The sequence below is a fragment of the Catharus ustulatus genome, chromosome 3 (assembly GCF_009819885.2).
Source record: "Catharus ustulatus isolate bCatUst1 chromosome 3, bCatUst1.pri.v2, whole genome shotgun sequence".
Lineage (NCBI taxonomy): Eukaryota > Metazoa > Chordata > Aves > Passeriformes > Turdidae > Catharus > Catharus ustulatus.
Genome location: NC_046223.1, coordinates 104,669,349 through 104,813,527, shown reverse-complemented (window position 1 = coordinate 104,813,527; position 144,179 = coordinate 104,669,349). Strand labels below are relative to the sequence as shown.

General features: G+C 39.8%; 1 protein-coding gene across 7 annotated transcripts; it reads right to left on the bottom strand.

The window, feature by feature from the left end:
* Nucleotides 1-82,574: 82,574 nt before the first annotated feature.
* Nucleotides 82,575-132,207, bottom strand: LPIN1 (lipin 1). Of its 7 annotated transcripts, none has more exons than XM_033054401.1 (22): nucleotides 132,130-132,207; nucleotides 122,154-122,354; nucleotides 120,771-120,866; nucleotides 119,202-119,539; nucleotides 118,725-118,844; nucleotides 117,521-117,628; nucleotides 112,646-112,784; nucleotides 110,428-110,737; nucleotides 108,896-108,989; nucleotides 107,381-107,568; nucleotides 106,385-106,478; nucleotides 104,843-104,912; nucleotides 102,102-102,179; nucleotides 101,887-101,979; nucleotides 100,477-100,550; nucleotides 98,330-98,474; nucleotides 95,535-95,683; nucleotides 93,863-93,949; nucleotides 90,999-91,151; nucleotides 89,062-89,176; nucleotides 86,968-87,071; nucleotides 82,575-86,123 (listed from the first exon to the last, which is right to left on the bottom strand). In XM_033054401.1, exons 2-22 carry the CDS (start codon nucleotides 122,343-122,345, stop codon nucleotides 85,964-85,966), a joined length of 2,907 nt encoding a protein of 968 aa, XP_032910292.1. In that variant the 5' UTR covers nucleotides 122,346-122,354; nucleotides 132,130-132,207; the 3' UTR covers nucleotides 82,575-85,963. The 7 variants fall into 7 exon arrangements, with proteins under 7 accessions (XP_032910292.1, XP_032910293.1, XP_032910294.1 ...); XM_033054402.1 differs by having other exon boundaries at nucleotides 112,655-112,784; XM_033054403.1 differs by lacking the exon at nucleotides 102,102-102,179.
* Nucleotides 132,208-144,179: the final 11,972 nt, after the last annotated feature.

The window sequence follows — 144,179 nt, the reverse complement described above, 5'->3', positions numbered from 1 at the left end:
GAGGAACAATTCCCTCCACCCTGCTTCAGAAGGTCTTTATTGAACAAATGAACAGCTACCAGCAAAATTCAGCTCAGCCCTCCCTTTCATACCTATGACTTGGTGTTACCTGTAAATTTGCCACTGGATCTCTTCTATCTCAGCTGCCCAATAACTAAATATATACAGGAACAGGTGAAAGCAACAGGTTCTAGCAGCTTTACAAGTGTTTCTGTTCTTTCTTCCGCATTTCCTACAAGCAGGCAAAACCCTTATTTTCCACTTGAATGAAGTACTTTGTTGAGGAGCCTTAGGTGAAAAGCTAAAGCAGATTTACTTTTGGAACCTCCAGCCCAAATTGCCCATCTTCATCTCCACTTTGACCAGAGAAACAAACAAAAATAACAAAAAAACAGTCATGCCTAAAGCCATAATTGTCATATTTTAATCTGGCAGAGCAATAGTTTAAGAGGCTGTTTGGTTGAGTCCTGCATATACTATTACACAGCACTCTCATTCTAACTTTTGCTGGAGCAATTATTGTGACTTTCAATATTAATTCTAATTATAGGACTAAAATGCTTTCATAAATAATTTTAAACACTCTTCAAATGACTAATAAATATAATGAAGAGCAAGTATAAAGTAGGATGTATCCAGTTAAATTACTCTTCAGTGTCCAATATCCATGGTATGTTTAATGATTATACTTCTGTCCATCTATAAATAATTATAATTATTTGCATTTATTACTATCAGACCCAGTAATTTGGCTAATTACTACAAACTGTAGTTAACATATTTTCAGTTTTCAGCAATAAGTCATTTCTTAATTTCTAATTATCACCATGTCCTTTATTTCTCTTATTCCTGATGTCATTTAGCACTGATAAAGTATCAGAAATAAGTCTTCCAATGTTTCATAGCTATATATTCTCCTTCATTTAAATAGATTTTCATCAGTACATGAGTATGTCACTATATATTACCTGGAAGGATGTTACAGCCTGTAACTTTCAGTGGGGATTGGACCATTCAGTGGCACTCATAACCTGATAGCCTTCTTTGTCTTCTTCATAGTGACAGCTGTGAGTCACTCTGAGGGTTGCAGCAGTTTTGAAATCACAGAGTGTGAGCCTTACTGTAACACATTCCTATCAGTGCAATTCTATTGACTTCATTGAAATTACCCGTCATTTACAGAAGCATTATAAGGTTTTTACCTTTAGAGATTCTTGAAAAATGAAAGATGTATGAATTGCATCAGTTGAAATGCATTTGAACTGGTCAGAAATCCTACAGCAGAATAATTTTATGCTGAGAAATATTCTTTCACAGACATAAAAATGTTCTGTGGAGACCTTTCAAAACAGCATGGAGCAAAGGTTCCCTCAGGATCAAGCCTGCTAGATGGGCTTGCAGACTATGCAGCTGCTGGCCACCTCACCTACTCCCTCAACAATGCATGAGGGATTGGTAGACAAGTGAGATTGTGGGAATCCTGGATTTCATCTCATCAGGTCTCAAGTGCAGCACAGATAGCTTTCCAGGAAATTTTGTACTCTCCTACAGCTTAGAGGTTCCCAGTCAACAAAGGGACAAGAATCTAACTTTCAAACTCATTGCTCCTCAGGACCTGAACCCCCATAGGCTGCCAGCATTTATGGCTCCAGCTAATTGCACAAGTCACCATGGCTAGTGACTCTGGGTCAGCCTATTAGAAGGACCATGATTGTAAAAACCTAGGTTTACTTTGGTAGAAAAAATCATCATTTCTGTCATTAATTCCTTCACAAAACATAATTGCTTTTTCTCACATAGTTCTTATTGGGACAGCCATTGTGCATCAGGCTCTTATGAGCAGTGAATTGCAAGATTTCTATTTTGCTTTTGTGCTGATCATTTTCACACATCCCAATTCACAGCTGGAACAGCCCAGAAGTCTTTCACATTTTCTGTGAATGCATAGTTCAGGTCACCATGTATCCACAGGGAAGTTCCGACTAGAAGGACGCACTCTTCAGAGCCTTGAGCCTTTTGATGTTGTTTGTCACCTCTCAGAGAGCCTGCAAAGAAATTTCCCATTCCAACTTGATTGTGATTTATACCTGGAATGAGCTACAGCAGCAGAAAAGGGAGCAATTCAAGGTATTTTCATGGACTGCAAATACCAGTCCCATAAAAATATGGGACATTGCTGAAATTCCAATTCTATTCATTATACAGATAAAGTCTGAGGATTAATACCATTTATTTATTCTTTTCCCTTAAAAATGTTATGAGTTGGAAAAACTCTTGGTTTTGCTGCTTGCCATTTATCTTTTCAGGGATATAAAAGAGCTCTTGAAAAGGGATGTAAATTTCCTTTTATTGGTCAGAATAAAGAGGTTTATTTTTAAAAAGAGAGGAGTTGTTGTGGCTGATGTTGAAAGAGGCCCATGAAGTCAGATACATGCTCATGCTAGAGTAGAGGCACCACTCATGAATCATTCCTACCCAAGCATTATCCCAGCTACCAAAGTCGGTATCAATTGCACAAGTGCTGACCTTGAAACACAGACCTGCCCAAGAGTTATTTTAATTGGTACAGCCAGCTTTTCTAAAAATGTGTGTTTGCAGATTTGCATGCTTGAGACGTTCCAACAGTGGGTCTCCCTGCAGTCTTTCTCCATGGCTTGTCTTCTTGCAAGATGTTCACTGCTCAGCCAGTTTACCCTGCTACCCTCTGAGTAACCTGGGCTGGGTGCCACAGACTCTTTCTGTGTTCTTGGCAAGACATTTAGGGTCAGAATCTTATTCATGCTTAATTTGAAAGTATTCCCTTGGGTTTAGTGGGATGACCCAAGGGGTGAATTACTGCACAGGGACAGGGGAGTCATGAAATTTTAGACATTTGGATATTTTTCTAAGAGTCAGCTCAAGAACCCTATCCTTGAATCTGGGTACGTGAATGGACATTTATTTTGATCTGAAACAAATTTGAGAAAGATAACTTCTGAAGAAAAGCTATTGTAAGAGACATCGACAAAATGAATCTTCTTGAATTAGGCAATCCAATTATCCCCTTGCACACTTTGGATTTGTATTAATATGCCTTTTGTTTTACCAAATATTTTAAGTAACACCAAGTTCTTCTTTACAAGGCACTTTTATTTTTAAAAGTATATATTTTTCTGAAAAACCTCTTCCCCTTATCATCATAGAGATGATGCTAGTCCTTGATACCCAAAACGGGGCAGTGGGCAGCCTCCCAAGGCACAGTTATACACAGGGGCAGTGTTCCTCCCTGTTGACTCCCTGTTGAACAAACTGCATCGTACTCTTAAAAGCTGATGCTTAAAAAATGGACACTGAACTCTGCTGTTTAAAATACAAAAAGGCCACTCACTCCAAGTGCTTTGTTTCTTGGTGCAGCTCAAAGAGGAGCTAGAGATGTGGGAAAAAGATTTCTAGTTCCTTCTTCCAATTTCCCCATTTTCTTTTCACCTTCCTACTGATTAACATAACAAGTTTATGAATAGCTTCCTTTTCTGAAGTCTGGGACCTCTAGATAAATGAACACCTGAGTAAACGTATTTCTTTCTCTTGGTGGTAGCTTAGAAACATGATATTTGATAAAAAGGTCAGAGATGTTCACACAAAGGTTGCAGATAATGAAGATTATAATAGAAACCTGGGGGCAAATGTGCTTTTCATTATCTTTCAGAGACCAGTACTCTTTCTATACAGCCAGTTTTGGTGTTTAGACTTTTGCAAACTTTTATATGAATCCCAATTTGGACAACTAACTTTGGGGTCTCTAAATGAATAATTTGAGCCTAGACCTGTAACAGAAATCTCAAAGGCTCTGCATTTGTTCTTGTGCATTTGTTTACTTCCCACTCTCCAGTCCTGAATTTCTTTGATCGTTCCTGTATTGGAAAATTGCTCAACGTAAGTAATTTATAAAATTTGTTCTCGTAAGTTCAAAACTAGGAAGGGTTTCTCACTTTGGTCATCAAATGTTCCCAAGAGGTGGTGCTGAGTCTGCCTGCCAGGTTGGGAATATCTAATACAAAACAAGATACAGCAACAAGATTAAAAGTATTGCACAGAAGAAAATTTTTATACTGTCTTTGTGCCCTGTGCAAATGCAGAGGACAAGTATTTTATTAAATTTGTTCATTATTTGGTTGGGTTTGGAGGGTTTTTTTAATTCAGAAATGGAAAACCAATATAAAGGTTAGTTATGCCATTCACAGTCATTGATAGTAGTTTTATACTTGCACAGACTTTCAACCTGTACCACTGAAAAGTGGATTTTGGCAACTAAGTGGTTGGTTCAGACACATTCTTTGGAGACAGATCTTTGGTTACTAACATCCCCTATTCCCAAACAATAAACATCTGTGTAAAGTGCCTTTAGGGCATAAAGACTGCATAAATTACAGAAGACCAAGCTTTGGTTTCTCAATTTGTGCCATCTACAGAAAAAAAAAAATTACCATTAAGTTTTGTTTCCTTATATTTTCTTCTCTTTAAACCAGCAGCCTGAACTATGTACAGCAGCTGATGATCTGTTACCTCTGGAACAATGTGCTGCTATACCTCAGTTTGGAGCCCAATTAATTCAGTTCTTATTAAGGTGTCCGACTGTACTTCAGCTAGATCTAAGTGTCGAACAGGTTGGCAGCAGATGAGTGACTCTGTAGAGCCCACTCACACAGCTCTGCCTCCCTCCACCCCGCCTGCATTCCGTGGTATCACTGACACCCTCCAGAGATGTGTGAGTGTCCCATGCCTGGAGTGCAGGGATTTGAGAGATACACATCTGGAGCACAGCACCTGGAATACAAGGAAATATATTCCTTTGTGAGTTCAGAAACTGATTAGTCACAAACAGCCCTAGGCACTCTCCCCTACAAAACTAAAAGAGAGAATTACTGTAACGGGTAGGGATTCAGTCATGTAGAGATAGTGGGGGGCTTCAGTCTTGGACTTGGATTTTTTAATTATTCAAAAAGTAGTTAAAAAATATATTGAATTTATTAGAAAGGAGCCATTTTTCAAGACCATTATGGAAAATGCAGGACTGGCTCTTGGAAGGGTTTTAGGAAAAATATTTCCAAATGTTTAGCACAAACAGGGCTCACTAATCTCCTATGAGCACTAAGCTAGTTTCACTATCCTTGATATTTTGTCTCAGTTTTATTTTCTGAATTCTCAGCCTCACACATCAGAAAATATGCTGGTTTCTCTTAGAAAAACTGTGCTACCTATTCAGACTCTTGTAAATAAGCTCAAAACAAACAGATTGCAGATTATTTTAAAGTTGTCAATTTAAAGTAGTTGCAATTTTATTCTATTTTCTTAATATTACTTTGCCAAAAGAACTGTGGGATTTTTTACTTCTCTGTATACTCCTCAAAGAAGAGTTCAGGCTAAATAAAAGGCATTGAACAGAGGAGAATAACAGATTTTGATGAACAGTACTGGAAAATCTACATTCCAACAGGCAGGTCAAACACTCCAAACAAAACTAAAGCTAATTTTAAGTAGATAAAAGAGTTTTTGTCTTTTAAAATGCATTTATTTTGGCTATAAATACATATGGGATCACTCCCAAATTCAAAGCTAAATCTTATGCGATTCACTCAAAACTGTGTTTCCATAACTCAACAGTCTGTGAGCACAGACATTCAAAAAGCAGAGGAAAAGGGGAAATAAAGCATATTCATGATGTAGTGATATAACACTAAAAATTTGCTGGTGTCATTAAAAACACAGAAAGGAAAGGCGCAATAGATACTGACATTATAAGGAAATTCTTGAGCTGTTTCATGAAGTTTAACATAACTATATTTCCTGACATTTAAGACTTCAGATTTTTCTCATTATCATTAGGAAGTTTTGTGAGAACTTTAATTCTAAATGCAAGAGAAATATTTTCTTTTGAGCTTTTGAAAAGAAGAATGCAAGTTCCATGGAAATATTTTCCAAACCACCTTGTTTAATAGGTCTGCTTAGAAATATGAACAAATATTAGAATATTTCAGCCAAAAAGATTTTCAAAGGCACCTAAGGATTTTAGACATATCATCTCCTTTGCCACAAAGAGGAAAAGAATAGTGCACTAAAGAAACCAGTAACTCAGCTTCTTAAAAGAGTTTTGAAAATCTCCTTATGTGTACAGTAATATGTCCCCTGAAATTATATCAATGCTGAACTAAGTGCACCCTTAAATTATTCAAGAAGATACAATTTAGTTAGTAAAAGAAAAAAAAATCCTTTTCTTTCTTAAAAAAAAATAATAAAAAAAAGGTACTAAGAAGTTTATATTTATGAATTCCAGCCTGTTTCATTCCATCATTCATTGTCATGAGTTTTATTTGCCATGTACTTGCATATTTTTTCCCAGAATATGGAACAGAACTCATACCATAAGTGCTGCCTGTAAATGGTAACTGTAGGAAACAAATAGAGCTATAAGCAGATGGGGATTATGCAGAAGCAGCCCTGTGATGGTGGAATAAGTTACCATTCTCAGCCTGTCACCAACTGTTTATCATGCCCTTATCTCAAAGGTTATCCAATCTCACAGCAGAGTTGCTGAAGGGGAAACTACTGTACCTGCTGCAGTTGAGATAAAACAAATTATCAAATTCCTGGTCAGGGTAACCTCATTTTGAGACAGACAAGGGAGCTTGCATGGGGCAGGTGTCTCTGCAGCCATGCAAAAGCAGTAGCCTTCAAAGAAAGTCAAGACTAAGGACCCAAAATCTTTGTCTGCTGGCACAGAAGGATCTGGGACATGACATTTATCTGCAGTTTAAAACACATTCTTCAGATTTTGCCTTCCTAATGCATATAGTTGATATTCAGGGGAATAGGAACAGAGTTGAACTGTCTCAGAAATAATCCTAATAGGCAATGTTTATATCCCACACTGTCTTTTTAAAGCCATGCTTGTTCTTTTTTCACTGAACAGGAGTAGATGAGAATCTCTGCCATATTTGGAAGTCTTTCGGCATATTGACTATAAAGAGATATTATTCTCCATTTCCTCAATTATTCATTCCTGGCCATTTCTTTGACAATCACCCATTTTACAATCCAGCTCTATATCCTTGGCACAAATTACTTTGATAAAATTCCAGGTCCAGGTGCTCCTCTGTTTTGTTTTCTTATCAACCAATGGCTCCCAAAATTAAAATTATTTTGAAGTCTGCTTTTAGTCACACAAGGATCAATAGCTTTGTCTTCTTGCTTTTCTTTTCACAAAAAATACTGCCTTTTTATATCATCCCTACTTCTTAAGGGACTCACCCAGGATCCTTTTCATTTCCTTGTCTGACAGTCTATAAAGCACAAAGCAATCAAAAGGTCTGTTTTTTTGACATGGAACTTGTAAACTTTTTTTGTGCCCATAATCCTGGGAAAAGAGAGCAGATAAAAATTTTAAAACAACAGAAAAGAAAGTCAGAATGAACATTAGAGATTGAATACAACACAGTTTAATCTAAGGGTCTGTCTACCCAGAGAAGGCATACACTTTTAATGATAATGCTGCAAGTAAAGTAGCTCAGCTCCTTCATTCCCAAATGTGTGGATTTCCCTGACCTTCATACCAACTACACTGTTATTACTGTTTAGGGAAAGGGATCATTACACCTCTGAAATTATGCTTCCACCTTTAGACTAAGACAGACTTTGAACAGCTGGACAGATTAAAGCACACCTGTATTAGACTAGCAGTTGTTGAACCTTTTAGGACCACAAATGACCTGAGTTAAGGATAGGCAAAAGCAGCAGCATGTAGAAAGAAAAAATACGTTCTCTTCCCAGGCTCAGGGAAGTGTTGCTAAGCTTAGAGGAGAGGATTGCTTCAGAAGATCCACATTAAGTATTCTTAGCATTGTAAAAAGAAATTAGTTATGTCACCCCAAGGAAGAAGGAAAGAGCCTGGTTGGAGCAGGATTGATCCTACCATGGGATGAAATAAATACTGAGTAGGGAGAAGAGAGGTATAAAAAGCAAGTCAAGTGACCTTGACAGTGAGGCAATCTGCTCCCAGCTGCAATGAAGGAGGCATTTAGATAAAGGAAAAGGAACACAGAGACTGCTGCTTTGTGCAAAGTCAGTTAGGAAATTGCTTCCTTTCCTGGAATTCTCTCTATTCTATTTTCCCCTTACACTGCTATGAGGTTGGACAAGACCTGTTGGGAATCTAAATGAGGTCAGAGGCAAAGTTTCTCAGCCTGGGATAGCATGTCCACTTTGATGTTCTTCAGGAGATATTTTAGCTTGAAGCTTTGTCTCTTCACCTTCACATTCAGAGTGATTTGATATGCAGCCATTTCAAAATATCTCACATAATTCAAGGGCACTTTTATTCAGCATTTAGTTATGGACCAAACTGTAGTAAGAGAAGAATTTTAGCTGGCCCTCAGAGTACAGACATCATCATTTTTATGTCCCAGAAACCTTTCAGGTATGTATTTTTAGCCTGTCTGAGCTTCTGTACCATCCCCTGAAAGGCATCCTGGTATGAAGTAGATAGCAAGGAAAAAAGCACATGCTGCTGACATGCAAGGGCCCAGAGCTGTTATTAAAAGAAGTAAATCCTTCTCAATCTTCCTCAGCCGTTCCTTCTTCTCTCCTTTACATAAGGAAGTGAAGTCAAGACAGATTATTTCAAAAATGTACTGTAGAATTGTCAAGGCTAAGGCATAGAAGACTGAGGTTATATCCACACCAAAAAAATCAAATGGTATTAGAGTGAATTATCTGCCCCAGAAAACAACCAGTACAGTTTGGCCATGCTTTTATCTCCAAAATCCAAAACAAGATTTCCTATCCAAACTCCCTGTTGGGAATTGGGTCTTGGCTAAACTACCTCCCAGTCTGTGACTGGGAATTGTTTGGGAGACAATTAGCTGTCCTCTGCTGAAGATATACCAAGTGTCCTGCTAATAAATTGATTATTAAATTTCAGTACTTGTGTTTGTATCCTGACATAGTTTAGTATATTAAAATAGCTGTAATCTGAGTGGCATTACAGTGATAATTCAAAATTCATCTGGGATAGAAATTGCAGTCAGCCTGAGCACAAATGGCTCACAGGCAACTGCATTAGTATTGTCTCTAAATTAGGCTTCCCAGCTGGACTTCATCTCCCACACTGTACTGTAGCAAAGGACTGAGACAGGAGACCATGGTGACACACAGGAAAATTTATCTGCCATGGTGAGCACAAAGTCTTGACACACACAGATCCATGAGGCAGCCAAAAAGCACCACTTGGCTAAAAGGAATCTCATTATTATTACTATACATTACCTTAATCAATAAACCCAATGTTATTCAATGGAAATATTCTGTCTGAAAAAATGTATTTTGCCATTAAAAATATTTTGACAGAAGATTTCTTGTTTGTTTCAATGTGTCATAGTAACTGACTGCCACAGGGCAGAATAACATTGCCTAAAGCCTTTCTCCCTGTGGCATCCATTCTGCATTCAAGGCAGATGAACATTTGCTTTTCATTCTCTCACATTTTCTGTCACATATCCTTCAAAGCTTTATTTTCCTGAAGGTTTGAACTGATTATATTTTAATCCTTATCTGCCACTATGCAAGAGATTTCCTAGTTCACCTTGCAGAAGGAAGACTGATTACACAAGACATAGATTGGGCTAGTTTCAAATGACCTACCTCTCAAAATATTCTTGCCTCACACTGTTCACAGCAGCCTGGCATGCTCTTTCACCAGAGACCCACTCTTTCACAGTTAGCCCCACATCTCCAGCCAACATTAAGTACTTGCTTAGAATGGAGCGAGGCCCAGTTTTGTTGAATGGAGATAAGCTTCAGTGACACTGAAAGGTCTGTGCTTATTGAGTCACAGAGGAATCTCTTTTTAATAAAGTTATTTTAAAAAAGGTAATAGAACAATCTGACTTCAGCATGTGCTCTACTGTTTTGGTTAAGAGAGGCTCTAGGGTACTGTTCAGCTGTTCCTGTTCCCAGTGAAAAGCCCCAGTCAACATACAATGAATCAGTGGAGGGTTGAATATAAGAAACACCATTATTTTCTTGAACCAAATAAACTGAGATTAACAAGAAAAAGGAAAAAATAGGTATGTCCTCCACTGAAGTCAGAAAGAGCATTAGTGCTGATTTTTGTGAGTCTAGAGCTAAAATCACAGAAAATTAGGCAGAAAACCATAATTTTTATGGTCATGAATGGCAAAATACCAAAAAATAGGTAAAAATAAAAGAGTTAAAAAAGAAATAGAGAGGAAATCCTACCAGGATTAAAGATTGAATCTACTCTGGCAACAATTTAGACAGACATCATAAAAGGAGAGATGTTTGAAGGAATATTGTCAAATATAAGTCAAAATGGAGTCCAGTAGATCATAAGGCTTTTACAAGACCACAGCAAACAACATTGAAGGATAAATATCAATTTATTTCTGACATCTTTATATTTTTCCCAGAGCAAGAATGCTCAGTGCTTGCCTTATACCAAATACTTTCTAAAATATACTTGGAGAGAAAACAGATAAGCAGTAGAAACCAGTTTCTATACAACTTAATATCAAAAACCAATTTAACTTTCGTAAGCTGAATTCTAATCCTGCTTGGAACAAAAGATGTAACAGTGAAGTGAGTCTGGGTTTTGACAATTCAGCTGCTTCCTTTGACAGCTGACAGGTAGAAATGGCCAGAGCACCTTTGTCTGGCTGCATCCTGCCAGCCCCTAATAAAACCAACCTGATGATTTGGAAGAGGAGGAGAGGAGCTTCAGTCCCATGCAGGTGGGATGGAGAGAGAAGAGGCTGAGATGAGAGGTGGGTGAGTGAGTGCTGCTGTCCCAGGGGCAGTGCAGGAGACCATGGCCTCAGCAAGGGTCACAAAGGGGCAGGAATGCGACCACAGTCGTGTGTGAAAACACCAGAGATCCCACACTCCTGTCTCACCTGATAAGGCACGGGGTTTTTTAATCTCAAGTTACTGGTCTTTCCCAGGTTTTGGGTCACTGCAGGTTGGTTTACAATAGGAAAGTCTCTGAGGAAGAGGTAATCTGAATCACAGATGTCTTATCTATTTCTTCAAATCACATTAACTTTCCTGAATCATTCTTAATTTTTTTTCCTTCATACACCACTACCCTTACATTGCTATAAAACTAAATTTTGCCACTGCCAACACTAAAGTTGCTAAATTATATGCACATGGCAAGGCTTGGAGGGGGCAGCAGGATGGAAGGTGACCCATGCAGCACAGATTATGTCTGCCCAAAACCAAGACCATTAGGAAAGCTTGTGGTGCCTCTGTGAAAACATGTGTAAGAAAGGTCAGAAAACACTGGATAGCAGGGAAGAGTGAGAGTGAGAGACAGAAAGAGAGGAGGGAACAAAACAAACATAAAAGAGCAAGAAACAGTAGAGGCAACACCAAGGCCATAGGAGGATGAGATGCTCCACAGCAGAGCACATAATACTAAAAGGACTGTATTTCATGGAAAACCCATGCCAGAGCAGACGGAAACAGTGAGAAAGAAGGAGCAGCACAGAGAAACTGCTATATTGTGAACATAACACCTCTATGACACTCATTGTTAGAATTAAAGAATTAAGTGTCAACTGTGGTGATAACAAGCAAGGAAAGAGGAGTCAGAAGTGAAGCTGAGCCTGGGAGTAGAGCGGGAAGGATGTTTCCGTAAGTTTTTAAACATTTGTTTCCAATATCTTAACCAATACTCAAATATTTATATCAATTGACAATAAAGTTATATTTCCCAAAGCTGAATCTGTTTAACCTGTATTAGTAACTGATAAATGATTTGTCTTTATTTGTCCCACAGTTCTTGCTCTCTCATCTTCCCCCCTATATCACTTGGTGGGGGGACTGAGCAAGTGGCTGTGTGGATATTTGACTGTGAGCCAAGGTAATGCATTATCCATCAAGATGACAAAATTCAATTTTGCCTATGTTCTGTAGAAACCTAAGATTGGTTCAATATAATGTTCAATTACTGTATCTCCCATGTGGTACCAAGGCATTTAGTGATTCAAGTCTTTCTTATAGAGGGAATGCTTTTAAATTAATATCTTTTGGATGGAGAAATTGAAAACTGTTCTTATTTCGATGTTTTTGTGGTGAGGAAGAGATGAAGATCATAACTCAGTGTGATGATTACTCTGGGAGTGATGGGGTTATTCAGGAACAGACCACATTATTACTCAGTTTGGAATATGAGACAAACTGCTCTGTGCTCACAAAGGCACATCACAAAAAATAGTACTTTAACATGAAACATAGGAGAAACACATTTTGTCCCTCAAGGAAGCTGCAGAAAGCAAACCTAAGGAGTGAATATCTCCCTACTATATCTAAAAGTCTTCAGCATACCTCCAGGGCACTGGAATATATTCAGAATCATGAAAGTCCCATTTCAAATTCAACTGCAGTATGTGATAAATGCCAAGATTTTAATGGTGTATGCCAGTGAAAATCTAATATTGGCTTATTTATAATTAAAGTTTATCAGTGAGGAAGATGTGAAAATTGCAATACTGTGAGCAAGGACCTCTATACGGTTATTTTCCTTGCCAAGTAAAATACCAGTACTAGATTATCTCCCATCATTAGTGTTATATAGATGTTTTACATTTAAATATTACATGGTATCTGAATCCAAGAGATAGCAAATTGTCTTTCTTGAAAAACTTGTTCCCTAGATCAGTCAAATATTTAGGTTTAAATTGAAAATAGCACTGAAATGACTTCTTCATCATCATATAGAAAATCAGTGAAGGAAACTATTAAAAATTGGATCTCATAAGTCTGTATCATCCAGTCTCAAGAAGTTGTGCCTCCATCTTACATAGTGTTAATCTGATGAGTTTTTATCTGAGAAACACACAATTGCTTCCAGCCCCATTCAGCTCTTTCTTCCTTCTAAAAGTAGAAGCCAAACTGCTGACTTTTACTATTGGATTTTTTGATGTGGGCACCTTTTCCCAATAAACTTCACTGTGTCTACCAGCGCATTTTACACAAGCTACTAAACATCCATCAGATGGAAATGATTCACAGTCTTTACTGATTAGGTCATATTTGAGCCAGTGACCTAGAGCTGAAAAGTAATGACAGCTTAAATTGCTTTCTACCAACTGCAAACAGCCATATGCTGAAATACAGTTGAAAGATGCAATTTAGCATACTTCAGTTTTATAACAAAGAGTTATCTGTTGCGGCTTTAATTTCAGTCAGAGTAAAACCTTTGACAGTTCACTAACCACCAAATATAGTTATGGGAAACTGGGAATGCAGGCATTTACATGCAAAGATCAACAGTGATTTTGTGGGCTTTTTCAACAGCTGCAGAGTTTTGTCGGCATACCAAATGCTACATTTCATTTTTACTAAGTTTGTTGATGTTAAGATCCAGAGACAGAAAAATCTGTGAAAGAATTACAAGAAATGTTGCTGCAGTTGCAGCACCCTTAGTATAATCAAGGGTGCTTTGTGTGTTTTGAAGGATTTTATGGATTTTGGTTTTGTTTGGCTGATTCTTTCACATACTGAAATATTTTAAAAGTGGCAGCAAATATTATTAACCAAATGATCATAATTCTTGGTAACAGTGGCTTTCTAGATAGTATCCATTGTAAATTCAAGTGAAAGGTGATGTGATTACATTAATAAATGATAGGAAATCATTATAGCACTTTCCATAATCCAGAAAGAAAATTCCTGGGCCTCATGTATGATATTCTCTAGAAAACAAGGCAATAGATCTGCAAAGAAAGAACTTGTTTTCTGCCCTTCATTTATAGCATGCATTCAAACCTGATTTGCATTCGAGACAGCATATGCATATTCCTTTATATTTACTTCCTAGTGGATTGAGGGAGAGTAAATTTTATGCAGACCTTAAGACAAACCACAGCTGTGCTTGACACCTCATTGTTCTCCTACTTAAAATATTCTTATGGTGTTTGTTCAAGGGATTTTTATGCCAGCTGCAGTCTTCCCATTACTTCTAGTAAGACAAAAAAAAAAACAAACAAAAAAACAAAACACAGAACAACAGAAACCAAGTTTTAGGTCTCCAGCCCTGAATTCTGTGAATACAAAATGAAAATCTCGTTGCTATTTCTCTTCACATTTTAGCATTGGCAGCTCCATTTGCTCTAAGAAACCAGGCCACAAACAGTACTTTTGTCTAAAGAGTCCCACAGTAAAGACTAAACAAACTCCAGAATTATAAGCTCTGTAGATATTATGAACAGCATCCACATTCAGACAGAAGAAAGAACTGAAGGATGCTGTGGCATTGTGTTGCTGTTTGCTCTTGCTTTTCCCATGTTAAAATGGCACACATTTTGGTTTACAGCCTGTCAAGGTCACCCTGAAAAGTTGTCTCACCCTAGAGCATATTGACTGCTCTCCTCTGTTGAGTATAACGTGTGAAGTCACTGACATGAAATTGACCTGCCTAAATTTCCCAAGATTATCCTTGTTTAGGTGAGACAGTCAAGAGTAGACTCCTCTAACCAGTCTTCCTGTGGTGACAGAGAGCAACCTTGCAATGACATCATGCCAGGTCCCTCTTGGATATATTTCTTCTTACTGCATGACAGACATATTTCCAAATTGTTTGCATGCTCCTTATTCACCCCTCCTCACCTGTGGACAATACTTCACAAATCCCCACTGCACTGCTGAGCTCAGCAACATGGAAGGCATGAGGGCATAAAGCAATAAGCCTTGACTGCAATGGTCTATTCTGTGCCCTCCTTCCCACTGAGCAGTGTGACTCTATTTTCTTAGGCTTCCTTTTGATGATGTATTCACAGCAGCCCTCAGCCCTCTCTAAGTCATGATCTCTCTGTATTAGTTGTTGATCCTGGGAATGAGGCCACCAGATCATAGCAGAGCTGGCTGCACCAAGATGCCCTGCTAGGACCCAGTCCTGCTCATTCAGTAGCAGTCAGGCTCTGCCAAGCCCCTGCACAAGCTGTAGAAATTTGAACAGTATTCAAAGATGTGGTCACCACCGTGACCTTGTTCAGGGGTCCATGCTGCATCATATTGACCAAAAACACTCTGCTGATGTATGGGAACTCAAAGTGCAGAGAGACGCCCTAACAACAGGATCTTGAGGAGCAGGAGTATCAATCTGAACTGTAATAGATGATGGTGCACATGGAGACCAAAGTTTCATATATTTAGCTTGTGAATGCTATAATTTTGTTCATAAAATATCTCCTGTGATCCCCAAATGCCTGGAAGGTCAGGAATTTATGTCCTGTCTAAATGCAATAGTTGTAAACATTGATGTTGAGTACAATACAGCATGAGTTCTCTTCCTTCAGATTTCCTTAAAAAAAAAAAAGTAAAATGCAGAAAACACTTCACTTTCTCTTCTGCTGCCTAACTATGACTGTATGAATCCCACTACCCTAGGTTTAACACTGAAGCGTCCCAGGTACCTAACATTCCTCTTCAGCACAGGCCTGGAAGTGTCTTTGTCTTGGCTGATCTCTACTGTCATGTGCTCTCAACACATAAATGAGTAATAGAAATGAGACATCATCTCTCTAATTTTTGTGTTTCACAGGCATGCTCTGAATCACAGAATGGTTTTCGTTAAAAGGCACCTTAATTTCATCTGGTTCCAGACCCCCTGCCATGGGTAGGGATGCCACCCACTCGATTGAGTGCCTTGGACCACACCCAACTTGACCTTAATTGATTTATTGCAAGCAGTCAGAGCTGGTTACACACAAAGCAGATCTCTATCTCCGAAGTTCTGCTTTCTCAAGACAGATCCTCCTTCCCATGCAGCAATATTGTTACACCGGTACAACACAGTGTTAGATAAAGGCAAAACTGAGAATTGTAAGCAATGATAGGCATGCTAGTGACACCCCATGCAGCCATATTATCACACCAAAAAGTTTAAAAGAGACTTAATAGTCTGTATCGGTAGAACAGAGAACCAGTATCATTAGTTTTAGACAAATATTGCACAAACATTATCAATAAAAGCAGTATTGTCAACAAAAACACGTGTTTACGAAAAGCCTCTTCTTGTTCTCACTGTCCTACTTCCACTGCCATCAGTGGAAAATCTTAGTCTTTCCTCTGTGTTTCTCTGAATGGTAGCTAATCAGAGAATATCCCTGAAACTGAGCATTCAGTTTGACAGTCCTACTTATGAATATGTTTCTCAGATGCGGAAACCCCACAGAGACTTGTATTTCAGTATGAGTCATATTTCATCACAGTATGTTAATTTAGTTACTTGTTTCCATTGAGGGATTGTCTTATAGAACACGTCAATGGAAGCCTTATTGTTTCCAAAAGAGTATTATGTCATCTTAATGCAGTTTAGATCCAGTGCCTGCAGCTGCCTTCTGTTTAAGACTTGTTTCATTTAAGTTTATAACATTCTGAGAGACTTAATTCCCATTCATAGCTGCTTGGATCTAGGTCTTTAGTTTTATTATTGATGTGATGCAGCATGAGTTATCCCTCTAAAAGCTGTTCTCAGCTGAATGGTTAAGCAAAACATCAATCTGGCCCCAGGGCTCAAAGCTAATCTTTCAGCTCATTACATTTTAAAGATTGCAAACAGTCAGAAGGCCTGGAATTTATGTAACTTGGGTTATATACAGTAAAAGCATGTAAAAGTTATATAACTTAATGTTCATATCATATGTGGAAAAATAATAGGTATATCAGGCACAGGAACATAGCAAAAATATCTCAGAGGAGTACTTAAGGTTATCCTTTGACTAAACACATACAAAGAGCAATGTATTTTCACATATAATTAATTCTCTCACCATTTCAAAATGAAATGCATATTTTTCCACTATTTAACTTTTATAATAGCATTCTCATGAGTACGTTAATAATACTCTTAAATCTTTGCAAGTTTAAATTGAGTTTATGAACAGGCTAATTAATTTTACTGTCCTTATTGTGGGAACATCAAAGTTCCTATTTACCTGCACTGTTAATAGCTTGTCTATAGAAGAGTATTACAATTCCTACCAAGATTTTATCATAGAAATATCTAAGGCAGTACATAGTCAGATTTGTAAGTAGAAAGGCAAAAATTATGCCAAGTCAAAATCACATTCCCATACCTTTGTTTTACCTCTTAGGATACATTGTAAGGTATGAATTCAGTGAATAGAATTGCCTTCTCAAAATAATCTACACTTTTAGTATTGCATTAAGAATAGATATCTCTTCTTTAAGATACAAAATGGATTAAACAATGCCTGTGCAGTCCTCAAGGCTATTATTATGGAGGCCAAGTGAGAAGTTCCTAAGCATTCTTTCTGACCTTAAAATCTGTAAATTACAGTCTGACAACCTCAATGCTTAAAAAAAATATGGAATTTTTAAAAGCACCTTTATTTTCTTCTTTGTCTTCCTCTTCATCTGTGTCATTTTATAAATCATCTCCTGTCAGATGTGGGGTGACACCATGGTCTGTTTCCACCAAACTGTCTACCTGATGCACCAGATGCTGCCAGTACCAGGGAGGACTACACAAGGCACTACTTCCAAGAGCCACAAGAGCTGGCACACACCTCAGAGGCAGCACAGCATTGTTGTCTCTGCTGTGCTGGGCATGCAGGTGGTCTGGAATAACTCATATCCCAACAAACAGGGTGTCACACTCACACTTGGACTGCTTTGTGCCACCTGAGTGACAAGCACAGAGGAATAATCAGCAGGAGACTGGGAAACAGAGTATGAGGTGAACAAAGGAATAATTTTATATTTACTCAAGTAAATATACATCCTCACTTTTTTTTTTTCCATTTTTCAGATGACACTAATACAGTCATTCCCCTGAACTCTGAGTTCTTAACAAGAGCTAAATTAAGACTATCAACCCTCCAGGTTCCCTAGTTCCTTAATGGAAAATAAAAGGCTTCTATAGAGAGCAATTCAATGCAGTTAAAATCTGAATCAGTTCCCAAGATTCTGCCACTATATTAAGATCTATTACAACAGAGCCCCTTCTTCTGGAATAGGAAGTTTTCTGCTTCAGTGAGACCACTCCCAATAATAATCAGTGAAGGATTTAGTAGCGGATGTTATGGCTCTCAAGACTTGCAGACTTTTTCTGGCTGTCATTATGTTCACCTATTCACAAGCAAAAAGCACAGAATTTAAAATGGTTTCATTTAGTATCTGGTTCTCATTTAATCCTTTATTCCCTGGATAGCCACAGACAAAATGCATCTTAGTTTTTATAAGTTTATCAACACATCTGCCCGCTGAAGTCAGTCTCATGGAAAACACATCTCCAACTCTTACTTACATTAGAGTCAGTTTCAGAGGGATTAGAAGCAGTTCTTTAAGCATTTAGCTCTTTTTAGATACCTGGGGAGGAGAACAGTTTTGGACATATGACCTGACTCTATTCCCATTGTAGTTAATGGGAGATTTGCCATTTATTTCCAGAGGAAGAGGATGAGGCCCCAGTCTTTTGAGAAAATGATGCAGTAGTGCTTAATGGATCATGCAGACCTCCTCAGTTGAAAACACCTTTGTGGTTCCAAGTTTCCATCTACCTTTCCTGGATAAACATGGACATTTAGTTCTCTCTTTCAAATTGTTTCCAACTAACATTTGCAGCACAGTCATATTCCCTTTTTGTCCTCTGTTAAAAAAAGAAATACTTAGCATGTTCCATGATATTAGGAAATGCCAAGGAATCATTCCAGCAAGTAAAATTTCATACATCTATCTGGCTAGGAAGAATAAATAATGACCTTTTCCACATGCCAGCAAATATAAAACATTCATATTTCCACAGGCACAAGCTTAATGGCCATCTGAGATGTCTGATTCATTTATGATGCAAGCACTGTTTATAGGAGTTGACCAAAGAATTTACTTGATATCACTGAGGAATGCAAAACACATGAGTAAATTATACAGTGCAGATATCCACATGCAACTCACCAAGAGCGAAATAAAGCACATTTACACTAGAAAAGTAAACCTTTGCATGCACACCCACTTCTATGCAGTCGTACAGTTCATCACTTCACACCAATTCTGCAGTTTTTCAGTTAGCATATTACATATATATAAGATCACATTTGAAGTCTGAATCTGAATTTTGTCTCCTTTTGATATTACTCCCTTTGCACTGCTCTCTGTGTGTTGTGCCTGTTTCTTTATCTTACAACTGCTGCTAAGCACAGACCTCATCTCATGCCAGAACTGCTCTTTTTGTGAGGGGCACTAGTCTCTTTCCCAAAATACCCATGTAGAACCATTGGAGATTAGTTGCTTGTCTGGCAGGTGCGGCTGCAGAAGGGTGTGGAGCTGCTATGTGCTACATTTATCAAAGTTCAGCAGACTGCACTAAATACTCCATCTATGCATGGGTAACAGTGGACAGAATTTATGTTTCTATGCCAAACTGGACATTTAAGCTCCTCCATAGACCCTCACTCCAGTCAGCACAGATACCTCCAATGACAGCTTAATTCCTTCTGCTGTGAACAGTTATCAATAGATGCAATGAATTAACCTCTGGAAATGCCCATCTTACTCCAACACCTTCAGTTATTTTTAAATTAATAAGGTCATTAAAGCCAGCATATGTGTTCATTCTCTGGCATGCAATTGTCCACACTGTCTAACTTTTAGCACAATCCCTCATGTAGTTTTGACCTGGGTCAGCCAGCACTCTCCAAAACAAAGTCTGGGTGTATTTCAGGAGCTAGTCAGGGATGCTTCCCAACACTGGCAAATTAAAAAACGCCTGCCTCAATTTATGTACTGGAATAGATGTATCTTACATAACCAGCTTGTATGATGTACTTACAATTGCAGCATGGCTCTAGACTGGGTGAGATGAATCTTATCCAGTGTGACTGAAATGTTCATAGCTGGCAGCAGACATTCTGCTAAGGACAAGAACTTTCCTCCTAAATTTCCAAATAGAGTCAAGGGTAACCACTTCAAAATCTTGTCTGACACTAAAATGAGTACAAATAATATTTTTCAGTCTTAGAATTGGCCCCATTGCACCAACTGCTATACAAACAAGACCTGATAGAAAACGTCTCAAATACTCTGAATGAACCAAACAAGAAAAGGTAAGAGGAGTAATGATTGTAGACTGATATGGTTTGATCAGCAGCAGTATGGTCATTTCAGTTAAGCAGTGTATACATTTTGTAGAATGGTGTGGGTTTGAAGGGACCTTTAAGATTATCTAGACAATTTCCTGGTAGAGTGGTGGGCAGGGACATCTTCCACTAGACCAAGTCACTCAAACCCCCACTCAGCTTGGCCTCAAACACTTCCAGGGATGGGGTGTACCCACAGTTTCTCTGGGCAACCTGTTCCAGTGCCTTGCCACCTTCACATTAAAAAATTTCTTCCTTATCGCCCATATAAATTTGCTCTCTTTCAATTTAAACAATTCCCTTTCATCCTGGTCTCCATATAAAGTCTCTCTTCCTTTGTTTTTCAAGGTGTCTTTAATATTAAAAGGTCACAATAACGTCTCCACAGAACCCTCTCTCCTCCAGACTGAACAATCCCAGCTCTCTGAGCCTTTCCTCACAGGAGAGGTACTACAGCCCTCTGACCATTTTCCTTGCCCTCCTCTAAGAGGTTACCCACTGTAAAAGGTTCATGTCTTTCTTGTACTGGGGGTCACATTTTGAAATCTTTGTCTGTTCATTCTTTCATTATGTCCAGTACTGATATGCAATTTCACCCCAAAACAGATGTGCCATGACACATACCAGACATAATACCATGATGCATAAACAGGCATGCTGTGATTAAGGCATTTTCTTGAGGACTTCAGATAGTTACTGGAATTGAGGCATAAAAAATGAAGTCTGCTGTGACTAAAGGAAAACGTTCATATTCATTCTTACATTAAAGATTGCCATACAGCATGACAGACAGCAATATAAAAGCAAAGTAAGCAATATGTTTTCCTTTACAATCTCTCACACTAGGCTAAAATATATGATTTCCTCCATGGTGACTTCTCAAAGGCATTAGGCAATCTGGATGTAATTCATTTGACTTGTATTTTGCAGGGTCTTATTTCCCCCTGTTACTGCTTTGCCATAAAGGGACTGCATAAAGAGCATCCCAGAACACAGGCAGACTTCAGAAGGAAATTTTTTCAAAGCAGTAAGCTGGCTGCTTAATATGGCTTATTATGTGGAACATAGTCAAAAGGTACAAACATTCTGAGCGTCTAGCCTCAGTTAAGTGGAGAGTGGGACTTGTTTCATGGTCAAATACTTAGACTCCCTGGAACAATTTGTTTGATTCCTGGAAGAGCTGACTTGGATGCTGAGATTTCCAAGGTTCCACTGGATGCCGTGGAACTCACTGTGGGAGCGGCTGCAGTCTGCTAGCCAAAGAAATTAAAACCTGAAGTCCTCTTACTTGTGGTAAACTTTACACACTGTGGCAGGTTTCACATGACTCCAATGAGTCATGATCTATGGCCAAAGTAGTACTTGTAGTCAGTGGCACAAAATATGTCATTGTGGTTATTTGGCTGCTTCTGTCACTCCAGCTGTAGCTGTAGGTAAAGGCTTGTGCTGATTAGTTAAAAAATAGACCTTAAGATGGCCTAGGATTTAAAAAAGTGATGCAACATGCAAAAGCATCAGTACAAAGTGTCCCATAAACTTCACGTGGGTTTCAACTCAGGCCCTGCAGGAACATACTTTACTAAGTCGACAGGAAAAGTCAGCAGCCAGGAGGTGATTATCATCTTTACATAAGCCTCACGTCTGACTGCTGGGAGTAGGAATTCCAGCTGGGAATGTTCAAGCCACTGTCTGTGTTGAAGTTATGTCATCAATAATGTAACTCTTGGCTGGAGTAATTTCAAATAATAAAAGTTTCTGTAGTTTGTAAAACTGGGTTTTGGATGTATAGAAGGCAGTCCAATGTGTCGGCATTGCTCTCTAAACATAATTTTTCACTCTAAAACAGTGTTAAGGGCCAAATTTTCTGTGTGGCTTCAACCCAGACTCTAACATTGCAGTTTTAAGTTCAGCACAGGGTGAGTAGCTGTCTAAATATACTGGTCTTGAGTAGTGTACAGTTTAATTCACACACAACCCTGCAAGGAATGGCAGTGTACCAGCACAGAGTGAATGATCATAAATAAGCTAGAACATTTCATTTGTTTCTTTTTTTATAAATGTCAGGAGGGTTATTGGGTGATTTTATTAGAAAGGCAGCTGGAAGAAGAAATGCATCAGGTGAAATTAAAAAGAGCAGAGTGAGGCTTCACAGTGCCTCGTAATTCATAGTCAAGTTTAAACCAAGCAGAGAAGCAACATGTGATAAGTCTCAGAGTCATTTGTGGGAAAAATCAAGAATCAAAGAAAGCGTAAAAGTGTGGTCCTCATGCCCTGTAGGAGCAGCACATCCTAAAACTGCCACTTCCTTTGGGTTACTGTGCTCAGCTACCAGTGTAGCTCCAGTATATACAATTTTCTGAAGCTTTAGCTTTCTGAAGTTACAAGCAAATGTAGCACACTGTGGCTCATAATCTATTGCACGGGGACGTTGGAGAGGTGACTCATTGTATTAATCAGGTGGGATTAATCCCCCTAATTCATGTTATGGCTGTAAAGGAAACAGTGCTAGGGCATGGGCATGAATGGGGGAATCCAGAACTCCCTCCTTGTTGTTTGCTGGCATAACTTTGGCATATTTTCAGAAAGTTAGTGGTCTTTCAGCCCTGTTTAAGGCACTGGCATGCACCTGAAACCTTTCCAGTAGCTAAATTGTTATTTCAGTCAGGAAAAGAAAAGGATTAAGAGTCTTTACTGGCATGGGTATGGCTACCTTGTGCTATGTGGTCTTGGAGACCAAGGTCTTGCTCAGCTCAGTTTATTATCTTGGTCTTGTCTTAGATGCTTAGAGAAGCACAGAGGTTCGAGCTCTCTCTAGAAGCACTCAAAGTATCCACATCTGTAAATGTGGGGAATGTGCAGTATTATGCTTGGAATTCAGCATTTGACTGAGTACCCATTTGGATAAATCCACACCTTGGTTTGCTTGACCTGAGGAGCACCACAGGGTGCCTACAATTCCTTCCACCTCTCTAGAGACATGCAGTGTTTCCAGCAGAAACCCACACAGGGTGATCAGATAACATCAACATGCTCTTAATAGCAGTGATATTATTTAATGACCTATTAAGTATTCCCAGCATACAAGAAAATGTTCAACAAAATAATGTCTCTTCTTTGAATTAATTATTGCAATAAAGCTGAAGATTTTCTTAACTCAGCGCAAATTACTTGAACAAACTGCATCATGCAGACTAACATTTTAATTGATTAAGTAATTCAAGGCAGAGAAAAACAGCAGTGCTTACATTTAGAGAGCCATGGTGCCATTGTTTCTGAAGCGTTCTGTACTCTACTTTTGACTTTGCAAAAAAATTATCATAAGATTAAAGAATTTCTGGTTTTAATATAGGAGGCACATATGCAAACAACAGTCCTTTAAAAAAATATCTCTCTATTCTACCACCCACCATAAACTTGTTTTGGCACACTTCTGAGTTTGCTCAGCTTTAATCTCACTTGTAGCCATTACCATCACTTTCAGTGGGTTTGCAGCCCCCATTTATTAGCAACAGCAACTGAAATCATCTGGCTTAGACACCTTTCCTAGCAACAGCAGTCCTCTTGATCAAATCATTAGATAGTGAAGTGTTCCTCCCCATACAGAAACCATATAGCACACACCTATACAGGAGGCTTTCCATGATTTTACTGGAATCTGATGAATTATGCTGATCCTTATGTGTAAGGCAGTAAATAAGATATTTCAAATATTACAGGAAAATATTTCCACAGAGCCATTCTGTGATCCAGTTCTTCCAGTGATATGTTTGAATCATGAGAATCACTCACACCTTGTGAAACACAGCACTAAAGCCAAGGAAAGGTCTTATGCCACTTCTTTGGTATAGAGCAGCCATGGGAGCTTGAAAGAGGCAGAGACAGTGTTGAAGATGTCTATTAACATCTTCATGCTTCGTAAGTCATTGTCCCACTCCTTAACTGCTGTCCCTACACCTGCAGGTAAACAGCAGTGTTTATCATTCCAAGACATGACAGTGGCAGCAGTGGCAGGTAGGTATGCATATCCAGCATGCCTACAGCTCTCTGAAAAAAGAAAGCAGAATAGGAAATCTTCTGAGGCTGTTTATTTAATACAGTTTAGGCACTGATGAGTGCAAAACAAATCAGAGAGAGGAAATGAAGTCTCTGAGACAGATATTTGTCACACTACTTAATATAGTGCTAGATGCTTCAGTGATAAAAAGAAATTGATTTTAACTCACATATCCAAAGAAATGTTGAGCATTTGTGCCCTTTGGGGACTACTGAACTTCCAGCCTCACCCAGACTTCCAGGCTGACCTCAAGACTGCTTTGGGAGAGCAAAGGATAGGCACAAAGTAATTCAAGCTACATTTTTTTGAGCCCACGGGAAAAGCGCTTGAGTGACTTCTGTATCATCATTAGATACTAAGACCACAATCAGGAGAGGAAATTTCATGTATTCAGACAAAAATGGAAGGTAATTATAAGCAGGACAGTAACCAGAAATCTCTAACCTATTCTACATTTGGGTGATATTAAAAGATAATGTGGTGAGGTGTCTTCCCATTGCCTCCTCAGGAAAAAACACTCTCTCACATACTAGAAGCTGTTCATTGTCTGCAGATTGGCTAAAAGTTATGTTAGTTACAGTAATGATACCTTTGATGATCAAGCAGTTGTAACCAGGTTCCTAAGTTAACAGGCTGTTGTGAAAAGAGAGAAGTTCTCACCTTTCTGGGTCTTCTCATTTAAATCTAACTACAGAGAGGTTAAAGCTATGAAATAAGAGTCTGAGCTGTTGAGCTGATATGAAAAATGTAATTTTAGGAGAAAACCTCAAAAATTCAGCTCTGCCTTGTAGTCCTCTGCTGTGAGGCACAAAACCTCCAATGGTCAAACTGCACAAGCTGTGTCACAGGGGAGAGCACGAAGAAACCTTGTCAGCTCTTATTGATTATAAATTTATTATCATATTTTATTGTAGCCTTCCTGTTCTGGGACAGATAAGCTGTGTCAAGCAATTTATAGGTCTTTTGAACTTCCAGGCTAAAGTGACAGTGGCTATTAAATAGTGAGCTGTTATAAAAGAAGCTGAGGCCCCATAAAAGAAGTAAAATGGGATGAATGGTGTCTCCAGAGATCTTCATCTCATCTACCACAGACTTATACCAGTGCACTGATTTCTGATTAATAGTTCATTAGTGGGTGGGGTAGATTTCTGGGAGGAAAGAAAAATGTGTATTAAAGTGGCATGACTTGTCAAGAACAGCTGACATAAGCTTCTTCTATGGATGGTAAACAAATATTTTATCATTAATCAGTATGGTCATTAAACTTTGACCCTAACTACCTTTACATTAACAATCCACAGTTATGAGAGGTAAAATCTGAGTGATCTTGAGCTTTCTGTCAAAAATTATCTGTCTTCTAAGAAATATTGTGTTCCAGGTTAAATAAATCACCTTTTTTTCCCTTTGCACATGCAAATCTCGGGGAAAAATATTAAAGTTGCCTTTCATGTTGCAGGTGCATTTCATGTCACTGTAGATATTTAAGTTAACACTATTTAAGGGTATTCAGCACATTGCATTCCATCAGCTGTGTGGGTGCAAAGGAGATATTGGCAGAATGAGTTTTTAGAGGAAAAAAAAGGGAAAGGGGCACTTTGTTTCATTTTTTAAACACAGGACATAAGGGGTCTGGTAGAGTTGGGGTTTTTTTTGTTTGGGCTTTTTTTCACGTTAAAATAAAAAGCTGGATATTTGTAGCTTTTCTCTATTTTGTATGTATTAAAAAAATATTGAAAACACTGGTAAGATGTAACTGCTTTATCTCAATTAAAATTCACTAACAGTTTCAGCTCAGATGAACCTGTATCTTTGAAAAATCAATCACTTGTCCCTCAGTCTTTCTTCTTGTAATCAAATCTATCAGATCAAAAATACTGTGTTCAGCTCTCCTGTGCATTCACTTCTTAAAGACAGGGGATGTGTAATTAAGTTTATAGAATTATAGCCTAGGAAAGGGAGGGAAAATCAGAGTCCTACTCTAAATCAAGCATCAGAAGACTTACCTTTTGTATTTCTACAGCAGGTATGTCATCTAATTCTACTGTGTATTACCTCCTGGTAAATTTAGCAGAATTCCCAAAGAGGTGTTAGTCAAAACCATACAAACTCAAGGAGAAGCGTGTGGGAGATGTGGAGAATGATTGCATGCACGTGGCCATGTTTTAGACCTCTTTGCAATCAACCATTTCCACAAACAATGGAAGTATCCATGATGACCGTGGTGCTCACCTGAACAGAGGTCCTTGGATTCCCAGGCCCTCCCAGGGACACAAGAGTCATCTTTGCCCCATTTCATCCCCTCTCTCACTCATCAGATACACCTGACAGCATCCTTTATAAGTATTATGAAGTAATTTCTCTTCTGTTAACTTGCTCAGTTTTCCCTTACACCTATGCATATTTTAAACAACCTGTACTTTCCCAAACACCTTAATGAACCACCTCTTTTTGCTTCTTCTGAACCTTTCTTTGTGTGGCTTCATTTGATGGCCCTGTTCTGCACAGACAAGAGAGCAGAGGTAGATGGAATGCCACTCTGGATGACTTCCCTAAGCTTCTTCAACAGATCAGCAGCAGTTCTGGAGAATAGGTGCTCTCCTTCTCCAAAAAGCTTTTCAATTTCTGCAGAAAATTCTGTCTTTTTCCGACTCATTTTTTTTCAAACTTAGAGGAATTTTTCTTTCCTGTTCCCCATTCAGAAACATTCATTCACCCAAAGATGGTCTCCCAGCAATTAATGGCCATCAGGCTCTCTTGCTTGAACATGTTACTGCAGGAGAACCAATTTTCCATGTCATCTTTGCTGGAATCACAGACCTGAATTTGGCAACCTGTTAAAGCAGTAATTGCAGCAATTCCCAGAGTGGGTCATGCTTTGCATTCTCCTTTATGTTTTTTCTCCAGTCACTCAGGAATAGGATCTGCCCTGGTGAGCACCAACACAAGGCCCATCAGAGCTCTTGCCCTTCATCTTGTATTTAATATGCTGAGGCTCAGAAAAGACATTGCCTTCCCATAGCAGTTTTTATCCCAACATCTGATATTTTAGCCCTGCTGTTCACATCTCTGAGTGTTCATGTTTAAATGAAACCACTCTACATCTTCCTTGATGGTGTCCTAGCTCAGTGTTGCTCACATCATTGTGCCATATGTGCAGTATGGATGTGTTGTTCCTAGTGTAGCAGTTAAACCCCATATGTTTCAGCCTGTGGGAAAGAAAATATTATATACAGTCAACAGGCTAATCTTTCGTGGAAGTTTTTCTTCAATGCATTAAAATGGATTTCCCAGTAATATTCAATATTCACCATTCTTGACTTATTCAAGTAAATTCTGCAACCATGTTTGGAATTTATTTATTTATTTATTTATTCCCTAAAGGTCATGGACAGTATGTGCCACCATGATATGATATCCACATAAATAGCAACCAGTACATAAGAGGAAATAAGGAGAATATAGTGTCTACAGTCAGCATATGTCATCTGGTTTTTTAAAGTGTTACCTGTGCATGCCCTCTTTCTGAAGGATAATCTGATAGTGTACATAGTGGCATTTAGTGCACTTAAGTAGTAGATTGCATAAATTAATTCTGCAGTTCTTTAATACTGGAATAAAGTGTAAGGGTAATTCTTTATTATTACAGAATCAAGCACTACATAATGCAGGCATAGACTAGCACTCTTCTTATGAAAAGAATAGAAGTAATGAGAGAAACTACATTAGGAAAGTGGTTGACATACACAATAAGTTGACTGTGATCTGCTCAGGTCACTTCATGATGAATTAACTTTTTGAGAGGTGATCTGCTTAAATAACAGTTTAGGAATTGCGGAAATCCAGTTTTATTCTAGGGTGAGACCTTGACTGAAGAGAGATTTTACAATAAAATTGTCATTCCACAGTGTCTAGAATAACTAGGACCCAGGCTAATATAAATTATTTAAATAATATAGAAAAGAATACAGTAATTTCACGACCATAAGGCGCACTGGACTATAAGGCGCGCTTTTATTTTGCAGTGAGGCTCCGCCCCCAGCTCCCCCCACACGGTTGCTCACCGAGGCCCCGCCTCAACCCAGCAGCCATGGGGCCCCGGGCCTTCCTGTACCCGGCAGGGGCGGTGCCGTGGGCCCCCAGGCTCGCCCCCACCCGGCTGCCGTGGCACTGCCGGCTCCCTCCACGGCTCACGGCTCACACTTCTGGGGTGGCAAATGTCGCAACTTTGTCCATCAGATAAGGCGCACCGGACTATAAGGTGCACTTCCGGGTTCGGGGGAAAATTTTAGTCAAAAGGGTGCGCCTTATAGTCATGAAATTACTGTATTTGAGAATTTAAACTGTGACACCAGTGTTCTCAGTAGAACCATGTCATGTTTGTTTTGCAAAAGTGTTCTTGGTTTACAGATTTTAGAGGATACAATAGAATATTATTATTAAAATTTCTACAGTAAGGTGCTTTTTTAAGGTGTCTGCTAGCTGCTCAAAGATACCAATGTCTAGTTTAATCTTTAGGACCACCAAATTTCTCTCTTCTCCTTTGATGTGGTCCTCTTTGCTATTTTCTTAGCATACATCAAATATCTAAACTCAGTCCAAGTCATCAAAAACATTCAAACAAAACCAAAAAGAGAGACAATTATCTCAAGCTTGTGTCTTGTAAACACTAATATAACACAATCTTAATGGAAACCACCACCTCTTTTAGCACATCACTTTTGATCATTAATAACTCATGGATGATAGAATAATAAAATCCATACCAAATTCAATTTAACAGCCAGAGATGATGAATGTATATTCAGACTTCAAACTGGTCAAATTCACAAGACAAGTCTGTTGGCTTTTCAGCTAGAAAACAGGTTCTGGCACAGTTTAGTTTGGATCTCTGAAATGCTGTTTACCTCTGAGCCACTTGGAAATTCTGATACACAGTGATAAGAAGAGAATACAGTGCACAGACACGATGTGCAAGTGTCTGTGTAAATTTATCCATCATTCCCAGGTAGAGGAGGAAAGGGAAAGGAGCAAGATAACAGCACAGTGCTGGGGAGAGCACTGCTGAAGGGACAGCATAAGGAGCACTTGCATAGAATGACATGAGAGGGACCTCCATCACCTATTCAGCTTCTTAGAGCTCAGGAGGTCTGTGGCTCTCAACATCTCTTTAGGCACATGAGGGAATATTTGTTCCAAGCACTTTGTGAAAGGAGAGGAAGAATGGCTGTTGAAAATAGCTAAATATAAAGTAAGGCAACCGCTCCATAACTCCTAGGTTTTCCACCAGGAATTATGGCAAGAGAAAGGCTGAACTTCAAAACGTAGTTTTGTTTGGATCAATCTGATGAATTGATGCATGGCTGGGGACATGGTTGGTTTTTACTTTTCCAATCACTGAAAACACAGTGCAGACATATCTGTGATGTTTTGTTTTTACTATTAGTGATCAAAAACATTAGCTAATGATGCATCACATTCTGGAGTTCTTTGGTACTTAGCAAGTGCAGAACTAGTGAATCATCACAGCAAAGCACTATACTGCCAAAGCAGGTCTGGTTGGGCTGGTCACTTCTGAGATCACTGTTCTGCAGTTAATGAAGGGCCTGGATCTCTTTGGAGGATAGGGCCAAATGGAGACCATGTGATCCTGTCTTGGCAGGGCCTCTGGCCCTGATTCTCTGCTTGTATATTAGATAATTCTCCAATCCAAAAGAGATTTAAACCTTCAGCTTGAAATAGGCATATTTATCTTTCCTTCTACGAAACTCCTTGATTCCCAAATTCTTTTCAATCTGGCCTCTCAGGTAGAAGACCTCCTTATGCTGACAGGAACACTGAGGGGGGAGCAGTGAGAACATACTCACATGCATGCACGCAGCCTTGGAAAGGCACATTAACAGAAGACAGCATTTCAAGCTGTATGATAATACAGTGAATTAAAATGCACTCCTAATACATTATTTGTTGTGTGACTGAGTAGAAACAGCATATGCAAATTGATTCTAAGCATGCAATGTAATTCCCATGCATATGAGCTGTGCAAATGGGAATTCAAGTTTGTTATGAGCACTGACTGAGACATGATCTTTGGTTGTTTCATTTTCTCTAACTCTGAGTCATCAGTCTCACTGTCTGATAATGAATTTGAATGTGAGTCTGTATAATACCTTCTCATTCTCCATCACATACCCTCTTGTCATCATGTCATTTCCAGGGAAATACAGTTGGAATCACACACAGTGATGAGGTGAGAGATTGCTTTTTTTGGAGGAGGAGGAAATATTTGTCACCTTAATAACTTAAAAAGTGATGCTTTTGAGAACTGTCTACATTACAGTCTTGTTGAGTTTGGGAGCATTGTGTCATTTGCCTAGTTTTGTCTTCACAGCAATTGAGAACATGTCCACAAGGCTCTGAGAGGGCAGCACAACATGAGCAAGTGGGGACATTTGGTCGTATGCAGCCATGAAAAGCAAATGCAAGATGAATCATCCATTTGCAGGACAATGATGTACAGTGATGCAATTTCCAGCATGATCTTAAAAATTTATGGTGTCTTAGAGGGGTGTGTTTCCCCACCCCTCACATTACTCTATTTTTTCCCTCACACATTCTTTCAAGTGGCTTTACAAAGTTATGAGGATAGAGACAATGTCTAGCCTGGAGTCACCTGTGGGCGATGTGTGGCATGTCTGTTTCTAGAGAAAGAATATTGCAGGCTGGATGACAGATCTACAGACAGACTGCCTTTTTCCTGGAATAATCCTGAATCTTCTGTAAAGAGGAAAGAGTTCTTGAGTAACAAATCCAGGAGGTTTAGCCAAGTCATTAAAGTTCTAGGTTTGAGAAGCCATGGCAGGATAATAAAAACTGAGATGACTGAGTGACAGCTCTTTCTGCCTATATGCAATCACAAGAAATTTTCCTTGAAAGCAGCCTAACCCACAACTAATCCCACACGCCCTAATCGGCACACTTTACAACATTTCTCATGGGATGTGGTGCTTGCACAACAAGGAAAGCTGGCAACCTCAAAAGGAGAAAGCTGCTAGCACCAGAGCAAGCTGTGAGAGCCAGGGCACAGCTTCCCATTCCAGCCACAGGCACAAACAGCTCCTGCCTCCCAACCACCAGGGCACGCCTGGCAGCTGCCTGCACACAGCAGAGAAAACAATTTCCCCCATCCCATCTGCCCTGGACACACAACAGTGAGCACTGTGTGAGCACAGAGCAGCCCTGGGCTGATAGCTGGGGAAAGTCCATGCAGGGTATTCTGGTATCTCCTTGGAGTTCAGGATCCTCAGTTCTCTGCTGGTTCAGGAGCTGACAGGCTTATCCATGGTCTCCTATGGCCCCATCCAATTTCATGCAGCAACCTTAGCAGCTGGGCAGTGAGCAGTCCAGGCTTCAGCCTCCCTCAGGCAGAGGGTTTCACCTGCCCCTCAGATCATCCCTGGACCAATTAAAGACACTCCACTCCTGAAGGAGCTTTGCTACATGACACTGGAGTTTAGTCATTGCAACACTTACCCACGTTAGAGGAAAGCCTAACTATAGTACCTACACAGGAATTATTTGTATGCTGCACCATGGATTAATACTTCGGGCACAAAGACCAGGATCCCACCTTTTCTTTCCTCTGTCTTAATCACTGACACGTGTGATGACGTACATCCTACTCTCATTTGCTCATCCTAATGGTTTTTTGCATTTTTTTTCAGTGCAGGCTTGGGCAGGATGTGCAATGGGACCAAATCCTTGAGAAAGGGCAGGATGGACACGACAGAAAGATGGATGAAGAATGAATGAGATCAGGGAAAGGCCAAAGCAAAAAGCAAGGACTGGAAAAGAGAAGGAAGACTCCTGAGAAGAATACTGTTGATCAGGAGTTGGAAACAAGTTTCAGATCACTTGAAGGCTGAAGGGCAAAAAGTGACAATCATAGGAAGGGAGGAATGTGGAGAACTACCACAGGACCTAGGGCACAAAAATTTAATAAGCAGAATCCAGAGAGAAGGGCAGAAGGTCAGAAGGGCAGAAGGCAAGGGATGACAGAGCATTGCACACCCTTCTTTCAAGAACGTTCTAGTTAATCTGTTGCTCCAGGGTTGCTTTCCAGCCCGTGGAGACACGCTGACAGCAGTGTGTGTCTGCCCTCTAGTGCCAAGCCTCTGGAGACGGGCGGCAGCTGGGAGCCCCTGGGCCGCACCAGGAACCAGGTCTGAAGAGCTCCAGCTTACGGAAACCTGCACAGAGATCAAGAGCAGGGAACTGGGAGAGTTTCTCATCTGTTATTAAAAATAAACACAGTAAATTGCTTCCAAAAGTCTAAAGTAAGAGATAATTGAGCTCAAAGAGCATGTGACCACTTAACTAAGAAACATCAACAAGTAATTGTCCTTCAGTATTATTGGCCTTGCTTGACTTTGATTTTGCTAATATTCATATCCCTTTAGCATTAGTTGCTAAGAGATTGAAAAAGATGTATAGGAGAGCTGAACTCAAATAACAGGAAAAAAAAAACTTTCCCACTTTATTTATTCATTTGTTTATATTGGATGGGCAAGTTTATTCTTCTGGGCTTAAAGGCCAAATGAAGAAATAGGAGCATGGATACTGGTCAGTGAATAAAAGAGATCTATAGACTGTTTAAAATCCTTTTGATCTTCATTTGTCTTTGCTTTATTGATTTTTTTAAATTATTATTTATTTTTCTCATATTAACTTGGTCCTGACTGGCAGAACACTGTGCATTCATATAAATTGATGTTTATGCATTTCAGGTAGTGATGTAGAAACTTTAAGGAAGGTCCTCTTTATATGGAATTTATTTCAGAAGGTGGAAATTCCTGCTATGAAACCTTGCTGAGGTTTGGGTTTAGTCTAATTTTTTTTCAAACCTCTGCTAAATCACATTAATTCTCAAAATGCCTTTAAAATTTGGAGCACAACCTATTCCATAAAGCTGCCTCCTCTCACCAAGCTGTCTTACTCTGTTTAATCCATTGCAGAATTTCTCCACTTTTGCCCTGAACGAGCTTAAAGTCAGACCTGAAAGTCCTTGGCTTCTGAAGAAATCAAGAAGTGATTCAAAAATGTGTATCAATTTGCAGTTTTGACCTACTACATTGGAGGGATGCATCTGAAAACAAGAAATTTATGTGACCACTCTGCAGGACCAGAGCTGAGACCCGCTGGAGGCAGAGACACAATTCTAGAGCACAGACAGTGATACAAACGGGCCTTAGTTCAGCCCCTTGACTCCTGCACTCAAAATAGAAGTGAAAAACATTAGTTGCTCACAGCCCAAAGACCCTTCAAACCTCCCTGGCTGGCCACACACTTCAGTGTTTGTTGATCATCATCAGTGCAAAGCAAAGCATGGGATGGGCAGCTGAATGCATGACGTCTGTGGGTCATTTCCAGTGCCCAGGACTCACAGTTGCTGCTGGTAAATTGCAGATTAACTGGATACTATTAATTTCTGACCCCTCCCAGCTCCCCTGAGATACTGACATTCATAGTTCTAAACCATAATCCAAGCCGAAATAAAACCATTCCTAAAGCCACAATCCTTTCCTCCTTTTTACGTCACAAAACAGATTAGTTGAGGTGGAAAAACACCTATAATAATAATAATAACTTAGTGCTCCTTTTGAATAAGAATAGCCATGTTTTTAATAAATATTAGGGGGTCTGTTACACTATGGAAAAAAGAAAAACCAAATCAAAATATTTACAGAGATCTACTTCTTAAATCAAAAGATAGACAGGACTTAACAGTCAGAATGGCTGATGCAGTCTTTGAAAAATGTGCATGGTCCCAGTATGTGTTTCATAAAACTGTGTTTTACACTTTATAGAGCTTGAACTGGCCGTGCACACTTTATTAAGTGTGTGGAAACAGCTGTTCACAATTAAGTTCTTTATTCTTCAAATACCTACTACTGGGCACTGAATTGACTGCCATATGTTAATCCAAGTCACTGATCTATATCTCCATATAGACATACTCCACAGTATTCTTAAACTGCTTCTCTTTACAATAATGTTAGTTTTCCTGCATAGTAAAATGGAAACTCAGAACCTAATTCTCTTCTCATTCACGCCAACATGAATCAAGGTCATGGAGCTGCACTGATGAAAGCAGATGTAAAATAGAATGATGGTCAAATCCCTACAGCCCATTTTAGTTTTTACAAGTCACATATCTGAAAATTAAAACAAACACCTGCCAAGCTGCAGGTCAGTCTTTCAGAGAGCAGCAGAACCTCTCTTTGTGATAGATATCCTTTCCCCAGAAAGTAGGAATTTTGTGTCACCATTGTTACACATAAACCATGGGAACAGGAAGAAACAGGCTGGTCAGAAAGCTGCTTTCCTTAACTCTACATACACCTTTTCCCTTGGCATTATTAAAATATGCAGGAATGGAATATTCTGTTACTTCTGCAGAACAAGATACGCAAAGGAAATGGTCTGGCAAGCTTCTTTCCAAGTGTAAAGGGCTTTCTTAGTTCCCAGTAGCCTTGCCAACAAAATTAAAGCACTTGAAATAACATTCAAGTTGGTCTTTCCTTAGGATACATTTAAATGTTCCTAAGTCTACTAAGGTACTTCCTTTCCTTAGAATTCTTTTTGTCCAAATGTCAAGGATTTACCAAGGATGAACGTGTTCCAACAGATGCTTAAACAAAACTCCAGAAAGTAACTCTCTGTGTGTTGGGAGCCTCAGACATTTGAGGCTGTCTGATAGAGCAAGATATTTGAACAGGTGTTTAGTTTGAACAAAGACCCAGTTCTACTGGAGGCAAAACCAGAAAGAAAACCTGAACCCACTATTTAGAAAGGACAGGTGAGCTAACGCCCACACTGGTAAGTGAAAGTTCAGGCCCTTGTCTGCATGTTAACTGTGTCCAGCCCCAAGACAGCAGTCACATGGAACACCAGAAAAGCAGGTTTTGTGGCATACCTCTCTTTCTGGTACATGAAATCAGCCCTGCACAAAGCTCCTTTGGGACTTAATCTCACCGGAACAGGATAAACAGAGCAAACGCTGTTCAAAGGAGAGCAGTTCCCAAACAGAATTCACTGCAAGATGTGTGAGTTGTAATGGCATGTGGCACATCACAAAAAGTCATCAGCCAAGATCATTTGGGATTCCCCATTGCAGCCTGAGTGTTACATTGTAAGAATGAAGGTACTTGAAATAATACTGAGCCTGGTTATGTAGAAATCTAGCTTAGGCAAGATGTGCAATGGCCATATGGTTACTATAATATATCACAGTAACATAGACTTGAATATGTGATAATAGTTTCATAGGCAATGGTTTAATACTAGCCATGTGTTAGCTGTATAGATACAGCTGCTAGGAGAAAGGTCTGGGCACAATCAAAGGGATTGAGTCAGTCAGTGTTTGCCAAACTCAGAGGATTTAGCCACAGTAATAACTAGATTTTACCTTGTGTTTTTGATATTAATTTCCCTGATGAAACTATGGTTTATAGTGGTCAGAGTAATATTTCATTGTTTGCTCCAATAGGCTGAAGTCATGTGAAAACTGGTGTTTCTTTGAAAGCTGAGAGGAAATTGAAGATTAGCTTCAAGGTTCTTGGGAAAGCAACACAAATCTTCATTAGGGCAGTAATAAGCATTAATGCACTGTAACTAAAATGGTCTGTTACCTCTTCTTGTTAGAAACTGGATGATAGATGAAGACCATTTCCTCTTTCTGATTACCATTGCAGTTCCAATGACTTTGGTGAATAAATACATGATTGAACTGATCACAGAAAAAACCAAGAGCATAAGGCAGTGATTTGGTCATGTAGATACCTTTCCCCTTCTAGAGACAAAGCTATTTAATGTTAATCTAACATTTAATACATTTTTTAATGTATTTAACATTACAGGACTTGTTCTATGGACCTTAAGGAAATAACTTTTTCCATGGTTTTCCTCTTACTATTTCTCATTTTCTACCACCCTCATGATTCTACCTTAAAATAGATTCTAGTTGCCAGTGATTAGGATATCAGTTTATGTCCCAGACTTAATACTGTGCTCCACCAGTGTGCACTGCTTTTTAGTGCTTGAGAAAATGAAGGTGTTTTGACACAAGACAGTGGTCTTCAAAAATTGTTCCTTTATCATAATTTTTTAATAATAACCAGAAGAGTTATAAATTAATATATAATAACATACACATATTATCAAGCCAAAAATCTACCTAAGGACTTCATAAAGGCACTTGAGATTGAAAAGTGTTCCTCATATGTTGCAATTATCTCCTTGCTGAGTCATCAAAAAATAAGAAAGTCAGAAATTCTCCTGGAAAACAATCCAGACCTTAAGACATTAAATTGTATTGTAAAGACACAAAACAATACCTCCACTACCAACACCCTCTACTAATAATATAAAGTAATAACCAAATATCATTATTATACAGAATTTTTAATACCTATTATACTTTTGTAAACCATTTCAAAGATTCAGATTTTTTTAAACATTTTTATTCTTCAGTACAAAAGTAATATTTTTATACTGTGTACAGTAGATTTTAAATTTTTTTCTGCCTTTAAATTTTAAAAAACGAAAACATACCTTGATTCATTTGTAGGCTTCTTCCTAAATGCTTTCTACATTACTTTCCAAAATATGTGATGAAAATAATGTACCTAAGATTTCATCAAAACATTATACTGAGATTCTTATGTGAACAGCAGGAAAGCCTGTGCATCCTAGCACATAAGCAGAATAACATAACCCAGATATGCAACGCCTCGTTCTGCTATAACCTCTTCAGTCACTTTCAGCCAAAGAACATCACAAGTGGCCATGAGCTCCAGAGGCAAAGTGGATGAAAAGGAAAGCACAAATTAGGTTCTAATGTCCAAATTAGGAAACTCCCAACTCCTGTCTTCTTTCATGTCCTAGCATCCTTACTAAACTTGAGCCAGAGTGTGCCCAGGTGGTCAGGAAGGCCTGTGGTATCCCATCTTGTATCAAAAATAGTGGGGCCAGCAGGAGCAGGGCAGGGCTTGTGCCCCTGTCCTTGGCACTGGTGAGGAGACACCTCAAATCCTGTGTTCAGTTCTAGGCCCCACACAACCAGATATTGAGGGGCTGGAGAGTGTCCAGGGAAGGGCAACAAGGCTGGTGAAGGGTCTGGAGCACCAATGAGGAGAACCTGGAGAAACCGAGGTTCTGGGGAGACCTTATCACTGTCTACAGCTGCCTGGAAGGAGGCTGCAGCCAGGTGGGGATCAGGTTTGTCTCACAAGTAGTGAGAGACAGGAGAAGAGGAAATCATCTCAAATTGCACCAGGGGAGGTTTTTATTAGATATTATCAAAAAATTCTTCATTGAAGGGGCTGTCGAGCATTGGAGCAGGTTGCCCAGGGTAGCAGTGGAATCTCCATCCCTGAAGGCATGTAGATTGACACTTGGGGACATGGTTTAGTGGTGGGCTTGGCAGTGTTATGTTGACTGCTGGAGTTGGCCTTAGAAGCCTTTTCCCAGCCCAAATGATTATATTATGCTGGGGTTTTTTTCTTTTTTTGCTGATATATGGTAACATTTCCACGCAGTTGTAGACTTAGCTAATGGCCCAGTATATTCCCTTACTTTCTAATTCTCAGTCCCATAGCAGAGTTGCCAGGTGTAGAAACAATAAGAGTGGAAAAGCTCCTTTACCCAGGGAGACATCAGGATTTGCTACATCACCAGTAATCTCTGCACACCTGATTGCATTTAGTTATTATGTCCTGGCAGTGTCCTTTTAGGCCAGGCAGCAGACTTGTGGTCTTCTCCTTGAGGAACCCTGCTGAAGCCACAATGAAGAAAGCTAGTAACTTCCCATATCTATAGGCAAATACAGTTTAGGGTACTTTTTCACAAAAAAAAAAAAAAAAAACCTGGCCAAAGAGGGAAAATAGCAGCAGTCTTTACACCTTGATTTTTTTGTCTCAGAAAGGGTATTAAATCCTGATAGATTTTTACTAGTAAATATATCTTGGTGTGTTTTATGTCCCAACATCTCACACAGAATGTTTAATGGAAAAATCCCTCTGTAGGTAAATACCAGTTCAGTCATGGAAAATTACATCTCTACAAACACCCACTGTTGTGGAGTTAGTTCTTGAATGCTCAAGCAAAGTGTGACCCAAGTGGGACTAATTTGGCCCTTCACATATGGTATATAAAGCTATGCATAGGAGACCACTAATGTGGGGAAGAGGCCAGCCTAGCATTAATTGTGTCTCTAGGCTACACATTCTTCAGCTGATGCAAGTGAAAAAGTGCAGATGTCATTTTGGCCCGTGGACAGATACCACAGTTTTTACTGATGCCACAGAAAAACTGATCAGGAACAAAGTGGCTAATAAAAGAGCATATGTTATAAAAGGTCTCAAGTTTAAATAAGTCATTGTTTCACATCAAAATATCCATGCAAATAAAAAAAAAAATAATCAAATTGAACTTTCTTATAGCAAAGAAGTTGCCATATTTTGGCTATAAATTTCTTCATAAAAATGGCACCTATTAATATGAATTTTATATCATATTAAAGTACAAAAAGCTCATAAAAATTATTCCATGCAATACAATTTTTCTTTGTGTTCTGTCTTTCTTTTAAACTATGTCTCCAAATCATTTGCAGAATGAAATCATAGTATTTAATTTTATTATTTATATTATTAATTCCTATAACTCTTAGACCTTGTACCTGAGGTTCTCTGTGGACGTTGTTGGAATGGGCCCTGCAGTCACTTTGTCTAGTTTCAGCAGGATAACCAGACAGAAGCCAGGCAAGCGTGAGTGCTCAAGAAAACCCTTTTTGCTCTTTATGCCTTCCCTCTCTCTTCCTTCCAGCTGCAGCCAAGAATTAGTCACAGCTGCATTTCTTCAGGTTTTATAAGCTTGTCTTAAGCCCTGCTTCCAAAAAGGAGAAGCCAAGCTTGGGCACTGCAGCCCATTTGCATTCCACCAGCACTTAATAGTAAGTGCAGAGTTGAATCATTTATTAAGGGCAGAGTTGTGGAAAGAGGCAGAACCTTGAAATCCTTCTGCTGCTATTACTGCTAGGTAGGGCACTAACAGGGACACATGCTCGGTCTTCAGGACATTTTGCAAAGTGCTCTGTTGCTCTGTGGTGGCTGATTAAAGTTCTGCTGTGACTCTCCTGCACTGGCAGAGCCTCCTGGGGCATCTGTACACAGAGCTCTGGGACAGTCCATGTCTGGAAATAGATTCCCTTGCCATGACCCTGCCAGCATCACTGGACACAGGAAAAGAGATGCCACTACGATTTCATTTACCTTTTTTTGTCTGAGAAAACCATTGACTCATCTGCAGCCCACAGTAAATGTGTCTCTGTATGGGTAGTCCAGGACATGCAATACATAAAGCATCCTTCAGCACGAGACAGAATAAAGCAAATTGCAAACTGAGACAATAATTTGGAGAATCCTATGTCTTTTCAGTCTCCCAGCTTGCTGGCACAGAAGACAAAAGCAAAATTGCCACTGTATTCAATGCCATAAGGCATCATGAACAGCCCTGAAGGGTTCCTCTGGCCAGCTGACCTAATGATATTTGGGAAAAGAAGACTTTTATTTCCTCTCTCTGTGCTGCAGAGACAGCCGATGAATTATTTACTTCCTCTCCCGAGCCACCCTCCAGCCCTGCTGTGCACAGATGCAGCTTTGGCCCCAAAGGCCAGGGGCAGATGTGAGCTGGCCCCTTGGCCAGTGGCCAGGCAGCAGCAGGGCTCCAGGCCAGGTCAGGGGCAGCACAGGAGGCAGTGGCACATGCAGGCACACAGCTCCTGATCTGCCTCACACCACGGGAGATCAGGGGCTGTGCAGTGCAAGAATGGGAAACTGGAGCTGGGGGAGATATGCTACAGCAAGGGCTGAAATTTTGGGTTATCTTCAAAATCGTGACCAGAATAAAATCCACGGGTTTGTGCTGATTCCTTCCTTTTTAAAGCATCTCTGCTTTAGTGGAGTGGTGTCTGAAAATTGTCTCTGCCAAGCAGATAGTACAGACATGGTAATGCCACTACTGAAAACTAGCTGCCTTACATAAACGAGAATTATTTTTTAAATCCTCTGCAATCCTGAGCTGTTACAATCACATGTTATATAAATGTGAACACTGTGATTTAGCCAACTGTGCCTCTTCCTCCTTTGCTCCCCATTTGCCTGTCACATGGAAGATTTCAGTAGAAAATTTTGCAGACATGTTTATGATTCACACGCTATAACTTAAACATTTTTTCTTTTTTTTTTTTAAACTCTCACTTCTGGGTCACACAATAATCTGAGTAAGGCTTAGCCTCCCTGGTGATGTGCAGATCTGCCTGAAGCTTTTGCCACTGTTAACAAATATTCCAGTGGAGGTACAAAGATCATCTCTCTGAAACTGCAGCTTGATTTAAATTCACTCACTGCAGCTCCTCATCTCAGCTGGTGCCCTGCTGTGTTTAATTGATCTCTAAAAGTACATCTTCCTTGTATCTTGACTAGGTTGAGTAGGAGGTGAGAGAGGAGGAGGGAAGTCCTGCAAGGAGTGGAAGAGGACAGAGGAGGGGCAATAGGCAAGTTGCAGCAGTGGAGTGAGTTATCATGACATGGTCCTCAGAAATGCCTTAGGGCATGTCTTCACACAGGGTGAAAAAATATAGCTAAGAATCTGGATAATCACAATTCTTCCTATGAAAAATGGGTTTTAAAAATTTGGGAGTCATTTATTTAGTAAAGTTCATCATCACTAATAAATGAAAGGATGCCAAGGTGTGTCCTTGAGAATATGAACTTCATTATAAATGCTGACAAATTTTTAAAATGCCTTGGCATAATTTTATCCTGGGTTGGGCAGAATTCATCTAAACAATTCCCAGCTGGGCACTGGCACAGTTCTGGAGTTAGCAAAGGCCAAGACCCATGGCCACTGGCCACTGGGAGACTTGGACGCAGCCATCTGTTTTAGCCTGGATCTGAGTTCAATGGGTGAACTCAGCTGAACCAGACCAGCACCTGGCACTCAGAAAAGAGGCATTCTCTTTATGGATGAAAGTGTGCAAACAGTAAATCCTATCTTGAATGGTTAAAAAAGGGGGGGAAATATATACTGTGCTATTTAGAACTAAAGATATCTTTAAAGCTCATCAACTTCACAGACAATTCTCAAAACCACCAAATTTACAGTCATATTCTGTTTAAATCTTCTCCAGATTGACAAATAGCACAAATGTCACAGCACCATTTCCTGGGTAAGTGCTGCTGCCAGGAGATTATTACGAAGACGATGGGCAGAAATTCCTGCCCCAGAGACAGAGAGGAGGTGACCCCCCTGCATGCCAGGGCCTGGGTTCACAGCCCTCAGAGTGCTGTGCTGCTTGGCCACTGTCTGCACAGGGTCACCTCCGCTCAGCCTCGACCTTCATCAAAACTCTCCCTGAAATCAAGGATTTGATCCACATCATGTACAAATAATATGTCTTCCATGGGCTTCAGTGGGTTGACTCACAGGGTTCTTCATAGGTGTTTAGGTGATCTGCAGAGACTTGGTGGACTCTTCATCAAAATCCAGCAAGAAAAAAACCATATTTCTATCTACAAAGCTGTGTACTGGCACTGTATGTTCATGCTGCAGGGAAAATCACTACTGTAATTAATTTAAGAATGTGTCCTTTTTAAGCCACACTTCAATCGGGTTGTATTTTTGAATAATTAAGCTTTAAAAAGGAAGTCTAATGAGACTAATGGCTATCAAATTACTAGATTTTGGAAATCATTGATTTTCTCATTTACACTCATACATGGCTGCTAAAATTAATTGATTTCATTTGCATATAGAGATTGCATTTGCTTTGACTTCCAGAATGTTTCTCTCCCAAGTTTCTCATCAAACTTTCAATATTCATTTTCATAAAAAGGCAAGTGATCCTTTAACTATGCTCATTTGCATTGGAACTGAGACATTATCCCTCTTCTAAATAAGCACTATTTTAATTCCCCTTTTTGTTTGAATATATTCTATCCCAGAGTGCTTAGATATTTCAGCTGTACTCATCTCTCTCATAGCATCTGCATACCTTACTGAAATGACAATAGAAAACTCTAACATTAAATTATTTCAAACCTTTTGTTTTCTGTCTTTTCTTAGAGAAGCCCCTTTCTTTCTCTTTTCTATCACATCCGTTAAGCTAAGTCATTTTTTCCACCCCTTACCAACTTTCCACTTTCTGCCACAAAACTTTCCCTTCTCTTGCCCCTTCTCACTCCCTGGCTGAATGGGAAGGCTGAGCTGTTCATGCATTTGGAAAAGGTTAAGGTGCCAAATGACTCGTCTTTCCCCTACTGTAATAAGTAACACTAAGAAAAAAAGAAATTCTTTCCAAGAGGACCCAACCCTAACAGCAAAGGAATATAAAAAGAAGCCTGGATAATGATATGTCAATTAAGTACTAGTGAAATATGTTGATGCTAACCATTTATCCAGACATATGTCTACTTGGTATCACTAGCCAGCTTCTATCAACAAGAAAGATGCATCATGGTCAGTACATTTCTCTCTATCATCTCTCCCTCATACCATGCTCCTGTTCTGCTAAACTGCCTACATGGTTTATTCTCTATTTTTAAATTATGAAACTATGCCCATTGCTTCACAAGTATTTTGGCACTCTAGAAAATAATTAAAAAGCAAATATCTGTTCTTAGGGCTTGGGTGCTGCTGGGCTCTTGTTCTTTAAAAATTTGTCGAATTTTGGACAAGAAGCTAGATTACATAAGTAGAATTAAAATTATGTTCTGATTTTGATGTTTTTATGATCATTCTGGTCTCTACTCAATGAAGAAGCCTCCAAAGAAAAGCCCTGGGGAGAAGAATTGTGTGAACCAAACCGGCTGTGCCCCAAGGCTGCAGGCTTGGGTGCCACGGGAGACAGTGAGACCCTGCCTGTAAGGGTTCTCTCTCCCAGAGGGGATTTTGAAGAGGATTCCTGCAGTCAGACATCAGATCAAGCTATTCTGCACAAAAGGAGCACTTCTTTAATGTTGGTCCAGTGACATCTTGAATTAGTAGCTGTTTCTCTTCACCACACAGTTTTATTCAAAAATGTAATTTATCGGAGGAAGAAACAGGCATGTTCTGAGAATCTTATTCTCTCTTGACTTCTGGTACTCTATTGAAAGAAGGCCTTATTGACTGGCAAACCAGTATGAACAAGGAGAAATTCAAGCCAATGTCCATCCAGCCTGTCTGCTAGGAAGGGTGGCGCTTTTACTGGAATAATAATTGTGATGTGAATATGTTTCCTGAGATCTCAGTGAGACATGACATTTTATGAGGATTGATAACAAGTAATCTGGACTTCAGTCAGGTCATAAACCCATTTTGGTTTTCCTGGTAGTGATGATCTGTGTACTGGATGGCACTACTGAGGTTGGTGCACGTCATGATAGCTTCAAAGGAGCTACAGCACTGCAAGGAGCACAGGTCCCAACTTCTGGAATCCTAACACACCTTTGGTGTTTAGGGTCTATGTTGTTACTGGTACCAGTTACTCCTCTCAAGCAACAGGTTAACAGCATGTATGCACTAGCCAGGAGTACACCTGCAATGGAAATCAGGATGATCTTTCAAATAATTACAAGATTTCAGTTCTTTAAAATTTCCTCCACCTGGAGAAACAGAGGTGGGAAATTTAAGCTGAAGTTGGTGCAGTTTTAATCTTCCAGAGAATAAAAAATCTAAACGATTGTGAACCACTAAGAAAACCAAGAGCTATTTAATCCAGCAGATTATGTGCTGCTGGCTCTGGTAAGAAAAGTAAAGTGAAACATAAATCAGAATTATGAAAGCTTGAGCTTGATTTAAAATGTGCTGAATCATGGAATCCTGACAATTTTGACTGTCCAAGAGTTCATGTGACTTTTTGTTTTCCAAACCTTTGTTAATATTCTCTTGACCTTCATATTGTTATACCTTCAGCTATGCCAGATTGTATTCATCCAGTCTGCTCACACCACAACAACTAAGTAATTTTGTGCTTCACTGAGAGACCAGCTGGGAATCCCTTGCTGTAGGAGTTAGCCAGGAAGTCATGGCCAAATATTAGACCACAGAAATCAAATGAGTAGGAATACTTGTTTTGCTGCATCATCTCTGCTGAGATGGCAGATGTGAATGGAATTTAAAAAATAAAAATGTTTCTGCCTTTCTAAAGGAGAACATTTTGAAAATGTCTCTGTCACTATCTGCACTGGTTTTTTTATCATCTGTGCTTACAGTGATGGAATAGGAGTATGTGAGATCACCTTAGCTAAACTGAATAAAAACTAATTTTAGATGGTCATCTCATTTGGATTCACAGAGGCTAGTTCTTACAAAATCATCCATGTAAGTGACATACCACAAAGGCACACTGCATGGACCATAACAACACAGTCAATTAGGTGTCTGACCCCAGGTAGTTTCACTGGTATTTGGTTTGTGTATCTTTTAGGAACTGTGTAACTTCTTAAAATTCATTAGTTTTCTGTAGTCTCAAGAAAAATGTTTTGACATTTGTATGGAGACTGAAGACAATACCAGTTTAAGTGGCTATCTATTACTGTACAAAGAGATGGGGAAAATAACTGAAATTCAGTCCTATAAATAAAAACCCAAGTCCTGATTCAACCAGACACACAAATATAAGTGTTACCTTAGGCTCAGAATTCTAACTACTGACATTTAGATTAAGAATTTTCCTTAAATCAGTCTTTTAATTATTGGAATTTTTTCCCCATGACTCTCATATATCCTTACAGTGATCTGATATGCCCTAACCCAGATTTCCACTTAATTAATTTGAATAAAGTCACTGAAGACCTATTTGCATTTTTTATCAGAGCTATACTCTTACTCAAAATTCATATGCAGACCTAGCCATAAAAATTTTTAGATGTACATTTGAAGAAGAAAAAGGGAGGGAGGGGTGTTTAGCCATTTTTTTGCCATTTCATTTCAAATATTCTTCCTTGAAAGCACACTGAATTAGGCTTCTCCATCAAACTTCCATGATTATAGTTACAGTAAAGAAGTATTTCTTGTCGATGATGAACCTAAACATTTCCTTTATGTGACTACTATTAGAAGGAGAGGATTTGTTTTTTAGCTACATGTGTGTAAATTTGTTTGAACTCACTCTCAAGATAGGCAGGACTTTATTTGGTTTGTGAGAACATTCTGAGTGAATAAAAACTTCCAACACTCATTGCTCATTTGGTGAACATCACTATTATAGGTAGTGGAAAATATTCCAGGTTTTATGTGTGCACAGCATGCTAGAGTACAATGTATGCAACTTTATAATTTCTAAACAATAATGCCTCATATGGGTTTAAGGGAATAAATCACTGCTCAGTACAGCCTCTACAGGCAAAGAAAGGGATATAGAACAATATAACCCCCCCTTGCTTTTTCAGACCAGCATCCTAATCAAAATTTCATAATTATAACTTTCAGCTGTGATAATGTGCTGCTATCTTAGAACAGATTTGGGAAACAAAGACATGTTTATCCAACTTACAGTCTGAGTTTAAATACTTTAAATTTATCCCTTAACTCAAGATCAGCAGTATTATGAAAGCAACCTGAGGCTTGCTGCTTAAAGAGTCCAGCCTGGACATTGTTTTTTGTGAATATTAACATTTTCTTATGTTGACATCACTCCTTCCTGGAAAGGAAGCTGTTAAATCCTGAGTATTTTCATTAGAATCTCTTGGAGAGCAAAATGCAGAGCTAAATGAAGCATGAACACCATCCCAAAATTGCTCTGAGGATGTACTGTGAGCCATAGATTTTTAACAGGCTTTGCTGGTTTGGGTGTAACCCTTGTTTAGGGGGTTGTCTGAGGTTTTTTCGAGTGGAATTACATGAAGGTATGTAGTGGAGTAACGAAGCAAGGCATTTTAATGAATAGCTCACTGTATAGCTATTGGTCATCATGGCCATCATCAGTTTTTTACAGACAATGATTGTGGGATGCAGAAATCACCCAAAATGCATGATCTGTCACTGTAGAATGAGGAGGGTTTTTTCTGAGTTTATTCATATGGTCATGCTCTACAGTAATAATAATAATATTTAATGTGTCTGGGTCATTCCATTAGCAAAGTGCAGACATTAAGGGCTGTAAATTGTGGCTCCAGGGCAGCGGGTGAGCTCAGAGAAGAAGTAATGATCCAGTGTTCCTGCAGGAGCTCGAAAGGACGATGTGCCTAAAGGCATCACCAGGACAGAAGCACAAACCCCTAACTGAAGGGTTTTGTCAACTGCAGCATGTGCTCCCCCTGGCTACTCTGTGCTCTGACATCCAGTGCACAAAGAAAGGAGATTTCTAGCAAGGACAGCATCATTAGCCACCCTGGCCTGGGCTCAATGCTGCTCAGAGGTTCAAAGCCTTTCATTGCAACTGAAGGGAAGAGGAAATGCTGACATCTTGAAAACACAAAGAGAGAGCCAGGAAAAAGCTAGATTTTTCTTTTCCTTAGGACCTGGAGGAAGAATGAAAATTATTTCAAGATTTTTATATCTCTACCAGATATTTTTTCTTTTATTTTATTTTAATTTTTAATGCGAAAACTGAAATCTGTTTTGGATCATTTATAATCTTTGAATTTTCCTAAATAAATATGTTTTGCTGCAATTGCAAACAAAATCCTATTCCATTCTTTCAAATATTTTTAGGTGAGGAAAAATTGGTTTTAGCTGCAAGACAAAACTCATATTCTGAAGGTTGAAAAAAAATAAGGAGCAATGACACAGGTACAAAGGCTCTGAATCTGCCATCTTAGTTGAGAAAAATATTAAAAATCCTTCCTGTACCCTGTAGTCACTGTTACTCTGGTCTTGACTAATGAACTAATTGCTAATTAATACTTTGCAGCTATTAAAAGATACCAGGATTCCAGGAACAGGTCTTGATTTACCAAAATATGAGTATTGGTCTAATACCCATACTCAGCTGTGACAGACAAAAGACTCTCTAACAATTTAAAGTTAGAAAGTGAATGTTTATTCAGTGCTGGGCAGCAGCGTGGGGTAGCCCCCTAATATGCACTGCAAAATTACAGGTGGTCACAGAGTCTATTTATTGACAGAAGGTTCAAACAAATACATATTCATAACAGCAGCCCCTCCCATCCCCTGCTTCCTATGGTAATTAGCTGGAATGGCTATTAAGCATGCGTGGTTGGCTTCTTGAATTAAGTCTGGGGTCGTTTTTGTGGGGAGGGGTCTTAGGAGGAGGAAGTAAGGTGAGTCTTCCTCACCCTGACCTTTTCTATTAATGACAATACAAATGACTTTTGGGGCAACTCCAGTTTTGCAAAGAATGAGCTTCTGGTTGCAATTGTTTGTGTTCTTTGGACCTAACTACTAGTTTCATCCTTTCCCATTGCAAGCACAGCTAAGCAAACATAAATTGACAGGCAATCAATTATTTAAGTTTCAGGTAACTATCTCAAGCGCTGTTTCTTCTAACTTTTAACTAAAATCCTAATTTCTTTATGATTAGTGTTTCAATCTTCCTAATATCAAAATATTAACCAAAGCCAGATGTTTAATCTACTGTAAATTAAATTAGCACCACTTCTGATATGGACTCAAAAATTGGGTTTGATCTCTTGATCCTAGAAGTATGCTTTGTTCCATGTACAAGCTCATTGTGGCTCAGGTACCATGGATTCCCCTATTAATAATAATTAACTGTGGCTGTGTTAATGCAGTAATTCTGTGTCTGTGCTTGGGACGCCAGAAAGATCAAGCTACATCATAAGCAGTCAACAAATAAGAAAATAAACAAAAAAACCTCACTTTTCTTGAATCTCAGAATACAAAGAGCACCAAATTTGGATGCCTCTGTGTGATCCAAAGAGCAGATGATGACAAATCATGCTTAAAAAAAGGCTCCACACAAAGCTGACCCTCGATGGGAGCCTCTGCAAATGGCTCTGTAGGATATGCTGAGAGGGATGTGTGTTAAACCCTTCTTCCTAGGACTGAAGAACTACATTCCAAGGTGGGGATCTTGGAAACCTGACTACAGTTCTCCCTTCTCCATAAGGGAATTACATTGAGACTAACCTCCCTAAATCAGCTCTCAGACTGGGACTTGATTTCCTGTGCACTGGCATCTAGTAACACTTTAAGAGTTTAAGCCATAGTTTTATTTATATCTCCAGAAGGATGTATGTCTCCCACAAGTGTTTAATCTCATCTGTGACCCCTAGAATGGCAAAAGATGTCTCAAAAAGTGGTGGGTAGTTGCACGTGGGTGATTAAATCCCATCCTTCCTGGTCAGTTTGTGTGCCCAAACTATACCATGTGCTACCTGCTTGGGCTGCTGCCACTGCTGCTGCTGCTCCGAAAAGATGGAGTTCTTTCCTATGGCCTGCATCATGTCTTCCAAGTCCATATGGATGTTGTGCATACATATTGTAGAGGATTTCCAGTGGTAGTGAGTGTCTTGTCCAAAATTCAGATTGGAGCCTTCCAGGTGGAGTTCTTCTCAAGCACAGGACAACTAAATGAAAGTAGATGTCTACTAGAGGTACCTAAGTTCCCTTTGTAGTCACTGGAGAGCTAGTTAGTACACCCAGCAGAGTTACTCAGTGCCCCCTATAGCAGGCAGGTAGTAGCTGGGTATCTAAATTGTTCTTTGGGCTTCTCTTTCAGCACTGCCTTTCCACAGACTATCACTGAAGTTAGACTCTTCCAGCACAAGTAGACACCTTGGTGTAGACATTTAAGATATCTTAAGATGAAGGCAAAGTATTCTGCTGGCAGCTAAAAACTCTAACCATTAGGCCATAGGCTGCCCTGGTTATTGGGGTAAACCAGGATTGGGACAAGAGGTTTTAATTCCCCCTTTAGAAGCAAACTCATTTTACTGGGGATAAATTATAGATATATCATTGTACAATTGAGAGATAAGTAGAGGTTTGTACTCAAACTCAAAGAGTGGTTCAGGAGGCTCTTGAGGTTAAAAACGGATCATATATTCCTGCCTGAAAGGAAAAAACATTGCCAGCTTCAAAAACTGTAGATCATTCTGGCACGGTTAAACAGAATGGTCAAGCAAGAATAATAGAATAGAAAGAACAGAAATATTAAAATTAGTCAAGCAATGCAAAATACCTAAGGACTCACTTCTACAAATTATCAAGACAATTTAATTGCCCCTGCTGAGTTTTTAAATTATATTTTTCTACAAAGAAGTAAGCCAGTTTTAATTGGACCACTTTGGTGGTGGTGGTTTTGTTTGTTTATTTGTTTTAAGTTAGGCTACAGATTCTTGTCAACTGCTCCTAGGAGCAAAAGAGAAATGTTGCCTGCTTAACATCTGCTGTCAGATTATGTTGCCTCTGCTATCAGAAATGAATGCAGAAGACCAATTCAAGTTCCTGTCAGCTGTGATGTCTTTTGGACATGTTTCAATCAAGCAGCAGGCTTTTCTTTACACTTAAAGAATCATTAGAACAGCTAAAATCTTAGGGAAAACACATTTTGATTGCAATTATAAACTAATGTCTAATTCATTTAAATTATCATGTATTAAGTAAATATTTGAGCTACTTTGAGATCCATCACACATAATTGTAGCTTTGTCTTGAGTATTTCTCCCTCCTTCAAATTCTAATCAATAGCATGCAAAACATCTTTTTAAGCTAGTGCCGCAGCAATCTGATATGCCAGTGTAAATGCCCACAAATTCTCACTAATAGTTATCTGATATTTGTCATATTAACTATTGATGGCTCTGACATCTCACAGTGAACTTGGTGGAAGTTAATGATAAGCTGGAACATCCCTCGTTTCCATCTGATGTTTCAGCTCAGCTTAGATTCTGCTGATTCCATGCCTAGACAAATCTTAAGATGGCCCTGGGCCTGCTGTGTATGGCACAGTGTTGCAGTGTGAATTGGCTTCATGTCAAACAATTGTTTCAACAATCTGAAATCCATCACAGCGATGAGTAGGGATGATTCAGCCTTGATGTTTGAGAAAAGACTGTTCCTATGTGAATCACCTTTTTCCTATCCAAGAACTCATCAACAACTGCAAATTTCTCATTTTCCACACAGAAAGAAACAAAATGTTATGACACCTATGCTAGCAATGTAATTACAACATTTGGTGTTCTCCCAAGGACTCTATTTCTAGAGCCGAGTGATTAGACGAGTATCTCCGTTTTCAGTCTCTTTCACAGAGGCTTCCAGGAGATCTCTTGGGAATGTTGTTATTCCTGCAAGCTCACAAACCAAAGGCAAGGAAGAGCAATTAATAATGCTTTCTCATTTCTAAAGCTCACTATTTTAAGACAATCACATGTCTTGAATTGGTCTATCTTGTGATATTGTTCAGCTACACTGGTTTCAACTCTAACAGTGATGTTAGCGTCCATTTCCCACTTCTGCAAAGGGAACCCTCCTACTGTAGGATAGCCCTTTCTGGGCATTTGACATCAATTAATCTGTTTCATCTGAAGTGGTCAGCTGAAGTTGTTTTCTGTTTGAGCAGTGTCCAGCTGACCCCATCACAATGGTGGTGCCACATTATTTCCTTTTTAACTAATATGCAAGGCTTTAAATCTACTTCAAGATCTACTACCTTCAGCAGAAGGTGTGTGTCAGATCTTGCCTACCAGGCTTACCAGGAAATAATGAAAAAAAAGTAGTTGCATAGACTGAAAAAGTGGGTGAGCAGCCTCAGAACAACTGAAAACAGCTGCAAAGAGGAAGGAGTATTCTTTACTCTGTGTCTAGAGGCAGGAAAGAAAACAGCATAATGAACTTAAATGACAGTGCAAAGAAGAAACAAGAAAAAAAAATGAGCCTGGTGTAATGGACTGCCTGGGAATGCTGTGAGGCATCTTTAGAAACAGGTCGCCTTAATAACTCACAAGAGTCACATGTTGGTGATGTAGGGGAAGGCTGGAATATACAATTTCCTGAAATACTTTCTGCCCTAATTCTCAGTGACTTTATGCACAGGCTGCCTGTGAACTGTCCCTGGTAAGTGGGGCATGTCCCAGGTATGCCAGTGGAAGTGTTAGGGGTGCATGTGAGGATTGTGCTGATTGAGCAACCCTCAGATATGGAAACCCTACTCTTTGCAAGCCTAGACTGAGATCTCTGCAGCTTGTAACTATAATATACTAAACTACACCAAAATATTTAAACATTAAACTGAATCTGGATGCTCTCCAATGTTGTTCAGGGAAACCAATCCAGTAAAAAGCTACTTATGTGTCATCTACCACAACAGCCAAGTTTTATGTACATGACAAATAGGATGTATGTGTATTGAGCTCCCACAATTTCTACCAAGTTTTTGCATAAAAACTGCTACATCAGAAAATAATTCCCTCTCAAACTGCCTGTTACAGGCAGTGCTAGGTGAAAGGAAATACAACAACAAGAGAGAAGTTTAAAGTTTTGAAACTCCAGACCTTCCTCAGCATTGAGGCAGTTCAGTCTTAGACACAAGAAGTTTTTGATTCCTTGTGGGAAGGATGGGGTGGAGGAAGGCCATGTGCTATCCTCACACTTGACAGTCTATTTCAGTGGAGAAAGCAGAAGGATGCTGCCATGGGTGTGTGTCAGGAGCAGGCAGGTGCTGATGGTGTTAGGGGTCCCTGTCTGCCAGGGATCCCTGCAGGATCCAGCTGCTGCTCTGCCTTGTTCCTCCTCCGGCTCCCAGCTGATCCCAGCAGGAACCAGGCTGGGCACAGAGCTGCCCAACACATACAGAGCCACACTGGCTCAGCACAGGAGTCTGCAACTTCAGTGACCTCAGGTTGAAAGGTTTTGTTTAGTTAGTCACATTTTTTTATTAGGCTTATCATTTTCTTCACCCAGACCTTAAAATTTGTGAATCTGTGTCTACATCACTGCCCTGCAGGCTTTAAGAGCTCAAATTCACAGTCTGTTCAGCAAATCCATTATAAAGAACTAACATTGTCCTTTTTTTAATTTTTTTTCTTATTCTAGGCAATGTCTGTCTTTAAATTGTATTGAGTAGAGCAGGAGATCTCTTTTCAGGATGATGGGGAAACATCCAGAATATCCCACAGAAAAGTAAAGCACGTCTCTGCTAATTCCTTGAAGATGGACAAAACAGCAAAACAAAGAGGGCTTCTCTTTTTTGTCTGGGAGCACTTTCATTTTCTGAGAAAAGGAATCCAGCAACCCTTCCATTTGATTCACATTTTGAAAAGATGGATTATCTTGTTCTCAGTTGGGATTATGGTCTCCAAGGTCCTGTAGCATTGGAGTGGCAGGGTGGGTCGTAGGAAGAAGCCAAAATAAACTTTTAAGACAAACTCATTTGTAACCTTAGCTATGAAGAATCACTCCTTAATAATGTTAAAAACAAAATCAGTGCCAGTGAGTGGAAAAGGAGAGGATAAATACTGTACATGCTGCAGATCTATGTCTTTCTGCTCTGCTGACTCATAGCTTAAACATGGTACAAGTCAGGTGACATTACCACAGTGATAAATCTGATCTGTATCTACAGGAGAAGGCTCCTGAGCCAACCCTTTGTTGAATCCTGAGAAAATCATTGCCATATGTGAATATTTTTAGTGGTGCCTTCTGACAAAATACATATTTTCCATTCTTTATTGAGCTGTTTATCTAGACTAGAATTATGATAAACTTCTCGAATGGTTCGTTTTCCCAAGATTCATATGGAACAAATTAAAAATAAGTTTCCATAACAAAAATCACTTAGTGATAGAGCCATGAGATCTCCCTCTCCTATTCCTCTCAAACAGGCTTCACAGCCAGACAGATGTGAGCAGTCCCATTTGTGGCTTCCCAGAACTCAGCAGCACATGCCAGAGAGGCAGTGCCACTCCTCCAGGAGGCTGCACAGCCAGACACTGCCATTGAGAGGCTCTGAACCACCACTGCAGCTGGGTGAATGCAGCAGGATACCCCAAATTCACTTTTTCCATTCCTTTTAAGGTGTGTTACTCCTCAGTGAACAAGAGAATAAGGATCTGACTCCTAAAACAGACACTGAAGAATGGGGATGACATTTGCTTTGTATCTGCATGCCTATATAGCCTTAGTCAGATTACTTGAGCACAAGCATTAGAGAGAGTCTAATTGACTTCCAAGACAATTTTTGGCTCAGTAATGGACAAGAACGTACATAAAAGGTCCTTTTGTGCTTCAGCTCCATATCGATTCTTTCATTCCAGCTAAGACTGCCTAACATTTTATTTTGTATAACCGAGTTTTCTTTCAAAACTTGGAGAAACTTTTTGAGATTTCATACTTGTCATCTTTCATGCTACCTTATTTTTTTAAAAATTGCTAGGACTTTAAAAAAAAAAAACATAACAAAGAGGTAAGAAAAATAACCACTAAACAATGTTTTTAAAAATGTTACTAAAAATCTTTGGAATTCTGTGTTTTGCAGGAACCCTGTGTGGTAGAAGAGTGTGGCTTTTGTTAAGGATAAACCTCATTTACTCATTTTTATTCTCTGTGAAATACATACAAACCTTAAAAATTTACAGGTCTTTGACAAGTAGTAGTTTGCACATACTTCATAAAGACTTGCCAGAATTTAACTGCCAGAATCCCCAGACAGTCTGCCTTCACTGAACATGTCCCAGCTCCTTGAAATTTCTGTATATGCTGAATTGTATGTGTTTCACAGTAACTGGGAAAATATTTTTTAAAAAAAAAAATAGTATTTTGCAAAGTTGGTTGTAGGAATGAGATCAGTTTTCCTCTGTAATGGCTGTCCCCATGTGTCTGGAGCTGGAGCAGTCCTGGGCACTGGATGTGGCCCCAGGGAACTGATATTTCTTGTACTCTCAGTCCACCCACTGCTGAAACAGAGCATCACAGAGAAGGGAGATACCTACCTCCTGCTGGACAAGAGGCGAACAAAGGCTGTCAGGAAAAGGAAGTATGTGAAAAAATGTGATTTTTCTGAAGGAGAACTCTAGGTCTAGATGTTGTCAAGGAAGAGAGACAGGGAATAATCCATGGAAATATAGAATCATAGAATAGTTTGGGTGGGACAGGACCTTTACAGGCCATGCAGTCCAACTGCCCTGCAATGAGCAGGGACATCTTCAACTAGCCTGGGTTCCTCAGAGCCCTGTCCAGCCTGATGTTGAATGTTTCCAAGGATGAGCCATCTACAACTTCTCTGGGTATCTCTCATTAAAAAATCACTCCCATGCATCTGGTCTGAAGCTGCCTTCTTTTCGTTTAAAGTCATTACCCCTTATCCTATTGCTGCATGCCCCGCTAAAAATTCTGTCCTCAGGTCTGTTCTGGGAAGAATCCAGCACACTGGGAAGCCTGGAAGAGGAATAGGGACTAGAGCCTAGAAACAGTAAGGTGTGCCATAGGTCCAAGCAGTGGCCACAGTCACGCTGAGGAAAGAGATGGGACTTTTTGTGTGCAAAGAAACTGTGCTCAGGGTGCACAAGGAGGGAGGAGAACCCCACTGCAGAAACTGGATGCCAGTGCAGAGGAATGAAGGCCACAGAAACAAATTTGAGGGCTCACCAACACTGACTGAATATTTGGTGAGGGAAGACTTTTGGGAGAGGGAAAGAGTGAGGCTGTGATATGAATCCCCAAATGGGGCATACCTTAATTTTCTGAGATTTCCATGTTGTTAAGTGAGCAGCTAGGCATGGGACTGTAACAGGACTGGAATAAGACTAAAACAAGGCACAACAAGAGCTCTGCTTAAAGAGAAGAGAAGATGAACACAACCATCCTCAGATCTGTAAACTAAGCCCAAAATCTTTCAGTTCAGCCCCTTCCCTGACTACATCCCCTGCTAGTGCACATGTGTGAAATTTGCAGCATCCTTGTTGTATCCAGCAGCCAAGTTCATTCCCATGCAGTATTGCTGGTAAGCACTGAGCATTGAGCACAAAGGAATTGCTGGGAAAAAGACATCAGCTCCAACCTCCTGAATATTAACAAGATCTGACCTTCTTTACTTCCCAAAACTTGAGGAAAACATCATGAGACTGGTGAGCTGGGTGGTCCTCCATTGGTTGCAGTGTACCGTCTGTATCCTCACCTCTCCAAGAAACATCTGCTCTGTCCTGAGCTTTGGAAGTGCCAAAGACCCTGTAAGGTAAAGGCCAAGGTTCTGGCATGGAATTGAGGGGACTCAATAATATGCTCTTTAGAGCAAGGACAAAGCAAAAGGCCCAGAAAATGCTCGGTTGTAACAGGGAAGTCCACGAAGGAACTGAAACCCGTATCTGTGTAATGGGAAGATCAATCTTATTCATGGCTGAAAATAACAACCCTGGTTAAAAAGATTTGCAGCTCCTCATATGATCTATGTGTCAGAGACAGGGATGAAATTCAGTTCTCCTGAGTGACATCCACCTACCTCAGGCACCAGACAATCCTCTTTCTCCCCACTCTCCCCCGCCTCATTCATCTCACATCTTCCAACTTGTGCAACAAATGAGTCAGGGGATTTAACAGACAACAGATGCCTTCACAGCACAAGTCTGATTCACCCCCCTGGCAAAGTGGGAAAAATCATATGTAACTATTTAATTCAATATTGTAACCTAAGAAAGTGAATGGAAAACCACAGATGACATTAATTCTGGTATGTTGTTATTTTTTAAATGTCTGCATCTGCAACCCTAGAAATGTTCTTTTAAGGGTTGTTAGGTATTGGGTGGGATATTTGGTTTCATTTTGTTTTCTGGTGCAATTTATCTTAGGCTACACCATATGAAATCAGTTTTATATTCCCAGGGCAACAAGAGCACAGAGATTCACTTGGATTTATCTTTTCTGAATCACTATAGTAAAAATATGAAACTAATAATTTATTGTAGTTCTATCCAAAAACATAGTCATATCCAAACGAAAAGATATCCAAAATACCTAGATTCATTTGTACCTCACCATGAGCTTGGTGTGCTTGTACAGTTTCTGTATATAAAATTGCATCTTTTTCTGATATACAGTTTTACAGGAGCCTTAATCCTCGAGGCCTTTGGAGAGCTGAAGTCTGGCCTGATGGCAGATGTGATGCACAACACATGGAACAGTTCTGAAAGTATACATACACACATATACACACACACAAAGAGGATGAAATGCTCCAAATGAGTCACATATTTTCACTATCCATTCCATGGGCTGCAAACATTTGCCATGGAATATAATAATGCATTAGATTCCCAGCAGAAATTTGTCAGCAAAAGAAGAAAAACAAAGTCCTCTGCAGAGTACATCACACCAAAGCTGTTAGCCATACAAGGGTTCATAGAATTGGCACATTCAGATCAGATGAGTGTTCATTTTCATACATCCCTAATCCTCTTTTGTTCTAGTGTGCTATTATTTGATAGGGAATCTTCATTCTCATTATCTTCTCTTTCACACTCCTGACACGATCCAGAGAAATGAAGAGGGTCTGCATAGCACTAGAAAATAATCTCAGCAGACATTTCCTGACTACAGATACACTTGCTGGATTTGATGATGAGCTATGAAGGTGTTTTCAAGTATCAGTGACAAGGGTATGATTTCTAAGGATGCTTAAAATATCCCTAATTTACAGATACCTCTCCGTACTCCTCATATTTCAATTGTTTGGCAATAAGAGAATTTTCCATAGAATAAATATGAAGGAAATTTAATATTGTGCCCTACATTATATACTTAGGCTTCTTAAAGCTTTTTGAACTGCTAACTGTTCAAGAAGGGAGACAGAGAAAGGTCTGTACTGACAAGATCAGCCTCAACTTTAGCTGGAGGCTTCCACACTGTGCCTGACCTACTGAAACAAAGGCTTATTTGGATCCAAAGTGCTATCAACCATTTTCCAAAGACTTCCAAGATCATAGCACAATAAGCACATCTTCTCACACTGTACCATCTTGTCCACTCTTTGATTATGAAGGGCACATAGGAGTCGATTCTAGCATTTTTAAACCTAATTTTCCAGTTTTATATGTCTCTATTAGTAATCCAGAAGACCACTCAAAGCCAAAAGCTGACTCACAGAGTTTGAATAAGATCTCTATCCTCCCTCATAGCAATGTTTGAGTCCTAGGTGCCTGATCCAATAGTACAGCCAGTGGACTCAGAGCTTGGAGAAAGCTTGTGAACACTCCTGCCTGAGTTTCCCTGCCTGGAGGAGCTGCCAGCTCTCCCCAGACAAGCCAACACAGGGGCATGTGCAGGCTGGAGTGAGGAGTCCTCTCACACCCCGAGCTCATCCAACAATACTAAACATCAGGTGTGAGCACCTGAGATAGGCTTCACCTCTGAATTACCTTCTGGAGAGCTCTTCTGACCAGAGAACAAGGAGAGGTTGAGAGATTTCCCAAGTAATTCACACCTGACTTTGTGAATACCACATCCTTTCCACTCACTGTTACTTACAGGTCAGGAAAGCTTTCAGCACAGAAACCAAGGCAGATCCAGATACCATCGAGGATTCTAAACAAAGGCTGAAACTTCAACATCTTAAGTATCACTTGAGGGGTATTCAGACTCAAACAGATCTTTTGGTCTATCATGAAGTGCTTTACTTGCTCCAACAAACTGCTATATACTGTTGTTTAGTTCTGATGGAAATACGAATAAATTGCCATTAATACAACACTGCTATAAAAGGGCCATTTTTTAATACATATTCTCGTCATTATAGAAAATGAAATATCAAGAAAACATCAAGTCAAGAGCAGAAAAGGATTAAGATACAATTTCTAGCAAATCTTCAGCATGTCTTTCACTGACTCATAATTTCACTTTTAGCACACAGGGTGTAGTACACCAAGTGCAAATGTCACCAGTCTACTGTTTACAGTCTTTCTAACCTGAATGGCTAATAAGTTTAACACATTCATTTTTCAGTACAAATTAGGTCTGTCAGAATGACTCACACTTCTATATAAAGGAAGTTCTAAACATATTTAAAGGGAAATTTAGCTGTCAAAGTCAGTTAGTTTGTTGGGGTAAGAAGAATCCCATGTTCCTTTGTAACCTTTCAGAGAACATGGTATTTGGCAGATTGCAGACCTGTGCAAGATAAGTGGTTCTAAAACTTGTTTGTGTATGTTTGTGTGTGTGAAAGAGAGCAATTAGAGACTCTGGAGAGCAATTCTGGAGAAGCTGAAGGCATACACTTTGCCCTTTATTACCAGCTAGGACCTTTTTGTAAGCTAGTGAGGTCTAAGGAGGGGTTTACATCTTGCCCAATTATATAAGATCATATGCTGAAAAACTATTTTCCCTATAAGTCTTCTCTTGCTGGTGTCCCCAGTTTTAACACTACTGCTTCTTGCATTTCAAAATCATTTTTCATTGCTAGTTACTGAAATGTCTTACATAAATATTGGTGTTCAGAATGATCTTTTCCTGAAAAAAGATCTAGCAAAGCAAAAATCTTGTAAGCTAAACATGGCTGGAAGCCAAACAATTCTGCTTTAGATTTTTTCCAACCAAAAGGGGAAAATTTAGAGCAATGCAGAAGTTCTTCATCAAAGTCTTTCAGCTAAGAACCTAATTTTCTGTTCAGGCATTGTTTCAGTGGACATATTCTGAGCAGCCGTAAATGAGACCCCTTTTGTTGTTTGTGAAAGAGACTTTGGAAAGGTGAAATAAAGTGCCAAGAGCACAGGGCAAGTTAGTTGCTTCTCCCAACATTAGCATACACCACATCCTGCTAAGAGATCTGGGGGCACTTCGAGCTCACTATGCTGCATTCAGACCCTCATTTCCCTGTTTAGAGCTGGAGACCCACACACTGGATGAACTGATTCCTAAAAGACATGCCAGTAAGTGACAGTAAGTCTGTCTCCAAAGCACAGGGTAAAATCCACAGTTGGAAATCCTGTCAGAAAGTAACAACATCATTTGCACCAGACCTGCAAAAGCCCTGAGACAAAAAGAAAAAGCAAGACGAAGTCTAAGTCTGGAACACGATGCTGAAAGCACTAAGTCAGGAGGAAGAGGATGCTAGTGTGGGAAGGATGATCCATGAGAGGTGACTGGAGAGGTGAGGAAAAAGAGGCCAATATCCTTTTACAGTGGGCAATGCTGCTTCCTTCTGAAGTAGTTGGCAAGAAAGATCCCAAGATTCTTTCCGCAAACTCCACTCCTGGACTGCAGCTGATATCCCTGAACAGAAGTTACTAAATATTTCAAAATATTTAATAACTGAGGTTATTAAAAAATAAATCTGAGAAATACAGGATGTCTGGGGTAGCTGGGAAGAAGTCTGGTCTACATTCTAAAGACAGACTGCCATCACCTCCAGGTTACATACATAAACTTCTTCAACCTCCTGCCCTTAGGAACCCCAGGTATGCCCCTTAGGCAAGCTGGATGACACTAAACAGTTGGAGCCTTTCCCTAGGTACCTAGAAAAATTAACCAGTGAAGTCATAGTTGGTGCTGATTATGGGCCCTGTAATTTTCATTCTTGGCCTTTAAAAGCTGTTGAGACATCCTTCCTCAACACCTGTGGCCTGTTGTGGATTTCAGCCCTTGTTTCACCATTAATGCAATATGTCCTTGCTGCTACTGGAGCTGCAGAAGGATGCCACTCCTGACTTTTCTGCCTTCTCAGCATCCCTTTCAAAGAAAAGAAAATTTTCAGCAAAAAATTTCTTCACTTCAGGGTCATGCAAAGGTCATCTTTTAATCCAGTAGACAATTAAAGTAAAATGCACGCTAATGATGGGCCAAATTAACTGAGTTACTAAGGATAAAAGGAAACTTTTAACATACCACTGTCCACTTTATCTGTGGGCAGGTAATGCTGAATTCACCCAGAACTGGAATTCTTGGATTTTAATGGCACATTTGAACTTTCCATTTCCATTCAGAAGGTAAATTAGATGGTGACTTGAGATGGGTGGGCACAGCATCCTTTTACAAGGATAATTTTCAGTTCAAACTGTAGCCTACTTTCAAGCTCACTTTTCTTTAAATTCTCTATTTGTTCTAGCTGAGAGTGTTAATAAGCCAGTATGGCACAAACAACAGGTTGAGAGAGATTGCCGTTAACTAATCGAAAGAAAAATTGCCTTTCCAAAAGATTCTATTTAGCTCCTATTTTTGGGGAAGGGAAAGGAAGCTCAGCATCAACTGAACTGTTTCAGGTCAGGCCAGTCACCATGGCAACAAATTTTTCTGATATTAGAAAGTATCACTCGGGAAGTGTGGATGGGATAATAGCATCATGGATCATTTTCATATATCCACTTTAGAGTCAGGCCTTAAAGGAACTACAGCCTTTTCTTTTGAAAAGAACTGCAACATAATGCACAAGATAGAGATATGCAAATAAGCATGTCAAAGAAAACAGGTTATCTCAGCCAAATATAGGCCCCAAAAGTTTTGGCTGGCAGAAACCCAGATTTAGCTACCCAGTAACCTGATTGACATTAGCTGTCCTGGCCCCTCTTTTCCCTGCTGACTACAATAGAACAGCATTTTTCTCTTATTTAGTTATAATTAGATGCACTGATGCAGAGTTTTTCTAAGCATCAGAATACTACCTAGAATAGTGACTACACTTGAATTGGTTTATTTCTTGTCACATTAGATTTAGCTGTATTTGAAATATGCTGGATTTGCTTTTAGGAAGAAGGATAAACATATAATCTAGTTACAATTAAGTGTTTTCAGTCTATAATGTCATTCTTTGCATTCTTTTCCTCTCTGGAGGTAGCCACATAGCTTCTGAAAGAGCTTGAAAATAGCTGCTTAGTGATGTGGTAGATTCTTAAATTAAGTCTTTTGGAAGTTTCTCATTACATGATAAGTGATTAATTCAGTGCTAATATTAGGGATGAAATCTAAATGTGTACAAGGCAGAAGGTCAGATGCATCTATAAACTGCAATAAAAATATTGAAGATTCTTCCTTGTCATGTAAACAACGCCAAAATCTATGATTGGACCAAGGGGCCAGTTACCTCAACCTCCTTGATTCTGTCAAAACATCACACTTCAGAATAAAGCAATGTGCACTAGTACCTAAATATGTATCTTATGTTTTTATTCAGGAGAGTAAGGGAAAGTTTTCACTGGGTACCATATTGTGAGGAAGGGTGAACAAAATTCTGATTTCTCTTTCATTCATGTAAACCCTGGGCTGCCAAGTGAAAATCCTAAGGATTTACAAGAGGATAAAATGAACTCAGGCTACAGCCCAATATATTGTATGAGGTAATGCTCACCCATATAGCTGGTTGGAGAATTTCCTTATGGCCCAGGGACGAAACATTCAGACTGTGCAGGAATCACCTGGTGGAGCCTCTGTTCCACGTGAGGTCAGACTAGATAATCAGAGTGCTCCCTTTGGGCCTTGGAATCTCTGAAGCTATTAAATGAAAGCAAATGTTACAATCAGTCAAGCTGCTTTTCCTCTGCTCTAGCCCACCAGATTATGACCAACTAGTGTCTCCAGGCACAGCTATTCCAACTGTTGTTTGGTGCAACACTGGCATGAATTAAAGCACAGGAGGTGTCAATTTTTCAGCTTCATTTTTTCACCAGTTACCTGCTGCAGCTGAAATCCTGAAATCCTAAGTCAATTCTGGCTTAGCTAAGGTTCAAATCTAGTTAGATGCTTGGAAGATTAAGTAATTTCAAGGACTGGATGCAGTAGGTGTTGTTAGACCAGTTGTAGTGCAGACCCTTAAATGTCAGCTGCAGCCTGCAACAGAATTGCATCACCCATGTGCACAGAGTGTAAACTCCTAAAATGAAAACATAATTAATCAATTTTTTAAAAAGGATTGAGCTATTGTAATCATATACGCGTGAAAAGGATACACGTCACATATTTTTGCCTGGATTCTGACTTCCTTATATATTTGCCATTTGTGGTCATAAGCCATGTCCAATGTGTGCTGCAAAACCTGAGACCTATCTGGGATAATCACAAAGCACACAAAAATAATGATGCTCTGCACAGTAAAAATACAACATCTTAACTCATCCTACACAATGATTAAGCTATCCTTAAAATAGCTATTCTCTGTCATGTTGTTTGGTGTAACTTTTCAACTTCCTTCTGTGAATGAAAAATTAGAAATTGTTAAATCTGTCTGTCTACAATGTATTGTTATATTGTTCTGAAACCAAACAAAATGTATATTATATATAGTATAACATATTGGTTACAAAATTTGATCTTTGTTGCTACATAAAATGTTGGAAAATGGGATTTGTGGAACTGAAGTTTTCCTGTGTGTAATGTAGGTTGTTTTCTGTGTTTCATACAATGATCAGAGCAAAGATCTTTGCACTGAGGATAAACTTATTTTCCAAACAAGATATAAATTTAGAATGCTTTCTTCCACTTTTACCTGCTAATGCCTCTGCCAGCCTGTACTATTTTGAATCAGTAGGAGAAATGGAGTAAGAAACTTCCAGTTATTCTGAGAAAAAAGAAAAAACAGCAGTCATAAAACTACGAAAAGTCTAAGAATATGAAAAAATGCACTATTTCATATTAGACCTTTACTGTCATTCTTGAGGCTTAGGTACATGAATTATCAGATGTGCTGGTAGAATATGACCTGAAAAATTGCTGAGAAAGATTGAAATGGCAACATCTCTCATGATTATCATAATCGGGAATGGTTGGTACAGGCTTTGCAACCAGGTCAAATAAAACCTTCCAATATGACTATCATATAAATGAACATATCATTATAGAGATGACTCAGAGAGTTTTGTATTGAAATGACTTTGACATTGCATCCTGCACTGTGTGACAAAAGGCAGCACTTTGGTGCCCATATGTAGCCATTTTGTAAATTTTTTTAGGTGTCATAGAATGTCTGAGATGTCCTCATTGGGCTGGCAGAGACAACATGCCTCTATCTGAACAAAGAGCTGGAGGGCAGCCAGGATAGTCTAGAGCATCCTCCATGGCACTAGGCATCTACTCTCAGTCAGCTGACCCGAGCCTGAGGCACCCAAATTCAGAGAGTGTTAGCAGAGACCTACTCCATACAGTCACCAGAGTCTGGAGGGTGGCTCAGCTTCTCTGGCTAGAGAGATTGTGGCTGAGCAGCCAAGTGAGGAGCTGGTGCCAGTGACTGCATCTCCAGTGGCTGTGACAGTCTAGATCCCTAGTTAATGTATAAATGGAGCCCTAATCTCAATTGGATTCTCAGCTGTAGAGCTCAATAGAGCTGCTCACAACTCTTTGTGTTGTTTCAGATCACTCATGGCATCTAACTGCTTGTCAGGGAAGGCAAAGGTCTGTTCTACATCCTACATTACACCTGCCATCATGTGGATGCTCCAGATACATTTGGGTGTACCAGCTGGCACTAAAAGCATAAATCCAGGCAGATGACCTAAGTCCCTGACTCTTTGCTTTCCTTCCATAATGCCTTCAGCAACTGCTGATGTGTTGCAGATTGCAAAGGCTACAGCCTCTAATAAAGACTAAGCTCACTTAAGGAAACCCTGGGTAGAACTGGGCAATTAATTAGCCAATTGCTCATCCAGTCTGGGTGGTGGGAAAAACGCAACTCATCTGAACCTTTAGCCAATGGCAATCAACACCTTTCCTGTCTTATCATCCATCATCACATTAATTACATGATATTTTAAATCTTTCTTGTCCATGACTGCATTGACAAAATAGATTATCAGGGGCAACCAACCTCAGAGTGCCCAGAAGAGGGTCAAATTATAACTGGGAGGAGGTGCTTCAAAATTGTCAAGGGCAATCAGAATTAATGCTTAAGAGGAAATAAAACCAAGCAGATGAATTCCAGGATACTGAGACTTCCCTGAGGGATGACGAAAACACTTCTGAATAATGGCCCAATTATTTAATTCTGAATTTCAGTGAAAATCCTATAAAAGTACTTAAAACGCCCCTATTAGCACTAAATGAGCTCATCTTGATTAATGTTATTAAAACAATTGCCAAAGGGTTTAGTAATGATTAAGTCTTTTATCTCAGGTGATAAATTCTTAACATTCTAGCTACATTAGATTAAAGCATAAAAATAAAATCTTATTTTAATTTTTCTAATTTATTATATTCCTTCTTTGTACCTCACTCAGACCTAGCAACACCTGCACATTTCCACCCTCATCTTTGGCACAGGAAAACTATGCGATAATTTTCCCACTGCTTCAGCTGGGGACTGAGGTGCTTCAACCTGCTCTTCCCACTAGGTTTAGGCACTGTTCAAGGCACCAAATTAGAAGATTAAGCTCCTTTATTGACTCTTTACACTTAACAGCATGGGATGGGTTCAGTCAAAGAGTCTGACTCGCTGCCTGACTACATCTGTCTCTTTGTACTCTTCTACCTCAGACATCTTCATCAAATACCTACATTTATGTGGATAAGTCCTAGTCTTCAAAACCTGCATAGGCACACAATTAGAGTAAGAATCTAAGCCCAGCTGAAGCCATTAAAAAGACCCCTGTTGACTTCAGTGTGGATTTGCCTGGGCTTACTCCACTGGTAATTGAAAATCATCTTTTATACCTTTCACATCCATCCCCCAGTGTCCTGGCCTTTCCCTCCCAGGACCCTCAGAAGAACAAAACTGAAACCAAATGTGGGTTTTACCTGTGACAAAGACATGAAGAAGTCAGGACACAGGAGTCCCACACACCCAAGAGCAAGACACAGCACATGTGGAGAATGTTTGTCCTTGCCCACCTGCATCCTGACAGGGTGAGCAGCGAGAGCAGCTGAGGAAACTGCCAAGCTGCCTTCCTCTGCCAGCGCTGGTTATGGACCAGAGCAGACAAAATCTTGTCTTTCTCTGCTACCACTGCAGATCAAGACAGCCAAGGAACCTCCAGGTGCACTGTCTGTGGTAGAGGAGATGTCATCCCAAATGAGTGCTCAGAACATTGGTATGCAACATTGGCCATTTGCAAAGGCCAAAATACGCAGGAAGTTTTTATTTGCATGGGTCAAACACCAGCATGCAGAGCAAACACCTACTTTGAAAAGCTCCAAAAGTTCTAACCCTTTTTCCTCAGACACGTATGGGCATTTACTAAATCCTTCCTTCCCTCATGCCTGTGATGAGTGCATTTTGGTGTCACCCTACACATGCTGGTTGTTGGAGTCAGTGAGTTAGGAGTCTCTCTCAATTCTTCAGAGAAAAATCAGAGTGCAGGGATTGAATTAAAGCCTTTGGATGGATTGAAGTATGTTAAGCCACTCACACATAAAGTAGAGGTGTAAGTTTAAGTTTTAGAATAAACAAGCAAGTAAGTAAGTTTTGGAATGAGCTTTAAGTGCTTTTAGTGAGTAAAAGGTCTCAGATGTCAGAGTAGAAGTGTGAGTTCTAGTGAAGGTTGAAAAACATAGTCTTAGATGCTAGAGTTTCCGTGGAGGCTCCAGGTATATAGTTTTAGATATAATAAAACTGTAGTAAAATATTGCTTACATTATTCAGCTAGATCAAGGTAGACCATATGAGTAGTTTATACATATCCCAGAGTGTTAAGAAAGTAGAATTCTAATAGGTTAAGAAGTGGTGGTTTGAGTTTGTGTCTTAGCTTGTTGGGAAGTTTCTATATAAGAATCCATGCATTGGGAAGAGCTGGTGCTTTTTGCCATTGCTTTTTGCCATTTGATTTTCCTTTGTTCCTGCTCTCTTGGCACTTTCTTCAACACCAAAGAAGAAGACAGGAGCTGCCACAGCAACATCAGCCCTGCCAGGACCTCTGGGAGCAGCTTCTGCTTCTATCTGGGACTTTATACCAAAACTTAGCGTGGACTTTAGCGTCTGTGACTTTTTCTTTTGAGACTGATGTTCTTCTGCAATAAACAACTTCATAGCAACTATTAGCTGCTTTGCTCATTAAAGAAGACAACCTGACAAATTGGTGCCCAGAGCACCGGAGATTTAATCCCACAGCTGGTAACAGTTTTGCTGTTACTCAGGTTCACATGGTGTGGTGTGCACATAAAAATACCTTGAGAAGACCCTTAGAGTCCTTACTTTTTTCAAGTTCCTGACACGTCAGGAGGCAACACAGCTCCTTCAGCCAGGAGTGAGAGCAAACTGTGACTCATGAGTACTCAAGCCGTGTTGCGCTGAGAATGACAGCAGACTGCTTTTCCTTATCTTCTGTGCTACAGGCTCCTCTGGCTGCATCAGGGCACACTGAGGTTTGCTCTTGGACAGATGGAGAAGGCAGATTTGGCAGGCTTTCTTATGTGCAGTCGGATGAGCTGTAGTTCTTATCACTGAGTAATTGTACAAATATCTCTGTGACAGCCCTGGAAGCCCTTCTTACTGCTTTTTTGGCATCATACACATACACATTTGCACAGAAGTTTCACCTGAATATAAGGAAGAACAACTTTACTGTGCAAGTGACTGAAATTGCCCTGAGAGAGTGTGAACTCTCCCTCACTGGAGATATTTATTTGGACACAATTCTGTGCCATGTGCTCTGAGATAACCCTGCTAAGCTGGGCAGGTTGGACCAGGTGACCACTGTGGTCCCTTCCAACCCTGATCCATTCTGTCACTCTATGATCTCACCCTCAGAGGAACTGGGTGTGTATTCCTATGTGGCAAGGAGACCTGAGGATCTCCCATTCTCGGGGAGACACCATGGAGAGAGATATAAACAACCCATGAAAAGCAGACACAGTGGATTTACAGCCACCAACTGCAAACCCTGCATGAGCATGTCCAGCCTCTGGTGAAGCTGGGCTGTTCCAGCTGGTTGTGTCATATCTGCGTGGACCTCTGCCACACCTCTGGAACATGCTGCAGATGTGGTTTCAGAACAAAGTGCCTCCAGCTCTTCATCCAAAGCCCTGCAGACATCAGTACTTCTTTGTGTTTTTCACAAGTGGCACACAGGGCAGCCCACCGTGGCTTGATACGACAATACAGGGATAAGGGTCTGACTAGCAACGCCCTTTAGTGACATCAAGGAATGCTGAAGAGGAAAGAAAAGGGTGGTTTCAATCGTGCTATGTGTCTTTGCCAACCTGCTTCCACTTATTATTGTCAGGTTGTTAGAGATGCTGACAGAGCTCACTGGATCTGAAGTGACCTTTGCCCAGAGGTTTTTGATATTTGTGTGCCTGTATATGGAACAACTCTTGGTCTGCACAAAGGGAAGTGATAAAGAAACCTGATCCTGTAAAGGCAGACCTGGGAAATAATAACCAAGGGATTTCATTAAACAAAATTCAACCCAAACACGTTTGGATTTCTTTTTCTGACTGGAGTATATATTACTATTTTTTTTAATTACTCATAGATTTTGTAAAACCTCTGCTTCTCTATTTCCTGATATTTCTTCAACAACTTGAAAGTTCTGATGAATTCTCTGGAAAAAATATAAAGTATGAAACATCCTCAGGATTCTTTCCCTTTCATCCCACATTTTGCACCATGTGGCCATTGTTGGATAGCATTTTGCAATTTGATTGTCTTCACCAAAGCTTTTGCCAAATGTCCTTATTTGCTGCTGCTGAAAAAGCCCCTTGATGTTTTGTTTCGCTTCTCCCTACATGCCAATGAACTTGCAGCAACATGTGCTTTTTTGCAGTTTTCTGGAAAATATAATATCCTGCCCTAGTTCACAAACTTTGACTCCCAAGCACTCATTTGGTTGCTGCTTTTTTTTTTTTTAATCTCTTGCTTTATTTAGTTTTTTATTGAAGTCCAGACACTTTTCCTCACCCAGAACTGACTTTCTGTCTTGGCCCTATCTAGTTTCTCCTGCTCAAGGATGTTTTCCTTATTTCCAAAGTGAAGATCCCCAGCTCTACAGGGTTACCTGTATTGTCCAGAGGAATCTGTCCAGCCTGCCAATTCAGTATAGCCAGGACACAAGGACAGCACACCGTCATCTGCACCAGGGAATGGTCACAGCAGTGCCATGCCAATGCCACCACTTGTGAACGTGGGCTGGCAGCATCATCCAACCTGTTCCTAGGCACAGCCATTAGACCAGGAACTGTTTACTGGACAGGTTGGATGCAGGCACCCTCTTTTGGAGGCAAAGAGAGTTTAAGAGTACAGACATTGCCAGATGGCTTCAGAGACAAAGAGTCCTCAACAGATGTACTCTTGGAGAACCAGTGGTGCCTTCTCAGAATCTGCTGTGTTCATTCAAACAAAAGCAGGGGTACTGCAGGCTGTAAATGTCCTGACCATTGAATGCATCTCCATCCATCAGAAGGACATGTGCCCACATGAGTTTATGAACACCATTTGCAGGTGTTCTTCATTCCATTTCACTTTGCCATGTGTTTTCAGAACCCTCTTCCCCATCCAGACACTCCCCATGCAAACAAAATACCCCTCAGTGAGGTTGGCTGAATTGTGCCAAGTGACTACTGCTACTCAGGTGCTGGTCAATTCCCATTGAGAAGTAATGCTGCATGTAGCTGTAGGTGATTTTCCCCAATTAAAACTAGCAGGTCTGTGTGCTTTCTGTATGGGGGAAGGGGGTGTGAAAAAATAGAAGAGCCCCATTCAATTGCACAAGCTTCATGAGCAATTAGTAACTCAGAGTGGAAAGAAATCATGAACCAAATCATAGGAAATGGCAACAGAGCTACGAAGATGACATCATAGTTTATTGGAATTATTTAAACATCTTAGACATATGTGCAAAGCTCAATGGAGAACTCCAATGCTACATGCCAGTTAAAATTAGCTTTTCATTCAGGATCAAGTCAAATATCCTTCTGACTTCACATTGGAGTGCTATACACATCTTTTTATGCATGGCATCTAAATAAAGCCTCTGTCACAATTAGCTGTGCTGAAACAACCTTGGATATCACATGATGATGCATATGCTTTAGCTGATGTGCATCCGGAGAGAAAGCTAACCAGAACCACAGGATATTTCAGCCCTCGGGGGGAGGGAAGTGAGCAACTCTGCTGTGGAAAGTAGCTGGAAGTCATCCAGCTTCTCCAGGGCAGTCAGTCATGAATATCCTGCTTTGGCCACAGAAGGGTTGTGGAGGAAGCAGGCTCACAACAATTGGGAAAGGTTTGTAACCACAGGAGTCAAATGAATGAAGCCAAGAGACTGCCAAGTGATGCAATTCATGGAGAAAAGAGGAAAAAAAAAAAAAAAAAAGGAAGAAAAAAAATACCCAAACCCTCCCCAGCTCCTACACAGGAGCATTCATCATTCACTGTGACCTTCCAGGAATGTGCTGACAGACACAAAGCGTTCTGTGTGACATTGTGCCAGTGAACTGGAATGACTGTGCTCACTGCATTGTTCCTAACAGCAGGGCACCATCTTCTGGAGGCTGCACGGGCTGTCCTGCCACTCCCGGGCTGGGATGAGGGGGCAAAGATGCACCATCCCATTGAAAGCAATTTAGGACCTGAAAAAACCCCAAAACAGTGTTCTGAGCTCGTATTAAAACCAGCCGCTGCCTCAGTTAGGCACAGGCGCCTGAGTGCCTGAGAGGGATGCTGGAAGTGGGGGTGGTGCTGTGCTAGGATGGGATGGAGCTGGGGGAGACATCCCAAAAATGTTGTAATGTCAGAGCTGGCGTGTGGAGGAGGGCAGACACCTTTGTGCTGTTATCAGCACAGCACAGCCACTGACGGACAGACAGAAAAGAGGGGAAAAAAGTTTTATCATGGACCTGTTTGGGTTGGAAGGGCCCTACAAAATCATCTAGTTAGCTACCAAAATCCCTCTGGCAGCAGAATTGAAGCAAGGTGGGATGTGGTTGGGGTGTCAGAGGTTGTCCCTGCAGCTGTGACTCTGCTGGGGACCTTACTGCCCCAGGGGCTGTAGCACAGACACCGTGCTGCCAGTGCAGCTCCTGCTTCCTCAGCAGCAGCAGATGTGGTCTGGCAGGTTTAGAGGTCGTATCAAGCCATGCTCAGTGCTTTCAGATTCCTCTGAAATACCTCCAGGGTCCTGTTCCCTTCCTTGTAATGAGGTAAACCTTATTTCCTGATGATGAGCCAGGCAGTAGGTTGCTTTGGTTATACCTCACAGACCCTTCTTGCAGAGTCCATTGCTCTACATTTTCTACTCAGTCTGGCTGCTAAGTCAGCACAATGTACCTTTGCTTGAGTACAAGTAGAGTCAATTTTATAGAGTCAATTTTATTCTCCCCTGTGCAATGCTGTTGTCCAAACTCTTAGACTAATTTAATTTAAAAAACAAATCAGCTTCTTTTTACACCTGCAAGTCTTTAATTCCCAAAACTCATGATGCCTGACATACGTATTGTGGCAGTCTGCTCTTATTCAAACAGACATCAGATATTTTAGCTGAAGGACAGGTACCATGAGCAGAAGTTCCTGGGCATCTAGGTATGTCTAGGAGCACAAGTTGCTCACCCTCAGCTGAGGGTAGCTGGGCATCCAGAAGTTTTCACAAATCCTGCTTCTCTGTTTTCCTGCAACCATTCCAGCACATCACATCATGAGAAGGGAGAGAGAGAAGGAGGAATAATGCAGGAATGTGAGGCATTGGGCTGCCCTTGGCATTGTGGTGCCTGCCTCATTGAGGACTGCAAGTGACAGGCTGGTAATTCAGAGGATGCAGGACAGCAGGAAGAAAAAAAAAACCACTACTCTTGGGACAGAAGAAAAAAGCCAAAACCATACATGGAATGACTCTTGGGACTGTCCTGTGCAGGGTCAAGAGCTGGATTTTGATGTGGGTCCCTTCCAACTCGGGCTATTCTGTGATTCTATGATTCTGTGCTGCCACTACAGACAGTGCAGGTACCATGAACAGAAGTTCACCACAGCCTGCACAACAGGCCTGGCTGGCAGACCTTGAACCTGTGAGGGTGTGGCACAGTTAGGAAGAGTGGAGTCTATACAAGAGGAACTGATGTGGGCAGCAGGTTCTGGAGATCCTGGCCATAGCTGGGGTTGCACACTGGGAGATTCCCACGTGTCTTGCTGGATTTCAATAAAACAGACTGGAGTAAGGTCATCTAAATGAAAAGAAATTAAACTGCTACAGAAAAAGGTACAAGAAGCTGCTCTCTCCAGTGTGCCCTCCACAAAGGCAGTGGGTCACCCGGCTGAAGCTGGGGAGAGAACTCACTCGAATGATGTGAAAACAGAGACTGGAAAGGTAATGAGCCAGTTCAGAAATGAGTGTAGGCTTACAGGCCAGGGTCAGAGAGGTAGGATGTAAAAAGCATTTGGAGGAAATAATAGTTGCTGCAACCCTTTAATAAAAATAGAGTAGAAGATGCCAAGAACTTACTCTTCTGTCCTTGCTTGGAGGTAAAATCTCAGGACCATCCAGATGATGAAAGATCAGTCAGGCAGAGATAAAGGATTTGCAGCACCTCTGTGCAGCACTGTCACTGTAAAGGTGGGTGCTCAGTGATGTCCAGTATGCTTTAGACATGCATTTGGGTCTCTCACTTCACAATCAAACATGCTGCTTCATTTCTCACAGTCCAGCTGTAGCCCTCAGTCTCCCACTGCTGCCGTGGGCTGCAGTCGCAAGGTTGTTCCCATGCCCCTCACTATTTGCTTCTTGGCACCCACTTCTGGGAACAGCCATCCGTGTGCCCTGTGTGTCTGGGAACATGTGATCCTGGGCAAGTCCTGTACACTGTGCATGCCACGGACCAGAAGTGCTGGGAAAAGTTCACAGGGACTCCTCAGTAATTGCCCAGTGGTCTCTGAGAGTGTTTATTGGAAAATGGGGAGACAATCAGAGCAAACCTGTAGGGAAGCATAAAAAGATTAGATCTAATCTAAGCTGTGGGTAACAGCCTGGCTAAACAGAGTAAAAGCTTACAGTTACAATTCCTTTAAGAGATTCACTTCCTTCTGTTCTGTGCCTAATGCAATAGCTGGTTTTTATGAGATGATCAGCCAGAGTTCTCCAGTTATCTGAGGGAAGGCTTCACCTCAGTGAGCAATGAAATGCTAAGCCCACCTGGTGTCAGAAACCATAATTTCGCTGGTGGCAATTTGCACCAGTGCATATCAAAGACAGATCTGACTTGGTATCTGCAAAGGCAATGTTAATAGAGGTAGCATGTGCCCACTGTATAACTGTGGGTTATGTGGGTTTCTAGCAGCACAGCACCAGAAAGCCTATGAAATAAAGAGTATTTTCATCTTGTGTGGGATGTTCATTCCAGGGCATCCCAAGCCTGTTGTGCTTATTATGTTCTGTGAATTATTCCTCCCTATATAAAGACAACAGAGTTGTGTCCAGCTTTGCAAAAAAAAGGCTGAATTCCCTCAAATACTTTACTGATTTATGCTGAAGATCTAGGGAACCAACACAATGCTCTTTAACAACAAGATTATGGTTATCACAATTTATCAGAAAAGCAGGGCTACCACACTGTGGTAAGGAAATGAATACAATGTTTTCTTTATCATAAGCTCAAAGCACTCAATAATTACCAATTTCTTTCTTGTAATTCCACACATATTGGGACATGGAAAATTTGGCATGGGGAGGCTTTTAAGGAGGAAATTGCATCTTAAATTTTTTAATATATTTCCATAACTTCCAAGCTTTTCAAGAACTCCTGATGAATTAGAGGATCTCAGTCCTGAGAGCTGAATTTAAACGACCATAAAAGGACTTAAATTTCAGATGATGGGTGCTCAGCCATTCTGAAATTCAGGCGTTATTACAGTGTTTCCAGTTAAGCACCCAAAGTCATTAGTCACTTCTGAAAACCTTGGCATAGAGTAAAAGAGAAAATCTCCAACTGAGCTAACATCCTTCATGTACAGACTCGTAAAACAAAAACTAGAAAAAATGTCCTAAAGCCCATGAGTGAGTCAATCTCATTCATTTTGACTGTGGTAAGCTGTAAATTATTTTTATTTAATAACAGATAATACCTGGCTTTTATACAGCTGCTTGCTTCTATTTTTTTTTTTCTTTTTTTCTGATCAGTGGGCTATAAATGTATTATAATCTTGAAATGCAGCATCATGGAGCCATTAGCACAAGAATTTAGTCAGTGTAGACAGACCATCATAGCAAAAGAATCCAGCTAAACAAAATATACACCAAAGTATTTGCTCCTTAGAAGACAATAGGAAATTTTAAGCAGGCAAAAATTCCGAAGCCTTTCTCACATATTATTCTTGAGAGCAGATTTTTCAGTCGAATCAAAAGACAATTGTGTTAATATTTCTTTCTCTGGTTTCTTTTGGCTGCTTCTACCATGGAGGCTTTATCGCAGATCCCAGCTTCAAGTTTTCTATCCTGTCCTGCAGACCAGAAAGGCAGGAGGAGCAGCAGAATTGCACAGAGCCTCCCGGGGCTGCTTGCAGAGCAGTTGTTTGGGCATTAGCCCAAAGCTGTACCCGAAACAGTCCCCTGGACCATAAGCCCCAGCAACTGACTCGACAGTCAAGGAGCCAAAACCATCCTCAGCACTGGCCTCAGCCTGGGGCATTTAAATATCCCAGGGTACTTCCTGGGGCACCTGTAGTTTGGCTGCAGGAGCTCATTCAGGATGCGACAGCATCACATCCCTGCTGGCCAGACTTTTTCTACCACGGAGCAACCCACTGCCAGCCCAGTTATCACCTGCCTGCATGGACTGACCAGGAGGAGCTGCTTGCCAGGTGGGCCTTGCTCTTTCAAACTCACAAGTTTCAGCCTTGCACCATCAGCACCAGTGCTGGGCAGTGATGAGAGAGAAGCCAAAGAGGTGGTGGTTGCCCAAGCATCCACATTTCATCCAAAACAACAGCTCTGTGCCTGACCCATCACCCTGCAGCTTAGATAAGACTTAAAATGAGCCTGGACTGACCCCACTTCTCTTACCAGAACATTTTTGCTGTCCCGGCCCAAATTTTCTGAATGCTCTTGCATGGGGTTGAAAGTACGTGTGAAGCCAGGCTGAAGCTGCAAATGGAACCAGTCACCTGGCTCCTGTATGAGGGCCTTATAAAGGTCACTTTATGTGTATTGTTGTAAAGTGATGCTATGCTGTGTCTCTGCACAAACCCAGTGCATCATTGCTCAGCTAACACTGCTTGTTGGACAGGCTGAGGGTTGATTTAGGTGGGGCAGCCCCATTAGTTTTCAAAGGGTTAGTAAACAAAAGAAGTCCTTGTGAAATCTTTGCAGCCAGCCTTGGGGCCATGAGCAGATGTTTGGGTCCTGTCACAACCCCACAGCACAGCCTCCTGACAACAGAGAAGCTGATGAAGACATAGCAGGGATCAGGTCCAACACATCCCCATCTCATGTCCTTCTGAAATAGAAACAGGTCCTTGCAAAAAACCAGGCAGTTCATAAGGAAGGTAAAGATAAAACACAGGAAGAGAGCAGAATTTGAAATGCTAACGAGATAGATGCATGTCTTTAAAGGGAACAGAGAAATTCATAATAGACACCTAGCCACCCAAAACACTCAAAGGCAAATTTCCTGGACTGATGCAGTCAATACATTTTTCTGGATATTTTGCTTTCTAGCCCAATCTTAGAAACCTGTGGCTGTGTGTTAATTTTATACATCCATTTAGCAGTCAAACCAACTCTCTGTCTCACTTTTACCTAGTTTTAGAAGTTAGCATTTTATTTGGTTTGCAAATACGATTTCCTTTTAAAGTAAAATTATTCTAGACAAAAAACCCAAGTCAACAGCTGACAAATTGTCAAGTAAAGACTTTATGAAGCATTTTAAAGTTAAGGACTAAAATATGTATTTGCAGATAAAGATACATTAAGATAAATATTACTTTTTAATCCCTAAGTGCAAAATATGAAATAGTCACGTACAAAAAAATATTTCAGCAAAGAAAGGAACACAAAAATTACTACTCTGCGCCTGAAAATAGGCAGGTTTTATGTGAATTATGTGCTTACATCTCCTGAATATAATAAGTCTTTGCTTACCCTTATGGAAGGTTGTGCATGAGGTTATTACTCATACATACCAATCAGTTTCCCAGGTAAATCAGTAGGAAGCTAATTTGACCAATTTGACCAGACTCTGAAATTTTCCATAATTTTTTAAGCATGAATTGCAATCACAGCATTATTTTCAGGAATGTTATTGATGTTGTCTGCTGTATTCCCCACCAAATGTTCTTTATTTGAAGGCAATGTTTAGAAATTCTCTCTAGCTAAAATTCTACACCCCTGATTATCACAGGAACATTTTGGGAATGTTATCCCTAGGTCAACATTCATCTCATTGCATTTTAATGAACAGTGTGAGCCCTTCTGATTTGCATAATAGCTGATGGTTTCAAATCCTGCTGGAGCTAACACCTTATTATCCCTTTTCAGGAGAGTATCTGGGTAGCAGTGACCTGGACACCTCACTGTTACCATTATTCAGTGGATGCCATAAGTGCTCAGAGCTTCTGAAAACCAGCCTGCATTTAATAGGTAGCTAAAAATACAGAGGCACAGGCTGCTTACAAGACAGAGCCCTTTAGCCTCCCACCCTGCCTACATGCCGCTGTCTCCTGCTATTTCATTTTTCTCCTCAGCAATTGGGGTTTGGAAGTGCTCTGATACAGGACTGCATCACTGTCACTTAGCAACCTTTGCCATGGTCCTTAAATGAAGTGTTTTATCAAGGAATTCATGTAAGTTTTGCATTTATAACCAAATCAGTGGGTTTTTCCCTCTGTCACCAGATAATTAAAGTATAAGAATTAAAGTTTAAAATAAACCTGTGAGGGCTTTGTCTCTGTGACAGAAATAGAAATTAGGAAAAACTGATCTAAAGTTCTGCTGTGAGTTACTGAGATTGCATTTACCTAGATTTTAACCTTTTGGCTGCTTATTGTGAGAGGACATTGCTGAGTTGGGATGCCTCCTGGGAACAATTGCCTTGGACATTGTCCCTTGCCAGAACCTCCATCAAGTCTTCACTAGTTTTTAGTACAGTAAGAATAACTGTAGTGGGAGATTGCTTCCTGATAATTATGTAACTTTTAGGTAGGCTGAATTTTAGCATGATGGTTTATTCTCCCCTTTTAATATAAATAATAATATTCTCAAGTATATATTAGAAAATTTGGAGCAGTACAACTGCATGAGAAACTCCTTCAGGTTTAATAACATACACTTAGACTATGCAGCGATATTTTTTGCATATGCCAAGCCACTGACTATTTGAAACTACAGCCCAGTAGCCCTGAATGGCTGGAAATGGCTCTTCTGCTGAGCAGATTGTGGGTGACAGTCATCTCTTTGCACCTCTTGGCACTCCACCAGCAATCAGCCCAGCCTTGGCTCCTCTCCCTTGGCTGATGGACAGTTCAGGGTGGGAAGGGACACTGAGGCAGGGATGCAGGTGGGTGGAGATACCTGGTACTGTGGGCTTGGCAGCAAGGAGGGCCTCCAGGGGACCATGGATCCTGGCTAAGCAACCAGGACTCTGGTGGCCAGGTTCATCAGCAAGGGTCAGGTTGCAGCTGTGACTGAAAGCCAGCTGTGAAGGTACCAGTCCTGCTCTGCCCTCCTCCGAGGAGGGGTCCCCACCCCCGGCTCAGAGCTGCCCTGGGAGGCACCAAGCAGGAGTCACAGGTGTGTCAGGCTCTTGGAGTGATTTTTTTCCCACAAGACAGCACTAAAGAAGGAAATGAGAAGCGGTCTCTTTTGTGGCTGAGATTCACTCTGGAGGGCTGCTGCTTGCCTGCCGCTCCTATGTTGCAACACAGGAAATTTGCTTCTGCTAACACCTGGTGTTGTTTCAAACAGCCAGATGGTCCTAACCTCAGTCTCCGGTAATTGATGGCCCACTTGTCTAACCCTGTAACTATCTCTCGCTTTAGACACAGATGCTGCATCTCTCTAAATACCGTTCCATATTCAAACATCCTACCTTCCTGTTCCACGTATCAATCAATGCAGTAATTCTTACAGAAACCAGCAATGGCCTGTATAAACCAGGAGACAGTGGGTGTAAGCAAGGAGAGATAAAATTATGCAGGCCTAAATTACAAACTGGATGTGCAGTTTGAAGGATTTGGACTCCATTGCAAAATTAGCTGGGACATAACCAGCAAGCAAACAGACATCAGGCAGTGACCCCAAGAGAAAATGTTAGCTCACACAAGTCAGGATGCCCTGCTATGTACTGCTCTCTGTTACAGGGACTAGTGCTAACTTGGTGCTTCTCTGCACCAGCCCAACCCACTGCTCATTTCCAGCAAATCCAAATAGCCTTGCAATACCTTTTTTTCCTGGGTTTTTCTGGTAGATGGTTCTCTTCTAGTTGGGTTCTACTTGTAGGTGCTCTCTTACTACAGGGATGATGATGCCGCATCCTACAGGCTACCACAGTGCCAGAAGGCATTAGCCTTCATGAGTTTCAGGGCCAGAAGCTTTTACTTGACAAATTAGGATCTGCCCTGAGCTCCCTGCTTCCTCTCAATCCTTATTCTGAACAAACTGAAGGCTGACACCTGGGACCTTGACAACAGACCCGGGAAATGAAAGCTGATGTTACTGAGGCTACCAAGATGTTCTGTTTCCTGACATTAAATGGAGACAGTATTCTTCCATCTCTCTTGCTCAGCAAGGATAAAACCTGACTGTCAGGTGTTCAGAATCTGAGCCACTGTTGGTGGTTCAAATAGCTTTCTTGCGTGATCTCTCCATTTCACATCACAGTATTCTAGGCATTAAAGCCTTGCTTTCAGGGCATGCCTGGGACAGAGGAACTGCCAAGACATAAGGCACAGAGCACAGTGAAAGATTCACTCAGCCCACACAAGATTTCTCTGCCAGGACATAGACTGGATCCAGTTCCTTATTTACAACCAGGTTTTTGCATTTGTATTAGTTCCTCCCTTTAAGGCAGGTGGTTTCGATCCTACGATTTCTTTACATGGGGTATGTTACCATTCAGGTTCTCATCTGAATGTGGTTATCCTGTGCTCTCAAGTTCACTCATGGACACCAAGCATGACACTTTATAAGGTCTGTCCACAATTATAGGATTATTACTATGAGAATAAAGAGGTCAAGTATAGAATTGGGATGGACACAGTAAAATTGAGATACAGTTTCATGAGATTTAGACATAAGCATAAGGTTCTGCTTCCCTCTGAGACCACATAACTCCCTAATGCAGAACAAAATAATCCCAGGAGTAGACAAAGGGGGTGGGAGTGGAGAATCAGGAGGAGCAAACAAGGATAGTGACTTTTTCCTTCAGGCAGTAAAAAACCCAGTAGATCAGATCCACCACCCATAAAACCACAACCCTGATTTACAAGAATTTACTAGGTCAAAAGAAATGGAAGTGATTCCATGTCAATGATGTGCAGAAAAGCAGTGCAGAGCAAGAGGAGAAATGATATTTTCAGAAAGGTGCGATACCTAGGAAGGTTTTCAGGCTGTGCAAAGAGTGCACAAAAAGGCAATCAGTGTGTGTGTGAACTGCTGAACTGCTCCCTGAGTCACTGTAACTCCATACAATCTGTTACTGACACAAAACAATGTTTCTGAAAACCACCCCACCCCGTCACACTTCGAGAAATAGAAATGTGTCTTGTTATTTCCATTTACACAATACATGGATCAGAAAAAAAGTCCACAATACAGGGCACTGCATTTTTACACAATATCTGGATCCCTCCAGGAAAGGAGTGGGATAATATTGAGTCTTCCTCTTTCTTTCCTCTCAGTACATTCCCAATAAAGCTGCTTCACTTTCTGAGCCTCACAATTTTTCCTTCCAACTCTGCCAGCTTGAACTTGACAATTGAGAGGGGTAACTGGAAGGTCACATTTTAAGCACAATCCACTGAATTTCTGCTTTCCCAGTGTACTTATTTGCTTTAGGTATGTTTTTTGTACACATTTTGTTTTCCACACTTCATCTCCAAGAAGCCCATGCTAGCAAAGCTTCTAGATTTTTCTGGCCTTGTTGCAGAATTGCAGCTTCTCTAACACGTTGATATTGCCCAGTCTCCCCGCAGACCAGGTGAAAGCAGTTCAGGACCAGAGAGTGCCTCCTCTTGAGACTAACTGAGCTACAGATGAACTGAAGCACCAACTGAGGCCACAGGAAGAGAGGTCCCAGTATCTCATTCCCAGTCAGCTGGGACCTGCATGGGAAAGGAAGCACTGCCTGACCCCAGCCCCAGACCTGGCTCTGCCCAGGTACAGTACAGACGTGTCAGCAGTGCCAGGGCACGAGCCCCAGCCCTGGCACACAGCTGCCTGTCCAGCTCCAGTGACCTGAGCCAGGGCACCCAGCAGTCAGCCAGGCAAGCTCTGGGCACAGTGTGAGGGTCAGCAGAGGCCAGCAGTGCCCCTGTGTGCAGGCAGGCAGCTGGACACCGGCCAAGAGAGCCCGTTGGTGTGGGTGCCGAAAACGATCCCTACCCTTTACTGGGCAGCAATTTATCTGCACAGACATAGCCACGAGCTGGAAATATAAATAGTTGTATCTAGCAATGGGGAATGGAAACTGCCCTGGTCATTGGTTTTGATGTATTTATGGCTGTTTTTAACGTAAATCTAAGTTTTCAGTGCTAACGGTCCAAGCCTGCTGAGGATTCTCTCCTTCCGCCACCATATTTTGGCAAAAGTCAAAAACAAATTGACATCTCCTACCTCCTTGCCTCCAGTGTTCTGAAGGGATGAAAGGGATTGTGAATTGGATGGAAGTCTGTAGCACTTGCTATTCACACTTCAGATTGCAATCATAGCTGTGCATATCTGAGCAGCCATCCAGATGCTAAGGCAGCTGATCCCGTGTCAGTAAGATTAGAGAAAGGCCTTCACTGTTTAATTTTTGGATATTTATTGCCTACAAATTGAAGGGCCAATACATATTGAGATTCCAGGGGAAATATCTTTTTTTGCCTGTGCTAACAGTAATGTTCTAAGATAAAGCTGTTATTTTAAAACATGACTTATTTTCACTTTTCACTAGTGTTTTTAACTGTCCTGAAAAGAAGGATGTTTATACAACTTTGCAAAGAAACATGAACTGTTCTACTCCATTTACATTTCTTTGTTCCAAAATGTATTCCTCTTGTTGAGATTCCAGCAGACAAGGAAAGCAGACACAGCGGTTACTTTCCAATGTGAAACTTAAAACCACAATCTCCTGCTCAGAAAACACAGAATGAGTCACAGGAAGGGGCCACTTGCTTGCAAAACTCATTAAAAGCAAGGCAAGGCAAAATGGATTTCCTGTATCAATAAATAGATTGCTGGCAGTAGGCAGAACACCTGACAGTGCTGGAGGCTAAAACCGGTCCAAGGGTAACCATTAGTAAAGTCAGATCAATTCTTCAGCTCAGAAACTGTTATCACCCTGGTACACAGCTTTCTTGGAATTAGCTGGCTTAATCCAGCAAAGTGTTTAAGAATATGCATAAGCTTGATCTTAGGGAGGGATGAGTTAAACAGTTGTTAAAATAGGCTGAAATAATTGTGATCTCTATATTTAATCACTGAGGCAAACTGTATTAAGAGGATGCACACATGGTACCACTGAGGGGCAGATATTACATGTGAAAGCTTTGCTTCCCAAGTTCATGAAATAGAGAAGTCCTAGTTCTTGCATAAGCTTAAAATTTAGCTATAATTGCAACTTTGTTTTGCTGTTAGCAATACTCCTTGGACACTTGAGCTCAGAATTCCTTTTGTACAATGCTATTCTCTTCTGTCTGGCAAATGAAGCCAAAATGGCCTTCTGATGTCTGCTGTGCAACAGACACACAGGATGTCAGGCTGCACTGCTTAGGGGGCACAAGGCAGAGCTCAGGGCCCGACCAGCACCACCCAGGGTCAGCACAGGGGTAGGAACAAGAAGGTGCTTTTTGGTCACTTGTTCTGTTTTTGTTCCCTTTCTCTAGTTCTCCCTAGAAAAAACTTATTTTTCATTTTACCTTTATTTTTCTCCCTCCTTTCCCAATGGCTGGAAAGATCTTGATGAAGGTCTCTTCCCAAAACATCCCACAGCTGTATTCCTCAGCACCATCTCTTGGCTCCTATTTACAAGAAGCCCTTTGACTGGATATTTTCAAAATGCTACTGAACACAATGAGTGTTTACTACATGCACAAGAGTGAGATTACCTAAGGTCATGCCACTGTGAGTATATTCCCTTCACCACCATACTTTGCTGGACTTTTATGAAAATAAAGAAAAAAAACCATAAAAACCCACTAAGAACAACTGACTTCACCTTTTCATGCATTCATAGAAGAGCTGAAAGACATACTAGTTTTATTTTTAGGCACTAGCTCTTAACATCAACCATCTTCTGTCTCTTGCAATGAACTATCCTGAAGTACTTGATGGCAAATGCAATGCATATTGAATTAAGGCTATTTATTTATAAGGATGAAAATGTATCCAGGAAATACTCGCTACCTTCCCCATGGCATCAAAAGATCCCCCCTCCCAACAACTTTATGGTCTTATCTCCTAAGGAGCTTCCCCCCTCAGACTGCTGCATCTCTAGTGTCAATGGCATATTGACAGGATTTTCCAGCATATTCCAGGAGCAATGAGTGTGTCCTTACAAAGTTTGGTTCACTGATGCAAAAGCACCATTTCTCTGACTTTTAATTAAAAGGGCACCTTCATTTCAAAGTCTGTCTCCAGAGCTCCAGGGTAAATGTTTATACAAGGCAGAGACATACAGAAAATAGAGAAGACTGATGAAGCAGTGACTGCAGGCTGCCCAAATACAGCTGCTCCTGTATTTTTAACAGAGAACTTGAGATGCCGCAGAGCCTTATCAACCCCAAACATCTTTGTTTTCATACCAGCACGTATGAGCCTGGCACTATCACTACACTGCAGTGAGTCTGCTCAGCAAACCTGGCAGTGGGAGCAAAAGGCAGCACTGTGTTCTCAGGGACAGGAGAAAAAAAGGTTATTGGCCTTTCCCCAGCAGGATGGCCTACGTGAAAGAAGCCCCAAGGAACAGGCTATCTGGTCTCACTGCCATGGATGACAACATCCCCATTCAAAACAGATGGACAGCTTTTGTTTAGGTCACACTAGGAATTAGACAAAAGGAAGATTCAAAAGACTCTGGGGTGGGGTAGGATTCCCAACTGCCCCAATTTGCTCCAGTTCCCGTCTGGTTGCTCTTGGCTCCAAGGTGCTGTTCCCATGTCGCAAAACAACCAGAGCCCAGATCCTGGCCCTGTCTCCCTCAGTCAACTCTTTCAGTTTTAAAAGGATCTGGTTAAAACCCTGCAGATGAACAGCCAAAATAATGTAAGTTACACTGGATAGCCCCAGTAAGAAGCAGGCAGTGGAGACTGGAGATACAAAAGCCATGCTCTGCAGATTCAGCAGTTCTCCAAAAGCACTTTGCCATTATCAAAAAACACAGAAAAATAGAAAAGTCAGGAAAAATTTATTTTTGCCTTTATTACAATATATATTTCTACCCTTGTTGCATTCAGAAAATCAAAATGAAGTGTTAAAACTATTTTAATTACTGCAGTAGCACATACATATACAGAATAAACACTGTATATAAATAGGCTTTCAAATAATAACAAACAATATCTACAAATAAAAAATACCCAACAGTGCTTTCTCCTCCTTCCCCAAATTACAGCAGTAACATTTTATCTTCAGCATAACTGATGTCAAACTCTCTTTCCCTCCCATGACACAGCTAGAGTGGTGTGGCCATGAGCACCAAGAAAATAAATATTAGTCACTCCTCACTGCTGCATATTCTAGTTTCTGTGTGTTTTATGAATAAAATATACTGTGATTTAATGTGTCCGCATACTTATGTTAACATATTCTTTCTGTAACAAAAACCAGCATTACACTGCAAGCAAGGTTGATTTTTTTTCTTTCACAGAAAGAGTAGCAATTTTTTAAACCATACCTTTTTCTTCTATATGAATTAACAAAGCAGTTTAAATATTATGCTTAAATTATTCAGCTACCGAATCAAAATGTCTTATAGTTTCTGGAAAAGTGTGGTGATGCTTCTAGCAGGTCAAACCCTTGATTTTCATGTAAGTGTCTTTTTTGCCAGTAAATTTGAGAAAAGTTACAGCAACACACATTGCTGACACTGTTCAGCTGTACTTCAATTTCAGATACAAAGGGGGATGCAGCAAGTCGGAAGTGAAGCGCTGAACATCACAATCACAGAAAAGTTGGTCAGAAGGGACCCCTGGAGGTGATGCAGTCCAACTTCAGCCTTGAAGCAGATGGTTACCAACACTAGATCCAAGTCAGCCATCACCCTCTTTAACCAAATCTTGAAAAACCCTTGGACAGATTCTGCAGCACCTCAGGGTTACCTGTACCAGCACTGCACTGTGGCCACGATCTGACAGAATTAAAACAGCTCCTCACTCACACTATCATTTGGTTTTAAATACTAAAGGCAACAAACAACCCTGGACTGCCTATTCATTAAGTTACAAATAAATATATCACAGGTTTTAATTGTGGAGAACTTTCATGGACCATCTTTTCTGGTGGGAGTTCTGTGTGTAGTATCTTTGGAAAACAGATTTTAACTACTGTTAAGGATTAACAGCACAAAACTCACAGTATCTCACTGAAGAGACGGGTTGGTTTTATTTTATGTATTTTACATAATAAATGGCTTAAAATAGGTCTTTACCAAAATTGAATTTAAATAGGATGCAGCTAGTACATTCATCCATTTATTCAATCATTAATGACAAGTATTAACAGATAACTAAAGGAAAGTGTGGCTATATTTAGAGATGAAACCATCTCAGTTTGGCAATCTGCAATCCCCATCGATTGTCTTTCAGAAAATCCACTTCATATTTCTTACACCTTTAAGTAAAAAGATATTCACATTTTCTTTAAACTTTCAAGAGAACACAATCAGTTCTGGGTTGTCAAACACTCATTTCTTGCTCTTTATGTCTAATCCTGGTACATCCAAAGCGGACATTTACCTTGCCTGAAGTAGCAACGTTCCTGTGAAAGGAAGACTTAAGGAAAGCTCTTCACTGCACACTGCAGCTGTGTAAAGCATTGCACTTGTTTCTATTACTATTGAAGGCACAGAGAAATCATAAATTGGCCCACTAATATCCCAGATAAAGTCTTCAGCAGTAAAACTTAGAAAACCCCTACCAGAGAGTTACCATCTTATCTACATTGCTATCACTCTTGACATGCAAAACCAGAATTTGCTGTTACAGAATAAATGTGATACAGAGCAGCCATTTCCAAATTTCTGGGCAATAACCAACCATAATCACATCTTAATATTTCTCCTGGACCACTCTGCCTTCCTGTTATTAAACTCTTAAGTGAAAATACTACAAAGCAGCAGCTGCAAAACATGTACCACAGCCTCAGATCACAAGCTGGCAGAGACCCCAGCTCGTGAACCACCAGTGCAGTCATATCAAAATAGAATGTACATAGAAACCCATGATGCCATTTTCAGCATTTCAGAAAGCAATTAGACTTTCCAATATATTTCAAAAGGAAAAATAAAGTTTCTTTCCTAACTACAACACATTTGAAATAATTTGGCATGTGGGCACTTGGAGTCCATATTTTAAGTACCACAATGTGTAAAGGCAGACCATTTGGAAAATGTCATCGACTGATCCACAGTATTGCTTTCAGTGCACACAGTTCAGTTTTAAGGCTGTCAAAAGCAATATCTACAGCTTGTGTCTGGATAAATAAGGAAAAAAAAAAGAAAAAGGAGATTTCATTACCTTAAAGGGGAGTAAATTGCACTAAAATTGATACAAAACAAAGCAAAAAAATCCATATAGTAAAAACCTGAGATGCATCATTCACCAGCATCTAAATTCACATTTTAACCAAAATAATATTTCAAACAAAACTATTCAATTTTGACAAAATCCCTACTATTTTTGGCTCAGTAAAAAATCTTCAACCTCAGCACACAGTGTGTGGGAAAGATGTGTTTACTGAAAATCACCCACTTCAGTAGGGTGGGCACTATCCACAGAGGCCTGTATCTTCCACTTGCACAGTTACCTTCATCCAAAAAGCTACTCTTGATGCACGATAGTCCTCAAACTCAGAAAGACTGGAAGAATCTGGCCATCCTATTTCATTTACTTTCTATTTAGATTACACATAATTTATTTCCTCAGAAATGTCCCATGTCAAAACAGGCTGGATTAAATCAAACACAGCTCAATTGGTCTTGACAGCTACACTGATTTACATCTGCTGAAGATCTAGACCAGTAATTAACTCTTAAACAAACAGTTGTTGGTCAAGCAAGGGGAGAGGGGAAGAATCATCTACTCCTTCAGAGAGAAGAATTTTGATATATAGATTGCAAGCCCTGTCTGTGTCACCAGATAATGTCAGGAATGGTGAGCACCTTCAGCTCCCTTACTGGCAAGGGGTTCTGACAGGACAGAAGATGGCTTCAGTGATGCAGAACATACATGGAATCACTTTACAGCCTTATGGCATGTTTAACTGCCAACATCACTGCACTTTTAATTGATCTTTTATAATGAAAGTGCATGGCAAAATTTGAGGAGCTAGGAATGGACCTAGAAAAGCAACTCCTACTCCTAGCAAAATTCCTCTTGTCTGGAAACCTGACTAAATGTGAAGAAGCATTCCTAAGTTTGCTCATAACAGAAGAATACAATGCTCACAACATCACAGCTTCAGATTCCAACTGAACTGCCAACAGCAAAAGCCAAGTGGTGCCCTTTCAACACAAGCCAACCCATTCTCTGAGGTGAGACCAACAGTTTGGAGATAGGTTACGATGAGGCTGGATGTACATCCTGAGTTTCAAACGGTGGCAGAGGTTCTCTCCAGTAGGTGAACTGGCTGTAGGTGTCAGAACAAGGGAAGTCTGAAGAATGACTTCTTTTAAGCAAAGGGAAAATGTGGTCTACCACTTCACAGAGTCTGACATAGCTGGAAAATAAAAAAATTAAAAGAATGCTCAACCATTTCAGATCATCTTAATTTGAACTTTTTTCAAGTCCCCAACCACTAAGGCGCGACTACATTTACAAACAGACAAGGTGGACAAGTCACCCTCCTCAAAGGAATAAAACGAAATTTAATTTTGGTGCACAGCTTCCAGAAAGGATTCACAGTTACGATAAGAAATTCATTCTAATCCGTTCATTCTAACAAATGATACTTACCTAATGAGAAACATGCCATTTTACACTCAGATCATCTGCTAAAATATTCAGGCACCACATTCTGCTTCTCCATTTCTGTCCAGCCTGGCTCAAGCAGCTCCCTGCTCAACTGATTATTCATATTTTATACACATATGGCTCCCCTTCAATTAAGGACGGCAACATTTAACATTAATTTCAGTGTTAGGGGTTACCAGTGCCTAAGCATCTTGCTGGAAGCACTTGACCCTCTCTTCAGATTTTGTTTTCTGGTTCTTCTAGAGAGGAGATCCAGGAAAAGGAAATTTTGAAAAGGCCAGGAAAAGGCAGATGGTGTCAGCAAATCTGTGAGTCTCATTTTTATGCAGACTAAATCATCCACTTCTAAATCTTTTATGATTAAAGTAGATGAAATATATTATTCTAAATGCAAAAAAAAAATCTTTTTGTCAATTTAACTAAAAGTAAGTGGAAAATTTTTATTTTATTCTAAATCTCTTGTTTTGTTTAAAGTCTTCTAAGGAATCTTCAATTACTAAAATTGAATGGATCTTTGGGCAACTTGAGTCATAAGTTAGCACAGCAAATTAATTTAGTCCAAAAAGTGTTAGGGATAAGAGATTACTTACGATGAGATGTTTGTCTTTGCATGCTCTTGTATAAGTTCTCCTTTGGGATTAACTGTAAATATCCTGTTTAAAGACACTCCCACTTGTTTGTAGGAATAAACATCCTAAAAAGAATATAAAAAGAAAAATCATGATTCTGCATTTGCAAAATCATGTGTAATCTTGCTCAATACATTACACAAAAGAATATATTTACATAGAACTGATACTAAATTTACCTATTATTGTGTGCCTGAAATTCTCCATTATGTTACAAATAATCAATCTAATGAAATGTTCATGAAAGAAACTATTTGCTGCTAGGTAAGAAGTTTGCCACTTCCCTTTACTGTAGTCAAAATCATGTTCATTTTTTCAGCAACTAACCTTGACACAACAATAACATTCCATAAAGAAATTATGACATGATGTAAGAGCATTAGCATTTCTTTCAGATAATATTTAATGTCCTGTGTACCAAATATGTTACAACACTGTACAGAGGTTAAAATAGAACTTTTTTAAGGACGCTAAAGGAATTATTTTTTAAGGACAAGATCAGAAATTTCACAACAAATATGTCTATACTAAAGCCATCACTTAGCTTCTGAGTTCAGATTTGTGGCATATTCATACTCTATGTCAGAGCAAGGGGAAAAGAAGGGAAAGCAAGAAATACATGCCAAAACAGCAGCAGTGAGCCCCAGCAGGTAATGCACATAACAATTATGGGAAGAACAATTAGAAGTCAGAATTTAGAATGTCTTCTAAGAAATTCAGATTATTAAGAAAAACAATAAATAAGTTTTGATCAATTCTGAAGATAAGCTTGACAAAATCAAAGCTGAAAATATCTCCCGGAAGATCAGAGCAAAACCAGTTTCCATTTTGCTAATATAAATCATGGTTTTAAAAGCCTAAATGGTGAAAAACTGGAATGTTAATGAAGCCACAAAGTTTATTTTTATATCTATATTGTAAAGACTGTTCCAAAAAAAAAATAACTGTACAAAAGTGAAGAGCAGCTACTTCAAGAATTCAGTATCGTGGCAGTCCACGCACTGTCTACACCTGCAACATCCATGCACACAGAAATTTCCCTGAATTTGCTCTTGGAAAAACAAACAAAACAAAAAAACCAAACCAAACCAACCAAAACAGAAAAACAACAGAAAACCCAGAGCAGAAGAATGAAAAAGCTGTGATCTTGAGCTATACAAAGCCCATGGCACATCAGACACCTGAAGCCTCACTCTGACAGCAAGCATGGGAGTGAGTTACCAGTAATTACTTTAGAAAGAGTAATTTTACTTAAAATTTTACTGAATAAAATCATTATTTTAATGCATGTTTCCCTGAGGTTCAAAAAACTGAACTAGAGGTAGTTATCATCCATAATACAACAACACAGAGGTTTTTAAAATGTTATTTCATAATCATGTATTTAAAGGTGCCTTGACAATGGAAACTAAGCTGTCTGTAATACAACAATTCAATACAGCAATGGGACAGTGAGGACCTGTGTCACTTCTGATGTAATGCTTTTAAAGAAGGGATAATCACATGCCAGGTCCCCCCTCAGCCCAAGCCCTTGAGACTGTTTCCTTTTCTAGATGTATAACAGCATTCTCTGGTCCAGGGCAGGAGCAGGAGCCATCTACAGCCCAAATATCGTCTTCCAATGAATGACAGAGATCTGTCTTTCCTTTTCCATGTCCAATTTATCACTTTCCATACAGAGTAGAACCTTTTAACTTCAATGGGACATTCAAGGTATTTTGAGTGTACTTAGAGTTACTTAGAAGTGTAATATTAATCACCAATATTAATCTGAAATATTTTCTTTCTGCCCACAGGTATCTCACTGACACTGTATCTGTGTGGATTAAAATGAGACCACTGTTTCTACACAAGCTTAACTGCTAATTTATGCAGATAAAACATAGTTACTTTGCTGATCTTCCATCTCTGAATCCTACATCATGGTATTTTTGAGTAAGAATCATAATATTTTCTTTTGTAAAGGGCCTAATAAAATGTTCAAGGTTCTAATACCAAACCATGAAATAACAGCAAAATTTCTGTGCAATGGAAATAAACTCAGCTACTACTTACAGCAGGTCTGTTTCCAAAAGCAGCATAAAAGGGTTCTGTGTTAGGATAAAACAAATTTTTGATGTCTGTCAAACACTGAACTTTAAATTTTTCTGGCTTCTTTTCTATGACCTCCCTGAAAAGATAAAAAAGGGAAGCCGAGTAAGTACACATGGAATACACCACAAACCATTTTATCTTCTTTATTCAACATTTTTACCTATCTAGATACTACTGCATAGCATCCACCCTTCTCTAATAAATATTTTAGAAGTCAGATTGCCCAGGAAGCCAAAACAGTATTCCCAAGTTTACATAATGGACACAGTAAACAAATCCTCTGAAACAAGGTAACTTCTATTGAAAGCTGCATTACAATGACAGCTACTGAGCAAGGATAGCAGATTACAGGGAGTAGCTGCTGAATCAATCCTTAAGAGGCATAAACCCTTATCAAGTAAACTGCCTCAGGAGAACTGCAGAATGATTCAAAAACTACATGAGCCCTCACTGTTTATGGTCCTTTTTAAAAAAATTTATTTTTAAAAGCACTGCAATCACCATATGTGCTAGAAGCACCTCAGCCTGTTAAGACCGAATTACAGTCAGGTTCTCCACCACTGCTAATTAGCAAAAGTTAAGGAATAAAGGAATCTTCTATTTCTGTTCAGCTGCTCCTTACAGAATACAGAACTCATTAATGAACAGAGGAGTTATCTCATCTCTGGGCAAAAGCCCTTTCATAACAGCTTCTCTTGGCAGGAGGACTGAACAGGTGGCAGAGTCTGGAGTTCCCATAACATAGGAAGATGCCAGCATGATACAAAAGCACTTAAGAAGCTCAGAATCCAAGATCCTAGCACCAACACATATGTCAAGGAAGATGTGAATAGTACAGAAGCTTCATAGGAGTAAAGCAGCCCTTTGGAACAGCAGATCCATGTACAAATCAATGTCTGGGAATGTGCAAAAGATGAATAAAACTGCCTTTCCTCAGTCACATACAACTGATCTCAAACCTACAATGATTAAATCTATGGATAAAACAGTGAAGTCATTTATTGCCCACACACCTCAGCAGTTACAATAGCATACACTGAAAGACAGGCATTCCTTAAGTCTAAACAAGATACCGAAAGGAGTATAATTTTAAATGTATTTCTAGATACAAAGATAACAGTACCTATCTTCACTGCATGTATTACTTAATCAGTTTGAGAAGTGCACTGTAATACCTCCATGGTTTCTTATATTTAGAACATGACTGGTAAGACAGCCTGTAGCATGTCACTCAATCAGGAGAACACCTGAACAACCTTCCATTAAAAATTCTAATGAAATATATCCTGTCACAGCAGCTTTTAACAGCTTAAAATATTTTCAGTAATCACTTGACATGCTTCACTGAATTAGGCAGAAGGTACAATATTCATAATCTGTGCTGTTATTATTCACTCACCACAGTTCAACACCTAGAAAAGATAACATTGTCCTCACAGAATCCCACAGTGCAGTCAGGAATATAAAAAGTTCATTTCATTTTCACATTAATTTCTTCAAAACCCACCAAGAAATAACCTTCCACAAAAATATACTTATGCCAACTGGAACATCTTACAGGTAAAGACAAGAGTGATTGCTATGAAAACATCCACATTTCTCCCATAGCTAAATATGAACGTGGAATATTAAACACATGAAGTCACCAAGCAGTACCTACTGATAAACAGAGAACACAGCTGTGCCTTAATATACATCTAAGATAAACTAGGCAAAACCCAGATATTGAGTAACTACTGAATTTTGGTCTTTCTCTAACAAAATTTCTTCTTAATTAAATTTTGCACAAATATGTAAAAAAAAAAAAATATTTCAAGCACTCCCACTTAAAAAAAGCTCTTAATTCAGCCTCCACCAACCTCAGAGTTTCCTTGTCTGTAAAAGTGAAATTGCATTACCTGTGAAGAGCTGAGAATAGGCTACTTGGACTCAGCAAAACTGGTCCCTGAGGCAGCACAGTTCCTCTTTCATTGACCCAGTGCAAGTATCCTCTGGTCATGCCTGCCATTCCAATCGCTCGTGCTGAGCAGTACAAAAATTTATATCCATTTCTGTGAGCAGAAGAAAAGCAAGTGTTTAGATATTAGTAATTTTGAGAGCTTACTTATACATGAATCAAATCACAGCTGTTAAACAGTCTTATGTTTAATCTACACTTAATTTAAAAGGAATAAAAGCATTTATGTCAGAAAACTGGATAATTAAAACCCATCTAGTCCCACTGCATTTAGTGATTATACCTAAAGAGGGCTCATTTATCTCTGCTCCTCTCAGGACTTATGAACTTATGGTAACCTTTCCACCCCCGTGTGGTGGAACCACTGTCTTCAGAATTAACTGAAAAGACATGTACCAAGAGGAAAACACTTGGCCGAAAGCAGACAAAGGCATATTGGCCTTTGTTGCATTAACAGTGTTGCATTCCTGCCTCTCAGCCCTCTGCAAAAAAGAGATGTGCAGCAGTAACATATTTCCTCAAACTGGAATAACTTGAGCTTCAAAACAGTCTGAGAAGTAATCTTTAATTTGACACTGAAATGAAAAGTTTTGGTGTAAGTGACAGGTTGCCTTTGATTCTGTTCATGATAGAACAGAATCCTATCTGATATTAGTTCAACTTAATAGCAGCTTACTTTCCAATTCCTATTAAAAATTACTTCTCATAAAATAAAGAAATACTGTATTCAGTGCATGCATGGTCATTAGATCTATTAACCATTTATACGGTGTTCAGCTGTAATATCTAGCCACGACATGATTAACTCGGTAATTTGAAAACCAACATGACTCAAATCTACTTTTTCCCCTATGTTTATGATCATCAAAGCCCTAACAACTGATAATGCTGGCAGGCACAGAAATAACAACTGCAATTAAAAAAATTAATTAACATTTTCACAAAATGTAATGCAGAGGTTATACACAGAACTCAGCACGTGAATTCCCAGGCTGTCCTGTCTTTTCTGTGAGAACGTATGTCTGATGTGCAGACAAGTGTCTCTGGCATAATTTAGATTCCACCATCCATAATTTATAATTCATCATCCATGTAAAACAAAAAGCAATAAACTAACCTTAGCATAACTCTAGTACACAGAATGAATCAGATTAACTGAGAGGAGAGTTGTGATCGGCACCAGAGTCTCTTCAAACATTCATGGTAATTTAAACATATAAGAAAAGCTGACATTCTTGCAATAAAACAGCAATCACTAATCCTCCTTGTAAAAAGACATCAATTCATTGTTCCTGATTTCCCCTTTTTTCTCTCAATGGGTAATTACAAAAATTCCCATATTCTGTCTTTCATCTTCCCATGTACACAATGGCTTGACTACATTGCAAAATGTATCCAGGGAACCCACAGAACACCTGTACTTTTGCACTAGCCTTGCTCACCTAGAGGCATTCCCAAACATCACCACACATGAGCTGGTACAGTCTAATTGTTTCCCTCCTGATCATATTCATCAGAGGAAACACCCCCTTTGTTTTGGAACAAATTGCTCTAGGTCATACCTGCATATGATGTTAACAACATTAACTGACCTAAAGCATAGCTGATATACAATTTCCTGATACTTCTTCAAGAGCTAATGGCAATTTTTTTTTTTCTAAACACAGTTAGATCCCAAGTATATTGAGCTACTTTTTAAAGATGCCCATCTTTCTCCAAGTATTACATAGGATGTAAAAGCCATAAGTAAACATGATGAATCCAAGTCCTTTACCTGCTCCAGTGACATGGAAGGTATTTATTACTGTGGACCAGCAAACATCAGTGCAGGTCAGTTACTGGGCTATAATACAGCAGTTAAAGCACTGATATTGCCAGGTTAAAACCTTTTCTTTAGGCCCTTGACAGCATGGTCCTTACTGACTTTCAATAACTTGAAACTGCATTTTTAAAAAACTTTTACTTCTCATCTGCTCTCAAAATTAACCAATGACACAAATATTTAAAACCTTCCTAACCTTGTAATTTAACACTGGATTAGCAACACTTACATACAGAAATAAAATAAATTACATAATGTCTTTGAAGCTCGTTATTCATATAACAAATAAAATAACAATAATATTAGCGGTGAATATCCAAAACTGGGGGATTTCTAGTCAAGATACAACACTGTGCTGTGCTTTAAGGATGAGATTTATCTTGCTTTACTAGAAGCCCAATATTTAGACAGCTCAAATCAAAGCTGTTTCACTGAACTCCCTTTCTACTCACTGGAAAGAATGGGAAACAGACTCATTCCATATGTTTTAGGTTCCATCCTTGCACAACTCCAGGTAAGTCAAGTTCAGCAAGAAGAATTCCAAGTACAGTGACCACCTTGGGCCAGAGTCTTTATGCATTTCAGAGTCTCCTCAACAAGGAGTGAAAGGAAGGTGTATTAGCATCTTATGAATTAATACTGCTGCAATTCCCAGTTTGCAAGAAAGTTCCACTTGCTACAACTGCATAACTCATTCAAATTACTCCAGTCTTGGGAACTGTCTGTATCTGTTTGGGATGGTTGGAAGAGCAATCATTACTCACAGATAGAGGGCTTTTGCTTTTGTTATCATAAAGCAGGTTTTGCTCAGGACATCATGCAGGAGATGTTTACACTGTGTAAGCATCACTGAAGTGACAAGATACTGATGAAATTGTCACCCTTATAGGTTAAGGGAAGCCTAGAGAAATTTAAATTTTTACGCACAAATGAATAAGCACAAAGAAGCCACAGATACATGAACAGATTGACTCAATACTCACTGGCTCACTTTATGGTACAACTTCGCAATCCCTTGGTGTGTCCAGTCTTTGCCAAGAGTTGGCAAAATATGACCTAAAGTATCTGACCTGAAAAAAGGAAAACATCATAACTGAAGTGGGAAAAAAGCCCACACAGTAACAGTCAAGTCTAATACAAATCCCACAAACTTACTTGGGTAGCTGCAAATGAAAATAAAGTATTCTGTAAGGGACCGTTTGTCATCAGAACAGAATTAGTTTATTGTCCTTTTTTTGGGAAAGACTGACAGGCTCATCCTTGGCCACGTTGTTTAAACCACTCCTGTGCCCCAAGATGGGCAAGCTTGTGCCCCAGAAGGAAGTCACAGCACACATGCCATCAATCAGACTTCTAAGAGGCCACCAGTGCTAAGCCCACTTTTAGAGGTTTACGATAAATATTTTCTAAATAAACCAAACCTACCCATAATGAAGTTTATGAGAAATTGAAAGTATGAGGTAAGTCACATTCTAGCTTACTTCCAACTAACTTCCCCACATCAAGGCAGGAGTTGGTCAGGTGCAAATTACTTTGAAATATTTATTCCGGCTTCAATGTATTTCTCGCTTTAGATGAGAGAAAATTATTTACACTACAATAACAAATAGTGCAAATGAGCATCTTGCTTGACTAAGCATTGCACAGATACACAGCAAGAAGTCCAGACCCTGAATAACTTGCGTGATAGAAGAAATACTGGGCAGTGGCTTAGGATGGATTTGCACTGGCATTGTAAGGTGAAGTGATTCAGTAACTCTGGGCAGATCAGTAGCAGAGAGAATAGGTCCCACTCACTTTATTGAAGTTTAAGAAAGCAAAGTGGGGATAGATGTTAATTTACATTGGCACCAAATGAAAATGAATAAATGGATAAATCACAAGAAAGAAGAGTTTGAGTTTAAATCAAGTATTTTAATTTCCCTCAGATTGCTCTTGAAAATTATTTTTCCTTGTTCTTTTTCCTAATTAGATATAACTAAGTTTGATTTTGAAAGAAATTGATTTCAAAACAAATTAAACACCTCACTTCAAAAGACAATACTTGCATTTTTTTTTGTGCTTCCTCTATTCCACACACAATTGTTCTCCCCAGTGCTAAATATACTAAATAAATAGAAACCAGCAAGTCGGTCAATCATTTTGGTCACTCCAAAATGACGAGTTTTACCCAAAGTACTGATCTGAAACTTTCCATCAGATTCTAGTTCTGACATTGATTTTGGAGACTAGTCTTCTAAGCAATAATGCCTGTGACTGCAATGCCTCAGGAATGCCATTTAAAACAAAATTCACGTTTCTTCTCTTTAATTACTCCTTTTAATTACTACTTACTTCATAAGTGTGATGCAACAAAACAGTTAGGATTTTGCAGAAGGTCCTCCAATACTGCTGTAAATATTATCATGAAACACCAACAGGTGACAAATAATGGGCCCATATGGCACGTGTCTATTAAATTAAGAATTCAGCTAAAGACTGTCGTATTGTTTGAAAGCCAAATTTAAAAAACAATTAAAAAAACCAAGGAACAAAACCTCCCAAAACACTGGTTTATGAAGATTCTGTGATTAACATTCCCTGTTAATTATGTTTTCCTTTAAACTAAAGGGGAAAACCCTTGCATATGAAGTCTCTCCCTGTTCATGAACTCACCGTGTGATTGTTCCATCAATATCAGAAATCACAACTTTATCATCCCAATTCCATAGGTAAATGGTGCCTTCACAGCGGCAAGTGCCTTGATACTGGGTTGTAACACTAAAGGTCACATCATTGGGGCCATTCTTGAGCTTTAAGCTTTTCTGCAAGACATTATCAGCAAGATGGTCAAAAAACTGAGCATGTGAAATGGACACAGTGTAAAAGCTGCATATGATCATTGCCTTGGTGTATTCGGCTGGGGAAGCTGGTGTGGGTTTCTCCTCCCATAAAGGCAAACCCTTTTGTAGGATTGTTATTGCCCAAAGACCAGAATGTATTGGGAGGTAATGCAGAAGAATAGGGAGACCCAATATGTGCCTCAGGGAGATTTAACATTAGAGGAAAAATAATCTGTGGTGTAAGATTTATGCTGCAGGAAGCAGAGTAGCAGGAATTACATGAACTGACGAAGAATGAATTTTGCAAGGAGCAAGGGGAATGTGATGATGACCTGAGCCAGGCCAGTGTCAGTGCCCAACAATCAAGTATGCTGCTTTCCTGTCCTGACCACCCATCCTCAGTGCAATGGAGCCCAAGTCATGGAGTTGGAGGGGTGGAGGAAGCCCATGAAATGAGAAAGTAACATGTATCTATGAAATGGTGGGAGAGTAGTTAATGAAATATATGTTTGGTAGGGAGATGGTTTAAGAATGTAGTTAAGTTGTATCTGTGGGTAAGGAAGGATTTCAGCAATGAGAAATAAATGCAATGGAACAATGAGAAGTCTTTGCGGGAACTGAGTATGATAAAAATGGTATGGAATAAGGGGTGGAAATTTATTAGGTCTGTCTGAACTGGAGTTAATTTCCCCACAGCAGCCCTCACAGTGCTGTGCTTTGCATTGGCAGCCGGAAAGGTGTTGGTAACACCCCAGTGATTTGGGCACTGCTGAGAAGCACTGGCACAGCACCAGTGATATCTCCAACATTCCTCCCCCATCAAGGGGCTGGGCAGGATCCTGGGAGGGGACCAAACCAGGCCAGATGATCCAAATTAACCAAAGGGGTATTCCATACCCAAACATCAGCCTAGATAGAAAAGTTAAGGAAAGGAGGAGGAACAGGGCATTTGTTATTTTACAACGTTTGCCTTCTGGAGCCAAAGTCCTGCTTTCTGGGAAGTGGCTGAGCATCCCTCACCGGTGGGAAGTAGAGAATATACTTGTTTTTCTCTTTGCTTATCCATCTTTATATTCTCTCCCCCATCCCACTGAGAAGGGGAGTGATGGAGTGGCTTGGCTGGGCACCTGGCATTCAACCAGTCAACCCAATTTGGTAACACTGAATTTTATTGCTTTCAGTTGAAGTATTCTAAATAACAGCAGAGGTTTACCCTGTGTGGTGTATATTAGACATTGATTTATAGAACAGAATAAAATGAAGAAACAAAAAAATCTTTTTCACAATCAGGTAAATTTAAAAAAAAATCCCCACATGTTCACATAAACAGTAACAAATAATGGAATAGGAACCATCTATGGGCATTCCCCATTCTGAAAGACAAATACATATGCAGAGAGAAATGTAACAAAACATTCCATAAATTAAGACCTTCTCTAGGGGGATTTGTGTTCTACAGTACTACGTCTCTTTTCTACGACAATCAACTTCTCACACCACATGAACTACTATCCTTCAGCCTACACAAACTGCCCTTAACTCTCCCACTTTGCTGCCCTTCACTGTCTCCTGTGCCACTTGGGGCAAGAAGCTACTGATTTGAGTCTATTTGTGAACCTAGCTGTTCATTTTTCCAAGACCTGTAGGAATTTAATACTCTCAGTTTATATTTTAATTTGTTACCTTTCATTGCAACTTTTCAATTGGCTAAAAAGTGACAAGGGGATGAGAATACAGAACTCATGGTAACTGATTAATCTCACCATTTCACCAAGAAACAAATTTAAGACAGCTTTAACTTCAGCTAATTTCTGCAAGGTTTCTGAAACTGAAAAGTCCCATTTTATTTGTGCAAACCCTGCTTTCTCTTTGCAATGGAAAACAACCAACACATCTCATCTGTCTCTTCAGAAAAACTCTGCACTTCTTACAAATTATCCAGGCAGTGAGTGATGGGCTGCTAAGTGCTGTACATCTCGTGTGAGTTTCCTTCAGAAAATTAGTTACCTGTACCTAAGATGACAAGAAGTATTTCCCTATAGTAGCTCATTTTTCCAGATCAAATTGAAATGTACAGAACACAAAACTGTAACAGTTTTGTCATCATTAGCCAAAACACCACTATCACAGAAGAAGAGAATTGGCTTCAAAGAAATTAATAAGCTCCAAAGAAATCAATAGCCTGGCCTCATTATACATTCACAAGCAGCTCTTTCAGAAGTTACTAACAGAAAACTGTATTTTAGCAAAATGTGACTATTTGCCTATAAATGAGACAAAAGGAAAAGAGGAAGGAGAAAGAAGAGAGGCCTTTTAACATATACACATTTCACATACTACAAGAAAGGATGTGGTTCCAATAGAGTTATTCAGGTGACAAACACACACTCTGGAATTTAATTTTGATATTTTTCTAAATGAGATACTATCTCCAAACCTCAGCACTTGCTGCAAGGAACAACATTCATGTTTAATACAGAAAAGAGAAAAGGCTTTTTTGAAAAATATAGTGATTGAGAATTAAATGCAAGACATAAGAGCTAATTAAGCTTTGAAGCCTGAATAACAGTAAAGGCTCATGTTGTATTAGAAATGACATTTCAGGACAAGGATGTAAAATTAACTCACAAGCTGGTCAGAAGTGAGTCGAAGGGATTTTTTGTAACTGATTCCAGACAATAATGAGAGATGACTGGAGTTGGTTTGTAATGACCCGAGGTTTTGTTTGGCAGCTCTAGGGTCTTCATCGCTTGAAGAAGATTCATCTTTTATTCTGGAACATTGCACACACAGAAAATGATGTTATCATGTCAGTAAATGCATCTCAGTGTCCATTAAAAATGCATTAACAGTGAGTCACCAAATAAGTCATTGATTCCCTCCTACCAAGTACTGTCTCACAGGAGGTCATTCATATAATGAGTTTTAATATATCAATGAAACACCAAACTTTCATTCACACATTCTCCATTATTCAAACTTGGATTGTTGCAGGCAGGTGAATGACTGTAACAACAGTTTTCATTACTTAAATGTAATGAATATAAATTAATGTGCTATATTAATTCCAAAAATCTCATACAAAAAAAAATAAAACCCATTAGATACCATAATTACAAAAAAAGTCCTCTGTTCTCAAAAGAAGAAAGAGGCACTTGCTATGCTGGCTTTCTCTTTCCCCTCTTCTCTCCTCCGCCAAGGAATTCAAAAATTAATTTTTAAAAAATGCAGATTATGGAAGTTTTATTATACAAAATAACTCCTCCTTTTCTTTTAATGAGTTACTTCAGATAACTGGATTATTCTTTTCCAGGGGATTACCCTGTTCAGAATACAATGATGAAAAGTCACAAAACCTGAGCTCCCTCAGTATTCTGCTAAATACACATTGGAATAATTACTTTTGTTCTGCTACAACCATTTTTTACAAACTTATTAAGGGCATTCTTCCTCAGAAAGTTTTCCTACAGTAAAAAAATCTGTCACTGTAGGTGTAAGTTAAAATTCTTTCAGATCCTACAAATCTAATCTCTAAAACAATCAGTATTTGGCCTTTTATTTCAACAGATGTTGTTTGATGCTAGGAAGTCTTGACCCAATATCAAGGTACTGCATGTCGTCACTACCAATATTTAAAAGCCTATCTTATCCTTGGTGACACATGATCTCAAAAGCTTTACTCAACATCCCACTTGTCACATTTTGCTTGCAAACAACACATTTTTAATGAAAGATTTCTAAGGCCAGTTAAAATTTAAATAAAGAACACTGATTTCAGAATCTAGTCTGCTTGAACTCTTAATCCCACTTTAAAGCTTGTCTTTAAACAACCATGTAAGAAGCAGACCTATATGTCACCTGTCATCCTTAAAAAGAAAATCAGCCTTTCCAACTTACTCTGGTTCTCAATCTGAGAGAGACAACAGCTAATCTCCTACAGAACAAGGAATCCTCCTTCCAGCACATTTGCCTGGACCACAACTGCTGACCACCAAAAAGTATGAGAGCTTTTTGTTTCAGAATGGTGACCCCTGAACTTCACTTAACGAGCATAAAGCATATTTGAATCTGGTCCTTTTCAGCTGTAACTGCAGCCAGCACAAACAAGATGTGTTTACATTAAGATCTATATGCACAGAAAAGGCACAAGGTAGGATAGCTGTCCCTGGCTAAGTCATCCCTCCAAAGCAAGCTAAAACTCATATTATGGAACCCTCCAAGGTGGATTCTGGTTATACAGTAAGATTCATTAAGAGCACAAGAAGGAAGAGACTCCTGCAATCCTGGAAAGAAGTAACAGAAAACCATGACTACTGCCTGTGAAAAACATTCTGGAAAGTCCCTTAACTTTCCAAAATATGCAGGAACCAAATAATTTGTCAGGCCATAAATTCAAATAAGTAAAAAATTTTAAGCAACTGGGATCTGACAACAGCTTGAGTTCATCTCTGATGTTCCCTTAAAAACTCTAGAGAAATACAGATAGAGAAGTACATGTAGCTTGGAGAAGTGCTCCTATTACAATCTGTTTTCAAGGGGCTGGAATGTGTGTCCCAGAGCTGCCAGCCAAACCACAGAAATGCCAGAGTGCATTCCCAAGATCTGCAGCCCTGCCATGGGTAGGGGCCTCCTATTTGCATTTATGTGGTGCAATGAGTAACAAATTAGAAGTATTTCACTGACAGTATTTCTTTGTTCACATAGTTGAGGTAACTTGCTTCCACTTTTAAATGGTAACTCTTGCTTGTTTCAGGTACAGATAATTTTGGGGATACCTGTTTGCCCTGCTCATCTGTGAAGAGTCTTCTGTAAGTCCACTCTCACTCATACCTTGCTCTGGCTTTGTTTCCTGCAAAAATACAAGTATGAGTAGTTGTGCATCTCCTTTTGAGGAGAAAGGAGATGTTTTTAGAAAAAATAGTTGAAAATAAAATTGTCTTGTACAGACTTGGTAAAAATCATCGGCATGTTTGTCTCCTTTGCTTGTAGGCAAAATAAAACCCTTAAAGAATAAAGGCAGTACAAAGAACTAAAAACTGCAACTATAAAACTCAGGAGAATAATTAAGATTTAGTTTTGCAGGGAAGAAGAGAAATACCAGGTTTAACATCTAGTACTGTTGAAGTTGTGGGATCAACTCCACAGCTACTCAATTCATACACTTCAAACAGCTACATTTTCCCTGAGAAAGCAAAGTATGACTTGGGAGAAGGAAAAAAAAAAAAAAACAACACAAATTACCTTTCATAGAATCATTAAGATCTTCAATCCAGTAAAACTTGCTAAACTGCTTTTATCTTGAGTAGATGCTGAACACTATCAAAGTCATTACACGAGATTTTTAAATGGTAAATAGTTCTGTTTTATATAGCTCCATTTAAAGTTGCCACAGCTCAAGAGATAACCAAATACTTCCAGACAAAATCCTAAAAACTTCGAACAACTATAAAACTAAAACTTCATGCTCTGAAACCCATTCCCACAGATCAGTAGAAGGGTTATTTCATGCAAGGTTAAAGAAGTTCTTGACTGAGGCACAACCACAAAATTGTATTGTAAGTAATTTTTTCCCCCTCAAGTACTAATGGCTCACTAGTATAAATTAATATGAAGAGGTTTTACTAGACAACAATATTTCATATAAAGTTTTGGTTTATTCAGTTTCTAATGCTCACCCATTACTTTAAAACTGTTATCACAACCTTCTAATGCTCTGAAAAGAAACTCAAAAAGACTTTCAAACCAATTATATATAGTCAGTTTGCCATCTCAGGTTTTGCTGAGTTTTACAGCTCACACTACTCATAAATATGCCTGCTCTTTGACCATTAAAAGAAAGATGCAGAAAGGTAGATAATCTGCATGAAAACTTTAAATTACTGGCACAACTCTTTGATTCTAAGTTTCCAAACAGAGATTTAACACATTTGATACTACTGCCTCAGGTCTGTGTAATGGAAATAAATGCACAACCAAAACTCTTCAGGCAAATGTTTCACATAGGGTCTGATCCAAAACTTCTGAAGTCAAAACAAACCAGACTTCAGACTGTGTCCAATGGGTTTTAAACCTCAGTCAAACTGAGTACCAAGTTACCCTTCTGAGGGATGAATATGCAGATACTCAGGCTTCCCACTGCAGCCAGCAGGAAACTCTGCTTACTTCTTAATAAAAACTCTGCTTACCTCTTTAATAGTGCTGTTCCTTCCTCGCCATGAAAACCACCATCTTCCACCTTTCTTGGGCATCTTGTCCCTCATTATAGATTCCACAGTTGCCTGTGACAAATGGATGGTAACATAAAAAAGACCCAAAATAAAGGACAACCTGACATACATAAATGAAAAGGTGCCAAACACACAATTTTAACTGATAATAAATAGAATAAAAGTAAACATACTGTCTGTGGACCATAAATTCTACTAAAGCAAAATCTAATGGTATCCAAAGCTGCTCTGAAGTAACTTAAGCATGAATACTTATGGTATTTTTAAAAGGATAAAGAAAAAGAAATCAAATCAAAGAAGGAAAAAAAAGCATAAAGAGATATTAGTATAATGTCTGGAATGGTGAACCTGCTGTTTCTAAGTTATTTAGTACAAATTATACATTAAAAAAAAAATCACCTGCTGAAAGAGGCATCATGCAAAACAGTAACACAGTGACATGCAAGAGAGTTATTTACAGAGTTTGCATTCAATAACCAGCTTAGAAAAAAATCAAAGAAGTTACTAGCTTTTATGAGTTTATGAATTATGATTTTATGAATTATCAAACTATGAATTTGACTGAAAATGTTAGAATTGTTTCTTTTATAAACCTTTTCTTCTATAAAACTTTTCATTGGTTCTACATACTAGACACCAGTAGAAAAGTTTCTTTCAATATCCATAATGACTGGAGCTTTATGCATTATAACAAGGGGAGCTGTATTCTTTCACTCAGAGAGAAGCAACAGATGGAATGGGAAAATATTACAGTAAAAGTGGACACAGGGTTTAGTACACCCTACTAGAACAGCTTGGCCACTGCATTTCTGAGCTGATAGCTTCCACTGCAAGAAGGGTCACCAAAAAAAAAAGCTGTGCTGGCAATAAAGGATTTTTAAATTTTTTTAAAAAATTGTAAGAACTCTTAGCAATTAAGAGGGGGCTGTGTTCAGATAATGTGTGGCACAATGGATCCCTTTTTCCATAGGTTTTCTTCACTATATTATCTAAAGTATCAGAGAAAAAAAGAAATTACAGAGGAATAAAGTTGACTTTTTCAAACAAAATAAGAAAAACAGGGAGCAGATGGAGCTATGGAGAATGGAGACTGACCATCGACCACAATGGTTACAATTTAAGGAGATTCTCAAACATGTCAACAACTTCAAGCAGATGTCATACAGACTTTTAGTGAAGGAATTCACATGCTTACTATTAGAAGTGCATTTAAGTGTATTTTACAGAACATTAGTGATTTTTTTCGCAAAAATTTCCATTTTCAAACACTTCATAAACTCTGCTCATGAATAAAGTATCTTAGTATTCCTTTAATTCCTTAGATTAGTTACTACAGTAAATCAAAACTATGCAACAAGTCATGAAGAAAACCAGTAGGATGACTGGTAACATAAATGAGTTGTTGTTTCAGAGGTACAGTGAACCAAGTAAACATTTCCAATCATTGTTCCAACTATAAATACTGGCTTCTCCACTAAATTAAAACTGCACTCTCTAGAAAGTTATCAGCATTCAGAATATAAATTAACCATTAAAAAATCCCAAGCACATTGAATTATACACTCATAGAAGATTTTTCTCAACTGATAACCTATATGAATAAGGACGTAAGTATAAAGCTGAAGAACTTTAGTAGACGTAAGTATAAAGCTAAAGAATTGCCATCTCCTGTAACATTATGTAAAACTATTTTATAATACTTCTTTCCATTTACCCATCCTAAGCAAAACCCAAGACATCTGGCTCAGGCTCTGAAGTGTTTAATTTAAAATGTAGTTACTTTAGGTTATTTTTATCGGCACTGAAGACCCAATAGGCACCTATCAAGGTCTGAATCACACTCTGTGAGCACCTAACAAATACAGAGTAGTATAACTATGTACCTTCTGTGGGCATTTGAGTCCCATGGGATGAATCCCACCTTTGAGGATTACTAGAACATGTGCACTAATGCACAAAACAGCAGACTCTGTGACATCTTTGAAATTCAAGCCATGTTTAACAGATACTTGGGATTTTTAGCCTTAATTTATTTGGGATGGTACCATGCAGCTGCACATCACTGCATATAGAGAGATATATAGAGGTAATATGGCACTTATAGAGTGCAATGTGGCACTAAGAAAGGAACACTGGCAGAGAGTATTCTGGGCTTTAAAGAAATTTTTAGCCCGCACTGATGGTGACAGAGACAGCATTTGAATTCACACAGAACAATCCCAAAGATATAGGAAATGCTGCAAATGGCAGGAGGAAAGTTAAGGTTCAAAAATTTATTAAATCCGTGTCTAACCAGGACACAAAAGAGTGACAGTGGTGGTACTACTTCTTTATATACTTTTACAGTATTTCTGTAATGAGCACCTACATGGCACCAGGTCATGTGGCACTGAACTAACTTCCTCAGCATACTTAAAAAAGCCAACACACACAGTTGTCACACAGTCATAGAGCCATCTGGCACTGTCTACATGGGTTATGAACAACCAACTGAGAAACAAAAAGCTAGCAAGCTGCAGGCCTTCCTCATCTAGTACTTAAAGCTTATTAAATTAGGTTATTTCTATGTATTTAATAATATATGCAGTATACATATACAAGGGAAAGCAAACAGCAAGTATTCAGCTACAGTAAACACTAACATAGGTCAATATAATTTATGTTTACAATCCATATTAATGAAGTAAAAAAGAAGTTTTCCTACTTCAAAATAGTTGTAATAACTTTAGCCTAGCAAACAAACACTATTCACAGACCAAACTTACTCCTTATTTAGGCCATAAGACAAATGGTTACGTGTGGGTAGGTTTTACTGATGCACAGATTCTCTTGTACAACAACCCATTTCCCCTCCCCTAACCAGTGGCATCATTTAAATACTCCTCCTCTTACCAGCCTTCATGTTCAATCTCACCTTTGGTAGAGGTTTCTGGAATGCCTGCATTGCCAGCAGAAGGGGACCAGCTGTCGTCCAGTTGTAGTACCTGGGCATGCAAAGGAGACAATTACAGCATTGTGTAATCCCAAAGTCCCAATTCACAATGTACCTGGTAATCACCACCTGGCAGGTTAAAGCAATGAAGCACAGGTCAAACTCTGGCCTGCACTAGTAATAACAGACCCATCTTTTTCATAAAATGCCCACAGGTATTTACCATATTTATTTTTCAGGGCATGCAAGAGAACCTAAGCCTTGAGTAGAAAGGGTATTTGTCACACATTACTCAAGTCATCATAGAATTACAGAATGGTTGGGTTAGAAGGGACCTTAAAGATCATCCCTGCCCTTGAGCAGAGACACCTTCCACTAGATCAGGTTGCTCAGGGCCCCATTCAACCCAGCCTTACGCATTTCCAGGGATGGTACATCTACCACTTCTCTGGACAACCCATTTCAGCCTTATAGTAATAAAGAATTTCTCCCAACATCTTATCTAGACCTCTCATTTTTTTTCATGTAAAACTGTTCCCCTGTGTCTTATCACTATTACCATATAAAATGTTGCTCTCCCTCTTTTTTCTAAGTCCCCTTCAAGCACTAAAAAGCTGCAATGAAGTCTCCCCAGAGACGTCTCTTTTCCAGGCAGAACCCCAACTGTCTCAGCCTATCTTTAGGGGTGAGGTGCTCCAGCACTCTGATCACATTTACGTTCTTCCTCTGGACTCTCTTCAACAGGACCATGTCCTTCCTGTGCTGGGACCCAGAGCTGGATGTAGCACTGCAGGTGGGGTCTCAGCAGAGTAGAGGGGCAGTATCCCCTCCCTTGACCTGCCCATGCTGCTTTGGATGCAGCCCAGGACATGTTTGCCTTTCTGGGCTGCAAACACACTCTTGGCTAATGTTCTGATTTTAATTCAGGACCTCCAGAACCCCCAAGTCCCTCTCTACAGAACTGCTCTCAGTGAGTTCACTTCCCAGCCTGTACTCAAGTCTGGGATGGCCCCAAACCAGCTGCAGCACCTTGCATTTTAACTTGTTGAATTTAATGAGTTTCTTGTGGGCCCTTTTCTCAAGTTTGTCCAGGTCCCTCTGGATAATATCACTTGCTTCTGTTGATTCCACTGCACCACTCAGCTTTGTGTCATCTGCAAATGTGCTGAGGGTGCACTCAGTCCCACTGTCATTGACAAAGATATTGAGGAGCACCAGTCCCAAGACAGAGCCCTCAGGGACACCACTCATCACCAGCTTCCATCTGGACAGAGCTGTTGACTGCAACTCTCTGTCTGCGTCCATCCAGCTACATCCTCATTATATTCCTCTTTATCACAGCATAAGCCACATTTTTGTAAGCTTTTTCACTCTTTTTCCATCAAGAAACTACATATAACTTAGGGGTTGTAGTTAGCAGGATGCCAAGCTCCTGCTATTATATGTTGAACATGGCTCAACTGTTGCTGCAGACAGCAGTTACAACAGTAATTTGTAAATTTTTTTTTTCTGAAATATACTTACTTATTTCCAATCTTAACCACAAGGTTAGGGTCATCAATGATAGCAGGATTGTCCACAAACTGCTGATATGTTACTGCATGTTCTAAGAACTCTTCTGTGGGGGAAAGAAGTTACATTTGTAAAGCATGCATTTATAAACGCCTGGGATGGGCCAACCTAAGCTTCTCAGCACTCCTCAGACACACTGAGATTTAACTGCTGAGATTTAACTGCAATATGGAAGTACATTGTTCAGACTCTCAGTCTCAGAAGATGAGGGCTTCTTTGCTTCTGGATGTCTTTCCTTTCATAATACAAACTAAAGTGAAAGCTTATGGATGGAGCTGTGAGGGAGGAAAACCTCCATTTAGAAAAATTATGTAATTTACAAGTGATTCAGATGACAGTATGACTCAAATAAATCACAGTATATTTGAAACGTTTTAGTAAGTAGCTTGTGAGCAGCAGTCAGTGTAGCATCAGGCTCACATGATTTTATGATGCCACATCACTGCAGAAAGTGCAAGTCTTAACACATTTATTTTCACATCATGCCACTGGAAGTTTAAGGCACAAAGTATTGTGATTTACCTAAAAGTTACACAAGAAACTGGAGGTAGGGCAGGAATCAGGTTAAACTTTTCAATTCCTTCTCCTCGTATTGCCATTTATGGACCTTTTACACTCCTGACTCCAACAGCTGTGAATTTCCTAGCTATAAACTGCACTAAGTGACAAAAGTTAACATTAACACATTAACACTACTGTGATACAAAACATAGCACTATCAGGAAGTAAAAATACCAATAAAATACTTCCTAAAATTTTAATATACAGCAGATTGTTCACATGTGTTAAAAATGATGAAAATCTCTAAGAAGTTTATCATTACATGGCCAGTATTTATCTTCTCAACCCAGTGCTGAGCACAGCCACAGGAGGGCTCTGCAGCCTCAGGCTGGGAAGCTCAACCCCAGCTGCCAACACACGTCTGCAGGTCACACAGTCACCCTGTACCTTTGGTTATCTCTTTGTTCTCGGTAAGGCCTCCGCAGAGAGAGATGGCAATGGAGGGCAAATCCCGAATTCCGTCCGAGGTGCTTTCAGCCCCGCTGTCAACGCCTGAGCTGCCGACAGACTGCGGGGAGTGGCTGGCTGGCCGCAGCCCCATGTCAGCCGCACTCTTGCTTTGGGCGTTATCCCCACTGCAAAAGAAAAATCAGGAATTCAGTCCTCACGCGTTCATTCCCAGATTCACTCCCTTTAACAAGCACTGTTTATATCTGATACACGCTTAGGGAAAAAAAAAAAGGGAAAATAAAGAAAAACCTTTGTTTAAATTTTAAAGCAAAACAAAAACAAGTAATATAGGCCTCGTGTGCCCTCCAATATTCAATTGCTTCTACTTATTTGCCTAAACTAGGCATTTACAATAATAGCTTCACTTACTTATAAGAACTAGGAAAATAAGATAATAAAGTGTATAATCTTAGTAGATAAAATAATGGTACGACAAGTAAAGTTTATACTAGTAAAACTATTCCCACACAAGAACAAGCATATAAGTTTATTATTTAATTCATATTAACTATATAAACTGATAGCTAAATCCAAACAAATAATGTGTATTTATGTGTCATGCATATAGAAAGAAAACAGTCTACATTTAAACTACTAGGATTGAAATTTTCAGAAACAATAAATCATTCCATGCACTTAAAATCTGATTGAGATTATTATTACAAAGTGCAAGTTCATCAGACTCTGATTTCCACTCCAGATTTATATGACTGCATTTGAGAAAGAAATTTACAATCCAACCTTTTCCCCATATAACTAATCCTTCTCAGTTTTATGTTAATATTACAGTAGCTAAGTTTAAGCAAGCAAAAAAATAAAGTACACAAGCTACTTTGGTTGTTGCTCAGTGACTTTTGTCAAGTGACTAGAGTGTATGTCGAAAGACAACTTTAAGTGTTGCAAGAGGCTCCAACAAAGATCAGAACAAGTTGGAAATTGTATGTTCAGGGTGCAGTATTTTCATATGTAATTCTGTAATGCATCTTCCAAAATTATTTTCTCACATTCATATTTATAGGTGAATCAACCACAGTAAAACAACATTAGAGGAATAATTTTCTGCTAATACTGTTAACAGTAAGATATGTTCCTTTTGGTAATAAGTCACAACATGGGGATAAATATATCCCAAGGCCAACTGCTCTCCCAGGACACACGAGTAACAGTCACAAACATCACTGTGTATTACATAACCATCCACAATCAGTACATGATGCTTAATTGACCAAAACAGAAAACCAGCTGCACCACTTTTCTCAGGCCCAAATGCAGCACCTCCCAAAAGTTCTAATTTTCCACTCTACAAAACAAAATTTCACTTTCCTTCTGCCTTGATCTCTGCTTGAACCTTGAAAAAGATGTCTTATCTGGTTGGCAATGAAGAGTTTGATCTAAATATGGAAGGTGAAAAGAGCTCTTTAAAAAACAAAAATATAAGAAAAGGACTTATACTTTTTGGGGAAATAAAGTGCAGCAACTTCTGGATCCATGTCAGTGAGGTCATCTAAATAGACACCATCAGCACCAAGATGCCGGCTCCGTTTGTCTGTAAGGGACAGAACAAATAAGCCAATTAATTAATATTTTCTGAGTGACAATCCAGAGATGTTATTACTGTTTAGCTATACATTTTAAGATTGAGAAACCAGAAAGTTGTAACAGCTTGTGAACTGTATCTGTACAAAATGATACTGCCAAAAATTTCAAAACAAGTAGTTTATATGCATTGTTCAAACTATGAATTTTAAAAATGGGACAGCAGAGGACTAGTTTTGAGACATGCCAAAGACTCCCTATCCCAGACAGAACCACTGAGAATCAGAAGTCAGTGATCACTGGAAGAAAGCAGCAAAAGGAAAACTTTCTAAGTATTTACATAGACCTACCACCACAGTATGGCAGCCAAAACATTTAATCTTTGAGAACTAATCTTCCATCCCTCCCTGAAAAAGGGAAATAACAGACTAAAATACAGTCACTAACACACTATAGCTGGCTCTTTATGGAGACAACTCACTTTTAGGCACATACAGCTGATGTGCTGTGTGTGCACATGCACCACTGTAGGGAACAACACACCCCTTCTATGCCTGTCACTAGGTCCAACACAGAGCCACCACTGCAAGGCCAAAACCTAATTTGGAATTCATTCTCAAACCCACAGCTTCTCACTGTCCCAATTTCCAACACTAAGCATCACAAAAGCAATCAGAAAATCTACACAAGGACTGAATAGTAAGCAGAGAAACACGCCATTTTTTGTTTTCAAAGCTAGTGGAATGCACGGGGAAGAGGCCAAGAAACTTGTATGTTTACTGATTAAAAAACAGCTGCACAAACTAGGCTTACATAGAGCTTACATGATTATGGAATAATCAGTGCTGTAAAACAGAACATTTGTAAGCCAATAAATTTCACGTGAAGACTGTAACACTTGTTCACTTATTATAAAATACCATGGAAATGGAGCCCAGAAATTAGGATAGAAAAGCAGATGAAGTTATATTTCACATATCCAGGACAGGACATGTACCACACATGAACTGAAAAGCATGTAGAACAAAAGTACCTTATTTTATGGTAAAATCTGCTCATTGTGCAAAAGACATACTACAACTTTGCACTAGAGCAGAGAGGTTCCACAATTACCAGCAACACATCACTCAGGTGAACCAGCAGATCTCTGGTCTGCTTATAGGTAAAAGTAAAATCTCTGAATCTGTCAAATGGAGCAAGTTTTGCAGTCTTGCTCATACGCGAAGAGCTGCCAAAAACTTCAGACCAAGAAGAATCTTCTAACATATCTCATGAGAACAGTTTAATACACAACTCATGTTTTGAAGGCTCATTCCAAAGCTTATTCCTTTTCTGATCTGAAAGTGCCTTCAGGGCACAGATTAATTTATATGTCAATAAAATGCTTTATCACCATGAAATTTGAAGATAAAATCATACACATGAAAGTGCAGGATCAACAGCTTTACCTTTCTTCCTGGAAGGGGAATCCATCTTGCCAGTAGGTTGGGCTGAGCAAGCTGCAGCTTGCTTTATTTCTTCATTTGCAGGCAACGGGGGCTCAGCTGCTCCTGGCAGCTCTGTCTCTGGCTTATTTGTCTCAGCTGGCAGGGGCTCACTTTCATCAGCAACTGCTGCATCTCCTTGTCCAAGGGCAGGTAGAGGAGACACTGTGTTAAACTCCTCTACAGGAGAACTCTGGATGACCCGAAAGTGAGTGCTTTCAGAAGGATTTACATCTGCCACGCTGGGTTCCTTTGCTTTGAGCAGAGAACTGGCCTGTGAGGAAAATGAACAGATTACTACAAAGAAAAGCTCTTAAAAAATACAACAGCCAGAGTTTAACCTGCTCTGTTCACTCCAATGAGATCAGACTGTCAAGATGATCAACTACAGCAGAAAACCACCACTGAGATAGAGATTTCAATATGCAAAAGATCTCTCTGCTGACTGTTTGTGCAAAATTCATTTGCATCTTGGGGACAGGAAAAATTTGTTCTGCAATGTGGTCTACAGTCTTCATTTCCCATTCACCTGCACATCCCACCTCCCACCCTGCTTTCCCCTCTTCCTGTGAAAATCCTGTCCTTCTCTCAGAAGCTAAACCTGACAAACAAGAGAGGATGGTGCAGATTGGAGTCCTTGCACAATGAAGACAGTCCCAGGCACCAGACACTGTCTAATCTCCAGATTTAGAGATCGCTTTTTTAGAGATCCCCAGATTTAAATCACTTTATAGGAACAATTCCAGATCTTCTCTGAGTGTGGGACAGGAAGTGTTCTTACAGAGGGACAGAGTGGAGCTGAACTACAGCAGCAGTTACATAGCTACTATAACCTTAGCAAACAAACAACTCTTACATGAAATTGAACACTAACCAAACAATGACTCCCAGTTCACAATAGCTGGGCTAGGGACATAGACTGATTGCAGAGAGAAAAGCTTCTGGGAGTAAGATTTCCAATACACCCCAGGGTGTGTGACTGGGTTAAAAAAGATAATGCCTAAATTTCCTAGCAGGAAACCCTTCTAGACTGCAAATACCAATTTGGAACTCCTGCATGACCTGTGCACTTAAATCAGTTCTCTTCAAGCAGAAAATACCTCCCAAATATCTTGTAATACACACAGGGAGAAGAATAGCACAGAGATGATGAGACAGCTCACCACTGGCATATTAAAGAAGAGGCCAGAGTTCCTCTAAAGAAGTTAAGAATTCTGGATTCCCACCTCTCCTTTTTTCACTAATTACCAACAGTGAATTAATTACAATAAATTACAGTAGTGCCATTACAATTCTGCTGCCATCACGAGAACATAGAAGTCTTTCTGAACAGGATGCCCAACCTCTCTGGCCTACCAAGTAGCAATTTTTCCTCTTCATACTGTGTGTGAGCCCATCTCTCCTGCAGTTCTTTCTGCAGAGAAGCCAGCCTTCAGCAGGAAGTGCCAAACTCTGCCCCATCCCAGCCCCCACAGTTGCAGCATTACACTGAAACCTGAGCTCTACTCCTCATACCCTGGTGCACGCGTAAGCCCTAAGGCTCCCCTTTCCTGTGTGAATGCTGTGACTCCACAGGAGCTGTCACAAGGAGCCAGCCAGCACCTGACCAGCCTGCAGTGTGGGCAGCTGCCCACAGCTCCTGTGCAGCACTGGAAACAATGCTGCTGGCTGCAGATCCCACACCTAACTGGGACAAATGACTCCAGGAGGAGACAGGCACCAAGCCAGCCCTATCAGCCAAGAGAACAGCACGTCTGCACATCCACAGATACAGAACTGCAGGTGTCTCTGGATACTTTTGTACTGAAACAGCCCATTTTCATGTCTGTGAATCAAACTGCTAATACCAAGCACCTAATTTCCATTTAAGATAATCTATGAATTTCAGTGATTTACCAAAGGATGTTTGGTTTGATTTTTTCTGGTTTTTAAATGTCTAACTTTTACAAGACTGGGTCCCAGGTACTTCTTCATTTCCTACTGTGTATCATCAGTATTGAGAATATCTATGCCATAAGGTACTTTCCTATACCTCCTATGGAGTAAGATTCAATTCTCTTATATAAAACACTGTAATTTTATGTAAAATCAGGATCTATTTCCTCTTCATCAGTCTGCAGTAGACTAAGCACATGTGCCCTATTAAAGCACAAGAGATGACAGCAGGAATTAAAGAACTTATGTTGGATACCTTTGCAGCCTGGGGTAGCTCTCCCCATGCCCAATGCATGTGAGGATTATCCTTCAGTCCACTTCTGTCCGTAGGTTTACTGACTAATTCTGAGTCACTTTGAGGAGTAGGAGGACGTGAATCTGATGGGCTAAAGAAAAACAAATAAAAAATGTTACAAAAGTAACCACAACACACTTAGCCCTTCCCAAACTGATGTCCACCAATACAAGGAATTGAAGAGTGAAATAATCAAGAGCCAACTGGAAGTATGAAAGCATAGGAAAATAGTTTAAACAGTTCAGGATCCTCTTACACTGGCATTCAGAGGTTTCATCCCTTTTTCAGTAAGTGCTGTCAGAGAAGTAGTATTTGAGAAGCTGAAAAAGACAGAACAAGAACACTGGACCTGAACATTTCAGAAGGATTTTCATTTTTCTGCATGGAAAAAAGAATGGGGATGGTACTAGAAGCAGCAGATGAATAGATGTTAGTATTGCTATAATGTACACAAAGTGCAGAAATTACTCACATCAAGACACCTTATCCTGACTAAGTAATCTAGTTTAATCTAAGAAATTTAAATCTTAAATCTAAGAAATCCAGTTGACTCCTTTCTAACTTGTTCAGTTCAACCATTGGATGGATGTCTGTAATGAAAACAGCAGGAAAGCTACACAAATAATTTGAGCCATTTTAGTTGAAACATATTTAACTGTTTGTTTTGATAATTACTTGATAAATATTTATAAACTAATTAGTAAATTATCATCTTATAGCATATTTTTAATGCGGTGAAGTCAAGAATGTGATGTCAAGTCAGTCATTAATAAATAATGAATCACTGATTTCAAGGACAGAAGGAAAAATTCAGATTATCTGCTCTGCCTTTCTGCATAACACAGGTCATAGAATTTCCCCCAGAACCTCCCGAACAAAGCTTGCATTTTTTATCTGAACCATAACATGTCTTGGTATACTCATCCAATCCTCATTTAGAAGCTAAAAGCAACAAAAGAATCAACAACATTCCTAAACCAAAGGTCCAAACTGAGTTACTTTCATTCTCAAAAACAAAGGGTTTCCATCTCATGAAGTGCCTAATGCAGTAAAGTTCAATAAGGCCAAGTGCAGGGTGCTGTGCCTGCGTCGAGGTGATCCCAACACAGGCTGGGCAGAGAATGGACTGAGAGCAGCCCTGGGAAGAATTACTTGAGGGTGTTTGTGGACAAAATGCAGACAATGGTGAGGAACTGGCACAGGTTGCCCAGAGAAGCTGTGAACTTCCCATCCCTGAAGAGCAGACTGAATGGGGCTCTGAACAACCCGGCCTAGTGGAAGATGTTACTGCCCATAGCAGGAGGACTGGAACGAGAGAATCTTTAAGGTCCCTTTCAACCTAAATCATTTGGTGATTCTAGAGTTCTATGAAAGAACCAAAGTGGCTTGGATATTCAGTTTATTCAGAAAAAGAGAAAGAATAAATCAAACATGAAGAGTTTATGTAAAGGTAGAATTATAGAATGGTTTGGGTTGGAAGGGAACAGCTAGTCCAATCACCCTCCCATGAGACCAGGATGCTCAAAGCCCCATCCAGCCTGGCCTTGAACACTCCTAGGGATGGGGTATCCACAAATTTTCATGGCAACCTATTCCAGTGCCTCAACACCTTCACAGTGAAGAATTTCTTGCCAAAAGTCCAAGCTTTCAGTTCAAAGCCATTGCTCCTTAACCTGTCACTACACGCCCCTGTGAAAAGTACCCCTCCTTTTTAGCTACTGGAGGTGTCGTAAAGGTTCCCCTATTCAAAGTTCTGTAGAGCCAGCTCGTAGGAAATCCACTGATCACAGCAAAATAATTACTTCACATTCACATCTGAAATAAAGCAACCTAATTATCTACATTATTCACTGGTTTCATCTATGCAGTAAAATACACTTTGAATACGCACAGACACCAGGACTTTTAGCTACAGATATTTATGTTATCTAATTAAATTATAAAATGTATAAGCCATCCTTTTAGGGCCTGAGAATTTCAATTTTTTATCAGTCCTTAGGGTATAACCCATAATTTGACAGATGAAGGAATCAATACAGTGCAATTTTAAAAGTATATTCAAGCTCTAAGGATTCAAGAAATGCCTAATGGGTTTTTCATCAACTTCTAAATCTTCCACTGAAAAGTTCATAGGATTTTCAGTTCCCTACTTAGAGTCCATTGAAACCTTGAAAATCAGTAGCCTGAGCACTTCAGAAAATCTCAGTAGGCAATAATGCTCCTACTGCTGCTTTAAGCCTAAAATGTCTAGATTTAAAACAGACTTGTCACTTTATGTCTTATTTATCCTGTGCACTACAGACATTTTAACCTCCAAGATACTTACTGTTTACTTAGAAAAATCTCCAACCTGTCTTTGTTCAGCCCAAGTTCACTTATTCAGATGCCCTGAGAGAACAGAGGTATTGCTTCAGCTTGCATTTTGGGGTGGAGGGTAATCCAGAGTTCTCCACAATTTTCCCTGAAAATACAGGTCCCTTGTACACACATCTGAGTGGGGAAGAGCCTGAGCTGTTACTCAGCACCAGGATTTATATTCTCAGAGCCACAATGAAAGTACCAGAAACATGGCACTCACATGGGTGTGTATGTTAAAGCAGGCAGAGCTCTGCTCTGAAGGTTCTTGCTGCAACTGCTGGCCAATGATCTGGGTTTGCCTTGGGCTGAACTATGTCTTGCAATTCCTGTGTCCTTAAGTTATGCACTGACTCAGCCCAGCTGAAATTCCCTTGCCTTGCACTGACTGCTGAGACACTGCAGATCAAACCAGAACCACCCATCCTGTCAACAGTACACAAGAAGGAAGGAAAACTTCAGGTATTTAGATCAGCATCTCTGATTCACATCCCACAGATGCTGAATATTTGTGTCACAGTTCTATGTATTCCTTAACAGCTATGACTGCACTTAATCTGATCTAATGACAAAGAACAAGGAACTTGGCCTGTGGTTGGCAGCTCTGCAATAACAGACTACAATGATCTTTGCACTGAAAGCAAAGAAATCCCTGAAAAAGCAGCAATGTGACCTGAGAAAAAGTCCTGTCTTGTGTGACGAAAGATATGGAAGGACAGTTTGTCAGGATATGCAAAAGGCAATCTTCCCCAGTGAGTTACAGCTGTACCGATTACCAAGGAGTGAAAACAGCTGTGCCTGCCCAATGAGGATGGGGGTTTTAAAAGAGTGGGGTAGTTGGTCGAGAAGTAGATGGAGTCTCTTGGCTGTGCTGTGAGAAGGAAGGGATGTGTGGTTGTGCAAGGGCTAAACAAGGTAAGCTGCTGAGTGAGGGACAGATAGGTTCCAGTGGCCGAGCAAGGAATGGGTTGGGGTCAGTCAGTCATGAAGAAGGAAACTTGCAGAGAGAAGACGGAGTCAGTGCTGTGTAGAGTTGCCCGAGAGAAGGCACAAAAAGCTTTTAATAAGGGTGCTACTTGTGTCTATATTGACAACTGCAACAGAAAAATACCTGTGACAAAGAAGATTAGAAGGAAAGAAGCCTACATCATGCATATGTCATAGCAATGACAAAGAGCCTCTGAGCCTCCTCTTAGGTGGCCATAATAGCATTCCTTATTTCACAGTGAGGGGAAAAACAAATTGCTGAAAGACCCACCAAGCACTTCTTATCTCAACAGCTGCAAACACAGCGCCTCGTGCAGACAAGCTGCTACAAAACTTTAAATGTTTATCTAGTCTGTAAAACAGGTAAACTTTAGAGCAAAGTTCATGGAGCCACTCAGCGCACATCACTGCTCCAATCCCAACGTGTGCTCCTGCCCTTCCTTGCTATGAGAACATGCTAAGGAAAACAGTTTTGAATATTCCAGGATCTCACTTTGACTTAGTGCTGCAACATGGTCAGGTTAAAGACAGCAGACCTAGAAGCTGGGAAAACACCAAGATTATCAGTTTGGATATGGCTTTAAGCACCTAGTATGGCAGCTATGATATAAGCAATAAGTAATTTAGCTTGATGCATTAATCAAAGCTTTCCCAGCATTAATACAGAATTGTAGAGGTCATATTCTACTACTTTAAATTTTTTTATGCTGCTGTGACCTCTCTCCACTGACTTAATGGAGTGAAAGAACTTGACTGCAGATTCTTGAGACTCCTTGAATTTAGGATAACACAGAAAGCGTATCTACTTTTAGCTCTGTAGAAAACAGGAACCCTATACTACTGTGAAGGCTTCGCCTCAGTTTCCTGAATCTTAACCAACATGCCTTATCTACTGTGTCATCTTTTCTCTGTGAGGTTTTCCCCTTTGTTCCACTCCAACATACAAAAAATCTTTTCCCTTCCCAAACCATGAAACAAAGGAGAGACATTTTCTTTTGGCACTGGGCTCCTTCTATTACAATATTTGCACATTTCATTGCTCAGTCTCTGTGGTTTTGGCTTTTATTTTAGCAATCTATGCACAAGGAAAACCACGGGATAAAAATGTTATTAAAACACATACTGATTGTAAAAAGCTATGTGGAAATGTCAGTCTTCAGAGGAATGAATTCACTAGTTAAGTTTTTCCTTTTTGGGGTTTTTATCTCTTAATTAACTTGACTTTTAACATAGGCTTTCACTGGCATGTTTTTATATCAGCCATCCTCTTTCAATGGATGATTTATCAAGGTAACTTATCTCAATGTACACAAAGAAGCAAGCAGAGAAAGTGGTTTCCAATGTCACTTTCAAAGTGTCTGGGTTAGCAATAAGTACAGTTGTAAACTCAACAGCAGTTCACACAGTCTTAATGTGTTAAAGGTGTATTGAAGCGTTAAAAGGATTAAAAAGCAGTCCAGAAAAGAAGGAGGACAACTGCTCTACCTGTCTGGAAGAGAAAAGTGAGAAGATTGCTGTGGACAAGAGTTAGATAGGCCTCCATCTGCTGGCACAGCGAGGAGAGTGGCTTGCCCTGTGCAATCTATAGCCTTACTGGGCAGCAGAGCATGTTGGGAGAAAGAAAGACAGGGTGTCATTATATTCACAAGTGCTGATTAACATAAACTCTTTGTGCATTAGTTACACAAATGCTGAATTTACACTGAGAGTTTTCAAAATCCAGGATAATGCAATCAAGAAACAAACAGAACACAGAGTTCCAAAAGCCATCAAAAGGGCAGGGTATTGACAAATGCTATCAGCAGCTGGTGAAGCCAATCACATTAAGCTGCACAGCCACTGGAGAACATTTCTTCCAGAATGCAATTCAAAACAGTTCAATTTAGCCATTGCCTTGAAATAATCTCCTCACAGTCCCTTCCTCTGCCCCTCAATTACAGAGGCGGAATATTGAGATTAGATTTCTTAGGACAAAGTCTTGTGACTGCACCCCAGCAGTCTGCATGGGGGATGTGGAGCACAGATGCATGGGGTACACACACAGAGCTAAATGGAATTACAATGCATTAAGCAAAAAATTGTCCCTTTTTGACAGACACAAAAAGGGAGGTCCAAACTGCTCTGTTTTCACATGAAAGGTACACACATGCACACAAATACACATACAGGAAAAAGTACTGTATGTGTTCTTTTCACACAGTAAATATATCTATATTAAAAGCAATGTGAAAAGCTCATATTTGTTTTAAAAATTTTGGTTTTATACATTAACTCCTATCTGGGAAATTCTTAAAAGGATTACACTTAAAAGTACTGAAGACTTATAAGCCTACATTCACTGAAGCCCTTACAGCCCTTGCCTGTGCATCAGGCAAATATTCAGATTTCACAAAACATTCATCCTCTCCACTGTGTTTATGTGCAAACACTGACATTAACAGATAAAAAATATTCTTCAGAATTTATGAACTTGCATTTGTATGTATGCATTTGCTGCATCAAGGACAAAGCCAACCTGACGTTTTGGTACAATATCTTATTGCAAATATAAAAGCATTTATTTAATGATCAATGACCACGTTTGATATCAAAACCTTTAGTAAGACTTCATATAGTACTTGCATAGAAGACCCTAATGGAAAAATTAAAATTAGGGTACTATGTAGAACTGTGCTATCAGAAAAAGTACCTTTGAAGAGGTGACCATTCTCCATCTGAATGAGTGTAAGGTGCAGACTGAGAAAGCACAGAAACTGCAGGAGCCTTTACGTCAGGTACATCATCAACAAACACATCTGGAACAGGGACCCTAAATAGGGGAAAAGAAGTGACATTTAAAAAACATACTTGATTACTGAATTTTCACACACCTCAGCTAACAAACCCTATTGCAGAGAAGAATTAGTATAACCTAAACTAGAAGGAGATAAAGAAATTATATCTGATTCAAACTATCTAGTTCACACCACCACAGAGGATTCTTGTTTTTAATGTCATTTTCATTACTTTAATTACTAACATTCCCAATAGTTTTCTAGCCTAAAGCTTTATTTTTAAAGTAACACCTACATCAGCCATATGTTCTGACTTAGAAATTACTGCTAGAAGGCATGGACTGGAACATTAACCCAGGTTTTCATTACATATCTCAATTCCATTATGATACCTTGAATTGTCCAATGGCTCTTTTTCTTCTTCTGAGCTAATCTCAATGGGAAACATGTCTTCATCTTCTGATGTGTCTCCATGCGTGTCTTCTCTTTTTAAGCTGTCTATTTTATGAGTTGACTTCCTCCTCTTCTTCCTCCTTTTTTTCACAGAGCTACAGACTGGAGATGTTTCAGTAGAAGGCTGGGATCCATGGGTTTGGGGTGGGACTTGGGAGGATCCGTTGGTGTCCAGGTTTCGTATCCTGTCTATGGAATTCCTCTTCAGCTGGGATTCCATTAAGGCAGTGCCCTCAGACAGAATGGGAGATGTGGAGAGATGATAAGGAATTACCTCCTGAGAAAGAAAAAATTCAAACCATAAAACATGTTAGCTCTTTCTCCAGCCACACAACTGGTTTTAAGACCTATGCACAAACTACCAAAATCTAAGTTATTTACTCCTCAGAAAAATAACAAGGATTAGATATCTGGATGCTCATTATGCCCCTATGGCATATGGAAATTTTTTCATAGCTGCATCTCCTCACACAAACCAGGGACAATATTCTTAATACAGCATCCTCTGAGCATCTAATATTGGCCAGGTTATGGCATGGGTCTCTGTCCACCTCATGTAAGATACAGCGCAGAAACAAAATCTTAGTTTAGAACCTGAATGTTTTGTAAAATACAATTCCCCTTCACAACCCAGATGACAGAGACTAGTCAGATAGGTCAATGGTTTGTAATCAGGTCAGACAAATACTCTACTATTCAATCATATATATATATATATATATATAGACATTCATGGAAGTATTTCCAGCAGTTTTCAGCCAAAAATAACTGTTACCACACAAAAAAAATTAAAAATAAAGGTACAGAGATGCACATTCACAAAGCTCTCACCTGAAACTAGTAATATCATGCTCAACACAGAAATCTGAATACTCATCCTATTCTGGACAGTGACAAAAATTATTTGGGATATGTGAAGAGAAATGCCTGCAAAAATTTTCTTACATTACACATCGACTACTCAAAGTTACTGTGACTATAATTTATTTGGACCAGTATTTAATCACAGCTCAACAGCAGACATTCTCATTTAAACACAGCCCCCCATGAATAATAGTTGTGAGATCATGTTTATGAGGAGCACCAGAATTAATGTGTCCACAGATGTTTACAGAGCATGTGCACTTTTACAGGCAGTCTGGTGCATATATTCAAATTAAAGATTTCTGTAAAAACAGGTCCCTGGACATTAACCTCTTGCACACAACTTTCACACACTGGCATGCACATGATTTATTTTTCATTTATATGATTATCTTCAGCTTTTTCAAATCTCAGCAATTTAAAAAAACCCCGAAGTAACAGCAAGCATTAAATTTCCATAGCAGAAAATTGTCCAGAAACTTTAAAAACTATAAAATGGATAAAAGCATCTTTTTCAACAAGATTCCTAAACTCAAAACTGACTCAGAAGAGCAGGAATTGGATTTTAATTATTAATTAAATTTAAATTAGTTAAATTAAAATTAAATAAAATTAATTAAATTAAAAGTAGTTTTTACTCTTACCTGATCATTATCCATCTCCTGCACAAAAAAGGCCTCCCCATTGTCTCCTAGTTTCATGTGCAAATCTACAGCCTCTCCATTAATTTCTATGTCAACCTGGAAGGAAATAAATATATTCTCATACAGAAAGAAAGTTAGTCCTGCTGTTAGCATTGGGCAAATGCTTCTCAGGGAAGCATTATAATGGAAACCTTATAATAAATAGGAAATAGTGACCTACTCTGTTTCTTTCAGTATCCCTTCACAAAGCAATCAATTACAAAAATGTTTTCTAACTTGTTCAGCTCATTGATACCTTTCTCCTCTACTCAGATAGGTTTACAGTCATTGCATAAAGTTCTGGATCTTTTAAAATGTCATTCTGAAAGCTTCACTTGCCACACAAATCTATTTGCCCTTTTAATTCATAGCCTATTTTTTAATTGTACTAGAAGTACTTCGGAATGCAAACTCTTAATGTTGTCTTTGAATTCATTAAAGAAACTTCTCTTTACACTATGAGAAGCACAAATGAGAAAAATAATTTTACATTCAATTCCTGTGTCTGTTCCTTCTATGCATTTATCATATCACTGCACAGCCCTAACTATCTCCATTTGTTCTGAGGAGTATCTCTCTCTTTGACTATAACTATGCTTGCCACCAACTCCATTTTCACTTTAAATTTTTTGGAGACTTGCACAAGACTACGTTTTTGTTGTATTTCAGGACACAGTACTCCATTGGCACAGCAATATTTTTCAACTTTTACTGATTCTAAATATTGAAATTTCTTTCTGATCTAAGTAAGAATTGAACAGTGTCCATGCTGATTTTAGGATCTTTCTGCTGAGAATTCTGGCTAGTTTAGAACCTAGACTATATGAAGCTACAAATTACTTCCAAAAATAATCTGTCACACTAGTGACTTTACATTTGATGCACTACCAGGTCACTCAGCCTAGTTACATTTATTTCAAGGTCCTCAATGTTTTTTGTAGCTTCAATTAACCTCAAGGTTCTATTATCTGAAAATATTACTTCACTAATATCTCCATTTTTGGAACTAACATTGAACATGTCAAAGAAAGGGGTTTTAATGAGTCACTAATGAAATTTAGTATAAGTTCAAGTTAGACATTTGAAATTTTGCTTTATTGAACATAAATGTTAAAAATTTCATGGTTATTTTTGTTTTTTATTATAGTCAATGTCTTACAAATTATGCTCCGAACTGCAAGAATCAGTAACAACCATTTTAACTGAACCTTGTATTATTTCAGGGTCTTTAAAAAGGGTATCTAAAGAAAATCTCAACTAAGAGATCAAAGAGCATTGAGTAACTTCCATAATATTACAGTTAACTCACAGACAGGACATATAAAAATTGTCACATTTTCTTACCACTTTCTCCCTGGAACGCAGAACTCCCATTTTCCCGAAGCGAACGTGGAAAGGGGAACACTGAAGATTTCCATCTGGCTGACGCACAACAATTATATCTATACATCCTGACAGTGTGGCTGGGTTTAGACCCTTATAGAGCTCCTTCACAGTTACAAACACTTGCCCTGCTAACTGTCCAACGTAATTCATGGTTTGGACCTGAAAGATAAAAGGTGAAACAAATTGGATTTCGATCCTTCTTTGTATTTTAGAGACATTTGAGACATGGAGAATCCTGCAGTGGTGTATTCTCCTATTTCACAAATTAACAATTTTGCACAAAATCATGATTTCCCACCAAATTTATTTGCAGCATGTTTGCAGAGAGCTATTAAAAGACAAATGGAACCTTGTAAGTCAGAAAATTGTAACAACTTTCAAAAGGTCATTAAAATCAGTTGAATTCAAAACCACTGTCAGACTTCGAGACTCTGAAGCTCATAAATGTCTCCAATTATCTCTGAAGAGAAAATCATTACTTCCAGAATAACACCTCCTCCCATCATTTATTGTGCCCTCAGCACCAGAAATACTTTTCTCATGTATTTCCACATCTTTCCAGGCTTTTAAGGGTAGGGCAAGTGAATAGCTTTGAGCATATCTAATTTTACACTGCACTAAAGGCAAAGACTGTTTTCCCATTTTACAGCAATTTCTCCCATTAAAAGATTCAGACAGTAGATATGCATTAAGGTTGGACAAGCAACATTCAACCCAGAGTATTCAAACTTTGTTTCCTAATGCCATTTTACTATTCTTGCTATATACAGCATTTTCAAACAGTATCTGCAGTTTTATTAAACATTACACTTATGTTGACAGTTGATTTGCTTTATGTCCCCTGCTCCTGCATTTATTTAGCATTTAGCTTGCTGCTTCCACATTATTAATACCCATCCTGTTTAATATATTTAGTCTCCCAGAAATCACTAACATGCATAGCTAGACATGCTTAAATGGTAAGAAAGTCTTTCAATGGCTCTCAAAATATAAGTGAATTTAAGCAGATACCTTCCTGAACAGTATAGGTTTCAAAGACTTCCAGTGTCTATTGTTTTCACTAGTTTCATCAAAGTCCTTGTGCATGCAGGATAGAGCACAAGACTCACATCCAAGTTCTTTGCTAGGCTGTACTACACCACCTGGACATCAATAAAAGAGACAGTTGCAGAGTAGGCAATGCTGAAACTCCCATTGATGGTGATGAGAACAGAACTGAGCTCAGAGTCTGAGACAGTCACTGCACAGCAGCAGCATCTGCTACAATAGAGACTCTTTCAGCTGTGTTCTTTCAAAAACAACAAAAATACGTATGAGACGCTGTAAAATGGTTCCAAAACTTAACTGTGATTTACAGTTATAAACAAAAGACTAAAGAATACCATGAAAGCACTAGAGTAAAAAAAATTGAAAGTTATGAAATGCTATAATTAAGGCAGTTTTCTTCCAAGCACTGCTCTTCTAAATAACCAATGTTCACCTGTGGTTTTTTTCAAAAGTCCCTCCACATTGTGTGGACTGAGGCTTTGCTTTTTTCTCTGTTTCTGTTGCAATACATGGGTCAGGACACAAACTGCTCTGAATTCTGAAGGAAGAATTATTTATGATAGTTATCACTACATTGTGCCTGAAAAGCAATCATGGTTTCCCTATCTGACAACTGGGGAGCAGAATCACAAAAAGATTAAAACTAGGGACTAACTTTAAAAAAATTCTGTTTGATTTTCAAAGTATTCAGTGTACAAGATGCTGCCATGGTTTAACCCCAGCCAGCAATAAAGCACTGTACAGACACTTATTCACAACCAATTCCCCATCCTCAGCTTTTCACTTTCAGAAAAGTGAAAGTGATAAACTCCATGGACTGAAATAAACACAGTTTACTGGAACAGAAAGGGGAGAAAGTAATAATAATTATAAATTATAATAATACAAATAAAATAATTTCAACATACAAAGCAAGTGGTGCCCAATGCAATTGCTCACCACCCACCAACCAATTTCCAGCCATTCCACAAGCAGCAGCCCATGGCCAGTTTCTCCCCAAGTTTATATTCTGGAGGTCTACAGTATGGAATATCACTTTGGTCAGTTGGCATCAGCTGCCCTGGCTGTGTGTTCTCACAACTTCTTATGTTCCTCCAGCCCTGTCACTGGCAGGGCATAAGACACCAAAAAATCCTTGACTGTTCAGGAACAGCTAAACCAGCAGTGTGTTACCAACATTATTATTCTAAATCCCAAACACAGCACTATACCAGTTACTAGGAAGAAACCTCTATCACAGCCAAAACCAGGCCAGATGTCAACAAACGGAAGAATAATCCCTAAATAGTGTTTGGAGAAGCCTTTCTGCACAGCCCTCAATTCAGGCATCCAGAAAGTGCCACCCACTGAAAAAGCAACACACAAAAACTTCATGGCAATTATATTCTTTTCTCCAGCACTGAACTGGTATCAGCACTTCTGGGCTCCTATTACACACTAGAAACATCGCCTTCCTGAATGCAAATCTAGTGGCAAGCTGTTTCATAGGGAACAGCACTTGAAACTCACGCCACACCCTACACTGTGTCACAGAACAACAGGTTGGAACAGACCTCTAAAGGTCACCTGGTCCAAACATCTGCCCAAGGCTGCCCACAACCTTGGTCCTGCAGAGTTCTCAGTGTCTTCAGGATGAAGATTTCTCAGCCTTTCTGCTTTCCTGATCCTATGCATCCCTGACCTCAGATAGGAAGTTTTCTTCACAATACCTAATCTGAGTTTCCCTTGCTGCAGCTTGTGCCACTGCCTCTTGTCCTACCACTGTGCACTTCTAGAATCCCAGCTGTCTCCTCTACACCCCCCAAAAAGTAACTAAGAACAAATAAAACTTGTTTTCTTGGCCTCTGCATCTAAGTCATAAGGTCTTAGCCCCCTAATTATCTTAGGGGCCACCATCTAAACTCTTAAAAAAGTTAGCATGACACAGGCACAAATCTAAGTTCAGAAGTCAGCCTCCAGGGTGGCAGATATAAGCAAACTTTTAAAATTACCCTTTTCCTGTGGAAAAACACTTCCATTTTTACTAGGGATTTTTCCAGGCTAAAGCACAAAACCAAACACATTTCTGATTGAGCTAAATTAAATGCAAAGACAGCTACAGTTAAGGTCAAAATTACATAGTATAGTTCACCCTAGTTAATGCTTGGTCTGTTGAAATAACAAAATTTCTGGTTGCAAAACAGCCATGACTTCCTTGGTGGAGAAGGAGCTGCTGAAACAGTACATAAACCCCACTGTTTGGGAGGGTTCTGGACAGACAACCCAAATATGAAGACTCACACATCCTCTTCATAAGTTACACCAGCTGGGCACCTAAAATCCTAAACACAGAATTTTGCAACTATTCTTGCTCACAACAAATCTTAGCTACTCTGCCTGCCCTGTCTTTGGACACAAAGATTATTTTTATACCCACAAATTTAAAAATTTGGACACCATCCTCAAGCTCTGAGGCCAAACAGCTCAGCACAGCTTGCTTCCATAAAGTAGAAATCTCTTATCCCTTAAAAAGTGCCACACTCAAACTGTGAGCGGGTGATGGACACTCCTCTCAAGCCGAGCTGAACCTGGCATGTGCAACAAAGTCATTGTAGAATTAAAAGATAGACTGGGAGAGTGATCACATAAACTCCACTTCCCTAAGGAGCTGACAAAAATGGGCTTGTTTTTCAAATGTAGGGAACAAAAAATGCTGCAGTTAAAATGTGGAAGAGTTCAGAAATTAGACTCTGATGTTTGTAGGCCCTCTATCCTACCTTTTACACAAGCCAGCCAAAGCTGAGATTGTCTGGAGTCTGAGGTTTGTAAGTTTGTCCTCTGAACCTAAAGTTGGTCCATGCCATGTCAGCACTCCAGGAAACCAGCTCTCCTCAAACCCCAGAGGGACTGGATGTGGTTTTGGAGCAACACTTCACTCTGGCCGCTCCAAGAAGTCTTTCACTTACTGACCAGGCAACAGCAACTTCAGCAGTAAACACAAGTTTATATCATGTAAACCCCCAGGGCCTGCCTGTTCATTATACTCAGTTTAGTAAAACCCTTGTTCTCACACTGTGCTAGTGGACACAGCACAGAATATTTTTTCATGCTGGGAAAATTCAGAATCCTTTGATCTAAGCTTCCAAGTGAGAACAGTCTGTACTGCTTCTGTCAGGATTCTCAAATGGTTTGAATTTTGTTCTTTGCCAAAAGACATTTCACAGCTCTACATTTTGTATGTATTATAAAATTAAAGGTATTTTCTAGGATAAATTTTAATGTAAATCTAACTAGCACCACCTTCCAGAAAGCCTAGAAAATTTCCAACTGTTTTGACTGTTAAAGACAGCAGCCTTTTTTCAGAATTGATCATTATATGGAAAAATAAGTCAAAAATAAATAGTTAGGTGATCCCCTTATTACTTAACTGATTTATTCACTTAGCAAAATTGACCTAGCAAAATTAATTGTTTAAAGTCCCACTTTTCTGGATGCCACAGTAAGATCAAACACACTGTCATCTAGATAATCCACTTCTTTCATACAGGTGCACCAGACTATGTCCTAATTCCACTGGAAAAACCAGTAATTGTACCCTTTGTGGCATGGTTTTGGTTGTTTGTTTTTCTGGGGATTTTTTACAGATCAGCTCTTTCCCTTACCATTTCATCTTTTTTTATTACATTTTTCAAAATAAAATACTGAAAATCACAGGAATCAAGGGCCTTTTTTCCTTTTGCAATGCCTGGTGTCTCATCAGGTGCCACAACATTAATGAATAATAGATTAGATATCCACACACATCCAAATTACTAAGGAATGCAAGTGCTATTCAACATGCTCTAAAGGCAGACAGTTGATTTAGGTGGCATGCTGTAAGGGTAATTAAAAAGTGAAACACATTTCCTCTGGAAGACATTAAATTTCCAGTGGAGAACATTTTGAAAACTGGACAAACATTTGCTGGGACTGGTTTAAGAACAGGCAACTGCAACCTTTAGGAAAGACACTGCTGCTGTTCCTGTGCCCAAGGCAGTAAATAAACCCATATCCCACCACAGACTCTGACAGTCTGGATATCTCTACTGAATCTATTTAAATTTCAAAATCTGCTGCTGTTAAATTTCAAAATGTGCTTCTTTTAGGCACAGGCCAATAAGCACTCTCTCAACAATTCCAAGTCACAGCTAAGGAGATAAGATGGACTGGGCACTACTGCCATGGCCAGTTTAGAAGCCCTCACCTTCACTGAAAGCTTTACAGAGCTTTATAGAATAGATGGTGCTAGCTGGTCTGGTCACCAGGAATGAGCTTTGGAAACATTTAGGTCTCTTTCAGCCCCTTTTCTAAGGCTCTATGGTTATGATTGTGCACTAGCTTTTTAGGCCAGGAGAGGAAGATTTGCAACAATGGTAAACATAACACAAACAATAAACAGAAAAAAAACCCCACAAAAATACAGACACATATTTCAGTTACACTTTTAGTATCTGATATGATGATGAGACCCTAGTCCATGGCTGAAATGATGGGCATAAGCACAAAACAAATCAACTTTCCTCCTAAGAAGTTCCATATAAGTTGTGAAATGGTGAAGATAAAAATTGATGGGCCAGTGTTCAGTTAAAATACATCACTGCAGCTCTGCTGCTGACACTGAAACTATGACAATTTTACAAACCTGGTCGAGCTGGTCCCTTGACTTGCCCTTGGTTTCTGTTATGAAGATGTAAAGCTTGAGAGAGACCAGACTATTTTTTGGGAATCAGACTGTGGACCCTTCAAGAAGACTATTCTTCAATTACAAAAAATAGTAAGTAAATGATAATACTTCAAGGTCAGTGCTTATTAACACTCTTTTACTGCATATCAAATATCTCTTTTCCTGACTCAAACAATTCAGTTTTGCCTGCAGTACTGAACACTTAATCCCTCTGTTACTGTACGTGGTTGCTGGAGCAGTGCTAGTTACAGTAACATGGCGACTTTTTTACATGAGTAAGAAAGGGTATTTATTGAAGGAAATTATGGATTTAAATAGTGTACATCATGGAAAACAATTTGGAGACATTTCATTGGACAGAGGAGAAGACACTCCTTTAGAAACCCCCTGTGACTAGAGTCACGAACACCACAGGTGTTACAATTTTTGTTTTGGGTTTGTGTCCTTGACAAGCCTGAGAGCAAAGCTCATCCAGCCTGGGAAGGAATCCTGGGCAGATTCTCTTAGGCCTCAGTCTGCTACATCCCTCTACCGCAACTAACAGAATTTTACTATTGACATATTCTTTACCATGAAAAACAGTTTTGAAGGCTATGTTCTAAAAAAAAAGATTCATGAGGAAAAGATAGGGGAGATAAGAAAATATTTCAGATGAAGATTCTCTAGATTAATATTTTCAAAACTAAGCTTACCCCTTCATGTCTGTGTGACAACCATAGTGATGTTGACTTCTCAACTATAAAAGATCTTAATAACTACCCTTCTGTTGTTTTTAAAATATGTACTTTTGTTTATTAGTAAGCTGTCAACACCCTGTAAAGTCAATAATGCTGTTTGATCGTCATATTCAAATTTTAAGCCATTTCAGGTAAAATCATTAAGAACTCTCAAAAACCTCTTTCTTAATTATGTGAGTTCCTACATCAATTCAACCTAAAGTCACTGCCACGAATTCCCACCCTACCTTTTTGAGTAAATGCCCAGGCAGAACCCCAAAGTTGTGCATTTTTCAGAGCGAAATCAGAGCTGAATATACTTTCTCTAGAGGAGCCATGAAGACATTGCACAGGACTTTGGGAGAACTCAGTTTAAAGCTCTACTTTCCTACAAGATCCCCACACAATTTTGGGCAAGTTACTGAGGCTTTTGTCTCAGAGGGTGTAACTCCCATTGTTTCAAGTAGGGTCTAACACTGTGGCTATATCCCAACTGCAGCAGGTCAAGCTCACCCAAGTGAGACATGGACAAGCACCCTCCTTGCATATTCTTTTTTCCTGGGAAAGGAAACCTGGACACATGACCTGAAAGGGAGCCATAAGCAGCCATGACCCCAGTTTGGACAAGCTGCTGAGGGAGAACTCCAGAGCACTCTGGTGAGCAGTGTGACTTTGTTTGTGCTGTAAATAGGAGGGCAAGCTCCAAGTCTGATTATACTCACATTTGTTCCAGACTTCCCCATAGTCACAGCTGCATGGAACAGACCACATTCCTGCAGGTGATCTGGCAGTATGGCTGGTCAGTTGAGAGACAGGTGCAGTTCACTTATATGTCCCACATCAGAAAGCAAAATTCAGCCTGTGGCTGGCTCTACACCAGAATAAGAACACTGTGCTTCCTGCCAGTCAAATATTTCCTCCAGAAATATTTCAGGGTAGGGATTATTCTGGTCTTAATTCTATTAGGAACTATTTGACTTCTATTCCAAGTTACCCAAGGCCAGTGCCAAAAATTGTGACTTCTTACAGCAGTCAGAGAGTCAAACGGATCAAATGTCAAACTCATCTTCCAAGCTGCCTGTCCCTCCAAGAGCCCACCCACCCATTCACACTCACCCCCAGTAATGGACTTTGAATATGAGATGACTCTTCCTCTGGTTCTGACATTGCACTGTATTTCAAATAGTTAAAACTTTACTTGGTGCAATACTTCATGAAGTCCCTGTAGAGGACAGAGTATTTTCTTGGAAGCAGCTAAAATCAAAAATACAAATTGAAGACTCAAAACTTGCCTGCAATAAATCCCCATGTTCAAACAAAGGGAGAACTGGCCCATAGCCCCACAGTCAGGGTATCAAACTGGTACCAAACAGTCGAGGAGAATTATTTCAAGACCAGGTGAAGGGTACAATCACAGTCCCCATAACAACCTCCCAGCTGCACATTCCCCACTCTCCTAAATTTTGCCCTTGTGTCAGCACTGAAAAGTAACACCACTAAAGCCAGAAAAAATAATTTCCGGCTAGATCAATGGGATGATCTGACTCACCACACACCCATACAATTGCTACTACCAAAGAGAGAAACCAAGAGTCAGCAGTGGTGGACAGTACAACGTACACCCCTACTGAAATCCCAGGCAGTCCTGAAATCACATCTCAAGACTCATCTACTCCTTTTCCAGAGATTTCTTGGGAGACCTTCCACATTTCCCTTGGTCTCATTGTACCTTAACTTCCCAACTGTACAGTGCTTCCCTCCTCATGGAGAGGGAATGTACAGAAGGGCTGAGACCCCTTTGGACTGACCCTGCATAAAGAAGTTCAAATTTTACAACAAATTGAAAAGCACAAACTGATGCCTGAAACCAAGAACTTCTGCAGTAGCTGAAGAATTTGTGGTAACTCGTACTGTGCTGCCCTGTGCTACTGTTCTGATGTCAGTGAGGGAACATAAATCAGAGTGGAAAAACAGCAGTAGCTCCACTCTATACAAACACCTCACGTGACTTGGCATGCTTTCTCTCAGCAGGATTGAAAAACAAATTTGTTCATTAGACTTTATATTTTCTGCATTTTTAGAGTTTAAAGTGAGCTTTTACTTTATTTCAACTGGTTTTGATGACTGCTGTGTGTATATATGTTCACAGATAAACAAATCTGTACATCTGCACATGCTCAGGTATGGAAAAGAGTCAAAGAATAAAACTTGCCCAACTCCCTTACAAATAGGCCCCACTGCACCAGGTAAGCAGAAATTATCAGGTAGTCCATATCTGCATTGGTGACTTCGAGCGATAAGAAAAGCAGAAAGTATCTAAAACCATTAGAAGTATTTCCATGGCTTTATGCTTAGAATCATAATATATTTACGTTAAGCATTTTCCATCTGATTTCCTTCATGATCTCCCCAGTTTTTCTCCAGTTCTCTTCATGGAAGCAGGCTCATTTTACTGTAATAGGAGTTCACCTATCTAACTTCTAACCGTGCACTAATGACAACAAAACCTTATGTATGTACACTAAGCATTTACCAGTGTTTGCTTCCTGAGACAGCAGAGGCAGGGACACAGATAAAGCTATCCGGAAAATAAACCATTTCAAAACATCCTCCAGACTAGGAGCCAAAACAGATGCATCAAGGCTTATGACTCTATATGTAAAAAGAAAAATGATCTGCTAGACGGTCTGCAACATCAAAGCTGGGATATTACCTCCGTGCAATTCCTCTGTTTGACAGGGATAACAACATTGCACTGGTTTGTCTCCTCTCCACAAGACACATTTGCTTTTAGTTTTGCTTCTTGAAGGGAGAGGAGATATTTAAATCAATAAAAAAGTAATTAACTATTGTGAGGGGTAACATAAAAGAAATACAAAATATCTCAAATTTTCGTTTCCTGTGTTGCCATTGCATTGTTGCTAGCCAGGCTAAGTCATTAAATCCCTCTGTCCTGTTTTTGCTGTCATTATTCAGGCTCAGGGAAAGTATTAGTGAAGCAGGGACATAACGCAGCGATTTGCATCAGCAGCTGCCCGGCAAAGGGAAGCAAAATTCCTAAAGCCAAAGGGGAAGCAGCAGCAGCAGCAGCAGCTCCATAGGGGCACTGGCCACCACCAGCCCACCCAGCTGGGCAGGGGACGGAGCCCAAAGCGAGATCCCCTCTCACTGAACACCTGGAAAGCATCACGTCTGCCCTGTAATCCCGAGCACAAAGCAGTGCCCAGCCGCGATGCGCGCAGCAACCCGAGCGCAGCTGTCACTGCCCGGAGCCAGGCGGCTCCCAAGGAAAGGCGGGCAGGGATGCGGGCAGGGATGCGGGCAGCCGCCCGGAGCCCCGCCAGGATGCCCAGGCCGGACGGACCCGCTGCCTTCAGCGGCTCCTGGCCTTGCATTCCCTGCCCGCGGGCAGCCGGAGGAGGAAGGGCCTCCCTCCTCCCGCAGCGGCCGCCAGAGCCCCGGCACCCACCTCTGCCACGGGCCGGCTCCCGCAGCTCCGCTCTGTGCCGCCTCTGTGCCGCCGCGGCCGCGGGGACGCTGCGGGGCCGCTGGGGCCGGGCGGCGGTGCCGCCCCGGAGGAGGGCCCGGCGGAGAGCGCGGGGCCGGGAAGGCGCGGCGGGGCGGGGGCACCGCGCGGGCCCGGAGCTGCCGCAGCCGCCGCGGGCCGGGGCGGGGCCGGGGCCGTGGCGCGGTGTGTGGGGTGATCCCGCGGCCGAGCGCCGCTCAGGTTCCTGGCTGGGAAAGACGGAGCGCGGAAAAGGGAATGGCTCAGCCCAGGCTGGCCACAGGCAGGTCCGTGATAGGCGTCGCTTGGGCTGCCAGAGCCTAGCGTTCATCGCCATCGGGAACACGTCTTTCAGCTTCAGACTCTATCGCTTTAAGTGAATGCGATGAAATAAACAGTGCTTCCCACTGATAATGGTTTCCTTGTATGTGAACCGTATTGTAACCTCACTTTGCACTGAGTGCCTTACACAGCTGAAAAGGGAAGTGGATGTCCGTGTTAAGTCGAGCTGATGAAGGAATCTCCCAGGCCTTTCTGAAGTCTTGTTTACAAAACTCAGGAGAGGGTGGTGCTATGTGCAAAACAAATGAACAGGAAACAAAGGGGAAAAACGATGACAAAGATACTACGCAAAATATAAATAAAATTAAAAAGGATCAGAGGTCATTATTGAAGCACTCTACTAGTTTTAGGCCTGAAAACAAGTTTTTGAGACCTGGATTTCCTGCATCTTCGTGTTGTCGTCCCCAAAATGTACATGCAGCTGAAGCCTGGGAGAAGTACTTTGCACAGTAACTAGTGCTTAAGCCTTCCATTTCTGTTAAATTTCTGGTTCCACTCCAAAACAATCTGAGTGGAATGTTTTCTAGGTCATCACCCAATTGCAATCCTTCAGATTGTTTTTCTGCAACACGTCTTCCTCCTATAGCTCTCTTAGTTCTCTCTCCGTGTTGGCCAATCTTCGTACAGCTCACAGCTAAGACAGAGGCACTGAGTGATAGGACGCGGTGCAAATTCACAGTCTCCGATCCCTACCTCTTGTTCTCTCCTGCTCTCCTGGTTACACAGCTACACTAATGAGTACACTTCAGTTTTAGAACAGAGAAGTCAGTGAAGACAATTTCTGCCCGGGCATGACAAACAAGGGTGTATACTTAGTCCCAAAGAGAAAGTAATACATGACTGCAGTTTCATTTCCCAGGCATTTCATATCTAATCCCTTGCCAGTGGGCAGTCAGTAGGCAATGAGAAATAATCCCATGCCTGTTGATACAGGAAGCTTTATCTGTGTTATCTGTGGATCCTGCCAGTGCTCTGCCCACCACATTTGTGTGGAATACAATTCCATATTGTGTTCCCTCTGAGACAGTGGTAACCTCCAGCCATCACCATCCATGTTAGGTGGGAGGACTCCTCTAACATATTGGTCCTCTATGGTCTTCTACTGCTGTGCTAAAGTCAAAACATGATCATAATAACATACTGAATCAAAAACACTGTCTTTCCACAATCTCAACAACACCCACCCTTCTGTGCTTCTTTCAGAAACCCAGAAGTTAGGTTCTCATTTTTGGAAGTACTGTATTGTGTTTAGCTACTTATGTCCAACAATCTGCTGCTTGACGTAAAATAGCCCACAGAATAATGCTCTACATTTTAAATGATTCTATGTGCAAGGTCATGTTTTCTCTTCCTACAGAGCAAAGTACAGCCACAATGCACACAAGATGCCGTGGGAAGTGCCAAATGCTTGCACAGTAACTGTGAGCTTCCCTTAACAGCAGGGCACCATTTTTCTGTGCTTCTTCACTCTATTCTTATTCATGGTGTGACCAGTGTGCAGAGTGGTGTTCCTTGGGTTACTTCCCTGGAACAACCTCTGCCAGCTCATTCTGAAATCCTCACTTGTGCTGCACTTCAGCTCATAACTGTTCTCAATTAGTTCTATCTAGAGAACCAAGCACTAGTACATGACCAGTACTTTGATATTATCCAAGCCTTAGCATGGTCATGGCTGTGGATTTGACTCAGCCCTATGCAGAGTTTGGAGGATAATATGGTCAGGAATGGTTCCTAAAAAAAATCTGGAGTTACTCACAGACTAGCTGGCAGAGGAGGTATGGCACTAGCAAGAGGAAAGTCCCTGACATTGTCATTTCCAAAATGCACGCAGGAATGGTGAAATTCTGAAGTATTATTGTTTTCTTCCTGAAAGATTTCTCCTTTGACAGGTTTCTTTCCAGATGCATTGTCTTAGTCAACAGATGTTTGTTTACCAAGGTTTGATCCCAAACTATCCACAAAATTTTGAAGGACCTGCTCAAGGAAGTTTTTCTTTCCATTCTTTGATGGCCAATTTACATTAATTCATTATTACCTAACTCTGATTCTTGTTTCAAAGACCTTGTAAGTTATGTATTCACTTTGTGTTTGTACAGTTCTGGCACAGTGGAGTTCTAGCCTATGATCTGGCCTCATATTTACTGTGAAAATACACTTAAGATGAAAGTTGAGTTGTGTAGCTTTTTGTAAATTAGTAAGACTGGGTATAAAAAGAGTTGATAAGCATGGAAGAGTTTAATAAAATCCAAGAACAGATTCCTAGAAAAAATTACATAAGTCCATACAAGGGGGGAAAAAAAGCCTTCAATTCTATCTTAGGACACTAGATTTTCCTAGTAAAGATGCTGACAGCAAAATAACCATTCAAACCATTGTGCATTAGCGGTAATGTCTGGCTTTTGCCCCACTAAAACTAGGGTTGATGTTCAGGTGCACAGGACTGGGGTTATGAATGACTGCAGTTGTTAATGCCTGCCCAATGTGCAATTAAAAATTATTCAGTAAAGAGAAAAGCTGAGCTTTTAGCTTTTAATTTATAATTAAGTCGTAGGGAAAGATGACTCTGGAGCTGTGCTGACATCCTTTATATAAGTAATAAGCTCAGAGTAGCTAACACGGTGTAAATTAATAGTTGATCTAGTTTTATTCCAGTGTAAACATCAAAAAGCACTTTGTAATGACCTGATTAAACATCCCATCATCCTAACAAAGGAATTTCTTTCCTAACATAAGTAGATAGTTTTATACATTATCTATAGCTTCCTCTGATAATCGACTTAATTCTCTGTCTGGTTCATTTTTTCCCCTTTCTTTTTCTCTTCCATCTTTCCTTCAAGTACAATTATCTAGTACTTCATTTTGTCCTTCATTTGAAGGCACAGTAGTGCAGGGTATTGTAGCATGTAAATACTGGCATTTAATCTGCCTCTAAGTGCTCAAATGGATACCATTTTTTAAAAGTATATATAGATGTTATTCCCTCCCCCCCACCTTTGACTTTAACTTGTAGCCAATTTTGACTGTGCTGCTGCTTTTGCTTTGTATTTGTCCCCCTGAGATCCTTGCAGTTTGACTGAAAGCTTTAGCTTTGGGATTTTGCTTTCTGTATCATCACAGAAATCACATCATTCCTGAGTATTGTGATCATTTGCTGACAGTTGCCCATGCCAGCCAATACACTTCTGATATAATTTCTTTTCTTTTGTCTTTGACCTCTGTGTTAAGAGGTGAGATGATGACATCCTCCTCAGGAGGACTGTGATGTCATCAGAAGTAGTATAAAGTTTGGGTCAACAGTGAGGCACGGCAGTGACCAGTGAAAAGCAAAATTGAGAGGATTATTTTGTCAAATGATCAAATGTGGGACTGCAATTTTCCAGAAACTGTTGCAGCTGGAATTAGAGGCAGGGCAGGAAGCATTGATCATGTACCAAAATGTTCATCTGTAATGATAACATCTCTCATGCCATCAGTGTGTGTAATGCATAACCAAACTTGATTTTGAACGAAGTACTTTTGGACCTGGTTTTGTGACAGATACACCCTTTCCTCCCCCTCAATGAAAGAAGAGTGGAAAAGGGGGATCTCTAGCAAATGAACCACTAGACTAGTATTTTTTTGCTTCTCAGAATTTAACAAGTCTTGATGATGAAGGTTCTCAGAAGAGCCTTTCTTTTTCCTCTAGATCCACATCCAACCATGCAAACCCATGAGAACCTCAATGCTTCCTCTATATCCTAGCAGCTCTCTCCCCAGTCAAAAGTCATTTCTCTGCTACAAAATACTTGGCTACTGAGAAACAGAGACTTCTGTTGACTCATATGATCGAAATATCATCGAAGCAGAAGAGTGTAGGAGTATTTAAATTAGGAACAAGAGAGGCTAACTATATCAACCCTGCTGGAGGTACACTTGTACCAGTCCAGTCCAGTCTCATCAGAAAGCATTTTAGCCACAGTTGAGCCCTCTAAATATAATGTTAAAAAGCTTGAAAAGCTTGAGCCCTGATAAAGCAAAGCAATGTGAGCTTAAGGATATAACAGTGAAATCATCAATGTGTTCTTTCTTCAACCAAGACCACAATTCCTGCGTATGCTTGTTCAAACACAGACCTGTATCCTGCTCAGGTAAAATACATACTGGTGTCCAAGTGCACACACATAAAAGAAATGAGAGATCATACACAGCTCCTCCATCCTGTTGTGGACAGAAATGCTTTCCAGCCCAAAATCTAGCTTTTCATCAGTCCAATACATCTGTGCATGACCAGCAAAGCTTCTGCCCAGAATACTGTTTACAAAGCACAGCAACCAAAATCATTGGTATTATTTGTTCAGAACAAAATAGTTCAGAACAAAACATGCTTTCAGAACTTCAAACAAAGCTGGTCTGTTTCCCAGGGTATAATCTTTTCTTCACAGTACCTGCAATGCTTGGAAACTAAAATGGCAATTTTAATCTCAAAGAGAGAGATGGTATTTGGAAACCAGCTCCTTCTGTTGAGAAGTTTGTTGCTTTTCTCTCAGCCTCATGTCTGAAATTTCCAGATCAGAGTGCCTACCAATATCAAATTATCCTTGCAAATAAGTTCTGAAAGTTATTGCTTGAGGATTTTAAAACTGAACATCTTGATTAGTACATTGTGTTGTTTCCACCTTACCAGACAAACTGTACATAGCAAAGATGTAACAGCTGCACTTATGATAATAAGACGATTAATAGACATTGTGTGTTAAGCTTTTTCTTCTGGTGGGCTTAGGTTAGCTTGAATTTAATTCTATATCTTCACAGAGAGAGTGAAGTATCTAAAATGTGTTTTATAATACAAGTAGCATTTTTTGAGGCTTCTCTCTGTGACAGAAAAATTCTTCACTTCTGTACAGACCAGGGTAGAGGGGCTGTGCTGTGTGTGGCTCCTGGTGAATGCAGGGGCACTGTCCCTGGCTTGGCATTACAAGAAGCAGGTTTGCTGAGCTTTGAAGGGAGATAATTCTGTACTCTTCCAGGTACAGTAATTAGTTCAGGCTGTCATATAAACTGGATGAAAAGGGTTTTAATCTCCCCTCGAGAAAGAGGCAGATGGAGGATTGTGAGCAGCCTGTCAGGAGGAGAGGCAGACTCTGGCTGTTGTCTCCCTCCCCAGTGAACTGATGGGGGAGGCTTCTGCAGGTACTGCCCAAAAGTCCACATCTTCATCCCTTCCTCCAAAGTAAGAAAGGTTTATTACTTTTGCTGTAAAAAAGAGGAGATAATGCAACCCCTCACTACTTAGTGTTTTCCTCTCTCACTAATGCTCAATTTTCTTGAACATTTGAAGTGACAGAATATAACCAGGTTAGAGCAGGGGTTTTTTTAACAACTGTGTGTAATATTTTAAAAGGTACTTTTCCAAATTCAGCCTCTGCAGCAGGTGTAAGTCCTGTGCCAAAGGACTGAAGGACTCCTGCTTTCCCTTCCCAAGGCTTTCTGTAACAGCAAGGCATGAGGGAGCTCTGGCCCCCTAAGATCTTTCCACACTGTCCTCTCATTCCTTCTTCTGTGCCAAACTTGAAGACACCTTAATCTGGCAGCATGGATTTCAGATCTCTCTGATCTTTAACCCCAAGGCTCTGTATCAGGTTATTCAGGGGGAGAGGTGAGATACTGGATTGGGATAATCTGTCTGAGAAGTGTTTTCCTTTTAATTCCATTATTGGGGATTTTAGTGATTACAGTTTGAGCCAAGGACTGTGCTTGTTTTGAATTATAAGTACAACCATCCATTGAATTATTGCAATAAATTTTTATCAGGCAAAATTTGAGCTAAATGGAACAATGACAATGTTTAACAACATATTTTGCTTAAGCAAATAATCTTTTCAGTCTTGGTTGTTGTAAAAGCTGACAATCTTATTGTTGTCTTCTCTTTTGTTCTTAAAAATATATTTTTATCAATAAAGTTAATAATCAAAATTGTGTGAAAATCCTAGGAACAAGCTGAGGCATAGAATTAAATCCTGCACATCATAAGACAATAAATTCTCTTTAATTATTTGCATCAAGCCTGGACAATTAATCAGTAAATACTGCATTCTTTCTCTTATCTAAGCAATTAATTCTGATTTAGGCTGCGAATCTATATAAAACTCTAACTGGAACCTCTAAGTCAGTTGTGTTAAAGCAGGAATATTGTCATTTATTTCTGGTTTTAGCTGTTGTCATTCTTTACGTCTTCTGTAAGGACATGCATGTCTACATGATATTATATGGGAAATTAGCTTAAGTTTTATGATTTCTACAGCTGGAGTGCTCATACCATTAATAGGTGTGATTGAGTTTGCCAAATCATGAAAATGGTACTTTATGTCAGTGTCATGCTCATACTTCTGTGAGTTCTAGAAGTGTCCCAGGTAATTCAGTAAATCCTTCTCTCAAAATACTCTCAGTACCAAAATGAGTGCAGTCTCTCCAGAAATGTTATAGCACTAAAATCCCTGAATGTAGTAGTGATTGTTATTTTTGAACTTAGCATTTCATCTCCATCAGTCTAAAAATAATTATTTGGAGAACTAAATTTAGATTTGCTGTGACAAAGGATGTATTAACCAATGGAGGAACTGTTGTCTGTGGTTTGAAAGAAAAAAAATAAAGCTTTTTTTTCTGATTTCTGCCATTGTGTTGAAAGCTGAACAAAAATTAAAATTTTACTCTAATGAAAACTTCAGTATAGAAGAGTCTTGAAGTCTAAAATGCACGACAGTTTTTTGCAAGTGAAACACACCTATCTTATATGGGGGTTTATTATGTCTATGTAATCTGGTCACAAAGTGATGTGTTTCAATGGCTCTCAGGAGGCAATGATCCATCAGAAGGAAATGTAATTCAATGTTGAACTGAGAAAGTTGAAACAATTTTTATTACTCCAGTATTAAGATACTATAAATGAATGTATTATCAACCCTGCTTGCTTTACATGCAGTTCTTTATGTAAATGGGTCAATTCTGTCTCCATGTATTCCTGTTCGCTGTTGGAAAAAAGCTTAGCAGAACTTGTGCACACATGCAAGAATTGTTTAAGAACATTATGTTTTGGAGTTGTTTTGAGAATATAGGTGCATTCCAGAATTACTACATTGTGAAAATAATTTATCCTTGTTCCATAAATACAGCAGAAGTGTGTGTTAAAACAAGCACTTTGTGTAAATCTATGGAAATAATATACTTTGGTGAAATTAGGGAAATCCATTTCATTAGGTCCAGCACATCTTGGAACAGAAAGCCTTTGTCCTGGTGGCCTGTATGCTTTCCATATTCCATTATGCAAATGTGAGAATTCATCAGGTACTTTGCCTCATTCCTGCTACCCTCATTCCATATCTACTTCAGACAAATCTACATACCATGCACAGTCTCTCAAAGCCAGCAGCTTCTGCCCACAAAAATAACATCAGCTTGTTTTACTATTACTCACACGTCAGCCACATTGTGTTGGTATCCTGCACAAAGAGAATTCCCATCCCAGTGAGTTTAGAGTCTGAAAGTATCAGGCCTGGTGCTCAGTTAACACAGAGCAATATAATCCCTTTCAAGCCAGTGAACTGTGTGTTACACAAGCAAAGGGTTTGCTCATCGTTTCAAACAGGTGAAGATTTTTTGTTTTTAAAAACCAAGACTAGGAGCAAGAATGCAGTGCTTGTATCAAGCTCTGCCGTAGTACAAGAAGAGAGACAAAGGACTGGTCAGAAAACAAAGCAAATAATCCCATTTAATAGAATAAAAAACAAAGTCATACCCACAGGTAGTTCAGAGTCATGTCAAGGTACATGTCTGCTTCTGATGTGAACTCTTCAGACACCGTTCTCCCCATTCCAGCCCTCACACTGCAATTGGGGCACTAACAAAAAAGCCTCCCTGTGTAGTCATCCCAGTGATATCAGATGTCACTCCCCTGCAGCCCTAGATGACAGCCCAGTTCATTCACCCTCTGTGTTTTTCATGTTGCTTGCATGGGGCTGGGATCATGCTTATTGCTTCTGTACCTTGTCCAGGTCAGACGTTATTTGTTCTGTGTAATTCTGCTTCTCGTAGCAGATTCAGCCTGATACGTGTTTCTCACTTTCTGTTTCATACTATTAACTTCTCTCTGCAGATATTGGCACAGCTTAGTGCAAACATCTTTTATTTGCACAGTCTCTAAGATTTTTTTTATCATTAGTGCTTAGCTAGTTTCCCACAATCTTCTTTCTGTAGAGTAGATTTTAAATATAGCACAACCACATTACAAAATTCTTCCTCCTCTTCTTCAAGTATTTCTATACTAGCTTATGAGAAATACAGAATAAAAACCATAGTACTGATAAATTTTTAAAAATTCAAAATTTTTCCCAAATAACCCGTAAAATGAACTTTCTTAAGTATACTTTTTAAAAGTATAATCTTACTGCAAGTATGTATTATCCTCCATTCTTTAAAAGTTACATCACAAATTCACATGGCATGTTTTGGTTACCAGCAGATGTTCTTGTAAATCTCAGAGTCTTACCTGAATGCAGATCTAAATGTTCCCTAAGTTTGAAATGAAAATATTACATCCGTAGTATTGCTTCACATGTTTTAATTTTCACATTTTATGCTGTCCTTTGCTAATTGGATTTCCTTCCTGGTTTATCTTACTGGCATTTTGAATTCGCAGGTACCTTTCTGTCTCCGAAGCGCAGCTACTGAATTGCCTGTCCAGACCTGACCCCTGCCAACAGCAACCAACCCCATCCTCATTTCAGACTGCCTGTTTGGCTTATCTTAGCTATCCAGTTTACATGATATTGCTAATATCAAGCTCAGCATGAAGGTTGGATCCTCAATTTGTTGAAGCTGACACACCTTCCTACATCTGCCAGACCCAACTGAGAGGCTGCCTGGCTCTGCCAGCCAGCTCCCACACCAACAAGCTACAAGCAAGTCTCCACAGGCTCCTGGATCAGGAAGGTTCCTCTGGAAACCATAGAGAATGTCCTACACTGCGCTGTGTAGGTTGTCTGGAGCCCCCAGAGTGGGATTTACATGAGATAGCAGTGTAGCTATGTTAACATCACACTCTACCCAGGCTAATACATCTGTGAATCCTACGCAGAGCTGGACAGTGGCTCCAACAGCTCAGCCAAGATGTGATTGCACAGCTGTTCTTGGTGCTGGGTGGAAATGCTGTGGACTTACCTGTGATTTCAATCAAGTCAGCCTCTAAATACTCTGCCCCACCATCACTGTAAGAGTAGGTCACTCTGAGGAATAGAGTCCCGAGTCACTTAGACAAGCATCATGTTGTTCCCTGAATCTGCCTCTTTTGCCTTCTCTGCCAATCATTCAGCAGTGGCAGTTCTATAACTGGTGTGAAAAGTGCTGTTCTCCCTCTCCTTCTCCTGAGTGGTTCTTCTGTCAATACATGGCTGTGTCCCAAGACCACCACCTCACAGACACACCACCTTCTCTGCCTTCCAGTAGAGCAGCAGCAGAGATGTCTGGGCATGTTTTCCTTGGCTTGGGACATGTTTTATAACCTCACATTTGCCACAGGTTTGCTCACTCTGTGCTTATTGCTCAGGTCAAGTGCCAAATTTCCTTGTCCTGCTAGTGTTAGCCACATATGAGGTCCATCAGTTTCAGAGCCACTCAGCCTTTCACAGGAATAATGTCACATTACAGTGGTGACATATAATAACACGTGTCCAAAGAGTGACACTTGGACACTCTGCACTGGGTACCAGGAAGTGGGCAAGAATTAACCACTCCTCATCCTGCTTTACCAAAGACCACTGGGCTTCAAGCTGGGCCTGCTCTAAGGCACTGGAGTTAAAAAGCAAATGAAAAATTAAATTCCTACATTTAGATTGCGTGTCCAGACATTTCGAATCCAACCAGGATCTTTCATCAACGGAATCTGAAAGAAACAAAACATAGTGAAAAATAATGTAGTTAATTAACCATACACAGAAGTTAAAATATACAGCCTCAATCCTTGAAACCCAGCTTCAATGAATACCTCTCCTAAGATTCCTTTGTAAACCACATGGCCTTGGTGTCATCCTCACTTTTTATCTAGACTGAGAAATGTTCTCAATTCTCTCTCTCCCTCACCTCAGTTTTCAGTGGTTTTGCAGAAGGATTCAGTTCTCTGCTAGTAGGACTTGGAAGCCAGCAAATTTTATGAGTTCTGAAGAAGCATAGACCACAACAGTCTCTGTTTATTCTTTTGCAGGATGAGGATGCCAAAGATCTTTTCATACGGCATCATCCCTAGATGTGTTCATGGTACAGGAAGATCTCTAGTACCCAGCAGGGCAGGAAAAACAGTTGTGTAGAACAAGAACAACACACTTCAGCTCCTTTGAAGCAACCTGGTGCTCAGGCTCTGCATAGCAGAGAAATGAATATATTCAGTGAGTACTTCCTCTGCAGTCAGGCAGCACAAAAGCCTCAGCAGTGACTGTACTTCCAGAGACAGAGGCCACAGCTGAGGTGACAATACTGTGACAACATCTTCATGAACACACAGAAGTAGGAGTGAATGGTGATTTCATTTTTAAAGAAGCCACAGTTGCAAGACATATTGACATTAATACCCACTAAGTAGGGTAAGCTTTCAGTGTTGCTGGAGATGAAAGGATACATATAAATAAAAGGAAAAGTTATTGAAGAGAAATTTTGAACTGCATTTTATAATACTTATTCCATAGTGAAATTTCATACTGAAAGGACTAACTCTGTATAAAGATTATAATGATATCGACAAATAATTTGAATTATTTCCTTTTCTTGCCTAGAAAAGTTATGGCCAGATTTGCTGGTGGTGTGTTCTTGAAACACCCATATTTCCTCATATTCAAATCTCAATATTTTTCAAACACAAAGGCTCACCAGGAAAAGAGAATAAACATTCTGCTCTCTATAATTCTCAAGTTATGTGACACCCAGAATACTCTGTGGAATTTTACTGAGCAAATAGAAAAGGCATGAAATTATTTTCTGAAATTTCTTCCATTTGAATAAAGACCCTGAAACCACTACAAATAGGGAGCAATCAGAAATAGTAAAACAAGCAATACAGAAATAAATTCACCTAGTTCTGGTAGGTCCAGTTCTTAAGGGTTCCATTACTGTGGTAATTACAGTGGTAATTACACTGACACACTCTGGTACATGTATAATTAGAATATCATTTCATGTGGGGGATGTGACAAGTAAGTGTGAGGTGGCACAATCAGAGGAAGACAGAGAGATCTGGCACATAGACCTTCTCTGTTCATGACAATATCTTGCACTTGGAACATTCCACTAAGGATTGCACCACAGTATTCAGAGTTTACCAAGTCTCTTAACAACCTTAAGGACCAGAAGATATAAATTCCATTTATCAAATTAAGAAATTGAAATACACCGTGATTAAATTACTTATTCTGCTTTACAAAGGAATTCTAGCTCTGAATTAGGAATACATATCTTCCCACATGGCCCATTGTTTTAACAAGTGGTCTATCTTTTTTATTCTCAGAAGCAGAATAGAAATACTGGCCCTGTTACTCCAGTAATTAAATGATCAGAAATACTCTTGCAGGCTAAATTAATAATTGAAATACAGATGCATGTTGTATGCAAATGCTGAATTCAATATAATTGCATTTTCCTGCTGCGTGTGCCTG

Bases quoted from the DNA above. Each gene is read 5' to 3' on its own strand.
- LPIN1 (XM_033054401.1), bottom strand. From the start codon at position 122,345: ATGAATTACGTTGGACAGTTAGCAGGGCAAGTGTTTGTAACTGTGAAG. The intron at 108,990-110,427 runs GTAAAGCTGTTG...TGTCCCTTACAG, and splicing joins TTCCCCTTCCAGGAAGAAAG to ACAAACGGAGCCGGCATCTT. The intron at 86,124-86,967 runs GTAAGTAATCTC...TTTATTTTCCAG, and splicing joins GCAAAGACAAACATCTCATC to CTATGTCAGACTCTGTGAAG.